At 49.5% G+C, this 107055-nt stretch overlaps 2 protein-coding genes across 2 annotated transcripts; one reads left to right on the top strand and one right to left on the bottom strand.

Annotated features, from left to right (window-relative positions):
* Positions 1-20682: 20682 nt before the first annotated feature.
* Positions 20683-30519, top strand: TACR2 (tachykinin receptor 2; the record flags this gene model as incomplete). The annotated part of the gene is made up of 5 exons (XM_082645216.1): positions 20683-21074; positions 22631-22825; positions 26136-26286; positions 26898-27094; positions 30010-30519. 5 exons carry the CDS (start codon positions 20683-20685, stop codon positions 30224-30226), a joined length of 1152 nt encoding a protein of 383 aa, XP_082501342.1. The 3' UTR covers positions 30227-30519.
* Positions 30520-32240: 1721 nt separating this feature from the next.
* HK1 (hexokinase 1) lies at positions 32241-102605 on the bottom strand. Its single transcript, XM_082645203.1, has 18 exons — positions 102384-102605; positions 82046-82208; positions 70989-71137; positions 65373-65492; positions 63281-63376; positions 62369-62468; positions 62072-62255; positions 54948-55103; positions 52340-52573; positions 49744-50048; positions 48215-48363; positions 47789-47908; positions 46340-46435; positions 44565-44664; positions 40593-40776; positions 38565-38720; positions 34986-35219; positions 32241-33127 (listed from the first exon to the last, which is right to left on the bottom strand). The coding sequence occupies exons 1-18, from the start codon at positions 102444-102446 to the stop codon at positions 32983-32985; spliced, it is 2754 nt and encodes a 917-aa protein (XP_082501329.1). The 5' UTR covers positions 102447-102605; the 3' UTR covers positions 32241-32982.
* Between the last annotated feature and the right edge of the window lie 4450 nt (positions 102606-107055).

Here is a 107055-nt window from a genome sequence, read left to right as displayed (position 1 = left end):
AGGCCACAACAGTGAGAGGCCCGCGTACCACACACAAAAATAATAATAATAAAATAAAATAAAATCATGGGCCTATGTGAGATCATCTAGGGAGAAAATGTAGCAAAAATAGAGAGACAAAGACAGACCCTGGGGCCCCTTCCTTTGAGAGGAAGAGAGGCTGGCAAAGAAAACAGAAAAGATACAGCCAGTGAGGTAGAAGGAAAATGAGTCCAGAAAGGTGACAGGGATGCCTAGAGAAGAAAGGGCTTCAAGAAGTTAAGAGACACACCATTGTAAAGCAATTATACTCCAATAAAGACGTTAAAAAAAAAAAAAGTTAAGAGATGCTCAACAGCACTTAATGTCCTGGGAACCCCCCTTAATACGCTGAGGTTTCAACTATGTTCTGAGAGGACAGCGGGGGGTGGGTGGCACAGAGCAGAGAACTGACCATCAGCTTTGCAAGATGTGGGTCACTGGTGACTTTGATAAGAGCTCTTTCAATGGAACAATAGGAACAAAATCCTGATTGGAGTGGATGGAGGAGAGAAAGGAAGGGAAGAAATGGAGGCGGTAAGTGCAGACAACACGGGGATGTGTACACTAGCAGGCAGGTGTACGAAGCCATTCACATGGGAGTGCAAACGTGGACTTCTTCCCAACCCACCAAACAGCCTCCCAGGCCAAATATGCAAGAGTTAGCACCTATGTGGAAGAGTTTCAATGGTCAGGAATTTCAGCAGCTTCTTCATCAAGAGATAGAATCTGTTTCCTTACCTCTTGAATCTATGCAGGCATTCTGACTTGCTTTCACCAACACAATGTGACAGAAGTGAAGTTGGTTGAGTTCCAAGCCTAGGAATCAAGAGCCTTGCAGCTCCTGCTTTGGTCCCTCTTGGAATGACACTGCCATGGGAACAAGTATGAGCTAGTTGGAGAAACCACATGAGATAGAAGCAAGGTTCCTGGCTGGCAGTCCCCAACCACCAGACATGTGTGTGAAACTATCTTAGACCATCCAGCCCGTCCACGCCACAGCTGACTATATCTATGTGAATGAGTCCAGGCACGAGCAGCTGAACCCAGCCTAAATGTGCCAACTTAGAGAACCAATTTAGAGATTGTTGTTTTAAGGCACTAAATTCTGGCATGGTTTGTTATACAGCAGAAGATAACTGGTACATTCTTAGAGCCAAAAAAATTCTTTAAACTCAAATACCCATCTCCTTTTTTCCTCTTCCTCCAATTCTTCCCTCAAAGTACTGCATTTTTGAGTCTATATATTTCTTCTTGAGGAGAGACTTTTGTTGTCCTTCAGGTTTTCCTTGACTCCTTTCAGTGCCATCTCGTGGCTCAGAGCTTAGGCCACTTCTCCTTCCCATCCCATCTTAACTCTCAAGGATCTCCATTTATTCTTGACCAGTTATTTATTTAGCATCAGGCACTGAGCTGTGGGCCTTCACATAATCACCTCTTTTGTATTTTTGTTTTTTTGGTTTTTTTGGCTGTATTGGGTTTTCGTTGCTGCGTGTGGGCTTTCTCTAGTTGTGGTGAGCGGGGGCTACTCTTTGTTGCAGTGCACTAATTGCAGTGGCTTCTCTTGTTGCGGAGCACGGGCTCTAGGCACGTGGGCTTCAGTAGTTGTGGCGCACGGGCTTAGCTGCTCCACAGCATGTGGGATCTTCCCGGACCAGGGCTCGAACCTGTGTCCGCTGCATTGGCAGGCGGATTCTTTTTTTTTTTTTTTAACATTTTTATTAGAGTATAATTGCTTTACAATGGTGTGTTAGTTTCTGCTTTATAACAAAGTGAATCAGTTATACATATACATATGTCCCCATATCTCTTCCCTCTTGCATCTCCCTCCCTCCCACCCTCTCTATCCCACCCGTCTTGGTGGTCACAAAGCACCAAGCTGATCTCCCTCTGCTATGCGGCTGCTTCCAACTAGCTATCTATTTTACGTCTGGTAGTGTATATATGTCCATGCCACTCTCTCACTTTGTCACAGCTTACCCTTCTCCCCCCTATATCCTCAAGTCCATTCTCTAGTAGGTCTGCATCTTTATTCCCATCTTGCCCCTAGGCTCTTCTGACCATTTTTTTTCTTTTTTTTTTAGATTCCATATATATGTGTTAGCATACGGTATTTGTTTTTCTCTTTCTGACTTACTTCACTCTGTATGACAGTCTCTAGGTCCATCCACCTCATTACAAATAGCTCAGTTTCATTCCTTTTTATGGCTGAGTAACATTCCATTGTATATATGTGCCACATCTTCTTTATCCATTCATCTGTCGATGGACACTTAGGTTGCTTCCATGTCCTGACTATTGTAAATAGAGCTGCAATGAACATTGTGGTACATGATTCTTTTTGAATTATGGTTGTCTCAGGGTATATGCCCAGTAGTGGGATTGCTGGGTCATATGGTAGTTCTATTTGTAGTTTTTTTAAGGAACCTCCATACCGTTCTCCATAGTGGCTGTACCAATTCACATTCCCACCAGCAGTGCAAGAGTGTTCCCTTTTCTCCACACCCTCTCCAGCATTTATTGTTTCTAGATTTTTTGATGATGGCCATTCTGACTGGTGTGAGATGATATCTCATTGTAGTTTTGACTTGCATTTCTCTAATGATTAATGGCGTTGAGAATTCTTTCATGTGTTTGTTGGCAATCTGTATATTTTGTTTGGAGAAATGTCTATTTAGGTCTTCTGCCCATTTTTGGATTGGGTTGTTTGTTTCTTTGATATTGAGCTGCATGAGTTGCTTGTATGCTTTGAAGATTAATCCTTTGTCAGTTGCTTCATTTGCAAATATTTTCTCCCATTCTGAGGGTTGTCTTTTCGTCTTGTTTATGGTTTCCTTTGCTGTCTAAAAGCTTTGAAGTTTCCTTTGGTCCCATTTATTTTTGTTTTTATTTCCATTTCTCTAGGAGGTGGGTCAAAAAGGATCTTGCTGTGATTTATGTCATAGAGTTTTCTGCCTATGTTTTCCTCTAAGAGTTTGATGGTGTCTGGCCTTACATTCAAAATCCATTTAAAGTTTATTTTTGTGTATGTGTTAGGGAGTGTTCTAATTTCATTCTTTTACATGTAGCTGTCCAGTTTTCCCAGCACCACTTATTGAAGAGGCTGTCTTTTCTCCACTGTATATTCTTGACCATATGTGTGTGGGTTTATCTCTGAGCTTTCTATCCTGTCCCATTGATCTGTATTTCTGTTTTTGTGCCAGTAACATACTGCCTTGATTACTGTAGCTTTGTAGTATATAGCCTGAAGTCAGGGAGCCTGATTCCTCAAGCTCTGTTTTTCTTTCTCCAGACTGCTTTGACTATTCGGGGTCTTTTGTGTTTCGATAGAAATTGTGAAATTTCGTGTTCTAGTTCTGTGAAAAATGCCAGTGGTAGTTTGATAGGGATTGCATTGAATCTGTAGATTGCTTTGGGTAGTAGAGTCATTTTCACAATGTTGATTCTTCCAATCCAAGAACATGGTATATGTCTCCATCTATTTGTATCATCTGTAATTTCTTTCATCAGTGTCATAATTTTCTGCATACAGGTCTTTTGTCTCCTTAGGTAGATTTATTCCTAGATATTTTATTCTTTTTGTTGCAGTGGTAAATGGGAGTGTTTTCTTAATTTCACTTTCAGATTTTTCATCATTAGTGTATGCAAGAGATTTCTGTGCATTAATTTTGTATCCTGCTACTTTACCGAATTCATTGATTAGCTCTAGTAGTTTTCTGGTAGCACCTTTAGAATTCTCTATGTATAGTATCATGTCATCTGCAAACAGTGACAGCTTTACTTCTTCTTTTCCGATTTGGATTCCTTTCATTTCTTTTTCTTCTCTGATTGCTGTGGCTAAAACTTCCAAAACTATGTTGAATAATAGTGGTTAGAGTGAGCAACCTTGTCTTGTCCCTGATCTTAGTGGAAATGGTTTCAGTTTCTCACCATTGAGAACGATGTTGGCTGTGGGTTTGTCATATATGGCCTTTATTATGTTGAGGAAAGTTCCCTCTATGCCTACTTTCTGGAGAGTTTTTATCATGAATGGGTGTTGAATTTTGTTGAAAGCTTTCTCTGCATCTATTGAGATGATCATACGGTTTTTCTCCTTCAATTTGTTAATATGGTGTAACACATTGATTGATTTGCGTATATTGAAGAATCCTTGCATTCCTGGGATAAACCCCACTTGATCATAGTGTATGATCCTTTTAATGTGCTGTTGGATTCTGTTTGCTAGTATTTTGTTGAGGATTTTTGCATCTATGTTCATCAGTGATATTGGTCTGTAGTTTTCTTTCTTTGTGACATCTTTGTCTGGTTTTGGTATCAGGGTGATGGTGGCCTCGTAGAATGAGTTAGGGAGTGTTCCTCCCTCTGGCAGGCAGATTCTTAACCACTGCACCACCAGGGAAGTCCCTCACATAATCATCTCTTAATTCCCCACCACCCATGGAATTTGATGTGATGAATCCCACTTTACAGATGAGGAAACTGAGGTTCAGAGAAGTAAACTGACTTTTCTCCAGAGGGAAGTTCAAATACTCTGAGCCAGCAAATGATGTGCTTTCTACTGAATGCAGTTGTGGCCCAGTTACACTAGAATGAAATGTGTTAACTATGTACCTTAAAAAGCAACTAGAAATAATACACAACAGCACAAACATTAAGAGTTCAGGGCTTCCCTGGTGGCGCAGTGGTTGAGAGTCCGCCTGCCGATGCAGAGGACACAGGTTTGTGCCCTGGTCAGGGAAGATCCCACATGCTGCAGAGCGGCTAGGCCCGTGAGCCATGGCTGCTGAGCCTGTGCGTCCGGAGCCTGTGCTCCGCAACGGGAGAGGCCACAACAGTGAGAGGCCCGCGTACCGCAAAAAAAAAAAAAAAAAAAAAGAGTTCAATACTGATCAGAGCTGAAACTTTACGTAGTGTTATTGTGTGTTTCTGCAAGATAGTAGTTCTGTGAGTTTTTACGTGTTTCCTTAAAAAGGATCTATCAAAAAAGCCTGGGAGGGCTTCCCTGGTGGCGCAGTGGTTGAGAGTCCGCCTGCCGATGCAGGGGACACGGATTCGTGCCCCGGTCCGGGAGGATCCCGCATGCCGTGGAGCGGCTGGGCCCGTGAGCCATGGCCGCTGGGCCTGCGCGTCCGGAGCCTGTGCTCCACAATGGGAGAGGCCGCAGCGGTGAGAGGCCCGCGTACCACAAAAAAAAAAAAAAAAAAAAAAAAAAAAAGCCTGGGAAATGCTGCAGGACTTTTTCATATCCTTTAACATGAGAATGGATATTGTTTCTCTCCAGGAGGAAAGATGGGGATGCAGCTTTTCCCAACTATATTTGACTGCACAATTCTATTTCCCCCAGACAACAGCTGTTAACATCTCAATAACTAGTATCTATCAGTGGCTTGGGGTACATGGCACATTCAGTTTTAAAACTGGGACAGTCCCCAGAAACCATAACAGTTCACCTGGGATTGAGGGGTTTCCTGGGATCTAGGAGTTTTGGTGCTAAAACCAGAAGAGTCCTGTGCAAAACCAGGACAAGATGGTCATCCTATTCCTTTCTACTCTTCCCATGATCTCACAGATGTTCAGAAGGGACCAGCCAGTGGTGAGAGGGCTTCAAACTGTGCCCTCAGAGGAAAAGTCAGAGAAAGAGGAAGGGAAGACTCAGGGGATAGGACCAGTGTTTTCAGCTATCTGAAGGTTATCATGGGGGAAAGAGGAAAACTCATTCTAAGGGATCCCTTGGGATAGGAGTGGGACAAAGGGGACCTGCTGAGGGTGAGTCAAGCTCCCTGAAGCAGCACAGCTTCGTGAAAAACATTTGATTCACAGTCAGGGGGCAGGTTACATGCCAGACCTACCACGTGCAAGCCGTCTCTGAATGAGGACACTGGGAACTTTCGTTACCCTCCTGGGACACCAATGCCATCTGTGAAATGGGACGCTTCAAGGTAACCAAATGAAATTATCAAACACTGCACCTAGAACAAAACAGCTCCTAAAGAACTGAGTCAAATCTGCCCACAGCGGGCCTGCCTCTGTCCAGTCCAATGGGGACCAGTAGACATGGAGGGGGCAAGGCCTCGGAGACCACCAGAACCCCTTCCATCTCTTCACAGCCCAGGTGCTGGCCCTGAGCCTGGCATCCACCCTCCTAGGACATTTATCCTCTGGCTGGTTTTCTCCTTCAAAATTTTTGGAGCCACCTGCCAGCGCTGGGAGGTAGGCTGGATAGGTGTTTGTATGCCCAATTACAAATGAGAAAACAGGGAGGTTAGGATATTTCCCCTGGCCACAGAGGGAATTAGCAGTAAACCAAGGCTGACAGTGGTGATTCAAGGAGTACCCGAGCTGGGAGGATCTTCAGATATCATTAGGTCCACCCGCCTCATAAATGGACAGAAGAACCCAAGCTCAAAGAAGGCCAGAATGCTGCTTACAGCTACCTATTTATGTTTTATGCCCTTTTATACATGTGTGCTATATTGCACAATAAATGTTTTGTTTGTTTGTTTGTTTTTTTGCGGTACGCGGGCCTCTCACTGTTGTGGCCTCTCCCGTTGCGGAGCACAGGCTCCGGACGCGCAGGCTCAGCGGCCATGGCTCATGGGCCCAGCCTCTCCGCGGCATGTGGGATCTTCCCGGACCGGGGCACGAATCCGTGTCCCCTGCATCGGCAGGCGGACTCTCAACCACTGTGCTGCCAGGGAAGCCCTAAATGTTTTTTAAAAAGAAAAATGTTCCCTTTTATTTTGCATTTCCCTGATAATTAGTGAGGTCAAGTGTATTTTTACATGTTGATCAGTCATTGGGGGTTCTATAAATTTTGTTTTTATCCTTTGTACATTTTTAAATTAAGTAATAGATTCTTTTAAGTGGGCAATGCCAAGGGCTGACAGACTGAGAAAACACCATTCCCATCTCTTCTCCTCATAAGGGAGGGGCCCTTCTGGAGGAGATTCCAGGCTGGCCTCACAGAGCTTTGACAGAGAAGTCTCGCAGCCGGCCACCTGTAGGGGTTGGTCTCGCTGGGGCCCAGCCAGGCGTTCTGGGAAAGCAGTGCGGGAACACTGGCTGCTGGGCCAGGCCTGCGTGACTCACTGGGAGTGGTGAGTGCCAGGCATCAGGGCGGCAGCAATAGCTCCACCTGTCACTCGGGAGGGCAGGGCACTTGTTTCTGGAAGGCTGGGTGCTGCTGGGGGAGGGGAGCCTCAGAGGAGGTGGCTGGGCCCCCAGGGTGGTCAGAAGGTACCAGGAACAGGCCTTGGGGGACACAGAAGTGGGGTCTGGACTTGATCTTGTCGCTATTGAGGAAGGGGTGTAAGGTTTTACACTCAGAAAACGTACATGGATCTGCTGGCCTATGCCAGGAAGGTTAACAGGCCACAGCATCCTGCCCTGTGCTGGTTGCTAGGGGACCCCCTTAAAGGTAGACTGCCCAGTTTACAGCTAAGTGATTTCACCCACATATTAGAACCCTCACCACCCCCAGATTTACTTAGATATCGCCCCCCTCCCCACTGGGTTGTCGGCAGGGGCCATCTCACCACCTGGTATCTGGGGGTCTGGGGTGGTGCTGGGCACACGTAGCTGCTCATTAAACATGGAAGCCACAGGTCAGCTGTCCCTCGCCGTGCAGGGACAGGCTCTGCCTGCAGCCCCGTTCAGACTGCAGGTTCCGTCATCCCCCGGGCTCCCACCAGAAAGCCAGTCACACAGACATTTGAAGAAAAACTTGTCCCAGGAGGAGCCAGTTCTCTTCTCCCAGAAACGCAGACTCCTTTCTCCTACTTCCGGTATTTTCCCTCAGGCCATTTCAACTTCCTCTTTCTGTTTGCTGAGCAAATTCACTTCAGCTGCAGCATCTACGTTCTGTCTTACATTCCCAAGTCCCCCTCTGCACGGCTCAGAGAAAACAAAAGGCCTTCCACTAGCAAAATGCCATTTTCTGTTACAAACATGTGTTGACTGGAATGTGGTTTTTTTCCTTTTCTGTGGGTCATCAGAATCGTTTTGTGTGGGAAACAAGACAAGGAGGATACTTCTTGCTTTACTCATGAGGAAACACAGTCTCGGAGTGTGCGTCCAAAGTCACACAGCCCTTCAGGGTCCGCGCAGGAACTCGGACCCGGGGCTGATTTCCACCTCCTGCTCAGCCTCCTCAAGCTTCCCTCCAAACCCTGGAGCAATGCTGGCTCCCTCTCTGCCCCAGCAAATGGCCCCGAGATTTCACGAGGACTGCAGAGAAAGCAGGCTAGTCTGACTTCTGGAGGGTCAAGTAGGGGCTGGGGAAAAAACACCATGAGTTTAGGCTGCTAAACAGTAGTTAGTTCTAGTGCATCATAAATGCCATAGGAACCTGGATTTAAAGTCAGCTGGGGGGGATTCCCTGGTGGCGCAGTGGTTAAGAATCCACCTGCCAATGCAGGGGACATGGGTTCGAGCCCTGGTCCGGGAAGATCCCACACGCCGCAGAGCAACTAAGCCCGTGTGCCACAACTACTGAGCCTGCGCTCTAGAGCCTGCGAGCCACAACTACTGAAGCCCGTGTGCCTAGAGCCTGTGCTCTGCAACAAGAGAAGCCACCACAATGAGAAGCCCAAGCACCGCAACTAGAGAAAAGCCTGCGCGCAGCAACGAAGATGACGCAGCCAAAGATAAATTTTTAAAAAAAATTTTTTAATAAATAAATAAAGTCAGCTGGGGGTGGAGGGAGTTATGGAATTCTTCTAGTAAAGGATCTCATCTTCCTCTAATTTTATTCTCTTGTGAAGCCAAAACAACTGTCCCCAGAACATCCTCCAATTCAATACCACTTATACATTTTTTTTGTTTTTGGCTGCGCTGCATGGCTTGTGGGATCTTAATTCCCCGACCAGGGATTGAACCAGGCCACAGCAGTGAAAGCGCAGAGACCTAACCACTGGACCGCCAGAGAATTCCCCTGCTTATACATTTTTTTTAACATGACCCACAACTGTAGTTTACGTTACAGCCCAATGTACATACAAAACACACAACTGAGCAAAAGTTGCATGAAACAAACTCACCCTTGCCACAGAATGCGTTCTTATATTTTCTATACTGTCCCTTTTAACACTAGTCATAACCCACTGTTTGAAATAACTAATTCAAACTCCTGACAAAATGCCTCCAGAGAAGCCCTACCAGGCCTGTTTTAGCAAACAGGTAAGTCACACCTGGATTTATAACATTTGTTTGTACAGAGTGTACCCAGGTATTAAGCAAAAGCCAAACCTTTATAAACTGGGCTCAAGTGAATCCCGAGATGGCCTCGATTGAGCACTGATTGCACATCCCTTACCCCCTCCCCCTGCCTGCCACCCACCCTCTGCGTGACATAAACCGGAAGCCAGGAAGGAGCACCTGAGGCCGCAGGGAGACCCTACATCTCCAAGGGCAAGAGCAGGTTTGGGGCTCCACCGTCCTGAGCTACAGCTGAAGGACCAGAGGTGGGAGAAGGGGCACAGCCTCCTTTTGGCACCAGGTAGAAGGGACTTTCTGGTTCCCAGAGTTGACCTGCCCCCGCCTCCGTGGAACCCTAGCTCTTCTCAGGGAGGGGCTGCTTCTGCCTGCAGGCCGTGTGTGGTCCTGGGGGCCTGCGCCGCCCAGCTGACCACCACGGAGCGGGGGGCAGCACTGGTGGACTGATGGGTCGCAGGTGGCCAGCGAGTCTCCGGGGATGCCTAGAGTGGACAGAGGCGAAGGAGTGACTGTTTGCCAGACCTTTCCTTCGCCAAAGGCCCAGGAGAGCATAAACTGCTGTGTCTTCCACCACTTACTGGCTTGGCCCCTGTTCTAGACATGTCAACAGCCTGGCCTCTATGGGGACAAAATATGAGCAAGGAAAGAAAAATCACACCTATTTAAAAGGACTCAGTAACATAAGGGAGGAAGCCCTAGGTGAGCGCGTTAAGTAGCAAGAAAGAGAGGACTTCAAAGAAAGAAAAAATGGTTATGGGAAGATGCAGTTGGAGGACACACAAAAAAATTCCTGCTAACTAAAAAATATGACTTTCTTTTTTTTTTGTTTCTTTTGGCCGTGCTGCACAGCTTGCGTGATCCTAGTTCCTGACCAGGGATTGAACCCATGCCCTCAGCAGTGAGAGGGCAGAGTCCTAACCAGTGGACTGCCAGGGAATTCCCTAAAAACTATGACTTTCAAATATAACAATTTAATAGAGACAGTCAGTGATGGGAATTGAGTCTGGAAGACAAAGGGAGAGAAGTACCTCACAATTCAGAGCAAAAAACACAAAGAAGTGGAAATCAGAAGAAAAAGATAAGAGATGTGGAGGCCAGATCCAGGATGAAGAAATGTAGCAGATGCCGCTGGCTGACTAGCTGAACCCCATGCCCAACCTCCTCCTCCCTTCTCTGACTCCACTATGGAGGCTGTACACTTACTACCAGCTTCCCTTGCTATGTGACACTGTTCCAGCCCATGAGACATAAGCATCCAGAAACATTTTTGTCTTTTCTGATATAAAATGCATATGCAATTAGTGCCGCACTTTTTTCTCCTTTCTCCCTAACTTGACTGCAGACACAGTGCCTGGAGCTGTGGCAACCGTCCTGTGACCACAAGAGAGAGGCCAAGAGAATTGAGGAGATACCAGCCCAAACCCTGATGTTGTCAAATGACAGAACCCAAGCCAGCAGCTGCCTACCCAGGGCCTTGTGAAGTGAGGAAAATAAGCACCTATTTATTCAAGTCATTCTTTACTCAAATGTTCTGCTACTTATACCTGAAAACACTCTTACCTAATATGAAAAGACATAGAGAAATTATAGAAGAAAAGTTCCCTGTGAAGAAAAACTTGTGCTTTCAAACTGAAAGGACTCACTGAGCACCATATTTAAAACTGATACTCCTTTATACACAGGGTATAAATTGGCAAATTCCTGAATTCCACAGAGAAAAGAGAAAAAGCTACAATCTTCCAGCGGAGAGAACAGGTTCCTTAAAAGAGTATCAAGCAAACATTAGATTCTTCATTTTTAGCTCTTGAATCTAGACCACAGAAAAGCAACATCGATAGATGATTGAGAAGAAATAACCATAATCTATGATCAGCTTTAAATATGGGGTATTTTCCATAGTCTCAAGGTCCCTCAGGAATTATTAGCTACGGCTTGGGCATTTCAAACAGAAAACAGGAAAACACTGGCTTTAAGAGTATTAAGAACAAACATCTTTGTATCTACATCCACATTTAAAGAGAAAATGCTTTCCTTTATGCTTCAAACACTGTAAACAGATAAACTGCAAAAATAAAAACCTGGGGCAATATTCAAAATCATAAGATTAATAATACTTACCTTTCGTGTTGTTGTGAGGATTGGTTCCATTAATGTTTCCACTCAGTGAGGAAGGGGGTGGTGGTGGGGGGGAGGCAGACATTTGAAAAAGCAATAACAACACAGAGTGGTTAAGTGTCGAGGGGAGGAGCAGTTGCTTAGATCTGTCTGTTCCAGAAAGGCTTCCAGGAGGCAGCAATGTTAAAGAGAGGCCTGCCAGGGACTTCCCTGGTGGCACAGTGGATAAGACTGTGCTCCCAATGCAGGGGGCCCGTTTTGATCCCTGGTCAGGGAACTAGATCCCACATGCATGCCGCTACTCAGAGTTCACATGCCACAACTAAGGAGCTGGTGAGCCGCAACTAAGGAGCCCTGGAGCCACAACTAAGGAGCCCACCTGCCACAACTAAGCCTCAGTGCAACCAAATAAATAAATTTTAAAAAAAGAAAGAGAGACCTGCCAGATTAAGTGGAAGCTGCCCAAGTGAAAGTGTGTGGAAGAGAGTCTCAGAACAAGGGAAGAGTAGTTCCCAAACTTGGCTGCAAACTGGAACCACCTGGGGATTTCTAAAAACATTGATGCCTGCCTCCCACCCCCATACCTCCTGCCTTAATTGGTCTGAGGTGTGACGTGGCATCAGGCGTTTTCAAAGCTCCCAGGTGATTCTAATGTGCAGCAAAGCTTGGGAGCCACAAGACTTGAGGCAAGAGCCTGTGGCTCTCAGTAGATTGAATGGGGAATTGGAGGGGGGAGGACAAACAGTGGGAATGGAGAGAAGTGGATGGGTTAAGATTTAGGATGTAGAATGGATGGGAGTAGGTGATAGTGGGGAGAGAGCGAGGGCAGAAGTTGCTGATGGTGATGGCCCAGTTTCAGGCTTGGGGAACTGGGTGGATGTGGTCAGTTTTCTGAGATGCAGTAGAACACAGCGGGAGGAAGGGGTGTGTGCGGGAAGACCTGCTGATTAGAGATTATGCACACTTATTACAAGGAGGTTTGGCTCAATAAATCTTAACCCTGGCCATGGTTCTCGTTATCATCATCATCAATCATCATTTGAGACTGAGAGGCTGCTTGAAGCCCTTGTGTTCACAAGGATTAAAGCAATGATGGTATCCTCAGTGTCGCCATCTGTGTATTACAGGCACTCAGGCAGCAGTTGACACACGTGCAGGGGACGGACCCAGGACCTTGGCCCAGGTAGGAACGGAGCTGGAGGTGAAAGATCAGAGATGATCTCCCTTAGTGCTCAGGCCAGGATCCCCCAGTGATCCCCACGCTCTGTCCAACCTGAATGAGGGTGTCCTTTGGATGAGCTGCTGTTTCTGCAAAGTGCTCACATCATGGAGGGAGCCCTGAGGAAACGGCACTGCATGGGGAATTTGGAGGCTGGAGCTCCAGACACAGCTCTGTTAGTACTGGCTGTCTGACATGGAGTGAGTGCCTTACCTGGGCATCAGTGTCCTTATCAGGACTAGGTGCCCCGGAGGGCTAAGACTGTATCTGTGTTGATGACCACAACAGTGGCCGAGACTGACATTCTCTGCCCTCCAAGGAAGAGACAAGGGGCAGCTCCCATGTCCTCCAGAAAAGCTTCCATGTGCCAGTGAGGAGTAGAGAGAAAGTATCCAGGGAGGCTTCCAGGAGGAGGCAGCATTCCATCCGGGCCCTAAAAGCATTCATACATAGTGTCTGTGGCAAGACACCCCACCCTTGGAACATTCAGGACAAATCTGTCATCTCAGAGAAGCCCTGTGGTAGGAGAAAGAAGTGTGTGGGCTCTGGAGTCAGACAGATCAGGCTTTGACTGTTGGCTCCCCCAACTGCATGACCTTGGGCAAGTTCTTTAACCCTCCTGAGCATATATTCCCGTGTGTGAAATGGGGATATAATGAAATAACAACAGCAAACTCTTACTTAGCCCTATGCGCCAGGTACTGGCACAAAAACAGTCCCATGAGATAGGACAACTAGTCCCACTTGACAAATGAGGAAGATGAGGCATGAAGAGGTTATATAACTTGTTCAATCACCAGGCACAAGGGCACGTGGTTGGTGCACAGCTATTGCTGTGACCGCAGAGATGATAGTTGATGGACTGTACTGGCACAGGTGAGCTCATTGGCAGAGCTCAGTCTCCTGGGCAGGCCAGTGTCCAGAAGAGAATTTCAAGAGATAGAAAGTGACATTCTCCAGCAAGCATTAAGAACAATGCATGATTTGTGACCACATCATGATGCCCCATGGTCCCTTGGGCTTCCTGAATATAGTACCACGTGGGTAAGGAAGAGGCAAGGGCTCTTAGAACTGACTTCTTCCCACCAGCCCCAGTGAGTCCCACAGTACCAAAACCCAGTTGGGTCCTGAAGAAGGAAGACACTTCCTCTCCCAACTTCCCATGTAGCTAAGGGTGGTCATGTGACCTTGTTCTGGCCAATAAGATAAAAGGGACATCTACTGGGAGGGTCCTGGGAAAGATTTCCCTCCCTGACAAAAGAGAAAGACCTGGAAGGGGAGTTCTTTTCCTTCCTGCTCCCTTCCTGGGATGGGAAGGCTGTCACGTAAAGACATGATATTTGGAGCTGTTGCAGCCATCTTGAAGCCATGAGGTAAAGGCCAAGAAGAATCAAAATTCCCAAACAGCTTTGAAACCATTGAGCTGTTTAGCATGGAATCACTGACCTCCAGACTTCTGGTTATGTGAGAAAAATAAGCCCCCATTTGTTTAAGTCACTATTGCTTATAGCAAAAAGTATTCCTAATATTACACCCAAGCTGTTTCACTGTATTCATTCACTTAATCAGCAAATACCCTTGAGCATATACAATGTGCCCATCACAATGGAGGGAAGGGAAGATATGGCCATAATCAAAACAGACATGATTCCTGGCCTCATGAATTTCTTAGCTTAGCAGAGAAAACCCACTCTGAACAGATGTGATGGGTCAGGGTGTTAACAAGAAGGAAAGCACAGAAATACTACTGGAGTATAGAACAAAGACAGTTAACCTGAGTAAGCACCAAGGAAGTTCTTGAAGGATACTGTATTATGAAGGGTTAAGTGCTATAATAGAGCCCAACATGCAGTGCCTTAAATAAGAAAGAAGTTCATTTTGTTTTCTTTTTCTTTTTCATGTAACAGCCCTGGGCTCTGCCAGCCATAAGACAGGGCTGCCCTCTCTGGATTCAAGACGGCAGCTCCTGTTGTTGCCATTTTCCAGCCAGTAGGAAGAGGGGAGTGGAAGTGAAAAGCAACCGGCTCCCTCTTTAAAGATGAGACCTTCATGACCATCATTAAAAAGTCTACAAATAACAAATGCTGGAGAGGGTATGAAGAAAAGGGAACCCTCCTACACTGTGGGAATGTAAGTTGGTGTGGCCACTATGGAAAACAGTATGGGGGTTTCTCAGAAAACTAAAAGTAGAATTACCATATGATGCAGCAATCCCACTCCTGGGCATATATCCAGACAAAAGTATAATTCAAAAAGATACATGCACCCCTATGTTCATAGTAGCACTATTCACAATAGCCAAGACATGGAAACAAGCTAAATGTCCATCAACAGATGAATGTGGCTTCCCTGGTGGCACAGTGGTTAAGAATCCGCCTGCCAAAGCAGGGGACACGGGTTCGAGCCCTGATCTGGGAAGGTCCCACACGCCGCGGAGCAATTAAGCCCCTGCGCCACAACTGCTGAGCCTGTGTTCTAGAGCCCACAAGCCACGACTACTGAATCCCACGCACCTAGAGCCTGTGCTCTGCAGCAAGAGAAGCCACCGCGATGAGAAGCCCGCGCACCACAACAAAGAGTATCCCCCGCTCGCTGCAACTAGAGAAAGCCCGTGCGCAGCAACGAAGACCCAACACAGCCAAAAATAAATAAATAAATAAACATAAATTTTTTTAAAATAGCAAAAAAACCCCAGATGAATGGATAAAGAAGATGCGGTACATATATACAATGGAATACTACTCAGCCATAAAGAAGAATGAAATAATGCCATTTGCAGCAACATGGATGCAACTAGAGATTATCTTACTAAGTGAAGTCAGAAAGAGAAAGAAAAATACCATATGATATCACTTATATGTGAAATCTAAAATATGACACAAATTAACCTATCTATGAAACAGAAACAGAATCAGGGACATACAGAATAGACTGGTGGTTGTCAAGGGGGAGAGGGGTGGGAGAGGGATGGATTGGGAGTTTTGAATTAGCAGATGCAAATTGGTATATATAGAACGGATAAACAACAAGGTTCCTACTGTATAGCACAGGGAACTATATTCAATATCCTGTGATAAACCATAATGTAAAAGAATATGAAAAATAATGTATATATATGTATAACTGAGTCACTTTTCTGTACAGCAGTAATTAACACAACATTGTAATTCAACTATACTTTAATAAAAAATAAATTTAAAAAAACGAGACCTTGAAGTTGTCCGTATACACATCTAAATCACTTCCGCCCACATCCTATGGGCCAGATCTTAATCATGTGACCACACCTGGGTTGGAAGGGAGGCTTGGAAACATAGTCCTTAGCTGGGCAGCCGGGTGACAGGTAACATCTGGGCAGGTTCTATTGCTAAAAGAAACAAGGGGAAAGTGGTCCTGAGGGAGAATTAGCAGTCACACCTGGTAAAGGAATAGGGCTATTTTTCTCTTAACCCAGAGAGCAATGGGAAGTCATTGAAGGGTTTCAAGCAGGAAATGCATGGTCAGATTTGTGTTTTCAAAAGATCATGGTGGCAGAGGATGGAGTGGAGGGGGACAGATAATACAGGGGGTAGTGAGTTCTCTCTGCTATTCCAGGACCCAGCTCCCCAACTTGGCTGGGAGCTTCATGAAGGTAGAGACATGACATTTTCTCCTAACTCTAGGCAGACCATCAGACCACCTGCCCAGTCGAGAGACCCACTGCAGGGACCAAGACTCAGTAGAAGCGCTGACCCTTTGTCACCCCCCTTTCCTCGCCACAGCACTTGCTGCCACATTTGCCAGCACCTGGGGCAGACACCAAGTCCCCTCTGCCTGCAACACCCAGGCTGCCTCTGGGATGACCCCAGTCATGCAACCAGCAAGCGGGTGTTAGGGTGTTCCCTCCTAGGGCAAGCCGTACCCAGTTCCTCCTCTGCCTGCCATAGATGGGCAGATTTTGCAGAAGCCTGATGTTGAGAAATGAACCCGTTTTGTGTTAAGAGCTTCTGAGCTCTGTGTACACCAGGACTATGGCAGATGTAAACACTCGCGGCCTCTCTTCTCCAGCTAGATAAACTTCAGGCTTTCAGGGGGAGGCACTGCCCCAGCACACTCACAGTGTTTAAAAAAGGTGTCAGCTGCAGCCCATGCTCTTGGCAGATGGCAACTCTCCCTCTCCCAGCTGAAGTCCCAGACTCTGGGCCAGGGGGTGGAGGGCCCAGAGCCCATCTGCTAAAGGGGCCAGCCTGGGACCCTCTAGTCTGTGGACAAGGTGGGGACTATCTGTGAGGAATAAATCCTGGAATGCTGCGGAGACCCTAACATCCTCCAAAAGGTCTGCCCGACCTACATGGACATGTTCTTTTAGTTTAAGCTTTAGATTCTGTGAAAATAAGAAGGCTACTCCCATCATCCCTGACAGGGTGATGTTTTAAACTTTATTCATTATTTGTTATTCATTTATTCATCTGGCATTTACTGAGCACTTACCGTGTGCCATGTACCAGGCTTTATACTGCCCTGCCCACTCAAAGTTCCCTAAAATCCCACTATTAGTGCCAGTGCCATTAGTATAAGGCTTTCAGATATATATATTAGATATAGACAGATGATATATGTTATATATACAATGTATCATCTCTCACCTCTGAGCCATATTTTAAATTTTATTCATCATTTGCATTCAATCAACATTTATAGTGCACCTGATATGCTGACTACTCTCCTAGACACCAGACATAAATAAGACACAATCCAGGTCCTGAGGAGCTCCCTGCCTGTGTGACAGGGAAGTTAACTGGGAGGGGGCTTTGATGGGGCTCAAGCGAGCAGAGGTAGACAGGCCAGTGCAGGACGAGGGAAGCCCTCAGGAAGCGGCCCCCCTCAAGGGCCAGAGGACCCAGGGCAAGCCTTCCCCTCTCGGGGGCTCCCCCTCTCTTCTCCAAATGAGGAACTAGATCAGGGCTCCTGAATCTCTGAATTTCATAGACCAGTAAAATATCAGAAACCTAATTGAAGGAACCACACAGCTCACCAGAATGTTATTCCACTGAGTAAGAAATATTAGAGAAAAAGAAAAACCAGGAACACAGCTACCATCTGCCATCACCATTATTTCATGAAAGGACACTTTAACCCGAAAAGCAAGAAGGGCATAGTCTCAGAACGAAGGCTGAGCCTTCAAACGGGATTCATTTACCAGAATAAAAAGCTCAGTGCGTTGTCCGCATCCTCATTTTGCCCACAGCCCTGTGAACTTCGTGGTGACTAGATGACCCACAGCTGCATGTGACCCGCCAAAGCCAGGACCAAGGGCCCAAGCCCAGCCAGAGACACGGTCAGGCGACTTCCAAAGGCATCTCTGGGACACTGCTGAGGGGCACCCAGGCCACAACGCTTCCCGGAGCCCCTTTTCTCTCCCTTCCCTCATCCCTGCAGCAGCTCCCACCTTCTTCTCCTCCAAACTCCCTGAAACACAAATCACTTCCGACTCTTGTCTTCAGGATGCTCTCTTCAAGACCACAATAGCACAAACCATGAGGGTAACTCTAACAGGCCATTCTAGCTCAGAGTGACTCAACCCGGGGCTGTCCAAGGCCGCTGTCTCACCATCACCGCTCAACTTCCTCTTCCGCCCACACCTACCTGCTTCTTTCCCCTCCCTTCCCCAGGGGTGGATCCCATGCACTCCTTAATAAACATCCTGCACTCTAAAGTCTGAACCAGAGTCATCTCCCAAGGGTACCCAGACTGCGCCATCACCTCAGCCCATCCAGCCAGAACCCACGGGCAGCCTTCCCCTCCACTTCCTGGCAGAGGGAACTTCCCACATACATGCTCGAAGAGCAAACTGGAGTCTTGACGCTGTCCATAGGAGCTAAAGGAATTTAGAATGTTTTTCTGTTTTGACAAAGAGCAGCCTTCAAGGACATTGTTTAGCGATGAACTCAGCATGCCAGCTCTGAGCAGCAAGGCTGATTGGTAAACCCTTTGTCCAGGGCGGGGCGGCCCCCACCCTCTCCTTCCACAAGGACACGAGCACATAGTTGGAAAGCCGCAAGAGCACATGATTTAAGGGAGAAATAAAACTCTTAGATTCCACAGCTCCAAAACATAATCCTCACATACACAGTGGAGGTGGCGGGACGCTGTGGGGAGGAAGAAAGGGTGCTATTTGAGGCTTCTAGGGCAGGTGACACAGTCTTGGGTGTCCCAGCCCTGCACTGTGCTTGCACCTGAAACTCAACAAATTCTGGCTGCCTGGAGTAGAAGGCAGATCCGCAAACAGAGAAGACTGCCCTGTGGTTACGTCCTTATTTCTATACCTTCTACCTCCAAAACCCTGGTCAGCTGAGCACGAGACAAACAAGCCCTAAAGTTGAGTGGCTACCGCTGCTACCAAAAAGCATCAAAGGCAGAGGCCCTTCAGCAAAGGGCAGACATCCAAACAGAGGCTGGTGGCCCGATCCAGACAAGGAACAGGCCTCTGCCCCACGGCCTGGCCGGGGCTGGAGCCAGTTGTGTCTGAAGCTGACTCTGGGCGAGAGGAGGCCCGGGGCCCCACGGGACACATACCCGCGGGAGGAGCGGGGGCCCCTGCAAGCAGCCCCTCCTCAAGGAACGGGGCTGGCTTCCCAGGAGACCAAGCACACACTTAGCACAGCAGCCCAGCAGGGCCACCAATGCTGGTGACTGAGAAGCCCTCCTCGGCTTTAATGAGGGACACGCCCTGCCCTTCTGAGCCTGCCCGGCCTTGAGGGTCCACACACCCACAGGTGTGCACAGGTGCACGAGTGTGTGTGTGCTCACACACATCTGTCACACACACAATCACTCAGACACAGCACTGCAGCTTCAGGCAGCACCTGACACACATGCACACAGTCAATGACCAAGAGTAGAGTCTGTGGGCAGCCTCTCGGGGTTTTCTGGAGCTCACAGAAGAGGCAGCGAGCCCTGCCCTTGTCCCAAGACAGTGGTTCTCAAAGTGAGGTCCCTGGACCAGCAACACCAGAATCACCTGAGAACGTGTTAGAAGTGCTTTGCGTTCTGCCTCGGCCAGCAGAGCCCTGAGCTGTCTGGGGGCCTCCCACAGGGCTACAACTCCTTGTCATGTTTTTTAACCTGCCAGCTCCTGTGCTAAATAGACTTTACGTATGTTATCTCATTAAAACTCACTAATATCTTGTGAGATGGGCACCGTACTGTTCCTTTTTTTTTCAGATGGGAAAGTCGAAGCTGGGAAAGGTTAAAAGACTTGCCTGGAGTCCCTGGGGCTCCCAAGCCCATGCCCCTAATCACATTCTAGATGTAGCTCCAGCGCCACTGAATGTAAACACCTTACCAAGGACTGTGCCCCGCACGCCCGGCCCCACCGCTGCCACCTCCCATTTCCCCTGGGTCTCTCCCTGCCTCAGCAGCCAGTCCTAAATCTTCCCTCAAGAGACAAGGCCGGGCCCTCCACACAGGGGTGGGACGAAGAGCAGGAGGCAGCCCCACCTCGTGAGCAGAAAACACCTCCGCCAAGGCCCTCACCACCCAGCACGCCCCGCCCGGAGAGCAGCAGGGAGGCAACCATGGGCTGGCAGCCCTGCCTGCACCCCAATGCCTGGAGAGAGAGCCTGCTGTGCAGTTGACCTATGGAATCCAAAGACGGCTGCTGTGTGCGCGTCTGATCCAGAATGTTCCCTGAATTGCATTAGCAGGGACCTGGGTTTGAGTCCTGGCTTTATCACCAACTTACTGTGTGGCCTGGGCTGGTCCCCTCTTGGAATCTGTTTTTCCATTTCTGCAGCGAAGGGGTTGACTGATGATTTATAAGGATGTTTCTTGCTCTGAAAGCATGTCTTGGATTCTAGATGTCCACATGACATTGGAGAAGTCTGGCCAGGACGTGGGAATGTAAAATGCCAACGGCTCTGGACCCGGCTCTCTGCTCAGCCTAACTCATCTTTGCTTCAGACTTGGGAGTGCCCCCCCAGCTCCCCAGATGTGCCTGGCTTTGCACAGGAGTGCTTCCCTCGCTCCCCCATACTCATGCACCAAAGAGGATTTGTCTTCTACAGCATATCCGGCAGGGCACCAGGGCCTGGAAGGAGCCAAGGAGCTAGACTGTTGTCCCAGACCCAGAGGCAGCCATGGGAGCCTGTGCCATGGTGACTGACACCAACATCTCATCTGGCCTTGAGAGCAACACCACGGGCATCACAGCCTTCTCCATGCCTGGCTGGCATCTGGCATTGTGGGCAGCAGCCGACCTGGCCCTGGTGCTGGTGGCTGTGATGGGCAATGCTGCGGTTATCTGGATCATCCTGGCCCATTGGAGGATATGCACGGTCACCAACTACTTCACTGTCAACATGGCCCTGGCCGACCTCTGCATGGCCGCCTTCAACGCCGCCTTCAACTTCGTCTATGCCAGCCACAACATCTGGTACTTTGGCCGTGCCTTCTGCTACTTCCAGAACCTCTTCCCCATCACAGCCATGTTTGTCAGCATCTACTCCATGACTGCCATCGCCGCCGACAGGCGAGAGGGGGCAGCTGCGGGGAGTCGGCTCGCTTTTCTGGGTTCACACAGGGCTGGTAACTTGCCCACAGCCACACAGCAAGTTAAGGGTAGAACCCAGTGAATTAACTGCCTCCTAACCTGATCATGATCCTAAACTATGCATCTGGAAGACAGGGAACTGTGGAACCGAAGCAAGTAAGGTTCAGGTTAGACACAAGGAAAAACATTGCACTAGATGGCCGTTCAAGGCTACAGGGGAAGACCAACGGCGTTTTAGGGACCTTCTGAAGTGTTCTTCTCTGGAGTTGATCTTTGTTTTACTGAAAGGAAGTTGCTTATATTGTCATCCTATTCCTAGATATATTATATGAGGGGAAATTTTAACACTGCACGCAGTTACTATATAATTAAGATGGGGCCAATTACTTCCCTGATGCTGCTCTCTGGGGCTGCAGACTGTGACGTTCTGATGGGGATGGGGTGGGGGCAGGAGGGGTGGAGGGGTGGAGGAGTGATCAGTCGGCAAATCTGAAAGTCCCCTAAGACTTTCTTTTCATTCACTCAGGTATTTGAGGCACTGTTTCAGGCATTGGGAATAAACACCAGTGGGAAAAGAGTCCCGAAATCATGGTCTCATGGAACTTCCATTTTAAAGGCTGGGTGGAGGGTGGGTAGTACGGACTGTAGAGGGCAGGATGGGAGCCAGGAGACCAGACAGGAGGACACTGAATAATAACCCAGGTGAGGAAGGATGGTGGCTCAGGTCAGGATGGTAATAATGGTGACTCGTCCATTCATTTTTTCATTCATTCTTATGTTCAATGCCTACTATGTACAGATACTGTTCTGGGCATTGGGGGAAGAAACAGAATAAAGATGCCTGCCCTAGTGAGAATTTAAATAATAAACACAAGACTAAATAAATCATATGTTGTATTTTGACGTCATGAGTGCTATGGAAAAATATCAGGAAGGGGATCCGAGGCACCAGGGTACGTGTGCCGGGGTAGGGCAGGTTGTAGTGTTAGATAGGGTGTCAGGATCAGCTTTATTGTGAGAGTGGGATTTGAGCTGCGTCCTATTGTTCTGGCCTGGTCTCAAGGTTCAGATTAATCCCAGGGAGGAAGGCCCGGGGGTCATCTAGGACCAAAGTCGCTTCGGCGTATGTAGAGCAGTTCCTCCACAGCAGAAAGCTGGTGGGCAGCTGCTTCGGGCTTTGTCCAGGAGACCGTTGGGCTCTGTTAAGGTTTCTGAACAGAAGACAGGCTGTGTGACAGGCTGGGGAACTCGGCAGGGCTGAGCTTCAGGACAAGGCCCCAGACGGACTGCCAGTGTGGCCACACTGCTCTCTTGTGGCCATCAGAGAGCACATCCGCGCTCAGAGGGAGGCCATGTGGTAGAACGGGGTGGGGTGGGCTGGCGTTTAGGGCGCTAGTGTCCCACATGGCTGTGGGAGAGCACCAGCCCAGCTGGCTCTCTGCAGGTCGTCAGCCAGGGTGCAGGGAATGGGACTAGCGGATCTGGGCTGGTCTGACGGGAGGGCACCCACCACTCACACCACCCTCTGCTCACAGGTACATGGCTATCGTCCACCCCTTCCAGCCACGGCTCTCGGTCCCCAGCACCAGAGCAGTAATTGCTGGCATCTGGCCGGTGGCCCTGGCCCTCGCCTTCCCCCAGTGCTTCTACTGCACCATCACCATGGACCGGGGTGCCACCAAGTGCGTGGTGGCCTGGCCCAAAGACGGCGGCGGCAAGATGCACCTTTTGTAAGGCCTGGGGGTGGGGGAGCATGGTATGTGTGTGCACGCGTGCATGCACATATGTGCACGTACACATGTGCAGTGTGTATGCATGGGTGTGCACCATGTGTCTGTGAGTGAACTGGGGATTATGTGAGTACAGTATCAACTAAAAGTAACACTTAGCACTTACTAAATGTCAGGTTTGGTCTAAGTACTTTACATATATGAACCCACTGGATTCTCCTAACAATATGGGTATGTATGTATTATTATTCCCATTTTTCAGATGAGGAAACTGAGGCACTAAAAAAAAACTAAGTAATGTGCCTAAGACCACACAGCTAGTAAGTGGTAAATCGAAGACTTAAATCCAGGCAGTCCTGCTTCAGAGCCCAATCTCCTCACCACTCTTACTTAAATAAGGGACATGTCAGGGTACCGAGACAGAAAGAAAGGGCAGGTGCCAGAGCCTGGGATATTTTCAGGAGGAGCCTGGAGTGGACTTGACCTGAGGCAGGCACCGTGGGCTAGGGGATGGGGGGAGAAAACAGAACTCAGGCGTGGTGCAGCTGCTGTGTGACCCTGGCTAAGTCCTTTCCCTTTCTGGGAGTCAGTTTGCCCAGTTCTCACGGAGGGTGTGGCTTTGTCATCCCAAGCACGGCGGGGGTTGGTAGTAGAAGATAAAGAATTGGTTGAGGTTCTGGAGACAGTAGTCGAGTTGGAGTCCTGCGCTGTCCCCTGCTGGCCAGAGGACCCTTTGTAGTCACTTAACCTCGCTGACCCTTTGGCTCCTTCTCTCTTAAAGGGGATTAGTAAGAGAACCTTGCTCAGGGGTTGCTGTGAACACAGAAGAGAAAATGTACCTGACGCAACTTAGCACGGTGCCTGGCACAGAACCGGCGCCCAGCAGGTGGTAGTTTAAATGGGGAACAAACGAAAACAAACCTGGCAGATTTAGTCCAGGAAAAGCCCAGCTGCCCCAAGCATGAGGATGTGCACGCTCTGAGCCCAGAGCCGCCAGACCACAGAGATAACTCAACTCCCTCTCCCGCCTCCTTTAACACTCCTCCCCCAACGCCCGCCCCTACCTGGTCTCCTCCCGTCCCGAGCACCAGACAGAAGAGCGCCACGCAACGGGCTTCGGGGAAGGCGCCATTCCTCTGAGGAGCCTGCTCCTGGCAACTGCTGAATTTCCCGGGAAACTGCTGCCCTGGGTCTCTGCCCTCGTTCCGTAGCCCACGTTCTCAGGACTCACGGCTCCAGGGGCGGAGTCCACGCAGGGACCCGCCCCACTCCTTGGCTTTGGGAAGGGGCGGAGAGCAGAACATTTCCTGACTGGCCACTGCGGGGCGGTGTTTCTCCACCTTAACAGTGAGCTTTTCTCTCTGAGGTGCGGACCAGTAAGAATTTAGGGTACCAACCACCACCTTTCTGGGGATGGTGATTTCCGACTCTGCTTCAGGCAACAGGGGAAAACAGGGGGGCAGAGGTGGGCTAGGAAGGCTATACTTTGGTGCTACTTCGAATTCTGAGAGGATCTGGGGGAAAGCCTGGTTTCTCATGTGTAAGAATATATTATTTGTTCTTGGGTTGGGGAGCTTCTGAGATTTAGACTGGGGGCTCCATCCGTACAGGCTCATATCCTGTGTGTGTAGGAATCTAGGAAAATGCACATACGCTCCCCAAATCACAATACAAAAAAGGCAGTCCAGGCTATGAGATTCTGGCAGGCCCTAGAAGATGGTTACCAAAGCTCCTTGGCACTCCCTTCTGTGTGGGATCCTAGCCCAGAGTGAATTCCTATCCTGAACCGACTCAAGAAAGAATGAGGCAACAGAAAGGCATCACTCATACTTGGGAAGGATGGTAGAGATTAACTCCTTGTTTTACAAATGGGGAAACAGACTGAGGGAGAGATCTGACTTGCCCAAGGTCATGCTTTAAATTAGAGGCTAGGCAAGAACCCAGTTCTTCTGACTCCACAGGGCTGACCCTCAGTGGAAGGGAAATCATTTGTCTGTTAAGTCCGTATAGAGCCGTTTCACAGGACACAGACTTCCTGTGCCTCTCTGAGCCTCATTTTCCCGCTCTGGATGCTGAGACAGGTGGTCCTACTGATCCTCAAGGTCTATCTATCTCAGACACTCTGTGACCTCACAGTGAAGGTAAGGTACAAGGGCCTGGCATCTGGCTGCTCCTCCGCCCTCACCTGCTCCACAGTAGGACAGATGATGATCCGGGAGTCTAGGAGCCCCCAAACCTTTTGTAATTAGCATGCTTGCCAAAAGAGAAAGCAAGCCGAATTCTAAACTCAGGCTTTAGGGAAGACATTTGCTGGAGCCACCTACTCCCCTCCCTCCAGGTGTCAGTACCTCTTGAAAGGGACCCAGCAAGGCTGGCACACGGGGAGGAAAGGAGGGGCTTGGGTACACCTCTGTGCTCCTAGAAAAAGGTCACATGACAGGGCCAGGGGTCTTGGGTCCATTCACCGGATGCTCCTGCTTGGGCCTTGTCAGCGAGAGGCTATAGCATCGCTCAGAAACCAGAATGGGCAGCATGCATCTTTCCAGACGGAAATGAGAAGGCCTCAGCACAGCCCCGGGTGTCCTCCACGGGGACTGGATGAGCGCCATCAGTGGTGCTCCGGGCCACTTGCTCACAGGTGGTGTGAAAGAGTATCTGCAGATGTGAGCCATGTTCCCAACCAAATGCTCGTGGTCAGGAAGGGATGATTCTCTAGCACGTAGAGTGTGGCCTGTCTCCACTGCCCCCTTCCCTGCTAGGGATGTTGGTGCAGGATAGAACCATATCAACTCTAGGATATCTATCTAGACAGAGAGATGCAGATATAGAAGATATACATAATCTATCTAATACATATGTGCATATACATATACACATATATTACATGATTCTGGAAGAAAGATTCCAAACCATTAACAGTGGTGGGGGTGAGATACATAATTTTACTTCCTCCTTTGTGCTTAAGGGCATTTTAAATTTTAAACAAATGTATTACTTGGTTAACTTTTTCGTTCCTATTTATTTCCTTGTTTGGTAACTTGTCTGTCACTTGGAAGGACTCAGAGCTAACACAGGTGTCCCTTTTGCAGCAGGGGAAACTCTCATTGGGCACATGTACCAGTCTGCCCTTCTTTTTTTTTTACTCTTTTTTTTTTTTTTTTTTTTCCAAACCAAGCCCTTGGGAGGTGGCCCAGGGTAGCCCGCCAGGGACAGCTCAGGGGCGTCAGCAAGGTCCTGGGGATTGAGTGCTGGCGGATGCTGGAGTCGCCCCCAGGTCGCCCCGTGCCCAGGCCCTTGACTCTCCTTCCAGGTACCACCTCGCTGTGATCGCCCTCATTTACTTCCTGCCTCTCGTGGTGATGTTCGTCGCCTACAGTGTCATCGGTCTCACGCTCTGGAGACGCACTGTCCCAGGGTACGAGGTGCATGGCGCCAACTTGCGCCACCTGCAGGCCAAGAAGGTGAACTCCGGGAGTGGGGCTGGAAGTTTGACCCCGCCTCGGGATCAGCCATTCCGGGCACGTCCCCTAGAGAGCGCCGCGGAGGATAGACTCCACCTGTAACTTGGCCTTGTCCCAAGTCCCTGGCCAGAGCATTCATTTCTTCTTCCCGGGGTGGGGCAGGCGGACTTGCTTTGGTCTTTGGGCTGTGGCAGACACAGATTGCAGGGAGAGGGAGACCTCGGAACCCGTAGCTGGCATAGTCTCCTCTAAGGATGGGGTTAGGAACGAGAGCTCATCCACTGTCCAGGGAGGGGAGCTGCTCTGCTCAAAGAGGGATCCAAGACACCTTTTAGAGGAGGTGGCCACCGAGCTGGGCTTTGAGGAGTGAGGACTTCAAAGGAAAGACAGCAGTGTGGACAGAGAGACCAGCCTGAGCAAAAGCCCGAGGTGGAAGGCCCAGGAGTGTCTGGGTAGCAGAAGCTCTAGGGGCCTGAGCCTGTGGAGGTAGACAGGGCCTGCTTATTGAGGGCTTCTCAGGCTGGCCTGAGACGTGCCTCGTGCTTCCCCTTGGGAAAACTGGGGCTTGGGGCTTCCAGGCTAAGGAGTGACCTGAGTCTCTCCTGGACCAGTTTGTGAAGACCATGGTGCTGGTGGTGGTGACATTTGCCATCTGCTGGCTGCCCTACCACCTCTACTTCATCCTGGGCAGCTTCCAGGAGGACATCTACTGCCACAAGTTCATCCAGCAGGTCTACCTGGCGCTCTTCTGGCTGGCCATGAGCTCCACCATGTACAATCCCATCACTTATTGCTGCCTCAACCACAGGTGAGCCCTCACCCCAGCCCCTCTCCTCAGCCTGGCTCCATCTGGACTCCCCTGCACAGCTTGAGCCTGTGCCGGTCCATCCCCGCCACCATGGGATTACCATCCTCCCAGGGAGCCCCCAGCACAGTCCTCCCTCGGGTCCAGGTCTAGCTCGAGCCCCACCTCCTCCCCAAAGCTTTGCCCCATTGCCCAGGCCACAGCTCTCACGCCTGCCTGCTCCTGCTCTTTCTTCTGGCGGCTGCATCTGGGACAAGGATAAGAAAGGAGGGAGGGACAGAGAGATGGAGGGAGGGGAGAGAGGGAGAAGGACAGCCAGAGAGGGTGGAAGGAAGGAGCCAGGTAAAGGAGGGAGGGACTGATGGTTCTAAGAGCTTCCTACACTGAGGAAGAACTGAGGACTGTCCCTGGGCGAGGAGAACAGTGCCAACCGCAGCAGAACGAAGCACTCAACCTGAGGCCCGGGGCCAAGACTAGAGGGGGAGCAGGTTGCTCCCTGGAAGATCACAGAAGGGGTTTTCACGGCAGCTAGGAAGTGACCTTGGCAGAGACTGCCAGAAAGGAAGGAGCCAAGTTCTCACTTCCCCCCAACCCTTGTACTTCTAGAGGAGTGTAGTCCCAGAGAGGGGCTGGCGTTTGCTCAGGGGCGCTTGCACAGGTGAGGAGGTGCTGGGCCAGGCAGGAGCCCCAGCCCAGGAGTCCTGCTTGCAGAGCAAGTCGTTCAGCCTCAGAAAGCCTTGACGGTGGAGCCAGGTAAGAGGAGATGAGAGGTGGACACTGAGTCCTGGCCTTAACGAGGCAATGAAGTGGGTGAGGTTGGCCCTGGGCATCTTTTATCACCTCCCTGCCCACATGTCCACGCCACTCATAATGCCAGTAGGATCTTTGTTGCTCAGACATCCCACCCGGGGCAGGCCAGAAGGAAGTAAGAGACTGTACTTTTTTTTTTTTTTTTTTTTTGACTGTTTAATGGCTGCCAGAACCCTCCATTGTCTCCTGAGAGGCAAGTATATAATGGGAGGGAGGTGTTATCCCCATTTTACAGATGAGGAAACTGAGCCTCCAAAAGGAAGACTCTCCTAAACTCATACAGCAGGAATTCCATGTGTCTCCAAGGCCTATAATCTCATCCCCACATCACACATTTCTCCTGCATGCAGTTGTAGGAGTGAGAGCTTGGAGACAGGGACTGTCACATCAGGGAGGGGCTCCCAGCCTTCTGTGTCTGTGCACTGGCCACTCTCCTGCTACCCAAAGACACAGTCCCTGGGAGTCTGAACACCCCAGGGCTTTACAACTTCTGAATCATTCAGTATTTGATGACACTAGCTCTGAAGACTGGTATTCCTGGCGGAATTTTCATTCTTCCGCAAAATGTTCACCAGGGGCTCTGCGTGCCCAGCAGTGTTCCAGGCCCTTGGGATACCCCTGTGAACAAAAACAGTGATCCCTATCCTCGGGGAGCTGACCCTCTAGTGGGGAGGTGGAGATAGACAATAAGCAAATGTAATGAGTAAATATACATTATGTATTAGGTGATAAATCCTACAGAAAAAAGAAAAACTAGAGCTGGGTAAGAGGACAGGAAATGCTGGGGGAAGTAATGGGCATAAGGGTTGCGATTTTACAGGATGGTCAGGGTAGACTTTACTAAGGGGTCTTTTGAGCAAAGACTTGAGGATTGAGTGGGCCCTGTAGGTGTCTGGACAAGAATTCCAGGCAGAGGGAACAGCCAAGGCAAGGGCCCTGTGGTCAAGGTAAGGACTTGCGCTGGTTCTCAGACATGAGGAGCCCTGCAGTGTTCTGAGTGGGGGAAACACATGCTCTGACTCCCTTTTAAAAGAATCAGTCTCGCAGCTGTGTTGGAACTGGACCACAGAGGGACAAGGGAGGCAGGGAGATGGTTAGGCAGGTGCAATAATCCAGGAGAGAGATGGTGGGTTTAGACGTGTGAGAAGTGGTCAGAGTCCGGAGATTGCTAAGGTAGAGCCAACAGAATTTGATGGAGAGGGAGTCAAGGATGACCCCAGGTGTCTGGCCTGAACTAGTGGAAGGACAGAGTGGTCAGTTGTCAGGAACTGAGACGAGGACGACTGGGGGGGTGTGGGGGGAAAAGGGTGGGGAGCTCGGGTTGGGACATGCTGAGTGTGGGCAGAGGCCATGAAGCTCCCATAATAAAGGCATTTATTGGGCTGCCCAACGGAACCTTCAGAGCCACAGGGGGAGGAACCAAAATCAGGCCTGCTCTTCTGAAACTCGGAACCCTGCGTCTCCTGGGAACAGACCATATAGTTCTCTCCCTCCCTCCGCATCACACAGGGTCTCATCTGTTTCTGCCCCTGACAGACCAGTGTCCTCTCTCTGCCAGCTCTTTCTCATTTCTTCCAGTCACTCTCTGCTTCCTTTGATCTCCAATTTACAGGTGGACCCTCTTTGCCGCCTTGGGGAAAGTTGTTTATTTTTTAAGCAAATGTACTAAAACTTAGTAGTTCCATGTGTATATTTTCTTTCAAAGCTGTCCCCTTGGGGGAGCATCCATATGCTACCCAACATTGCCAAAGCCCCAAGTTTTTAAGACTCCTCTTTGCATATTCCTTTAGAAGCCAATTAACAAATCGAACAAGAAAATCTGTTGTGTCTTTATGACTATACTTGGTTTATTTTTGTTTGCTTGTAATAACAAACAGTCTCATTCGGCTCACTTCAGTCCTTGGACTTAGCTGCAGATTACTTCTGGTTGTTTCCAAAACCCGAATCCATTAAAGAACGTGTCTCCCCAGAGACCCTGAGCTCGTAGGAGCGAGGCAGCGACTTTCCTCTGGAGGAGAGATCGGCTCCTGGAGGTGGGAGCAGCCCCAGGACAGTTCCCATAACTGTCGCCCTCACTCCGTTGCTCAAGATGACCCTCCATTCCCCAGGTTCCGCTCTGGATTCCGGCTTGCTTACCATTGCTGCCCATGGGTCACGCCAACTGAGGAGGACACGATTGAGCTGACTCACACCTCATCCCTTTCCACAAGGGTCAACAGGTGTCACACTAAAGAGACTCTGTTCGTGGCTGGGGATGTGGGCCCCTCTGGGGCTGCCAGTGGGCAGGCTGGAAGTCTGCAAGCTGAAGTGTCTACTGACCCCTGAACCCTTGTGCCTGGCTGCAGGGGGAGGCTTAGCACCCTGGAGAAGTAGCCAGTTGAGAGGACCACATCGGAAAGTTTGGCCCATGCCTCACCCTTCAGTACATCAATGGAAAAACAAGATGGGGCCAGGAACTCTGCAGTGGGGGCTGACTCTCCCAGCCACCCCTCTGACAGTGCTTCAGGGCATCCAATAAGTCAAAGAAGACAGTGTGAGCTAACACTTATCTAATCCAGGAGTTGCAAGCTCGAATGCCTCCCTGGGGCATACAACATAACGAGTAAACCGAATCCAGTATAAAAGAAAAACTGTAGATATAATGATAAAAGGTAAGTGACTTCCAGCGTTGGGGCAAAAGGAAGGGTGGGGACTGTGGCAAACTGGAGAGCACAGGAATCTAAAGGGGACAACAGCCGATCAGCTCTGGACAGATGCTGCCACGTGGCTGGGAGCCCATTGTTGCCAGATCCTCCAAACCTTTCAAGAGAAGCCAGAAATCCAAAATTGTGAAACTTCCAGGTTTGTTAAACTGAGCTCACATTTTTACAAATGTTGCATAAACCAAACAAAACACACCTGTCAGCAGCACCCAACCATGACACTGACCTCTTATTAGGCTAAAGACACAAGGAAAGAAGCTTCTTGTTCTGCAAAGCCCCTAACCTGTGAGCCAATCCAGGGCCTCTCTGCCTGAGCATCTAAGAACCCAGATCCACCCTAGTGTAGATGGTGGTTAAAAGGAGCCTCAGCTGGGTGGCCTCAGACTAGTCACAATGACCTTCAGCTCCTTTCTTTCAATGGCAAAACTACCTCACAGGGATGCTGTGAGGATGATGGGAGTGATGCCTATAAACTGGCAGGCCCAACACAGGTTAAGTGCTTCATAAACAGCAGCTGTGACTTTTATTACTACCAGGGCAGCCGTTTGACCTGAATTCCGCAAGTCAGCAACATAGCCCTCACCCTTACTTCTGCTCAAGGAGGTGGCAGACAGAGAACACCCACCGTCCCATCTCCCAGAAAGCTCCAGGCCCAACCCAGTCCACACCTCACCCTGCTTGCTGACTCACCCCTCCCACTTCATGGCCCCTTCAGAAGAATCACGTAACACTGTAAATGCACACCTAGAGTTCAATGTTACCTGTGTTCCCCACAAGATCACTGTCATGGGCACCAGCAGTGACAAATAAAGGGACTCTGGTCTCACCAAACCAAGGGAGCATGCAGTCAGTCCTGGGAAAAGCCACCAGAGGTGTGGTCAAGGCCTGGGAGACTCACATCGCACCTCAATCACAGGGTACCAGAATGTGGACTGATGTGGGGCCCACAGACAGGCTGGGGGAGAACCCAAAACGGCAGCCACAGAGTGGAACAGCACCCTCAAGACTGCGGTGGGGCAGGGATGAAAGGGTCAGATAAAGGCCCACAGAAGGGGTTCGTTTATGAAGGCGGTTGGGGAGAGGACAGCAACCCTGCTGCCCTGGGCTGCTGCAAGGCTTCATCTGCTCAGGGCAGGGGATCTCTTCATCCATCATCCTGGAGCTGGCAACGAGGGTGATGAGGGTAGGACCTGCTCTAGCACAGCAGGATGGAGGGCCAGTGTTGCCTTGTCCTCTCATGGGGCTTCCAACAGCCCCCGCAAGCCAAGCTGACTTTTGCTTTGTTCCAACTACAAGTGAGGAAGCCAGGCTACTGGAAGACGGAGGCCTTCCATCCCTTTACCTTCTGAGAGGTGTCGAGGCGGGGGCTGCAGGAGTCCCTCCCTGCGGTAGGCCCCCGGGGCTGGAGCAGGGAACTGGAAGGGCAGGTGCTAGAAGAAGGGGAGAGGCTACTTCTTGACCCTCTGCAGGGAGAGTACAGAAGTCCTCAAGCCAAAAGAAGGCTGCACACTGAAGAACACAGCCTTCATTTCAAACTCTGCCCTGACCCAGAAGGCCACAAAACCCCCCAGGGTTTGGTTTCTGCCACATCCCCCGACGTCCTCCCCACTCCCCAGCCATTAAGCATCACTCGGGTCTTTGAATTGATACAAAGTTTACTAGGTCATACAACATGGCTCACAAAAGCGATGGGAAATTCCAATGAGCGTACTGTTTCTTGATTGGTTCGTTTTACCCAAACGGAGACAAGACACTTTCCCGCAGGACTGCCCACCTCCCCTCCCCAAGACAGACAGAATGCAAGACTGTCACAATGTGGCTATGACCAGTTCCACGGAAACACAGTTCAGCGGCATTGACACGCCCTGATGGGACACCAGACAGCAATGGGCGCGGGGCCGGGAGGAAGCGGCGGCTGATGCACCCGTGGGAGGAGGAGTCCCGGCAGTGTCTGCTGGTGAAAATACATTGCACACAGGGGACGCATCCCCAAGGACGGGCTGCAGAGGCCCATAAGGCCTGTCAGATGGTGTGACTTTTCATTTTGGGCCAATAAATAACTGTTGGACGAATGCATAAGTTAGAAATGGACGCCACTAAACTTCATATGTGGGGAACGTACGACCAGGTTGAAGTCAAATCATGCAAAGTGGCAGGGCAGGTGAGGAGGGATCTGGAGGTCAGGGAGATTACCAACAGCACACACTCTATTTTGTACCCTACGTTACGCGCCATTAGTTGGCTTCTCTTTTCCTCCCCGCGGTGGTGCTGGCGGGCTTTGGTGCCGGCGTCTCCCAGCACAGCTCGCTGGGCAGAACAGGGGGTCGCTGCTTGAAGAGAGAAGTGCTGGAAGGGCAGCAGGCTGGGGGGCCAGGACTCTTAGCTGCTCGTTTCTTGCCGGAGCCGAACGCCCACTGCCGTGATGAGGGCGGCTCCCTTGCCGCTACCGTCTTCGGATAAGAGGAAGGACACGTTACACTTTGGTGACAGTTCCTTCACGGTTTGGTGCATGATTCTGGAGAAGCTAAAAAGGACAAAAATAGAGAAGGGTAGATAGAGGAACATGAGGAGAGACGCCGGACCCACCTGAAGACGCTGAAGCACCCTAACAATAAGGAGGGAAGCGAGATGGGAGGGGCTGCTTGGAAGCAGCTGCGGCTTATTGAGAATGGCTGGGAGAAAGTGGGTTTACAGCCAGTCCTGTTACAACTTGCAGCAGGGAGGCACAACGGAGAATCCAAAACAAGCTGCTCTCTACACCTTCTGAGGGCTATGGCATGAGTAACACACCCAGACGGCTCCCATCCTCAAAGCCTGAGGCTCTGAGGGGACCGAAAACCAAGAAGGGGTGCTGGGACCTGGGTGTGGACCACTGAGGCGGGCCAAGCTGGTCTGGCACTGGGTCAGCTCAGCAGGCTGCATGGAAACGAACATCACCCACCCCCAACTGCAGTCCTCTGAGACCCCAGCCCAGCACCTGAAGCTAAGAGAGGGAGCCCCCCACCCCCGTGAACTATAACCTCTAAATGAGAGGTGACTCTGGGTTCTTGCATTTTGTGCTGGAAATGAGATAGCGCCAGGCTGCGGATGCTCAGGGCAGTGGGGCTCCTAGAGGAAATACTGACTGCCCCTTGCTGAGTACCTACTAGGTGTCCCACACTTTATATATGTAATGTCCCGCCTGCTGGTGGTCATTTTCCCATGAAGGAAGAGGAGACTTGGCAGAGATGAAGCCACTGAGCGCAGCTCCTAAATGGTGGTACCAAGATTAAAACCAAGCGTGTCCATGTGCAGCTCCAAAGCCTAGCTCTAAACTACAGTGACAACGAGGACAGCTATGAAGGTGGAGAGACAGAGGTCGGGGTGGAACCCAACAGATGCTTTCATCCCAAGCCATGGCCATGACGTAGGCAGGCAATGCCTACACTGAGTTGGGTGAGGTTGCTTTTAAGGGGAGTGAATGGCCCAGTTTACTGGGGACAGTCCCAGTGTGATTATTAGTAGCACCCTCTTGACTGGCAAAAGTACCTCCATTTCGACAATAATATGGTCACTCTATTCATAAGAGCCAAGCTTTGGGATGTGTGGTAGATCAAAGAGCAGACGGGGGCTTCCCTGGTGGCGCAGTGGTTGAGGGTCTGCCTGCCGATGCAGGGGATGTGGGTTTGTGCCCCGGTCCAGGAAGATCCCACATGCCGCGGAGCGGCTGGGCCCATGAGCCATGGCCGCTGGGCCTGCGCGTCCGGAGCCTGTGCTCCGCAACAGGAGAGGCCACAACAGTGAGAGGCCCGCGTACCGCAAAAAAAAAAAAAAAAAAGAGCAGATGGGCTCATTTCTCCTCCTCCAGCATCGGGTGCTGGACACCCGACCAAAATGTCAGGGAGGTCACATCCCACCCGCCTCCCTGCTACAAAGCCCAGGGCCAAAACCGCTCCTGCCTTCCAAGGCTCTTGACAAACTGATTTAGCAGGTGGACAAGACAGTGGGCCCTCTTCCCCTTTCCTTCACTCCCTCGTCCCACTTACCAAACACAGCCTCCGGGCCAGGCTGATGGGTAAGTGCACGCCCACCCTTACCTCCTTTCCTGCTCCCCACCTGGATAAGAGAGGCCCAGGAGGAGGGGAAAGCAGGAAATGCCAGGCCACAGGTGTGAGCTGCCCAAGTGAAGCCACTTCTCCACCTCCTCAGGCATCCCAGGTAAACTTCAGAGCAGCTCATTTCCTCGTCCCAGACAAGCCCCACCCTGACCACACAGCCTGCAGGTTGGCTGTGTCCTGGCGAGGAATTTTCCTGGTGGGAATCACATCCTGATGTCCCATAACCATAAAGGGGCCTTGCCTGCCCAGGAAGCTCTGCCCATCCCCACCGGAAGCCCCACTCACTGCGGATGAAGCTTGTAGAGCGTCCCGTCCACACCCACAGTCACGTTGAGGTGGTCCAGCCCCCTGTTCTCGCGGATCTTCTCCACCACGGCAGCCATGCCTGCGCCACACAGCTGTGCGGCCCTCTTGGACACTACCCCGCACACGGTCTTCACGAGGATGCTGTCGTCGCACGTGCTGTTCAGGCCAAGCTGCTGGAGGATGGCCCGGACCTGCAGCAGCGCTAATCGGTCACTGTAGGGGGACAAAAGCCAGGAGGCTGGATGAAGCAGGACCCACGAGAGCAGCACAGAAGCCGCCGACTCCAAACGAGCCGGCCCCAAATCACTGCACTTATCCACGAAAAGGGTCATGGCGTTTTCTCTCCCCTTCAAAACATTTATTTGTCTATTTTTTTTAATGATCCCCATAGTATTACATGTTAAGTTATAGAATAACTAGCAAATCTAGAAAAATAAAAATTGGAAAATTAGAACTATCTACAATCCCAACACTGGGGAAAATACTATTAACGTTTAAATATATTTCCTTCCAATCTATTTTTCTTGGATATCATTAAACAATGTCTTTGTCCTGATATGTGAATAGGCTTGTTCTTTATTTATTTATTTTTAAATTTTTGTTTTATATTGCAGTGTAGTTGATTAACAATGTTGCAGGCTTGTCCTTTATATATGGTTTTCTTTCTTGCTATTTTTCATGCTTCATACATCTAAGCAAGTTCCCACCTCCTTATCTGAGACCAAGATTGGTAAAAGCTGCCACAGTAGTCTATTCTGGGGATGACCATAATTTATTTAGCCAGTTTAGAGAAATTTAAGTTGTTTGCAATTTTCTGCTAATATAAAGTAACACTCTGATGATGTTCCTGTTGGTGCAAGTCAGAGTTTTCCCTTAGGGTTTTTGATACATATTGCCAAGTGCCTTTCTGAAAGTTATATCAATTTACTGTCTCTGACAGAGTATTTGGCCTTACTTGTCCCCAGTGGAAAGGGGCTTCCCTGGTGGCACAGTGGTTAAGAATCTGCCTGCCAATGCAGGCGACACGGGTTCGAGCCCTTGTCAGGGAAGATCCCACATGCCACAGAGCAACTAAGCCCATGCGCCACAACCACTGAGCCTGTGCTCTAGAGCCCGCGAGCCACTACTGAGCCCACGTGCCACAACTACTGAAGCCCACACACCTAGAGCCCGTCCTCTGCAACAAGAGAAGCCACTGCAACAAGAAGCCCGTGCACCACAACGAAGAGCAGCCCCCGCTCGCCTCAACTAGAGAAAGCCTGCGCACAGCAACAAAGACCCAACACAGCCAAAAATAAAAATAAATAAATAATTTTTTTAAAAAAATTGAAAACACTGGACAATTTGGTAAGAATGGCATCACACTGGTTTAATCTGTGCTCCTCTCTGTTAGGATTACTGTTTTTGTTTTTGTTTACTGGCCATATGAACTACCTTATACCAAAACTCTTGTTCTCCTGAGATATTTGTCTCCTCATTAAACTGAAAGAGTTGACAATGACGGATGATGAACACAACAGCAGTGGTAAGAGCAGTCAGCCTTTTTTGAGGACTTACTATGTGACACGAGCTTTACATACATCACCTCATTTCTCCTCCTAATAGCCAACTGATCCATGTATGATTATTCCCATTTTAAAGATGCAGAAATTGAGGCTCGGAGAGATCGAGTAACTCACCCAAAGCTCACAGCCAATGGGGTAGAGCAGGTCTCAAGACCAGACCTGCCAAAGCTCTTGCCCACCATGCCACGCTCTGCATCTTGCATATGTAATGCAAATGTTTTCCTTAGTTTTCTGTTTGTCTTTTAAGCTTGATGACTGATTTTGTTTTTATCTTATAGAACTATGCAGCTAAATTTGGCAATTTTTTCTTTATGATCTCTCCCTTTGCTATTACACCTGAAAGGACCTTCCCCAGCACTTCACACCCATCAGTATAGCTATTATTAAAAGAAAAACAAAAACAGAAAAGAATACGTGTTGGCGAAGATGTGGAGAAGTTGGAGCCCTTGTATATACTGCTGGTGGGATGTTAAAATGGTACAGCCACTGTGGAAAACAGTATGGCAGCTCCTCCAAATAAATAAATACGTAAAATAATTATGTGATTCAGCAATTCCATTTTTGGGTATACATCCCAAAGAATTGAAAGCAGGGACTCGATCGTGTACTTGTACACTCATGTTCATAACAGCATTATTCACAACAGACAACAGGTGGAAGCGACCCAAGTGTCCATGGATGGATGAATGGATAAACAAAATGTAGTGTACACATACAAAGAATTATTCAGCCTTAAAAAGCAAGGAAATTCTGACACATACTACAACATGGATGCACCCTGAAGACATTATACTAAGTGCAATAAGCCAGATGTGAAAGGACAAATGCTATATGATTCCACTTACATGAAGTCACTAGAGGAGTCAAATTCATAGACACAGAAGGTAGAAGGGTGGTTGGTTGCCAGGGGCTGGGGGGAGGGGGGAAATGGGGAGTTAGTGTTTAATGGGTACAAAATTTCAGTTTGGGATGATGAAAGAGTTCTGGAGATGGATGGTGGCGATGGCTGAACAACAATGTGAATGTACTTAATGCCACTGAACTGTCCACTTCCAAAATGGTAACAATGGTAAATTTAATGTTACATATAATCTACCACAATAAAAAAATGTTAACAAGAAATATTCACTGATATTTTCTTCTCATTCTTCTCAGGCTCCTATTTTCCACACTTGGCCCTTGGGTGAACTTAGCATGAGGAGAGAAAGCAGTGGGGAGCTTGGTTCCCTAGCATGGTGCCCCCCCTCCCCCGCAGCTGTGAAATGCCACCACTCCACGTGCCCAAGTCCTCCAGGGTCAGTGCCGCAGGGCCGCTGTCTGCAGCTAGCACTTCACTGCGTGGGTTCTGGTGGGAAGTGAGTTCTACCTGAAGGTTACAGACCCAGGCCTGGGCGAAAGCGAGGGGCAGACCCGATCCAAGCCAATGTCAGTGCTGTTATCGTGACCATTCTAAAATGAAGGTGGCTTTTGCACAAGCTCTTTTGCTGAGCACTTTTCCACCTCTTCTCACAGCTCACTGCGGAAGATGGCAAAGGCACAGATGAAATGTTCACTCTACATGAGAAAAACAGGAGGAAGACAGAAGCAGCTCGCTGTGGGGCACGGTGGGCGGTGAGCTATGCATCCTAGGCTGCCTTTCAGAGGAAAAGAGGGTGAGGCCAGACTAGGGGTGCTTGGTGCTTGGCTCTTCTGGACTCAATGGTCCTTCAATACAAGTATCTGTGATGCACCTTTCCTATCCTGAAATGTAACCTACTTACACACAGGATGATTTCAAACAAATCAATATAATGCCCTAACATACAGGATGAATAAAAGGAAATGATTTATAGTAAAATTATGGAACTTCAAAATGCAATTGCTCAGGGCCTACGACTCCAGTGGAAGAAGAAAACCCTCCCAAATGGCCAAAATGTCCCCTATGTTGCCTACTTCCCCCATTACAGCCCCCTGGCCAGGTCCACCTCTAATAGGGAAGGCCCTGCCCACTCACCTCTCGATCTGAGAGAGATACTTGGTCTGAAAGATGCCCCGAGTCTTCAGCGGCTCAGAGATCTGCCCTCGGAAGAGGAATCCCCTCTTGGTGAAGTCAATCAAGATGTTGCGGACGATTTCACCCAGGTACATACCGCTGATCATCTTCTCATACCTGAAATGAGAGGAGGGGACTGGGTGTCTATATGAAGCCTGTGGTCTCACAGTAACCCCGGGCGCCTTACTGTGCCTCACCGGCATCACCAACCCGTGCACCCAGCCCTGTGCTCCCTGGCAGAGGCAGAGTGTGAGACCGGGAAGGACTGAGGAATCCCCAACCCTCCCAGGGTCAGACGCGAAAGTACCAGCACTCTGTCTCACTGCTGGACCATCCACTTCCTCACCTGACTCCCTGCCTTTGCCTGGCAAAACCCCACTCCAGCTCTCAGCTCCCAACTTGCCCAGCACTGCTCCAAGAGGTCTGTCCTCCCCCTGCCTTTCTCAGCTCCCACACACCCTCCCTTCTTCACAGCACACACAGGTCCTCCGCCCCTTGGCACCCCTGCAGTGAAAGCCTTGAGGGGACAGAGAATGTGTGTCTTGCTCAGCTTTGAGTCCCAGGGCCCAGCACAGCTCAGCGTTGCTCTCAGTCAGGTGCTCAATCAATACCTGTAGAATCAGCAAACGGCTTAAAGGAACAAGACAACACAGGGAAAGTTCCCACTAGATTTTTGGAAGGTTTTGCCAAAACCCAGAGTGCTGGTCAAGTATCCACAGAGTGATAAAGCCACACAGGCTGGAGGACACAGGTGGCCACCACACCCCTGAGGGTCACCTGTTCTTGGGGGCTTTTAATTCCTGTCCTCTCCATGTTCAGGAGCCTCAAGAAATGACATGGGCTTTAAATGCTTCCATGCACACACCCCATCCCAGTGTCCCCAAGCTGGCATGACTCCACTGGAATCTGGATACTCCAGAAGACTTCGGGTGGTCCACAGGAAAAACACGAAATAGCACTATCATCAATTTCCATCTAGTCCTTTTCATTCCATCAAGGAGACATCTCCTTGGTGTTGATAAGTTTGATGCTGATATGGCTCTAACCCCTTCCAACCCCTACTGATCTCCCTTATAACAAAGGGGGTCTTCCTGTAGAGCTGTTGGTAGACACAGTAGCTAGGATTGAAATAAAGCTGTTCTTCACTATATCCATTTTACGGTAATATTGGTTTTCCTCCCTCATTAAACGTAAGAATACAAGATGATTTAAAGAAAAACATTAAGCATAGGTGGTATTTAGAAAAGACAAAAATCTTGAGGTTAGCTGGAGAACCACTTATGTTTAGGAGATATTACCCCCAGCTCTTCATTCTGTTCCTGGGGGCACGGCCTAGACCACCTCGTCTTGGCTATGGCAGAGGATGGCCTGATCTCTGGGAGCTTGAGACAAGGGGTCATTTGTCTCTATGCTGGGAAGGGTGGACACTGCCATCTTGGGGAGGGTCCCTGACACCCGAGCTGCAAAGATCCAAATAGCCACTAGGCGGTGCAGGAGGTCTGCCGTGGGAAAAGGAGGAATTGGCGGTGGTGGGCCTCTGCCTCATCCGTGACGGGGAGCCCCCGACTCCCACTGGCGACATCCTAATTTCCCTTGCCCTTTAACAACTGCAGGTCAAATGTGTCCTACTAAACAAGGCAAAAACCTGCTGACCAACAGATCTCTATGAGCCTGATGGGGAAGAAACATAGAGCAATGAGAAGGCCAGAATGTTGCAGGATAAACACGCTCACTGAGAGGAGTGGTGTGGCCACTGCTACCCTGTCCCCAGAGGCACCTGCACAGAACATCAACCCTGGGCCATCTTGTACCATGTGCTGCCACCACCCTCCACCCCTAAGTTCTCTGCTCTCCTTGGGCCAAAAGCCAAGGTCAGGAGTGAACCTGAGGGACCACAGTCTCCAGGCTTTGTGCAAACCCCACTCCTAGAAACTTCTTCCGTTGTAATAGGCAGGATGCCCTCTCGTCTCCTCCACCAGGTGGGATTACCTTTGCTTCCCGGCGTTTAGAGAATATTCATCCACCAGTTTGTCATAGATCGTTCTGATATCGTCCAGACAGCCGTTGTCCCCAAAGGCACCCCACTCCATGTTGATACACATTCGGCCCTCGTTTCCTTCTAGCGTCTCGACGTTTTTCATTTCTTCCATGTAGCAGGCATTGCTGCCCGTCCCTGAAATACACGAGGAGAGAATGAATGGCCACACCACCGTGCTTAGTGGGGAGAGGGATTGCAGCTAGACTTGGGTGGGGCCTGGGGCTCCACAGAGAGGGGCACACTTTTGAGATGAACAAAGTAATAGCTTCACTTTCCCAATGTCTTCCAGGAAAGTCTCAAAATATAAAGGCAAAATCAGAGTTAAAACTGCCCAGAGCATTTGATTAACTTACTTTATACTAAGACATCAACACCGAGAGCCTCATATGTTTACCTGTCCACACAGGGCTATGTCTATTTTAATACAAGATGGTCTTACAACAAAGGGATGTATTTTCAATTGTGGAAGTTCAGGCAGCATTCAGACTGGAAGGATATTTCTCTATTTCTCTTTCCTTCTCTCTCCACATATACATACACACACATATACTGTATTTATATGTATATACACACATACATATAAAATATTACATGGAGGGGTTGTCTACTATCCCACCATGCATGTCCACTTATCTTTTCTTATCAAACTTGGCCGTGGACTCTGCCTGAACAAACTCTCCTGTGGGTTCCAGAATGAGGCCCACAGTTCGTTCAGGGAAGGACAGTGCCCTGAGCATCTCCAGGGTGCCCTTCTAAACAATGGTTCCTCACCATTTGGTATCACAGATCTCTTTGAAATTCTGATGATTCTCCTGAGAAAAGAGATGTTTCCCTGAGTGCACCCCTACACTGTATACGCACAAACAGACAAACGGCTGCCAGGGGATCAAGCGCCTCTGATCTCCATCCCTGACCTCCCCAGGGCAGGGCTAGTCAGACTGTGGCCCCCCCAAGGACTAGGGCTGGACCACAAACTGTTTGCTGTTCTCGACTAGGAGTAGTTAGGTACAGATGCTGAGAGGAAGCGTTCTAAAACTTTCACAGCAGATTTAATCACCAGACATCCAAACTTGTGGTCACTGGCCTTGTCTCAGTGAATGGACGGGAAATTTTAAAACCAATCAACTAACCAAGGAGTCCCTCACACAGATATTTTAACATACACCTGAATCCCCCGAGGAGCTATTAAGATGGATTTTCTGATTCAGGAGGTCTGGGGTGAGGCCTAAGACCCTGCATTTCTAACATGCTCGCGGGTGATTCTGATGCTGCTGGCCAGGGATCACACTTGCAGCCGCAAGGCCCTCGAGCACTGTGGACCCACCCTGGGTGGGAGACAGAGGTCGATGGATTTTCAACATCCTTAAGGGACACAAGGACACCTCTACCAGCTAGACAAGTGGGCTCTGGCTGATTTATGCCCTTTAAAGAAACTTAAGTAGAATTCACAGATGCTTCTGACTGTGTAACTGTAAGCAGATAGGGTAGGGAGTCCCCAGAGAAAGACAAACAGGCATGACTCTCTTGATATAAGAGGAGCCATTTTGGCCTAAGCCATTTTGTGATCTAAGCCTGGCCACAATGCTTGCTCTAGAACAGGTCTCAGTAATAATGATTTTAAGGGAACAAAAGGACAAACTGTTATCAGGCATGAGAAGTAACAATAGCAAAGATAACAAATCAGTTGTAAAGACTCCTAGCTCTGTTTCAGTGGTAAAGATTAGCCTGAAGCACTTTCCTGAGCTGTTTTGCAGAATTTAAACCCTCGCTGGGCACTCAACCACCAGATCAAGTGTAACCTAAGGGATGGTGATGTTGACCTTTTCTGACCCTCGTGACTTAAATCAACTGAAGCCTGGACTCTGTCAACCTTTGCCCCAATTCTATACTGAATTCTCCTCTGCCCAAGCCCCTTCATGAATATGCACGTACCCTTAGCTTAAAACTTCCCCAATTTTTCTGTTCGAGGAGACACTGCTTTGGGAAAGACCCCCAGTGTTCTCTTTACTTGCTGCAAGTAATAAATCCTTCCTTCTGATCTTTGGTTTGGTTGTGTCTTTTGGCTCAACACCCACCAAGAAGCCAACCCAGTTTTCGGGTAACGTAATTTTTGTTTTCTCGGCTCCCTTTCACCCAAACTGTAAAACTGAGAGGAGAGGAGCCCCAGAAATGGAAGGGGTGCAAAGAAAGCCAAAACATGTAAATTATACTTCTTGTTCATGGGCGTCCTGAGCAGAGATCAACTGATGACAGAGGGAAAGAGTGACTTTGAAGGCAACGGGAGAACCCCCTACCCCCCCCAACCTCCGTTCCCCGCCCCCCCGCCCCGGGCATTTGCGGGCTTGACCTCTGGGCAGAAAGGTGAGGTCAGGCCGGAAGCAGAGAAAGTGCTGTGTCACTCTAGCTTTGCATTTCACACCTAAGCCCATTCATAAGCAGAAGGAAGGGAGGGGCCGGGTGGAGAAAGAAAGCTTTGCAAAAGAAAGGAAGAAGCAAAGCCAGGCCCCAAACAACATTTACCTGGAGCTGCTCCCTAGCTTTTAAAAATTTCCACAGGAGCCAAAAGTGGTTTAACAAATGAAAAGGGCTTCCTGGCACCAGGAAGGCAGCCTGCTGGGGCCTTCTCCCAATCTCCCAGGTGCACGCAGCAGGCTGCTTGCTGACTCTCTCCACCCAGGGATGTTCTGCAGGTGTTAGCTAAGAAACCGGGCCTTTTCCCAGCATCCCTGACATTAGGAACAGGGCCAGTTAGGCGAATGTTTTTCTTGTAGCCTAAATCAAGATGCTTCTGGGATTTTGTGCTCTCAAGGCCCAGACCCCTACTGTGCTTGGATTATAAAGGAACAACCTGCAAAGTCAGATAATCCCTCTGTCTGTAACCGAGCAGGACCCTGTGGGGCCTTCCCGGGACAGCCCCCTCTCCCATATCCTCTGCTTTAGCTCCCCTCTGAAGTACCTAGATAATAGTGTCTGATGCACATTCCCTAAGTTGTTTTACTGATGCTAAAACCCCCACCAAATGGAAGATATTAGCTACTTGATGACCTTGAGAACATAGCCGCAGGCCTGCTGGAGCCTAAGGACTGATAATGTTGACCCCAGTGACACCGTCCAGTTACCTCACCATCAACCAATCAGAGAATTGTGCATGAGCTGATCACAGACCCTGAGACGCCCCTCCCTCACCTGGCCTTTGAAAAGGCTGTGCTGAACTGCACGGAGGAGTTCAGGCGTTCTGAGCATTGGCTGTCCTGGACTCCTTGTATGGCGCCTCACAGTAAACGCTGCCCTTTCTGTCCTATGCTAATCTAACTCTTTGTCTATCCCCGCTCCCCGCCACAAAAAACCAAAAACATAACAAAACATAAAAAATGCTGCACTTTTCCTTCACCACAACCCAGTGTCAGTGGATTGGCTTTACTGTGCACAGGTGAGCAGACCCAGATTTTGGCTCAGTCATATGCCTCCCACTTCAGCAGCTGGGACCATTGGTGCTAAAGGCCAAATGGCGCCCAGGCTGCCCTCTGGCCCTTCTCCACAGTCAGGAGAGGAGGAGCCTTGCTTTCTTCCCAGCCACAGGCCCCGGCCCTGCAACACCTGCCCGGGTCCCTCCCTACAAGCCCTGCTGACCAGGCCAGCTCCAAGCACTCCCACCCTGTCTGCCGGGGGCGTGTGAGCCACCTGGGGGCCGCACTCCTGGAGAGCTCCGTTCCTGACAACCTGCTTACAGTCACCTGGAAGCCTCGTGGGCTAGGTGTTGGGAGGGGAAACCCCTGGAGAGCCTTGCAGCCTCAGGCCATGATGAAACTCTGGAGGTGGTTAAGGGGACAGTGCTGACAGATATACTGTCTTGGCTCAGGGCCCCACCAAACAGGAAAACCCAGCCTACCCTGCCCCAGAAAAAGACCTTCCAGGACACCCACCTACGATGAGTCCAACCTCGCAGGTGGGCTCCTCATAAGCACAGGTCATCATGGTGCCCACCGTGTCATTGACCACAGCCACCACATCCAGGTCAAATTCCTTTGGAAAGAAAGACACAGGTTTAGCTTTAGGGGAGGGACAGCGCTGCCCGGCTTGAGTTCTGCAGGGTCACTCTGCTGCACTGCGGTCAGAAAGCTGCTGGTGCATCATCTGAAATAGTCTCCTTACCAGCCTGTGAAAGGTAATGAAATGCTTCTTCACTAAACATCTACTATTAATGATGTATCTGAAGCTTGAGCTCTGAAGAAAGGAAGTATTCTACCCATTTCACAGATGGCAATGAGTCCTAGAGAGGCAGCCCAGTGAGCACTGCGGAATGGAGAAGAGACAAGGGACAATGGCCAAGTAGCTCTTTCTCTTGGCAGGTTAAAGTATTATAGCCTTTCAGAGGGCAAAATGGAAGTACCAAATCTATGTCTCAGAATCTGTTCTTCGGAGACAAGCATACAGGTACACAAAGGCACATACAAGAGTATTTGCGTGACTTATGTGAGCCAGAAGGAGAAACAACCCAAATCTAGATCAAAAGGGACGTGTAAGGCCCGGTTCGGGCAAACTCTGGAATCCTGCACAGCCAAGAAAGTGAATGAAGTTGGCCTCTATGTAGCGAAACAGAAGACTCCTATTTCATAGTAAGTGAAAAAAGCCAGCTGTAATATAGTATACGTGGTATGACTCCAATTTTTTTAATGCATGTTGGTATATGCATGGAAAGTACATTGGAAGAACACTGAGATTAAGAGTTGTGAAATGGGCAAAAAGAGGGCATCACGTTTCTTTTCAGTGAAATATTAGCTGTCGTCTAGCACCCTCTTCCAGGAACAATCGACCCCACTTCCAACTCATACATATCAGCCTCCCTGACTGCCTGTGTATACTAATTAATCTGCTCTTCTGAACTGGAGACACTTGAACAGACCTTTTTTCTTTTTTAACTTCTAACTGATTCCCTCATTAATTAATGAGTTAAATAAAAACTTCAGAATTTTTCATTTTATATTTTGTCAATGTCCTCCAGCCAAAGACCACCGGAAACATACCCACAGTGGACAAAGCTGCACTTCCTGATTGGTTGGTTGCAACACAGGCGAACACATCCCATGGCGCGTGCCAGAAAGTGCTAGAAAGCACAGTTATAGGATCTGAGCCTGTGCTGGTGGTTTTAGGGAGGGTTCTAAGAAGTGGGGTTTTGCTCAGGACTGGATGCTGTCAGAAAGCAGGGCCATCTCTGAGCACGTGCCAAGTTCTGCCATGATGACGCAGCGCTTCCTGCTCATTTGATTCCATTGCGGTCACAAGGGGGCTGTGACGACGGCTGTGCTCCGCGGCAGTGCCAGGCTGTGCCCCACGATCAGGGGCTGCTTTTCCCTTTTTCAAGCTGGAGGAGAGCCATGATTTTACATTCCTTAAACTATCTTTTAATAACACAAAACTGTTCTGCTCTCTTTTATTGCCATCAGTTGGGGCAACCTTAATAACCTTGTCACAGGGTTCTGTATCGTTTGAATTCTTTACAACAAGCAAGTACTTTTTTCTTTGGCTGCCGAGTGGCATGTGGGATCTTAGTTCCCCAACCAGGGATCGAACCCATGCCCCCTGCAGTGGAAGTGCGGAGTCCTAACCGCTGGACTGCCAGGGAATTCCCGAGCAAGTACAATTTTTATAACCTGAAAAAAACAGGAAAGATTTTTTAAAACATCCTTTTAATAGTTACCTCTCTCCTTTTTACCGCATCCCTCAGTAAGGTCGCTACATCCTGCCCCACGCAATCAGTTGCCTTAAAACCTTTCGTCCAGGTGATCAAGATTCCCTGCAATAGGAAGGGCAGTGGGAGAGTCCTGTGTCATTAATCCTTCTAGGCAGAATACAAAATCCCAGCCCCTCCTTCCAGAGTAAACACCTGCTAAGAATTTACAGTGAGACAATGCTGGAACATCTGAGGCACAAACCAATAAAATACAGAGTCCTCCGCAGGCCTGCCCCCTCTCACTGTCCTCATAGTGGTCTGGTTTGTGATCCCCACTTCACAGATGGAGAAACTGAGGCATAGAAAGTTAATGGTGCTGCCTGTGGTATAACCAACTAGTTCCTCTGAAGAACAGTTTACCAAAAACGTAAGTGGAGAAATGCAAATTTTTAGTAACACTGTTACTACCTAAAGTAAACTTCAGGTTTGATTGGACTGTAGTGTATACACTTGCTGGGTGTGTACTCACTATGATGACGGTATAAGTGAACTGCTTTTAAAAATCACCAGACCTTTTAAAAACTGCAATACCAAGTTTACATGGATCCACCTGTTGAGATCTAAAAGAGTTATTAAGACGGAAAAAGACCCGAGTCAGCACTGTGCCTGGATTAACTGGCTTCTAGAGGCAGATGGTCCTGCCCAGCTTGCCAAGTGCTGCCGATCATGTGCCTCAAACCCTGGCCTAAGGCCCCGTGTGATGTGATGCCAACACCAGGGTCTGCTCCCTGGCCACACCTCTACCTGTGCAACACAGAGGATGGGTCTCGCCTGCAGGATTCTGCACAACCACTCCCTTCCACACAGAACATCCCCCTGGGCCTGCCAACACCCCTAAGCGTGGTGCCGGTGTTGCTGGAGCAGGCTGGGATGCTCCACTAGGCTGGCGGCTTCCTGAGGACAGGAACTGTGTGGCCAGCTCATGGTCCTCAGCAGCGCTCAAGCCCTGACCTTGAGCCCTGGTTCATTCCACTTATTGAATAAACATTTATCAAGCATCTTCTCTGATAGCACACTGTGCTGGGGCCTGTGGGGGACACAGGTCCTCGGCTCAAGGAGCATACGACGTTGCAGAAAAGAGAGACACCAAAGGTCACTAAAAACTGTGTAAGAAGTGCTATAACCAGGCAACATTAGAGGAAACAGGGACCACTCATGAGGGTGAGATTCTGTTTGCCTGGAGGACCAGAAGGCTTCCCAGGAGAGGTGAATGCTTTAAATGATAAAAGAAGAGTAGAGTCTTAAGATGTACTGGAGGGTGTGGCGTAAGGCCTGAGTCAACCCACTGTGATGGCTAAACTGTCCCAGAATCGAGGGATGACACAGAGGCTGAAGGAGGCTTCAAGAGCTGACCCACACTGGCCAAGGGACAGTCAGCACCGCCCGGTGTCTGATGCCTGGAAAAAGGAGACTCACCGCATCCAAGCTCGTCTGCTTGCAGGGAAACGAAAACGTGAAGCCCAGAGGCATTCTGGGGCCCTTGATACCCATGTAATCCAGGAAGTCAGAGATGCAGGAAACGATGTGGTCAAACAGCTTTAGGAGAAAAGAAGGGCTTACTCATGTACCCTCTAGTTTCACACCTTCAGTGCATACATACAAGTACACACACACACACACACCCGCCCCCGACACATGCAGAGCAAGCCCCCTTCCCTAGTATCTTCCCAGCCCCTGAGCATCCTAAGCCCAGCATGGCTGAATGTACCTGATGCTTTCGGGCCACACAGACACAACTGCACAGCGGCATGTATCACATGCAGGTTCTGGGGCCCAACGGTGCCACTGGCCAGGTCTGTGATGCACATATGTCACGGTGGTGTAAAAGCAAAACTGTCTCACCTCTTCCCCGGTGCCCTGCATGATTTCCGTTGGAATGGCGTAGATCTTGTTGTGCATTTCCACTGTTCTCTTTTTCCCACTACGAATTTTCACCAGCAAGACGCGGAAATTCGTTCCTCCAAGATCCAGGGCCAAGAAGTCACCGTGCTCTGTTGTGGTCAAGAACATAAAGAAGGTCAAGAAGAGTTAGTATTGCCTCCTGACAGCCAGTAACCCCAAGACTTCAGACTTTCAAGGGAGGAAGCCGCATATTAAATATAGGGGAGAAGCTATTAAGTCTTCCCTCAGCACACAGCCCAGGCTCAGAGAGGGTGGGCACCAACTCATGACCACCACAGCCTCTGAGCCACACTAGAAGGACAAAAGGCCCCATGGATGAACCATCTGTCACAGTAAACAAATAAATTTTACCAGGCTATTAAAAAGCTTGGCAACAATGCCCTGATCTTAGGGAACCTCATATAAAAATTAATAATATATGTCAATGTGTAGAGTGTTTGCAAAAATGGCCACAATCATTCCTCCCTGTATGCAGGCTTCTTTGTAAAGTGACTTTGCAGTTCTTCCCGTCAAAAGATGGAATCTATTTCCGCCTCCCCTTGGATCTGGCCTGGCCTTATAACTTGCTTTGGCCAACAGAGTGTGGCAGAAGCGGAGCTGAGCCAGCCCCAGCCTAGGCCTCCAAGAGGCTTTGAGGTCTCCCTCTCCCTCGTGGACCCTGCTGTTACCATGTGAACAAGCCCAGCGGCCCACTGGAGGATGAGACACGTGGCCAAGCACTCCTACACCCCAGCGGACAGACAAATGCTGGACATGTAAGGGAGAGCCCCCCAGGGACTGCAGACGCATGAATGAAAGATCAGCCAAGCCTGGCCCAGATGAGCAATGATAAGTTGCCGACCCAGGGACCCCTGAGCAACAATAAGTGGTTTCTGTTTAAAGCCACTAAGTTTCAGGGTGGTATATTATGCTAGAGTAAGTAGCTGACACATAGGACATACTCATATCACAAACAGTCATCAGCATCCGCCCAGTGCTCAGCTCCAACAGGACCAGCAAGGTCAGCAGTATGGGGTTGGACGCTGAGCTCCAACCTGCCTGGGTATAACAATCCCCAGGCCTCTGTGTGCCTCTCCACCAGGACCTAGGAAGGGGGCAGTGAGTGTTTATCCTTCTTCTGCTCTCCTGTGTTTATCAGAGGCCCTATAGCAATCTCAGTGCTTCGGGATCTGCCCAGCTCTGTTCTCTTAAGAACACTTTCTAATTCTGAACAGGGCTGTGGTTTTGGAGACAGCGCCTGCCTGGGAGTCTGGACCAGGGGAAATAGACTGCCTTGAGTCACACACGCGGCAAGTCGGTGGTAAAAATGGAAGAGAGAGGTTTGAGTGAGTTTCTAGCTCTTGCCAAAATCATGCCACCCCAGTGTAAAGCATCCACTGGAGAAGCCAACCACCCTGCAGCCCCACCGTGACTCGGCCACTGGTGTGAGAAGCAGGAGGGGCGTGTCAGCCCCCAACAGAGGTCCTCACCTGTCCCATCGGGAGTGCTCCGGACGAAGGAGGGCAGCATCTTGACGACGGCCTTGTCATGCGTCTGCTTGCCCAGCCCCAATTCCATCTCGGCCCGCATCCTCCTTTTCACCTCCAGCAGCATATCCTTGGTGAGACTGAAGTGGGCCAGGGTCTCCTCTATCTGCCGGTGCTGCTCAGCCAGGCGGTAGGCCACCGCGGTCACCATGGCAGCCCCCTTGCCGCTGCCACTCTCCGAGAGGAGGAAACGCACATCGCAGTCGGGCACCAAGCGCCTCAGGGTCTTGTGGAAACGCCGGGAATACCTGGGGCGGGGAGGCCACAATAGCCGACTGAGCCGGACTGTAGGGAGCTCTAGGACCCCTTTCTTTGGACACCTTAATTCCATTTTCTACACTTGCTTTCCGCATTACTCCAGTCACACAACACATCCACTGTAGAAAAGTTACCAAATGCAGACAGGTAAAAAGGGGAACTGAAATCACCCACAGTGACACATAAAAAGAGAGGGCTCTCATTATTACATGAATATCGAGGGACTTCCCTGGTGGTCCAGTGGTTAGGACTCTGCACTTCCACTGCAGGGGACCACAGGTTTGATCCATGGTGAGAGAACTAAGATCCCACATGCCACGAGGCCAAAACAAACAAAAAAAGAATATCAAATACAGAAAATTCAGGGTCCAAAAAAATGTTGTTGTCTACTATGACAAGGAGATAATACAGTACAGTGGTCAAGAAAGAGCCCCGAAGAGCCCAGTGTTTAAAAGTCAGACCAGGAGACAGGGTGAGTGCCCCCACTTCTATACCAGGGGACCTTGTTCCGTGACTTAACCTTGGAGTCAATGTGGATGACAGCATCTGGCTGACAGTGATGTGGGAACTCAGTGAGTTCATCAAATCTTCGATGAATACCTGGCGCTGAGCAAGGGCTCAATCAAGCAAGAATCTCTCGTTTTCCATTTTCACTTGGCCCTTTCCCTCAGCCCCCAAGACTAGGGATATTTTTTAGTGGTTAGAAGAGGACTTTAGGACAGGACTCAGTGAGACTTTCTCCAGGTCTGTGGTCTGTTTTAAGTATGGAAGGCTGCCTGCCATGGGAAACTGGGAAACTGGAACCTCAAAATGTTAACAGCGGTCAACTCCAGGGGATGGGATTAATGATGACTTCTATTCTCTTTGTAATTTTTTGAACTATCTGAAGTTTCTATACCAAAAATATTTTATTCCTGAAATAATCCGTATTGAATCAGTTATTTTTAAAAATGTGATGTTGCAAATGACAGAGTTCTAGAGATGACTGGTGGCGATGCCTGCACAACAGTGTGAAGGTACTTAAATTTACTGAACTGTACACTCAAAAAATGGCTAAGATGATAAATTTTATATTATGTGTATTTTACCACAAGTAGAAAATTATTTTAATGTGATGTAAATCCCTAAGCTGTCTTGTCCAAAAATTAGCCAAGAAAAAAAAAAAAAAAAAAAGATGGCTAATTGCATTATCAAGAATTTTACAAAAACTCTAAGAATATAAAGAAATAAAATTATGGGGCTTCCCTGGTGGCGCAGTGGTTGAGAGTCCGCCTGCCGATGCAGGGGACACGGGTTCGTGCCCCAGTCGGGGAGGATCCCACATGCTGTGGAGCGGCTGGGCCCGTGAGCCATGGACGCTGAGCCTGCGCGTCCGGAGCCTGTGCTCCGCAACGGGAGAGGCCACAACAGTGAGAGGCCCGCGTACTACAAAAAAAAAAAAAAAAAAAATTATGAACCTGGCAGATAATAGCAGCTAACTAGCTCAAACCCTATCCCCTCAGCAACACTGAACTATTTCAGTTTAAGTCAATCCTTATTTAACTGTTACTAGAACTGGGTATGAAGGCACAGTATCTGCAAGGCCACTTCACAGGCACATTATATATACAGTGGGAGAAATACCTGAGATCCCGTACAAAAAAATCATGTCACAGGCAGTTATTGTTAAAATTTGGAACATAAAGACTTAGAATTCATCTTTAGCCTTTTTAAAAGATTCAGGCCATGTCCTTAGTGGCCACAGAAGGCTTTTGACGCTAAGGCGTCCAGTAGACAAGAAGGCAGCATCCATGGGGACCACTTAACAACTTAATCTCTCTCTGGCTCTCAGATGCAAAGCATCAACAAGTTACCCATTTTTAAAAAGTACTATCTGAGGGTTTGAGGGGCTTTAGAAACTCATCGGAGCTTCTAAAATAGGAATGTGGGCACTACACCTATGACCTGAGCTACAGTGAGGATGAAGGTCCCTGATGAAATGCAGAGAAGCAAGAGAATTCAAGATACAGACATATTCCACCCAGTGCTCCTGGCAGCTATAGAAATCTCTAACAAGACTTACGAAATGAGGAGAGATGACAGTGCAGTGCAGAAGCAACACCAGCAGGAATCAGCTGAGGGCTGGATACTTCCCCAGGTGGGCAACTCTGACCTTTCTGCCCAGAACTACATATTGTCTTGTCTGCCAGAAACCTTCACTGGGTGCAAAAGTCTGCCCTCTGGAGAAAGTCCTTAGCCCAGGCGGGTATTGAGTGCCAATTATAGCAAAGGGCAGACTCACTGTGGATGCGTCTTGTAAAGAGACCCGTCGACACCAACCGTGGTCCGCAGCCTGGGCGTGCTCTTGTTATCTCGAAGACGATTCAGGATGGCGCCTAGCGTTGCAGCCACTAGGTTGGCAGAGCGGAATGAGACAATGGTGCACACGTGCTGGACCGAAATACAGTCGTCATCAGATGGCTCCACTCCCAGGCGGGTCAGGATTTCTCTGGCATTGTGGAGGCCTTCCTTATTCCTGTGAGGTCAGAGGCCAGTACTTGTGAGTTAAGGACCACAGCAGGCAGGGCAAAGCACTGAGGTTTGAAGGTCCTGGAGAGGTGAACTCACCGTTCACCATGTGTGTACGACATGGGATGAAGGCAGTCAAATGCCTGAGAAGAGCCCGAGAAAGGGTCTCCTCCATAAGAAGTCAGGAGGCAGCAAGAGGAAAAACTGTACTAGGCTGGGTTATGACATGTCAGACAAACGGAGAGAAGTGAACAAGCCAGACCACATGGGCCCTGAACACGTGGAGAAATAGATGCTTCCACCCCAGGGCTCAGTGCCCAGGAGGCCTGGGGGAAATCTCCTGCTCTTTGGGTCTGTGAGTTGCCCCTGCATTCTTACACATTCTTCCTTGATGTCTTCCAGTCAAATTTTAATTTGCTGCATACATACATGCTTTGTATATCTTTTGCTGGATTCACTCCAGGGTATAGTTTTATTACTATTGTAGATGTGGTCTTTAAAAAAGAAAAGAAGATATATATATTCTTTATACACACACACACACACACATATTTTAAATAGACCATATTAAGGTAAAATGTTAACAGTGGGGAAAACTGGGTGAGGGATATGTACTATGTTTGCAATTTTTCTGTAAGTCTAAAAATATTCTAAAATAAAAGATTTAAAAATATATACATATTTTAATTACTGTCAATATATAGAAATATAATTAATTTTTGTATCTTATCTCCAGATATCTTCCTAACCTCTCCTGTTATTCTAATCACTTGTCTAGATATTTTTGGTGTTCCAAAAATACGATCTGCAAATAATGACAGTTTTACTTCCTCTTTTTTTGATTCTTATGCCTTTAATTTCTTTTTCTTTCCTAAAAAAAATTTGGCTAAGGCTCCAGGACAATGCTGAATAGAAACAGGTGATACTGTCTTGCTCCTGATTTTAAAGAGAATGCTTCCAACATCTGCACTGGTAAGATGTTTTTAATAGGTTTTTTTGAGATAGACTTTACTACAATATAGATGCCTTCTTGAGCTAGTTCAAGCGGGTTTTGTTTCTTGGTAACCTAAGAGCCAACACCAGAAACAGGCCCAGAGGAAGGCAGGCATTTCCTGACTTTGTCAATGATTCTGAAGACAAACCATGAGCCTCTTTCTCCCTCCCCTCCCAACAGTTGACCAGGTGACTTGAGAAGAGAGATGACTGGAAACTCAGTAGTGTGCCTCCCTATTGACTGTAGTTCTGTACCAATTGCTCCTAAAGGAGAGATCCTAGGACAAATGCCAGGACTCGGATGGGAAATAAGAGTAAGTTCAGATAAACCCCTCTCCGCTTACATTAGCATCTTCTCCCAGGAGCCAGAGCTATGATGCCACTGGCTCTGAATTTCTAGGACCACAGCAGGGGCAGTGGGATGACCACCTCGTGTGGAAATGAAAGGACATTTCTGGCAACAAGCTAGCCCTATCCTTAAACAGGTGGCCTCTCACAGCTACGTGGAGTCTCCTGAACCAGGAATAGAACCTGGTGGCGCACAGAACTGGCCACAGGACAGGAGCCCTTAAGATGTGGAGCCGCCTAACTACACCAAACTGCCTGGCATCAAGTTCACCCAAGGTCTACAAATAACAGTCAAGGCAGAGACGTCTGGGTTTCTTACGTTGAGGCCAAAAGGTAGCAGCCTGGTGGCTGGCTGGACTGTCCTTCTATGTCTATGTGTCCTATCTAATCTGTTAGCCAATGTTTCTCAAACTTGTGCCAGGGAACATCTGTGGCGATGAACAAGTGAGAGAATGTAGGGGCCGAGACAGAGTGGGGAGGGAGGAGGCGGAGGGTGTTTCAGCCACAAGGCAATTTTGGGAAATGACCAGTTAACCAAGGTGAACTGGGTTTTCTTTAATATGCTAATGAATACTGTACTTCTCTAAGTATTTTCCAATCCTATTGGTCACAGAACCCTTTTTTCAGGGAACACCTAATGATCTTGAGGTCACTAGGTTTCCCTGGAACATTGTCTGGAGAAGGTCCTGATATCCCAAGGGGGAATTAACCGGACCCGGGCTCGGTCAGCTCCTGTTCACCACCAGGATTCTACTCAGGTAGGTGTGGTGGGGGGGGCGGTGCGGAGTGAAGGAGAAGAGGCTACTTTCATAACTAAACCATCCACAAAGCATGTGCTGCTAACTAGATGGCTCTTTAATGCCACCAGGTGCCCGCAGGGAGAGCAGCCCAGCATGGGTGAGCTAAGAGAGAGGGGAGACTGGCCCAGAAAGCCCTGACACTCTTGAGAAGCCCAGCAAACCAGGACTTAAGTGGTAACAAGGGACCTGTCGTTCTTCTCTGCCCCACACCCCCAGAAAGCCTTGAGGGGAGGCACCTACTTTTCAATGGCTGACACGTCACTGGTGTTAAACTTCCCTCTGGTGAGCAGCTCCGGGGTGATCCGCCCTTCAAATAAGAGGCCCTCCTTGGCCATCTTGACCAGGATCAATCGGACCAGCTCGCCCATGTACATGCCACTGACCATCTTCTCAAACCTGCAGGAGAAAAGCGCCCAGGCACTTGTCAGTCATTCTTACGTACCCACCAGTGGGGCAGCTCTTAAAGGGTGAGAGAAACACAAAAGGAGAGGAGGGCACGGCCCAACCCCTCACAAGCTCACGTTCTCACTGGCAGGCAAGACCACGCACTTGTGTGATCATACAGCGAGCACACAGTGGGGGAACAGGAGTCATCCAGACCCCACCCCCAGGGTAGGAAACAGGGGTCATCCAGACCCCACCCCCACCCCCAGGAGGAGAGCACCAAGGGGCAGGGGCAGGCAGGGAAGGCTGCCTGGAGGCGGGGGAAACATAAGGATTTAGATTGGGGTTGAAGAGAAGGCCCCCAGACAGAAATGAGCAGAATATGATCATCTCTTACAAAACTTTATGCCTTACTTTTTATTTATTTTTATTTATTTATTTATTTATTTATATTTTTTTGGCCATTCCACACAGCTTTCAGGATCTTAGTTCTCCGGCCAGGAATCAAACCTGGGCCTCAGCAGTGTAAGCACAGAGTCCTAACCACTGGACCACCAGGGAATTCCCAATGCTGTACTTTCTAAAGGGCTTTCATCTTCATTACCCTATCAGGGAGCTCTCCAATTCCTGTGGGAAGGTGGCCAGGAAGTATTCTCTCCATTTCCCAGCTCAGAAAGGGAAAATGTCTTCCGCGACGGAAGATGACAGGGCTGAAGTTCAGCCTTTCCCCATGGGACCCTCTGTCGCTGGTCACCTCCCTGGCATCCATGATCGTCTCCAGCCAAAAGGACCAGGAATGTGCTTTGGGGAACTCACTCCTTCCCCAGTGACCGGCCCCTACACTCCAGGAGAGGGCTCCAAGTAGCTTAAAACCAGTCAGCTCATCCTACTGCTCCGGCCACATTCAGCCACAGGCCAGTCACAGTGGATCCGCTCTCCTGCCTCCCCTGAGAGGTGTGGTGGGAGGTGTGGGCTCTGTGGCTGCAACAGCATTTTGAGCCCAACACTGCAGGGGAGAGGCCGCCAGGGACTGGGGCTCGATGACATATCTGAGCCAGATCCAGGTCCCGAATCCTGGCTGACCAAGGGCCAGGAGGAAGCCCTGAGCAGGACAGATAAGAGGCAGGTCCACATCCGGGCAGCCAGCCTCTCCTCTGAGGGAGCCCAGCTGGCACACCCAGAGCTGGCTGTGACACAGCAAAACGATCGGTGCCATTCAGAGCCAGGCCCAGGAGCCAGGGATGCTGCTGGGACCTGAGCACGCGGCCCTCCCTAGCCCCAAAACAAGGTGCAGAGAAACACTAGTTCTCATTGTTCTGCTCTGGACAGGACCAGACAGGACCTCCCCAGCCACAGGTGTGTTGAGGATCCCTGGCAGGAGAGCACCCTTCTGAGTCCTAGCTGCCCTGCCCAGTTGCTGCCCCAAACACCTGTGGGAACAGCCTGTGTGCAGCCTAATCCGGAGGCTCAGAGCAGAAAGGAGCCAGACTGCCTGGGCTTAACCCCAGCCCTGACACTTACTGTGTTACTTACCTCTCTGGGCCTCAGTTTCTTTACCTGTTTAATGGGCCTCGTGGCAGGGCCTACCCTTAAGGTTGTTGTATGGAGGATAGGGATTGATGTAGGTAAAGTGCTACGGTGCCTGATTAATGAGTGCTGTGGCCCTGGCTATGTGTCTCATACTTAACTAAGCACCTTGTATGTATTAACTTATTTCATCCTCATTACAACCCGATGAGATAGACATTATCATTATCCCCATTCCACAGATAAGAAAACTGAGGCATAGCAGGATGAATTGGGAGATTGGGATTGACAGATATACATTAATATGTATAAAATAGATAACTAATAAGAACCTGCTGTATAAAAAAATAAATTAAATTAAATTCAAAAAAAAAGTATTCATAACATGTTTACAGAAAATTTTTTAAAAAAGAAAACTGAGGCATAGAGAGGTTACATAACTTGCCCATCGTCACAGGGCAGATAAGTGGCAAATCCACATTTTTAATCCAGTTAAATCCAGCCCCAGATTCTATGCTCTAATCACTGTGCTCTTCTGCCTCTCTCATAGACAGTATCATTAAATGTTACCTGTATTACTGTCGCGCTCGTGGCCAGTAGCCCCACCCCTAACCCAGCCTGTGCTTGTCCACCTCCAGCTCACTTCCTCTAGGTAGTCTGCCCCCCTGTTGGGCAAGTATGACAATAGGAAGGTTCTTCCCCCTTCAGATGAACAAAAATCAGCCTCCTGCCTGAAACCCCTCTACCCACTGCTTTTTGCTCCGCCATCTGTAGACACTCAGAATGATCTGCTCCCCTTTCTACAAGATGGTCTCTTAGACGCATAGATACTGCCATCCCCCTTTCCAGATAAAGGAAGCCCGAGACCAGGAGCCTGTCCTTTCTCAGTCCCCAGAGTCCCTGTCAAAGCAGTAGAACGAGGAAACAGCACTTCTCATGAGCCTCCAGTGAAACCAAGCAAGTCGTGATCTGCTTCTCAGCAGTCAGATGCCTACAACCACAGGCCGGTGGGCAGCACCACGGTGTTGCAACCTCACTGCCTGCTGGTGGGCACAGGCCTGGGGGAGACTGGGAAGCGGGGCAGGGGACCATATTCAGAAAGGAGAGCAAGGACTTGCACACCGACCAGGAGTTCCCTTGGCAGCCAGGGTCTGCTCCGACAGGCAGCAGCGCAGGGACAGAGAAGGAGGGTGTGGTCTGTGGCCACCTAATGAGGATTAGAGCTGCTGAGAGATTCCATGCAGCAGGCAGAGCCACAGCAAGTAAGCAGGTGTTTGGGGGATGACTTGAAAAGAAGTGGAGTTACTCCACCACCATTCAGGCCAAAGAATTTTCCAGACCAAACCTTCCTGCTGTTACGATCACTGCTACTGCTGTTTTGTGGGGTGGTGTCTCCTTTGTTTGGAAAGATGTGAGAAGGAATCACAGGGAAATGGGATTCAAAATTCCAGACAAAACAGAGAAAAAGAGCCAGAGGCCCAAGAAGACAGGGAGTTTAAAATGAAAGAAGGTAGGGCTCACATCTACAGTAGGAGACAGGTATGGGACCAAAACAACAAAGGCCCAGGATGGAGGGCGACAGGGAGGAAGGCCACTGCCTGATCCTTTTTAGAGAGAGATCACCTTGGGGGCTAGGGTAGCGGTCCTGAATACTCGGGGCCATTCGTTCCCCTGCGGTCCTGAAGCAGCAATCACGAATGAAGGCAGGAGCCACTGTGCCACTACCCCTCCTGTCAGCCATGTATGGTCAGTACTCAGTAAATGCAAACTTCAGTCAAAACAGATGAGGGGGTGCGTAGTGGGCTAGAGCCCACCTGGGCACAGAGCCTTTACAAAGAGCTAACACACCTATGTTTTTAACCCTGGTTAAAAACTGGAATCACTTTTAGGCTCCTGAAGACAGGCCTCAGCCCAGGCCAAATGAATCAGAATTGGAAGGGAAGGTCGGTAGGGTGGGAGGATGCCTGGGCAACAATATGCTTTTTAAAGGGCTCTATGTAATTCTTCTTTATTATTTTATTTTATTTTTATTTTTTTGGCCGCACCACGTGGCTTGTGGGATCTTAGTTCTGCGACCAGGGATTGAACCTGGGCCCTCAGCAGTGAAAGCACAGAATCCTAACCACGGGACCACCAGGGAATTCCCCTTTTTAAAAAAAAATTATTTTTTTAAATGTAATTCTAATGAAAAACATTCCTCTAGGGGACTTCCCTAGCGGTCCAGTGGTTAGGACTCCATGCTTCCACTGCAGGGGGGCATAGGTTCAATCCCTGGTCGGGGAACTAAGATCCTGCACGCCATGTGGCATGGCCAAAAAAAAAAAAGAAAGAAAAGAAAAACATTTCTCTAAAAGGTTAATAGAATGAAAGCTCCATGAAAACGCGTTGTATGTGTGTTTTGGTTTTTGTTCCTTTCAGTCTATTTCGTCACTTCCATATCCACAGTGCCTAGAGCAGAACCTTGAGGATAGTATGCCCTTGGTAAATATTTTTTTAATTAACGTCAAAGGCAGAGAAACAGATGTTGATATAGATTATTTGTTTGGGGGTTACCTTCCTATGTGAGCAGTGGTACCACTGATCAAGATGGCTTAGGATAAACTATTTATGTAGCAATAACTTGGTAATAGTTTGTCAATGCTTACCAGATACCAGGTATTGCTAAATGCTTTACATTCCTTATATTATTTGATCCCCAAACATCCATATGATAAAATTGTATTATTTCTATTCATTTTAAAGATAAATTTTAAAGATAAATGAATATTTCTATTCATTTTAAAGAGAATTCATTTTAAAGATAATATAATTATATCCATATGATATAATTGTATTATTTCTATTCATTTTAAAGATAAATGAACTGAGGCTTAAAGGGGCTAATTAATACATCAGATGCCAAAACTAAATGTATGATAGAAACAGAATCTGAACTTACAGAGACTTACATAGACTTAATTACATAGACCAGGACCTAAGATATACTTGGGTTACAAAATAAAGAAAGAAAATTATCATAAGAAGTAGAAATCCTAAATACATAAGGAAGCATGTACCATAAGTTTTTAAAATGTTATAAAATTAAAATAAAAAAATCTATTCCTGAAAAAAAAAAAAAGAAAGAAAAACATTCCTCTAGACCATCCTTGATGATTTTTGTTCATAAATGATGAGATGCCTCTTAGACATTCTGGAAGTTCACTATGAAAAACATGTACTTTCCAACAGGGCACAAAACCCCAAACTTAACCCAGATTAAACCTCAACAGAGAGCCCTGGGCCAGCTTTGCCCTATCCCCGTAGCCTAGTGCCTTAATTTCCCCATCAGTCAAATGAAGCAAACACCTTTCCCTTGTACAAGGAAAACAAAAGGGTTTTGAAGAACTTGGCATTGCACAGAAGACATAGGGAAGACCCCCAAAATCAGGCAGAAATCTAAGGGACCAGGTAAATTTACTTTGGCAAAACACTCTCTGGCCAATAGCCTAGTTCTAGGAATATATGATACAACTCAAGCATCTGTCATCTCTTTAGAACTGTTCCTACCAAGACCTGATCTATGGTAAGCAGGGAAGCATATTGCAGATGGACTTTACCCCACCCTTCTTACTCTTTTATCCATTTACCTGTTTAGCCAGCCACCCATTTCCCAGTCACTCAGCCACACCTCTCATCCACCATCCATCTTCCACGCCCCCATCCATCCATCCATCCATCCCCTATTCATCCACCATTCCAAGAATGTTTATTGCAAGACAACTGTGAGCCCAGTTCACAGTTCAGCCCTAGGATATGGTTCAGCCCTTTAGAGAAATTCAGAACTACGTCAAAACGGAGGGCAGAGAATCCAGGTTTCCACCCAAGCCAGGTAGGATCCCTACACTGCGCCTAAGGAAACAGACAAGGGCCTGGGCCATATCTGCTCAGTTATCACAGGTAACTGCTCTACCTGCTCTGCTAAGAAGGGTGACTTCTGATTAAGTGATTGATAGTAACTACAGGTACGTAATTTCTTATCTGAAACCCCTGGGGTCATATGTGCTTGGGAACGTGGACATTTGAGGATTTTAGAGATGTAATATGTTACATATGCCCCACAGTACAGAATAACCCCAGAGGGGCCTGAGGCAGTAGGTATAATCAAGCACAGATCTCCACTGACATGTATAAACAGGCACAGTAAATCGTTTCATGTCAGCTGGGGGCAGGTTTTAGAATTGGGGGTTAGGTCAATAGACCGAGGGGAAAAAACCTTTGGCTATCAGAGCTGGGGGCTCTTTATTACCAAGCTAGTTGGTGCTTCGGCATGCAAAGCAGATATTCAACGCTGGGCCTAAGAACTCAGGATTCTCTCAGTGAGAGACCTCATTTATTCACTACCACAACTCCCAGTGGAGGGGGGCTGGCCATTTATGCAATTCCATTAACTCTGGTGGAAAGTCCAATCGCCAGCCTGGGTAACAGGTAAAATAGGCTTCCAAATGACGAATCAACTCCCTGACAGTGTCTCTCTAACATAGGATAAGGGCTGTTAAGCCAACAGGGTCAATGAACATCTCCCAGAGGGCTGACGGCATCCAACTCCAGGATAAGGCTGCTGGGAGGTCGATCAAAGAGAGCTGGCCGCACGCTAGCATCACAGAGAAATATGAGCGTGCACTTCAGGAAACAAGCAGCTCAAAGGAAGCAATGCCCACACCAGCCTGAATAATATCTCTCATACTTCTGTAGCCAGAGTTCCCCAAGGCCAAAACCCACTTGCCCAAGAAGTCTGATGTGATGCTCTTTATCAGCTCTGACCCATCTGCCTATACACGACATGGAAGAAGAAGGTCTCACCAAGGTCTGCACGACTCACATGGCTCTCACCCACTCCTCTGCATGACAGGTATTTGCATGTGTGACTTCCCTCCCCAACTAGACCTTCAGTCCTAGAAGGGAAGGTGCTACTTTGTATCCCTGGAGCCTAGCACAGAGCTGGCACATCCTAAGTGTTCAAGAAATGTGTGCTGAATGAACGGATGGCCTCTCCCACCCTGAACAGCAACCCTAGTGAGGACAGCATATGGAAACGCTTTTAAACCTTAGCTTTGTGCTAATGACTCTGTGCTTTTAATTTTCAAAATGTTTTACAAGGACACAATCACAGTGTAATTAAACAAAGAGAAAATCATTTAAAATATGCTTTTTGATCCCTGGTCGGGGAACTAAGACCCCACAACCCGCCCCATGTGGCCAAAAAAAATTTAAAAAGTAAAAATAAAATAAAATACGCTCTTAAATCTGCAGACTTCACAGCTGTGTATCTCTCCAAAGTGAGAGATAACACACACTTGACGGGCTTTTCCTTTTCTGATCACCTGGCTTCCTGCCCCTCTCACCTCCCACCCCAAATCTTCCGTTAAGTGTCCCCTAAGTCCTCTATATGACTAGTTAGAAAGGGTGGGACTCACAGCTGCTTCCCGGGGTTGAGTGAGCCCCGGTCAATCTCCCGGTCGAACTCGGTGCGGATGTCCTCCAGGGCCCCGTCGTCCCCGAAGGCCCCCCACTCGGTGTTGATGCACATTCTCCCTTCGTCGCCTTCCACCAGGTCGATGTGCCTCAATTCCTCCATGTAGCACGCGTTGGTGCCCGTGCCTTGGAGAGAGAGACGAGATCAGAAGCTGTGACCTCACGAAGTCATGAGAGAGGAGGCGGTGCCTTCTGGAAACACCGGCTTCAGGAAGGGATGAGGACACGGTGGGCGTTACCAATGATGAGGCCGACTTCACAGTGCTGGTCATCGTAGCCACAGGTCATCATGGTTCCCACAGTGTCATTCACCACAGCCACAACGTTGGCGTCATAGTCCTTGGGGGAGAAAAGGGGGTGTCACCGTCCACACACACGTGGAGCAGAGATCACAAGCTTCAAGACAGCCTGGTGGGAGGGCTCCTATTCACAGCCGCCACTGCCCCCGTGGGCGGTGCTGCTTTCATTACTGCTGGCACTCAAATTCACTGGATTGGAGCGTGCCCTTCATTATCTGGCTTAAGATTCTTTTCAGAATGGATTTTACTCACAGAGCCACAGCCCTGTGCAAACCACCCCACTGCATCCATATGCCTTCTGCACTTGATGCAACGCCCGCAGGCTGCACTCGACCATGACAGCTCCCTGCACAGCTGCCCTCCTGTTGGAAGGAGGCCATCCCCTGCCCAAGGGCTTGGCTCTTTGGGGCAGCACCTCGGACAGCTCTGCTTTGAACCAGCCCCGACCTTCCAGACCGTGAACTCTCACCACTCACCTGCCTGGGTCTTCAAGGACTGCCCTCCCCCCAACCATGTAATGGGTCAGGCCATGTACTACTGTCCCCTGAAAAAGCCTTGGTCACACAGCCTTCTCCCCACACTCCCCCACCTCCAGGTAGTCAAGGCAAGTGGCCAGTGAGAGGTTACCCCGCGCTTTTTTTTTTTTTTTTTTTTTTTGCGGTACGCGGGCCTCTCACTGTTGTGGCCTCTCCCGTTGCGGAGCACAGGCTCCGGACGCGCAGGCTCAGCGGCCATGGCTCACAGGCCCAGCCGCTCCGCGGCATGTGGGATCCTCCCGGACCAGGGCATGAACCCGTGTCCTCTGCATCGGCAGGCGGACTCCCAACCACTGCGCCACCAGGGAAGCCCTACCCCGCGCTTTTTGATGGCTTTCTCAAGCAGCTTCACCACATCCGTTCCCTCCACTCCACTCGCTTTAAATCTCTTTGTCCAGGTGATCAGGATGGCCTGCAAAGGAGAGCAGATGGGGTTGGAAGAGGGCTGGGAGGCCTCCAGAACCCCCAGGTCCCTGGGGGGTCTGCTGAAGGACAGTGACAGAAGCGGAGGCCCAGAGGGGAAAAGAGGTGCACTTCAGATCACACTGGGTAACAGAGCCAGACTCTGTCCTATCTCCTGTTTATCCATCCACACAATGGATTTCTCTGGGGGCTGCCATGGGGAAAAAACCTGCAGCTCATGCTCAAATATAGCCAGTGGTTGGCCAGTGCCGTGGTGTCACATGGCACACAAATCTAACTGATGTCAACGGCACAGCCAGACTTCGTTTAAAAAGAGAACAAGAGAAATGCCATTATTACCTGATCACCTTTCTGCACTTTCAAACCCGACCTTGGTTTCCACAGCCCCAAGGAAATTTTGTCAGAGCCAAATTGGGAAGAGAAACAATATGCTAAGATAATTTTTGGCTACTGAACTTCTAAGAGCCACGTCCTGAGACTAAAGGATAACACTGACCATGTATGATTCATGCCTCTTCCCCAAGTTTGGAACTTAACTGTCATTTGTAAGCGGTGACACTGCAATTTATACAATATGATCCATCTCTGTGTGTATGTTACTGGAGAAACATTAAGGACAGACATCCAATGGTTATTCACTTGGGAATGTAGAAGGGTAGCAATTTTTACTTTTTGCTTTACACCTTTATATTATTTCAAAAGTTTTACATATTGCATCTGTATTTTTTTTTTAATCAAGGATACTAGAAAAGAAAAATAATTGCTCTACTTGACTTTTTCTCCGAATGGAGGAAGTCACTATAAATGTGGCAGGGTTGGGAGGGGCTGCTGTTCAGGCCCTGTAGCCTCTGGGGTGACACAGCGATGGGGAGCTTGTCCACACTGGGCTGCCCTGCGCTCTGAAAGCCACAGAGCCTGCAGGATGCACCGGGGAGGGCGAGCAGCAGCCTGCAGCCAAGCCAGGCATTCCAAAAGCCGCTGGATACTCTGTTTTCTTCCCTTCAACTCTCAGGCCCCCAAAAGCCTCAGAGAACATGGTATTGTGGAAAGAACGTGGGTTGGAAATCAGGAGATTGATCCTATTCCCACCACTTCTGCCCATTTCCTTGTGGGCAGTTTCCCCAACTCTTCTGAGGCCCACTTTGCTCTTCTGTGGAAAAAGGCAGCTGGTCTAGATTTGGACAACTTTGAAGGTCCCGGGTAGCCTTGAGGAGTGGGCACAGGCCTCCAGATGGGTAATTAGAGCCTGTGATCCACTGGCCTCCTGGCAGTCAGCATGCCCAGTTTAGGAAGCTCTCTCAGGATGGAAATCAAGGCTGGCAGGTGGGGGGCACACTTTTGGCTCCTTCTCTGCCAGGCACATCTGCCCTGCCCTGTGGGGCTCTTGTGCCCCTGAGGACGTTCCCTCTCCACTTCTGGAATGCCTCCTTCCCTGAAAGACTGCATCTCTGGGGGGCAGGCCACGTCTGCGTGCAGCTCTTTCCCAGGGCCTAGCCCAGCCCACACAGGGATGGCACTCAGGCCACAGCCACTGATGAACACGCATACAGCCAGCACTGTCACTTCCCAGGCCATCTCCCACCTCTCCTTGTGGGAGGAGGGGTGCCTCACCCTGTCTGCCCAGGGAGTGTGGCTATCAAGCCTCAGTTCTCAAAAGCAAGGGAAACTCGTACCAACAACAGGCCTTGTGAAAGGTCACTAAACCTACTTTGTTTTCCTTCACTTGCTTGAGTTTAAGAAATGTTCCTCTCTACCTAATGGCCACAAATACCATGATTCGTCTCCAAAAATACATATATAATTAAAGCAATTAAAAAATAAACATGATTATCATAACCTTACATTAATTTCTACAAATATTTCTAAAAAATACAAGATACACAAGCCATCCTGTAAGCAAAAGGGAAAAGTAGTCAAGGGAAAGGGTTCATTAGCATTTCCCCTATGGGGCTTCTGTGGAGCATTATAATCCCAGAATGTCTTACCTCATCTATTTTGGATTGCCGACAAGGGAAAGAAAATGTGAATCCGACAGGTAATTTCTTGTCCTTGATTTTTTTTTTCTCCATGAAGTCTCCCAGGCACTCAGCGACATGATCAAAAAGCTGGAGGAAGCACAAGAGAGCAGTCAGGAGGGAGGAAGGGGACTTAGCATTTCAGGAAAAATGTGAACAATTCTCTGCCCCACACAGAAAGGAGCACAGCTACCCCAGCTGCCCATACCCAAGGCACCCAGTGGCCCTGCATGAAAAGCCACACTGGGGACTTCCACTGCAGGGGGCGCAGGTTCAATCCCTACTGGGGGAACTAAGATCCTGCATGCCTCACAACACGGCCAAACTAAAAAGAAAAGCCATGCTGTGTGTGACTGGCAAAGAAAAGTCCCTTGAAAAGAGCCTGCTTCATGGGCCACCACGGCTTAGGAAGCCTTTTAAAGGCTTCACACAGAACTGGCCTCTCGGTGGTCACTAAGGTGTATTATCTGGGTACTGAGGAAATGTAAAATTAAGAGAAAATCAGCTCATCCTCCATAACACACAGGCCATGCATCACCAGCAGCCACCCAGGTGGAGTGGCCATTTGGCCCCTTCTCTGTATCTCTATCTTCATCTCTCTCTCCCTCACTCTTGTCAATTCCAGAAGCTCCGCGGAATACATATATATTCCTAGCCTCTAGCCCACTCGCGTGATTTCAGAATCTTCTGGTTAACAAATTTTTACTTTTTCCTCAAGTATAATATGCATGCAAAAAGGTGCAGACATCCTAAGTATAGGGTACACTGGATTCTCACAAGCTGCACCCACCTGTGTCACCAGCGCCCAGATGGAGAGACACAATGTTATCAGCACCCAGACACCCACCTCGTGTAGCCACTGCTGCTGGCACCCAACCCAAGGGCAATCGGCAGGCACTCTGACTTCCACCACCCTCGATTAGTTTTGCCTGGTTGTCTACTACGTATAAATGGAACAACAGTGTGCACTCGTTGGTATCTGCCTTCTTTTCCTCTACACTATGTGTGTGTCATCCATGTTGTGTGTCTCTGTAGATTCTTGATTCTCACTGCTGCACAGTATTCTATGGCGTGACTATACCACAGTTTATTTAGTGGATTGCAATTTAAGTTTGCCAGCTCCACAACATGTGGCCGGGATATGTATACATATCTTAGACTCCACTAGAAAGAACCCAGAACACTGTTTCCCTAGCCTCTGCGAGAATACTGTCAATGACGGGATGCTCACCATCTTTAAGGCAACCTATTGGATCTCTCCAATACCTCCCCTCTTCTCTAAAATGTATCCAGAACTGAATATAATACTTTATATGTGTTCTGACCAAGAGGAAAGCTTAGTTGAACTAAGAACCTCCCTTTCCCTTCACTCTATACCTCTATTAATGTAACCAAAGCATATATATGCTCCTTCAGCAACCATGCCACAGTCCAGGTAACCTCTCTGGTTTTTTTCACATGGCTGTCGTCTAACACAGACCACTAGACCTCCCTTGTATATGGGATTGACACAGCTAATGGAGCTTCTTGAAGCCGAGAGAAGGCAGTGTAGGCAGAGCCAAACCACGTGGTCACAGGAAGCAACCCCAGCCCATGTTCCCAGACAAGGTCATCTGCCTGAAGGCTTTATTTGCAGAGTATCCTTTTTTTCCCCCCATATTAAACTTATAGTTTTATTCAGGCTCGATTTTAACAAAAGTGTCAGGGAGAGAGCCCACAGTAAAGAGTGAAGCCCACGGGGGTAGGTCCTTCCCAGATGCCTGAGGAGGGGGCAGGTCCCCTCCCCTCTCCTTCTCTTCCCTCCGCATCTAAAGGGATTTGGGGAGAAACACAGGGGAGGGGGCTGGTCCCCAGTCTGTGCGGGTATGTTTTGGATCAAGGTCTATGGAGGAATAAGGGACCAGCCCAGGGAGGAGCGGGGGAAGGGCACAAGGACCACCTGCCAGAATCCACAGCTTTCTGATTCCTGCCTGAATTCAAAAACAAAACAAAACTAGACCACAAGCAGCACCCACTCCCTCTCCCCGACCAGGGCTGTAGTTCGAGGAGAGAAGAGGAGGCCTCTTCACCGAGGCCACGGTTCACTCACTCCTGGCCAATCTGCCGGGGCTCCCTGACAGATTGAGGGGGCTGAGGAAACTAAAATAAAACGTCACATAAATTGTCTAGGAGGAGTCCAGCCAAGGGCCAGGTCAGAGCGCAGCCAGGCTGGGGGACGGGGGCCTCTGCAGGCTGGGGGATCACTGCCGCCCTCACAGCCACTGTGCAGGGTCTCCTTGAGAGACCTATCCCCATCTTTCCCCAGGTGTCCTTGACTCAGCTCTACAGTCTGACTTTCCTGCCAAGGTAAATGAAAAATTGTCAGTTTTGACTTGGGAGTCTCTATCCCTGAGTCACTATTACTCAGGTCATGGCTACAGCGGCGACTGACTAAGGAGACACATGACCACCTTCCCCGGAGAAGCCCAGCTAAACTTCCTGCGACCTACATTTCTGAGCGATATAAACCCATTACTAAGCCCGTCAGCTCGCCCCACGTCATCTGCATTCAGAAGCTCCAGGCTCCCAGGCCCTCAAGAGAGCCGGCTGGGCGGAAGGAAGGAAGGCAGGCTGCGGGCAGGAAGAGGCAGGGAGAGCTCAGCCTCAGTAGTGGATTCACAGGGCTGGGACGCTGGATGCAGCCCCCCGCCCCCATTCAAGCCAAACACACCCACCCCGTAGTGCTCTGCTAAGAAGGAAATGTCCCCAACCCAGGGGCGTTCCCCCAGGCTAACCCACGTCTGTGACCAGCCAGAAAGGGAAGTTACCCAGCCTCTCGGCACGCAAAATTTTAGTGTCTAAAAAACATTTTTTTTTCTTTCCTGACAACGTGTACATTTATTTAATTTAAATAAATTTAAATTATTTATTTAGTATTCAAAATTCCCAAAACTAAATAAGTGATGTTTTAAGAAGGCTGCATTTATGCTTCTGAAATTATTACAGTTTAAAACTGCACTGAAACTTTCGAGATACCTTGTGTGTCTGTGTGTGTGTGCTTGTGTAGAGAAAGAGAGAAAGAAGGATAAAGCAAATAGTTAATTGGGAAATCTGGATAAAGGGTATAAAAAGCTCTTTGTGCGTATCTTAAAGCTTTTCTATAAGTTTAAAATTATTTTGAATAAAAGGTTTAAAAATCTAGCAAAAATTCCTGTACATTACAGAAGACGAGATCACAACCCCAAGAATTCAGCACAATTCAGTCTGTAAGTATGAGTTGCTTCATGGGCAAAATGGGGCCCTTGGTTTATTAGAATATTCGATAGGTCGATAAGAGATCTCAGAAAAATGGACCACCAATACTTATTGCTAATCTCACACCAAACTTCTGGACAAGAGGTTACGGTTTCACCCCTATTTTTAAACTGCTAACCTCCCTCAATCACTTGGATCTCCCTCGTTACCCATAGCCCTCACATTTCCACACCATCAAACATTTTTAATAAAAATATAAATTAATTTATTAATTAATTAAAGACAAAACCCAGCCTATGAGTGTCCCATGTTGCTAACATCTGGAGCCAGACTGCCTGGGTTCAAATCCCAGCTCTATCACTTATGTGCTGTGTGACCCAAGGGGCTGGTTACTTAACATCTAAGCCTCAATTTTCTCATCTGTGAAATGGGAATAGTAATAATAATACCCACCCCATAGGGTTGTTGTGATGATTAAATGAGTTAATCCAAATAAAGTGCTTAGATCAGTGACATACATAACAAGCTCTATGTAAGTTTTTGCTATGACAATATAACATTATCGTTATCATCATCACCATCTTTTCTCTGCAGGAAGAAACAGCAGGAAACAAAGTGATCCCGGGGCTGGGAAGATGGGGACAGAGGCTGGGAGAGTCAAGGTCCCAGGGGCAGCAATAAGAAGAAAGTCACGGGACTTCCCTGGCGGCCAAGTCGTTAGGACTCCGTGCTTCCACTGCAGGGGCATGGGTTCGATCCCTGGTTGGGGAACTATGATCCCACGTACCCCAACGCAGCCAAAAAAAAAAAAAAAAAAAAAAAGAAGGAAGTCACTGTGGAAGTGACAGGAGGTGGGAGGCATCCCCTTAATTTATAAACCCTGCTCCTAAAAGGTTAGGCCAAAGCACACAGGAATGTCTGCAGCACAGGGTGTGAGTCTCAATGGTGAAGCAAGAGGCAGAGGTGGCTCGACCCAAAGACCATGGGGAACAGAGTGACAGGTCAGTACTTTTGGCAAATGGAGAGAGCAGGATGCCAACCAGAGGCTGCTGGCCACCTGCAAAAAGGAGCAACGCAGCAACCACTGGGCAGGACGAGGAGACCTACTTGCTGGCAGCCTTCATGCACACACTGGATGAATGAGCCAGTCTCTGAAGCCCAGTAATGGAGGGATAGGCAGGGGGACCTCCCGGCAGGTCCATCACATGAGTGATGCACTCTTTCAGCGGCTGACTGAAAAGTGGCCCAGCTGTCCTAGGGACAGTGTCCCCTTCAGTGCTCACTGTGACATGGTCTGAAAAGCTCTGAACCCAACCCACCAGCAGTAGGTTAAAGGCCGGGATTAGCCCTTTTCTCTCATAGAAGGAAAAGGCAGAGAGCTTGCATCAGGTCCCACCCACGTTAATTTAGGAACAAAGAGGAGCCAGGAGAAGGCTCTGGGTCTCATCTCAAAGTCCAGCCCAGAACCGATAAGTTTTCTGGAGAACTCAGTCATGAACCTTGCCGTGAACACACTCTCCCTAAAGCAAATATTTGGCAAGCTCTGAATAATACGTATCCTGACAACAGCCATGACTTGGGAGGCGAGCTTCAAATGGGAGCGGCCAGAACACCTGCAGGAGAGGGTGAGGAGTAGAACAGGACCCGGAAATGACTGAAAACCTGACCGGGGGCTGCCCACATCCTGATCACAGGGTCCTCAGTGAGCCTTCGGCCCATCACCCACCACGACCACATGGGGAAGCAGGGAGGGTGGACAGGCCCTTCTGAGCATGCCCACAGCCTCGACCAGCAAAGGAAGGCAGCGCTTCCGTTGGCAGGGGTTACGAGTGTGAGAGGAAGGGATGGTGACTTTCCAGGCAAGGCCCTGCCCTCGGTGCTTTCTGGGCCAAGGACTCATAGAAGACTATTAAATCAGGTAGCCAGGAGCCCTTTATAATAGCCCTGGGGGTATAAGCTCAGATGCCTGCTGCCCCACTAGGTGACAGTCATAACCTATGAGGCCTGGGCCTTTGGTGAACTGGGTGAGAACAATGGCTTGGAAGAAGGGTTTTCACCCAGGGGCTCTGCTACCCCTCGCTGGGGAACCAACCCCAGGATCCTTAGGGAATGGATGCATTTACCTGCTGGGCTTCCTCTTCGCACCCCTTACCTGAAAGTCCCAGCAGCCCCCTCCCATCCACCAGTTTACGCACATGGTGGGGTCTCTTCGGGCAGTCACACTCTTCCACCCAAGAGTCCTCCACTTGTGCCTATCATGGACTCCCAGTGCTTTGGGGTCTGGTTCCTGGAGGTACCCTGGGGCCTGATGCTTGGGCCACAGGGGCTGATCGGAAGGGAGCAGGGACCCACCTGGCTTCCACTGCCGTGCATGATGTTCTCCGGGGTGTCGTAAACCTCGGACTCCATATGAACAGTCTGTTTTTGCTCATGATTCACTTGCACCCGCAGAATTCGAAAGGAAGACCCGCCAAGATCCAGGGCAATGAAATCTCCCTTTTCTGTTTAGGGAGACAACAGTATCATATCAGATTCAAGGGCTCCGGGAAAGTCTCATGCTCTGCCCGCTTCTCAACAGGGTCCGGTCCCACCGCGCTGTGCTTTCGGCCAGAAGCAGGAGTCATTCAGACCCCATAGGACCACTGCCCCGCCTGGAAGAGTGGGCAAGAGAAACCCTCTCCCAGCCGGGCGTCCCTGGACAGACAGCTTCACAGTCCTGATCACTCCCGACTACAGGAGAATGGAAGTATGGACTTAAGTACCAAGCCCTACTCATCTTTCTCTAATATCTTACCCTTTTTCACAAATGGCTATGTTATCCATAAAGACAAAAACAGCATTTCAAGTCAGAGAAAACCCTACATCTGAGGTCCATTCCATGCCTTGGGTTCCTTCCCCATCAGCTCAGACACCAATTCCAGCTAGTCCAGAGCTCCATTGATTCCCCAGGGGATTTTTTTTTTAAATTGTGGTAAAATATACATCACATAAAATTTTCCACTGCAACCATTTCTAAGTGTACAGTTCACTGACACTAAATACATTCGCAATGTTGTACAACCATCACCGCCATTCCCAAAATTTCTCATCATCCTAAACAGAACCTCTATAACCATTAAGCATTAACTCCCCATTTCCCCTGTCCCTAGTCCCAGGCAACCATGATTCTACTTTCTATCTCTATGAATCTGCCTATTCTAGATATTTCATGTAAGCAGAATCACACAGTATTTGTCCTTTTGTGTCTGGCTTATTGCACCTTGCATAGTCTCAAAGATTCATCCATGTTATAGCCTGTGTCAGTAGTTCACTCCTTTTTGAGGCTGGATGATACTCCATTGTATGTGTATCCATTCATCTGTTGCTGGACAACTGTGTTGTTCCCACCTGGGGGATGTTTTTAACAGAAGTCCCTCTTGGTCAGATAGGAGTCAACTGGCTTGCTATGGTTATATTCCTCAAGACCAATGTGTGCAGTGATTGAGGTGGACCTCAGTGGGACAGAGAAAGATGACGGGACCATATGCCAAAACCACGATACGGCACCAATGGAGGAGGCCGTGATGGGCAAGATTCCAAACCATTAAGCCACTATCTAATATGCTTTGCCCTAGTTACGCTCACACATTCTCCCCCAAAATCAATTAAACTCTATTAATTTTACTTCTGAGGTTACATTCCCAGTGTCTCACTACCTTTTCATTGTCTTGATGGTGACTTCTGAAGCATAACAGGTTTTACGTCTGACGAAGTGCCACTTATCTACGTCTTTCTTCTGGTGTTAGTGCTTTTGGCGTTATATCTAAAAATCCATCGCCAAATCCAAGGTCACAAAGATTTGCACCTATGTTTCCTTCTAAGAGTTTTATAGTTTTAGGTCATACATTTAGGCATTTGATCCATTGTGAGTTAAGTTTTGTATACGATATGAGGTAGAGGTCCAACTTCATTCTTTTGCATGTGGATATCCACTGTCAAATTCCAGCACCATTTGTTGAAAAGTTTACTCTTTCCCTCATGGGCACCCTTGTCAAAAATCAAGTGGCTATAAATGTATGGGTATTTCTGGACTCCCCATTCTTTTTTCCCCAGTTTTATTGAGATGTAATTGACATAGTGAACTCTCAGTTTTGATCCACTGATCTGTATGTCTATCCTGATGGCAGTACCACACTGTCTTGACTACTACTGCTTAGAAAGTTTGAAACTGGGAAGTGAAAGTCCTCCAACTTTGTTCTTCTTTTTCAAGATTGTTTTGGCTATTCTGGGTCCCTTGAGCTCTTTCATTTTTTTCTTAAGTAGTGGTTGGCTTTTTTAAAAAAACAGCTTTTCTTTTATAAAGCTGACGCCATCTTTGTATTTGATTCTACCAAGCTTTAAGCTCCGACACACTGCTCTATCTCTGGAACTTAGAATGGTTGTTTGGCATACAGTAAGAACACAACAAATACTTGAACTAATGAGGGTGGTAAAGGAATCAATGAATGAACCAAAGTCTTCTCACACTGAATTTCTGTTCTTACCCTCTCAAGCCCCTTGAGGGAAGAACCACAACTCAGGATTCTTTACATCTGCCCTTGGCACCCAGGACAGCTCAATAAATGCTTGGTAGCTGCTTGATCACAAGGGTTGGTGGCCCATTCATTCATTCAAGGCAGCCTTGCTTGTTGTTCATAAAACAGGAAGCAGTTATACCGCTGGTTGGTTGGTTTTTTTTTTTAATAATAGCTTTATTGAGAAATAATTCACCTATCACATTTTAAAGTGTACATTTTGGTTTTAGTATATTTACAGAGTTGCGCAACCATCACCACTATCTAATTATAGAAATTTTCCGTCATCTCCGAAAGAAACTCCATACCCATTTGCAGTCACTCCCCATTTCTTTCCAAACCCCCTCATTCACCAACAACCACTAATCCATTGTCTGTCTCTAGAGATTTCCCTATTTTGGACATTTTATATCAATGGACTACAATATGTGGTCCCCTGTGGCTGGCTTCTTTCATCTACCATGATGTTTTCAAGGCTCACCTATGTTGTAGCATGTATCAGTACCTCATTCCTTTTAATGACTGAGTTTTATTCCACTGTATAGATATACCACATGATGCCAATGTTTTGGGGGGGTTTTTTTTGGCCACACCATGTGGCATGCAGAACCTTAGTTCCCCGACCAGGGATCAAACCCATGCCCCCTGCAGTGGAAATGTGGAGTCCTAACCACTGGACCGCCAGGGAATTCCCCACGATGACGTTGTTTTTAACTTGCTCCTATCGTGACTTCCCTGATGGCGCAGTGGTTAAGAATCCGCCTGCCAATGCAGGGGACGCGGGTTCAAGCCCTGGTCCAGGAAGATCCCACGTGCTGTGGAGCAACTAAGCCCGTGCGCCACAACTACTGAGCCTGCGCTCTAGAGCCCGCAAGCCACAACTACCGAGCCTGCGCTCTAGAGCCCGCGAGCCACAACAACTGAAGCCCGCGCACCTACAGCCTGTGCTCTGCAACAGGAGAAGCCACTGCAATGAGAAGCCCGCGCACCGCAACAAAGAGAGCCCCCGCTCGCTGCAGCTAGAGAAAGCCTGCGAAGACCCAATGCAGCCAAAAATAAATAAATACGTTAATTAAAACAAACAAACAAACAAAAAAAACTGCTTCTATGGTCCAAAGGAAGGAGACCAAGGGAGAATGCTGGGAAGCAGGTGTCACAGCTTTGTGGGAAATTCTGACCCTGATGTTACAGGTTGTTCAAATCAGTTTAGGGTCTTCTTTGGGCTCCCATCAGAATCCTAACCTCTATGGTGCTTACACTACTACTCAGTTAAAAAAATGAATTTGGTATGAGGTGCTTCCTCTCAGGAGGAAGAATTACTAGAATACCAAAAGCACTTTATTTAACCATCATTCATTGAGCCTCTCTGTACTCCAGTTGCTAAGTACTTCATATGCCTCATTTTACTTTTAACCCTCTCCACCCTATGAAACAGGTACTACTATGATCCCCATTCTACAGATGAGCAAGTAAAGGCTGGGAGGGATTAGGTAACTTGCCAAAGCACATGGCCAATAAGTGGCAGAGCCAGAATTTGAATCCAAAGCCCCAATTCATAACCGTTGGATAAAACTGCCTCCTGGACAGACCTCGGGGACAAGGATCCCCAAGGACAGCATCAAAGTGATACTTCAGCACGTCAGGAACAGCTACATCTCTCTTTGGGGGTCTCGTCAACATCCATGATTCCTTGCAGCTTCTGACTCTGTTCTTTTGCTTTGATCTTTAATGAAGATAATGAAAACTCCTTCCGGTAAGCAACTATAAACCACTTGTGCGTAAGGAAATAATAGGCACAAAAGCAAACACCGTGCTAGGATGAAAATATGGGTACTTTTTATTTTGTTAACATTTTAATTTAATTAATTTATTTACTGTTTTAATGGTTTTCAAAAAATAAAACCATTTATTTATTTCATATTTTACACTGGCTTTCATCATAACTTAAAAACAATAGTTTGGGAAATTTTTCAGTTGCCAGCCTGGTCAAAGGTCTCATTTTCAGTTGAACGAAAGGCCTAAGTAAAAGCAGGTTCTTGTGCTCAAGTTCCAGGTGATGGTCGAGCATCTCCTGCTTATTGGTGTCAGTGTCAACACACAACGGGTAAGAGCTTTCAGCCCTTCATGCAGAAAGGGATCAGGTTTCAAGCAGCACCTTTGCAGGACCCAGGCCTGAAGTTTTCAAGCAAGATAAGTGAAAATGGTCTCAGCTGCCTCTAGGTCGGGAAGGAACCTGGACTTAGGGTGCATGGGGCTGGCCCACACTTCTGCAGCTCTGCAAGGCCCCTGCCCCACCCCAGCTCTCCACTGCTCCCTTTCTTTTTTTTTTTTTAAACACAAACACAGGTCAGTAGTGTTCCAAGGAGTTAGGGTCAGAGAAGGAGACCAGAAAGGCGGCCTTAAGATGTCAGGACAATGCTAAATACTGCATACTCCAAACACCTGCTAGTGGGAGTTGATGGGTTTGAGGGGGGCCTTTTCCTGAAGGCATTTTACAAGAGGTCACTGTTAAGCCCAGTGCAGCTCCTGATCTGTCCCTGAGCAGTGACCTTGATTCCAGGGTGTGTTTGTGATTGCTAAAAGAAATGGTAGTTGGCCTCTCTTCTGTAAATCACATTTGCACCTCAGGAAATGCGAGACAAATATTAACTTACTTTCTCGGTTTATGGATAAGGAAGTTCCAACCAAATCAGGTGATTGACTTGCTCACAGTCACGCCTGTGGGAAGGCCAGGGCCCTTCCCTTTTCTTAGTCACTCATGTACTTGCAAATACTGGGATGCTCCTAATTTTTTATGTATATATGTCTTATCTTCCTCAGTTGGATGATAAGCAATTTGAAGGCCAGGGCAATTTAACATGCTTACTTCCCTCCCCCAGTGCCGAGTCCTGCAAATCAGTACCTGTTTGCTGCTAGTTTGATAAGAACTACCTGGGTTAAATGCATGGTCTGTTCAGTCCTATCCTCTGTCAGGCAAAGGACACCAAGGAACAACTTCTGGAAAGGGCAGCAAGATTTCCGGTAAGCTTTGTTTGCTGTCTAGCATCTCTTTAGATAACTACCCTTCCTGGTTTTCACCTGAGTTGGGGGTGGGGCTGACCACCCACTCCAGCTCCAGGGGAACCAATGTCTGACCCAAGAGCACCCAGAGTCCCCCACTTTGGCCATAATGATTGGTTCAGGATGGGCACGTGATCCACGTCAGCCAATCATTACCCTCTCCAAGACCACCTCTGGGACCTCTAGTTCTTAGGCGAGGTGTCACCTAGGGCTTCCAGGGCTGTCTCTGCCACCATAAGGGAGAGGTGGCCTATGAAAGAAGCCTACACAAAGACTGAAAGAATAAGAGACAGATGAGTCCCTGTCAACTAAAGCCAACTTACAACTCCATTTCCCAGTTATGTGAACCTAGAATTCCCTTTCTTGCTTATACAACTTTGAGTTAGATTTCTTTCAGCTACAACCAGAGGCTTCTGGGTTCAATATTCTTTATTAGGCAATGAGTCCCCCAAATACCAACTTGCCCTCCATAAAGGATCTATCCTCCCCTTTATGTCAGTTGGTTCCCCCATTCAGAGCTGTGGTGTCCAGTCACCCTGCTGCAGAGGCACCAGAGCTGCAGCCTATGGACTCGTCCACATTATGTGGGGATACTGGGGTGGGGATGAGACAGCTTGCCTCTGCTTCCCCCTTTTTCCTGCCCCCTCACCCTGTAACATCACAGGGATGCCAGTGAATTCTGAAAAGCTCTGACTCTTTCCTCCAGGGCTAGACCTACACATTTAGGTCTGATGGGTGGGGGACCTTGACTGGCTGCATCAGCTGGGAAGGGGCCGCCCAAAGAATTCTTACAAAGTCGGTTATTAAGTTACAATGATGATCAGGAGAACAATGACCCCTGTAACTCTCAAGGTGGTTTGCAGTTTCCAAAGCACTTTCATCTGATCCTCTTGACAGCCTTGTAAGGCAGGCAGGGCAGGACCATCACACCTATTTTACAGATGAGGAAACGGAGGCTTAGAAAATTAAGTGACTTCTCCAAGGTCTCAGAGATAATAAGCAGCAGAGCCAGAGATGAATCCGGTGTCCTGGGTTTCTATTTTATTTTATTTTTTCCTTTAAATTCAAGTTCAGCTTCTTTTTGCAGCAGTTGGCTTCCCTCTAACTTCCTCTTCAAATCTTTGGCCTCAACCTTCCTGCCGGCCGCTGCTGAGACTTTGTCCCACATTTCCCATTTCCACTGAAGCCAGAAGAAGTGCTCTTCTAGAGAAGGCTCATTAAACAAAACATCTGAAGGGCCCCGGCAACTCTCCACTTTCTAACGACAACCATTATTACCAGCAAATAATGGAAAACAAACACGGGGACAGATGTCTCTCTTGAGTCCAGACCTGCGCTGGAATACAGGGCAAACAAAAACTCTGCTTTCATGAAATGCCTACCTTTGCTCTGCTCGATGAATTAATTCTGTGCATGAGATACAAAGCCTTCCCTTCTGTCTGCAATCCAGCTAGTTGATGAGAGTTTACACCTTCGTCAGAAACCCACCCAGAACGCTAGACATTTAGGAGATTTTATGGATGGAGAGAAATCTGAGACAATCCAACCACCTTCCCAGATAAGGAAACAGGCAGAGAAAGGTGACCAGCCCAAATGCCGTGGAAAAAGGAAATATTTTCCTTCCTTTGGCTGGAAAGTAGTATATTTTAAGCCCCCAGAATTTAACTGTGACCACACTGCAAATCAAACTTTTTTTTTTTTTTTTTTGCGGTACACGGGCCTCTCACTGTTGTGGCCTCTTCCGTTGCGGAGCACAGGCTCCGGATGCGCAGGCCCAGTATCCATGGCTCACGGGCCCAGCCGCTCTGCGGCATGTGGGATCTTCCCAGACCGCGGCACGAACCCGTGTCCCCTGCATCGGCAGGCGGACTCTCAACCACTGCGCCCCCAGGGAAGCCCAAAGTCAAACATTTTTAACTTAACCTTTGAGCAAAAAGCCAGCTAGGAACCATGAAACAGAAACAAGGAAATGTTCAACTCAATTTACCCTCGAGAAGCTTACGATCTAATTGGTATTTATGGATACAATATCCTGAGTGATAAATGACAAGAGGAGAAAAAAGGGGAGGCTTCACAAGTGAGACAAAGTGTTGGCCAGGCCTTCTGAGGGAGGCTGGACGCAGCTAGGCACCTATCCCCGACTGGGCAGCTCTGAAGAGGGGTTTCTGTTTAGCCAAGTCATCGGAGTAAAAAGGCTTCAATATCTTCCTTCTTTATATATTATTCATACCTTTCCCACTCCAGAAAGGATATGCAGCAGCTAAAAGCCACTTTAGGGTTTGTTTGTTGTTTTTTTTAAACCTAGTGTGTAGATTACTGGAGAGCGATTAAAGAAAAACCACTGCCCATAAAAATCGTCAAAAGGGGAAAAAATTAACAAAAATGGGCTGATAACATTTCCGAAAAATCAGTAGAGTTTCAAAACTCTGAGTCCAGTCATGAGGGTCAAAGTCAGCAGGAAAGGAAAGGTTTGTTTCTCCCTCTGACTTGGAAGTCACATCACCACTTGACGGGCAGGGGCATCTGTCAACCTCGGTGAGTCCAAGTTATCCCTTGGTGGTTTGGGATTAGCACTAATTCTGTCGCTGACTAATTATACAGTTGAAGCAGTAATTAACATTGTGAAAAGGGACTAGCACCACGGTTTACTATGAAGGAGGCCTACATTCCAGCTACTCCAGGGGACCTCCTGGTTGGAGGCACTTCCATCACAAAGGGGCAGGGGCTGGACTGGGGTCCAAGGCCTTGGTATTAATGTCAATGTCTGTGTGGGGCTGTAGTGACCATTCCAAGGGGAGTGTGGGCACCTGGGCACATGACCTGGGCCCACCCATGAATATTAGGAATAGTCATAGGGAGAAGAAGTATAGGGTGTATTACGGGTTGCACAGTGGCCCCCCCAAAAGATATGCGGAAGTCCTAACTCTGGGTACCTGTAAATGTGGCCTTATTAGGAAATTGGGTCTTTGCAGATGTAATCAAGTTAAGAGGAGGTCATGAGTGTGGGTCCTAATCTGACTGGTATCCTTATAAGAGGAAAATGCTATGTGACAACAGAGGCAGAGACTGGAGAGATGCTACTACAAGCCAAGGAATGCCAAGGATTGACAGCCACCACCAGAAGCTAGCAAAAGGCAAGGAAAGATTTAACCCAGTGTCTCAGAAGGAGCATGGCCCTGCTGACACCTTGATTTTGGACTTCTAACTTCCAGAACTGTGAGATAATTCACTCTGATTTAAAGCTACCCAGTTCGTGGTACTTTGTTACAGCAGCGTTGGAAACTAACGCAGGGTAGAAGAAACAGCCACCAGGGAGCACAGAGGTGGACAGGGTAGGGGAAGGCTGGGGGACCCAGGGCCTCATGCATAGGAGGGCAGGTCCTTGTGGTTCAGGGCTTTGGTTCCTCCTCCTCCCCTCCTCCTTCTGTTCTCAGCACTGTTCTGGGCTCCCAAGAGGCCCTAAACATTTGGCCCCAACCACGCTGGAGATGAGAGGCTCAGAAGGAAGCATAGGGCCCAGGCTGCGGGCTCCAGTTCCACAAACCCTAGGACAGTGTTTCCCAACATGGGCATATTACCACATATGTCATCACATTTAAGACACCACTGACTGCAGACACATCATTATTTTATGTAATAGGAAAAGAGAAAAAAATACTGCCGATAATAATTTAAAGGTGCAACCATTGTACAATGCATTGCTGATTTCAGAGGACTCAAACAAAAAGGTGTCTCAAAATAGATGAAATATAGTAATAGATGTTGGGGGGAAAGATCAAACAGGTTTGGGGAAAAGGCAGGTAGCCGAGTTAAACCGGTTTCTCCCCTGCAGGACTGCTCAGGGCCTTTAATACGTTGGTGTCTGCTTTGAATCTCTAAGAGGGGGCTGCAGAATGTTGTCTTTCCCAAATGAGGATGAGTTTTGGGCCCTGTTTTAAAGAGTAACTAATGGGAACAAATGGCTAGATTAGTAGCCATTTGTGTATGTGGATCACACTTTGAGCCCCTCAACCCTGGAAATGGTGTGTGAAAGAGTGAGGGAGGGCACCCCCTGCTGACACACAGTCCTGGGAAGGGGAGCTGGCTTGCAAGGCGCGTGCAGGAGGAAAGAGAAGCCATCTCTCATGGGATGTGCCGGCCCTGGGCCAGTCACACAGCATCAGGTGCCCCGCAGGCATAAGGCATCCTTCTGAGCTCTCCAAGCAAAGCCAGAGCAGGGGCCCTGGGGGGCTGCCCACCCCACCTCGCCTCCCCTTCCTCTTTTCTCAGCTGACAGCAGGCACAGCCACGCCTCTCCTACAGAACTCAGCTAACCCTGGAAAGGCACAAATGCTCCTGGATGTGGATGCCATTCGGGGCTGGGAAAAAGCAGGAGCGAATTAGAAAGCCGGAGGCATCAGAACAAAACCCAGGGGACACCACGGTCTGGCCACTCTGATGGCTAAAATCTCTTTGGCAGTCATAAAAAAAACCTAAACTGCTGGTCACCAAGACCTCAAGGAAAACAAAAGGATAAAAGTGGAGTAGATTTTAAACAGTCAAGAAACATCAGAGATATAAGTACCAGTGTGTGTGCATGAAGTAAACCCCACCTGTGGCCACAGGGCAAACAGAGCACATGCCCTTCCTAGGTGTCCCAATCTTGTTCAGGACTTTAAAGGCCGGCTGCAGGCACAGCAGGACCTTTCCACTGCAGCCAGTCCTCCAACAAGCCATGCATTCGCCCACCGTTCATAAACGTCAGCTGCAACAGCTGCAGTTTTCCTGATGTCCATTTTGTTGGCTCCGTATCAGATGCCCCAAATCGCAGCTTTAAACTAGTCCCCAGAGTAGGGAAGAAACACAACAGCAGGAGTGTTGTCAGGGCCGTACTTTCAGGCTATGTACTCACAACCCCAAGAGAAACCTGACTTTCATGATCTCTCTCCCTCCCTCTCACAAAGCAGGCGAGCCCCAGCCTAGAGCACAGAACACAGCTCAGAGCAGGATTCCTGTGCGTGCGTTAAGCTGGGGCAGGCACAGCACCCACCCCTGGGTCAGCCAGACAGAACGACCTCCACTGAGCAGGCCGAGACCAGGCTGTGCCCTCCCAGCCTCCACCCTGCCAAGAGCAGGGGCTGAGGCCACTCCCTGGGGAGGGGGTACTGACAATCCTCAGGGAGCCCCCAGATCCCTACTGTGGGGCATAAGCCACACGTGCAGACCAAAAGGATAATTTTTTTTTCCAGTCCTACTCCTCTCACCATTTCTCTGCTTGAGGGGCTACCTTGACTTAGCATCTATGAAATTTGTACAAATGGGGACTTGAGTCTCCCCCCTGAGTCTGAGATGCACCTGGCCGCTAGGATCGCTACTTATCTGGGGTACTAAAAGGAGGCCTTGGTGCCCTGTTGGAGAGATTCTCCTAACGTGAAGGAGAATCATCTGTTCTGGAGCCATTCGTGTTCTGAAGACATAAGAGTAACTCACACAGCATCTGTAAGATCCATAAACACTACACTTTCTTACCGTAAGTCACTAGACAGTCAGGCCGATGAAGGCAGGTCAGCATGGTCCAACCATGGTATCCCCCTAGCACATGGTAGGATCTCAATGGACATACACTGGATTGATGGATGGATAGATGAATGGACGGATGGGAGAACAGATGGATGGAATGGTGAATGAATGAATAACTGGATGAATGAGTAAACGAATGGAAGGTGAATGAATGAACAAACAAACGAATGTAAGTTGGAAGGGTGGCTTCACAGAGCTTTCAGCCCTCAGAGCCCAATCTCTGGGTGAGAGACTCACCTGAACCATCAGGAATGGACCTTACAAACGTTGGCAACATCTTGACTATGGCTGTCGGATTAAAATCCCGGGAGAGGCCATTCTTCATCTCCTTTTTGAAACGAGCCATGATATCTAACAGAGTTTCATCAGAGAGCCGCATGGCATAGAGATATTTGTCGATCTGGAAGAAGGATGAGAAGGAAAGAAAGTGAGGCCAAGGCTGAGGAAGGTCGTTTCAGCTCAAGTCTGGCTGGGGTAGGACGGGGCAGGCAGCGTGAGGTTCCCGCCTGCCTAAGACAATCCAGCTCCCGTGGGCACTGGAACACCCATGCTGGCCCATCATTCAACTGCGATCAACCATGTCACTCAGAGCAGGCTTGCAAATGCTCTGAGCCCCGGTTCCCCCCCTGTAAAATGAACCAGACACCTCCAAGGTCCCTTCCAATCCTTGAATGTTACATGGAAGCTGCCCTTCAATCCCCAGGTACGTGCCAAAGGCACCTTAAGCCTCCACGTGACTCCTTCCCTCTGTCAGAGGTGGCTGGCTCATCCTCCATGGATGACTGTGCCACAGAACAAGGGCTCCAGAGCCATCTACCTGGGGTTCAAATCCAAGCTCCATCATTTACCAGCTGTGTGCACTTCAGTTTCCTCAACTGCAAAACTGAGATGATAAATAGCACGTAACTCACAGAATGTTGTAAGATCAAAGGAGAAAGAGAAGCACTTAGAACACAGAAAGTGCTGGGTCAACATTAGCTATTATTAGCATTGTGAGGCAGTGGTGCTTGTGGGTTTCTTTGGGCACGACTTCCAGGTAGGTGGAAATGGTGGACGAAGGGCTGGAGCCCTTCGGGACACGGGGCTGCCGGCCCAGAGCACAGAGACCGTAACCTCACTACACCCAGCAGGTATGGGACAGCCCCAGTGCCCACGCCCGTGTGCCAGGGCCCATGTGCCCACACTTCCTGATCAGACCGCTCCCGACCCAACAGGACTGAACCAACTCGCTCCTCTTCCTGGGCTCCCCACTCTCCTCAAGGATCCTGGGCTCCTAACCTCAGGCCCCACTGCTGTCATTTGTTGTTCTTCCTTCATAGTATCTTCCCACTGACTCTCTCTACTTACTGGGCACCTACTACATGTCTGGCTCTTGGTTAGACAGCTGTCCTCATGGTGCCTGACCCTGTGGAGTTCACTGAAGTCTCTCTGTCTCGCCATTCATTCTTTCTGCCACTCCCTGCCTTAGGAAGCCCTGATAACCATGTGCCTGGATTCCCGACGCCTGATGCATAATCAGTGTAATGGTTTTCAATCTTCAATTTCTCTCCCTTCCAACCCATCCTCTACACCACGGCCACATTGCACCTTCTTTTTTTTTTCTTTCTTTATAAATTTATTTATTTATTTATTTATGGCTGCATTGGGTCTTTGTTGCTGCGCGCGGGCTTTCTCTAGTTGCGGCGAGCGGGGGCTACTCTTCGTTGCGGTGCGCAGGCTTCTCACTGCGGTGGCTTCTCTTGTCACAGAGCACGGACTCTAGGCGCGCAGGTTTTAGTAGTTGTGGCTCGCGGGCTCAGTAGTTGTGGCTCACGGGCTCTAGAGAGCAGGCTCAATAGTTGTGGCGCACGGGCTTAGTTGCTCCGTGGCACGTGGGATCTTCCCAGACCAGGGCTCGAACCCGTGTCCCCTGCACTGGCAGGCGGACTCTTAACCACTGCGCCACCAGGGAAGTCCCCTACATTTCACCTTCTTAAACTGGGACCCTGGTCACTTCACTCCCCTGCTCAAAACCTTGCAAAGCCCCCCACACTGGAGGCGTCTACACTCTACGGGTGTGTCTCCAGGCTCTCTGCACACCAGCCAAACCACCTCTACCATTCCTGGGAGGTGCCTGGCTCTCCTGTTGAAACGCCCTTCCTTCTCTTCCCAGCTACTCAAAGCTCCCCTCCCCTTCAAGGTTCAAATCAAATGTCACCCCTCTTGCAGAGGTCGAGATCCTCGGGGTGCAGATAACGCCTCCCTCAGCACTGAGCTCTCTGCATGGTCCAGCCTGGACCATCACTTTCTACGCCTGTCACCTGGACAGTGTCTGCTCCATTCACCTTGACCTCCCGGTGTCTCACAAGCAGCCTCACACACGGCAAGTTTCTGGCAGATGGACAGACAGATTTATGACCCAATGAGGATGAAAAGACCTTTGACGTGCTTTGCTTCTGAGAATGGCATCTCATGTTTACTTTTCAGGGTGGCTGGAAACGTCCGACTCAAGGACACAGAGTCATTTCTGCATATTTTGGTCCTGGGCAGCCTTCTCGCTCTGGACTCCATGCCTCGTGCTCCCCCAGGCCTTGCCTGTCTCGTCTCAGGGACAATCAGGGCACTAGCAGGAGTACCCCAGTGTCCTCTGTGGCCAGAGACAACCCTGCCCCCACCCGCATCTCTTCTACCGCAACTACCTTTTCCTTTCCCCTTCGTGAGAAAGCACTGCAGAGAAGGGCAATCAGAAACCGCCGAGAGCTGAAAGAGAAATGGCCAGAACACAGCCCTAGAAGACATGCTCTGTTCTACCCCCAAGGCTGGCAGCGCTGATCCCTCGCTGTCACCACGCCCACGTGCTGGTCGGGAGAGGCAGTCACACGTGCACGAACGGCCACGGAAGCACATAGGGGCTACTAAGCACAAACTGGAGAAGCCTACTGGGAAGGGTGATGTCAGAGAGTGCGTCCAGGCACAAACAAGAGCGTGTGTGAAGGCCAAAGGTGAGGGAGGGAGGGTGGTCTGTGGGACGACGGAGCACACAGTGCAAGAAGTGAAGCAGCTGGAAAGGCTGCCAGGAGCTAAGCCTGCAGGGTCTCGTACACTGGGCGAGCAGGTTTAGACTCTAAACGTGACTCTACTGAGTATTCAACAGTGACACGTGTTTCAAAAAGCTCAGCTGTGCACTGGGGAGGGGACGGGTGAGCAGGAGCAGTGCAGTAACAGTCACGGCGCTGCTCTGGCATTTGGACATGTTTCCACTACCACACTCCTCACCCTACATCACGACTGTCTGTCTACTGACGTGCCTATCTCCTCCGATAACATGTGAGTTCCTCAGGAAAGGAAAGACGGAGGAGACCTTTGGAACTACCCAGTTGCCTGGCACAAAAGAGGAATTCAATGAATGCCGGATGCTAGAATAATACTTTATAATTATATCAAGGTTTACCGTACATCAAGTGCTTTCACATCCAATATGTCATTTAACCTTCAAAACAACCCTGTCAGGGGGACATTCTTTTTTTTCTTTTTAAAATGTATTTATTTATTTTTGGCTGCGTTGGGTCTTCGTTGCCGCACGCAGGCTTTCTCTAGTTGTGGCGCACGGGCTTCTCATTGCAGTGGCTTCTCTTGTTGCGGAGCATGGGCTCTAGGCACACGGGCTTCAGTAGTTGTGGCACATGGGCTTAGTTATTCTGCGGCATGTGGGATCTTCCCAGACCAGGGCTCGAACCCATGTCCCCTGCATTGGCAGGTGGATTCTTAACCACTGCGCCACCAGGGAAGTCCCAGGGGGACATTCTTAATCCCCATTCTACAGTTGTAAAAACTGAGGCTCCAAGAAGCTAAGTGGTTAGTTCAAAGCACACAGCCAGGGAGTCAGTCCCATACCTGAGAGTCTAACACTCTCCCTACAACCGTCCCCATCCCTTGGAGAAGGCCAGTCCCCCTACCGTGTGGAGATCAGGCCCAAGCAAAGCTGCTGAGATTTTCCAGCTGGACAGAGAGAAACTTCTAGAAGAGGCAGGGCTCCACAGCCAGCCTGCCTCCTAACTCAAGGCACAGCTCAGCACAGGGACAGTGATCCCAGAAGCCAGATGTTTTTAGGACAGCCAATCAAACCTGAATAGAGGCAAGAAGCTCAAACAAGAAAACAGGCTGGGGATACAGAAGACGACCTGGCCCCCCAGCACAGAAGGAAGGAGGGCTTTCCCCCTCTGGTTCAGGTTCATGAATCATCACGTGGTACAACTCCTCTCAGAAGAGATGTGGAAATTGGGGCCAGAAAGAGGGTACAGCTTAGGGCAGAGCTGGAACTGACTTTGAAGCCTCCTGGATCTCAGGTGCATAAGAATAAGCCAAGGGGCACCCCTCTTGATCCTCACTCAGGAGCTCAGGAGGGGCCTTTGAACGGCACAGATCCTGGGGCTGGGCTGCAGGTACCCCCCAACGCTGCCCAGCCAGGCAGACACCTAGTGCAGGGCTCAGCAGATCCACACCATATGGACTGTGGCCCTTTAAGCAGCCCAGGAAGCGCTGAAACAAGAGACATTGCAGAATACTCCCAGGGGCCCAGAGTGCCCAGAACCTCACTGAACAAGGGGCCTCTTTCCTCTTATTCAGACTAGCCCTGCCTCGCAGCTGGCCAGCTGCCCCTGTCCACCTGGGAAAGAAGCTGGGAAAGGGTGGTGTGTGGAAGGGGGTAGAAAGGAAGGGTGTCCTCCTGCCCATTTGCTCCAGACCTCTGCAAGAACCCCAGTATAAGAGCTGCTTTTCTTATAGGAGGTTGGCCCAGAAGCCCAGGAGGGGAGAGATGGAGGAGGGATGCAGGGCTGGAGAAGGACAACTTCTGGCTTTGGGAGGTTTGGCCAAAGTCTGTGGTCCTTTCAGCATTTCTCTTTCCATCCCCTCTCCATAGCAACTCCAGATCTTTTCCTCTCCCCTTCTCTCCCTCCCTCTCACATTTCCACAATCCTTGCTCTTCTCTTAGGACGCTGCCTCAGACTTTGCTGGTCTGGCCAAACGCTGGTGCCCAAACAATCCCACCTGTTCCTCCAACCCCCAGCCCTACATTTTGGTGACAGGAGGGCACAGCACCTCTTCTGGTGGGCTTCAAGCTGCAAGCCTTTGGAACATCTCTCATAGGATGTCTGTCATCCTATGAGACAGAGACAGAGGCTTCCAGAGTCTGTGATAGGAACCCCCTGGGCTCCCTTGCACACATGGTGTCTGACACAAGCATTCAGGACTCGGTCAGACTGGGAAGGAACTGGGGGAGGTGCCAGGGTCCCAGACACCACATGGCGAGCTGGGTCCTGCAGACTCTCGGCTCAGACTGACGATGCCCCTGTCCAGCCCCCGGGGCATCTTTCAACGCCAACCCCCCCACCCCCACCACCGCCAGGGGAAGAGCCCTTCTCCTGAGGGTGGGAGCCAAGGCGGCTGCACAGGGCAGGCACTGGTGCCCTACTACTGTGCAAATACTGGTCCTGGGCTGTCCTTCCTGCGGACCAAGAGGGCCTGGAAGCTCTCATCGGCTCCAGAAGCAGGAACACAGCAGAGGCAGGAGAAGATGTCAGAAGAGAACACAACCTCACCAAGCCCCGCTGGCCCAGAGCTGTCCGGCCAGTGGAAGAGCCCAGCGACCCCGCACTGCTCTAAACTCAAACATTTCTGTGCCCGACCCCAGCCCCACCTCCTGGTCCCAACAGACACGTATGAAAAAAAACAATTCAAGACTGTACATGCCCAAGTGGACAGGCTGGTCGTGGCAGGAGGCTCCGTAACCACTGGTGACCCAGGCACTCTGACCCGCTGTGGGAGGGGGAACAGCCGTGGAAAATTTTCACTCCCTTTCTCGTCCATTCTTCCGTGAGGATCAAGAACAAGGCAGAGCAACAGGTGTGACTGAAGTTGATCGGCACAGGCTTATGAAGTGAACGTCCCAAGTGAGACACTTTACTTGCAAAGGAAATTGGGGAGGTGGCAGTGAAGCGTTAAGGACTCTTGCTTAAGGGCAGGGCAGAGATTTCAACATCAGATTCACTTCTCTTTCTTAAGGAGACTGACTCAGGAACGAACGGGTCCGGGGGGCTAATATTATTTTATTAAGAGCTCACGTGGGCTTCCCTGGTGGCGCAGTGGTTGAGAGTCCGCCTGCCGATGCAGGGGACACGGGTTCGTGCCCCGGTTCGGGAAGATCCCACATGCCGCGGAGCGGCTGGGCCCGTGAGCCATGGCCGCTGAGCCTGCGCGTCCGGAGCCTGTGCTCCGCAATGGGAGAGGCCACAACAGTGAGAGGCCCGCGTACAGCAAAAAAAAAAAAAAGAGCTCACGTGTGCAGAGGGCTCTGCTATTTATACACACAACTTTCACACACATCATCCCACCTGGACGGCATACAAAGAGAAGCAATGAGCTCATGGAGATGCCAGGGGCCTGGCATGAAGTGGTGCCTAATGTGTTAGCTCCCCTTCTCCCGGCACAGAAACCCAGCAAAGTAGGCGGGACAGATATCGTTATCTCCATCCTGTAGTCGAGGAAACTGAGACCCATGACTCACACAAAGTCACATGGTTTATCAGTGGCAGCTGGATCTACATTCCAGGTCTTCTAACCCCTCATTTTGGGCTTCTTCTTACAGATTTCTATCTTTTCTTACATGGCGGGAAGAACACAGGGCTATGGATGAAGAGAACTGGGTTCAAATCTAGGACCTGCCATTTATTAGTTGTGTGACTTTGGACAAGTTACTTAACCTCTCTGAGTCCTGATTTCCTCACTTTTAAATGAGGATAATTATACTTTCACCTCAGAGAGCTATTCGGAGAATTTTAATTATGTGCCAAGAACTCTTCCCACCCTTCCAACGAAAGGGGATCCATCTCCCTCACTCCCTTGTCTAACTCATAATCACATATCCCTAAATCCTTTTACCTAAATACCTAGAGAAATGCATTGATTACCAAATATTACTGATCCATTTTGTAGAAAAGAAAACTAAAGGTAGGTGGTCATTTGCCTGAAACCATAGCAAATAAAAGATTCTCACAAAAGTCCTCTGAAACATTTTGTTTTATTACTTTTTTAAAAAAAACTAACAGTACATTATAGTAACAATAAGTAATATACACTCATTATTAAAAAAATTCGAACAATACCTAAATGCACAAAAGTAAAAAGTCTGAGTTCTTCCCTCAATCTCCCCAGAGAAATCCCTGCTAAGAGAGCTTTATGTTCTAGGACAGTTTTCCTACCTAAACAAACATTCATACATACAGGGCTTGGGTTTTTTTGTATTTCATTTTACAAAAAACGGAATCATATTATAAACAGTTCCTCCCTTGAAACCTTAACTCCTCCTCTATTTCCTTGGGGAACTGCCTCTAAGACTCACACTAACAGCCATACTTAGATTTTCTCAGGACCCTACCTGGCTCAGTGATGGGGCATGGATTGGGCAGTACAAACACCTGCGTCAGACTCCAGCTTTGCCATCCTGCAGGCACCTCAGTCTTTCCATCTGTAATGTGGGTGTGTTCACCTGACTTTGACCTATGAAGGCCTCTCTACCTTGCATAGCACTTTCACATGCTGGTCCTTAAACTATCCTGTCCAGAGAAGCAGGGCAGGTGCCATCACATTCAAAGCCCTAAGGAAAAATTAGTGGCTAGAGAGGTTATTCAACTGGCCAAGGTGACTGCTGGTCAGCAAGAAAACCGGAGTAGACACCAAGTTCCTGGTTCTGTGGTCCTTCCTCAGTACCTTTCTTGCTCAGGCCAGGGCGAACCCAGGCCCAGGGCTTCCGAGAGCAGCAAGACATGGGAACACGGTGGCATTAATGCCACAGCTCCATCCACTGCAGGAGCAGCATGGCTCCCTTGCCTTGCAGAAAGCACGCTGCTCCAGCCTGATTATTTTGGAAGCCTCGTTCATCCTCTAGCAGCTACCAGGGATCTGAACTGCTCATTTCCCCTTTAACACAATCCTGGGAAGGAAGTTCAAAGGCCATAGCAAGCCCAAAGGTCCTGGCCCAATGGGATCCTCCGCCGTGGTGGGTGCCATCCCAAGCCCTCCTCCTGCAGGTCCAACCCTGTTCCTGCCTGCCCAGCCCCACCTCACTGCCAAGGGTGTTGGCCCCAAGGAACCTACCTTTCTATCCTGCTTTTGGCAGCTGGTACCTGAGCAGAAAGGGCACTGGCCACAAGGAGAGACATTTTGGTTCCCTAGCAGAATCATCTGCTCCTGGCACCCTCCTGCCTTCTGCACCCCCGACAGTCCTTCCTCACAGATCCGCCTCTATTACTCGGCTGGCTTGGCCTGTAACTGCCTCTCTGCACTCCACTCCACACCCACCTCCTCCGAAGGGGGTACCATGATCCGCCCGCACAGCACCAGCTGGCGCTCTCCTCGGCATCCCCTCGGCCCTTGTGCTACGTAGGAGCAACCTGCCCGCGCCGCAGCAACACGTGCATGGTGCACACCTCCAGATAGACCCTGAGTGCCAGGGGTGCAGGGGCCATGCTTCCAAGTTCCTTGTGTCCCCACCCCCTCAGGTGGCTGCTCTCCTGGAGGGGCAGGAAGGCCTCTGGAGTCGCCTGGCCCGGGAGGTCTTCTCGGAAGGGTCTGCTGGCTCAGATAAGGCCGGAGACTCCAGTTCTCTGAATGACCCAGCCCTTCTCCAGCACCAGCCCCTCACTTCAGCCTCAGGGCGACCTGCGTGGAGCCAACAGCCCCTCCCTGAGTGATGGAGAGTTCCAGGCGCTCTCAGACGCCCGCTTCGCCTCACAACATCTGCACCTCAAGGCCCAAGGGGACATATAAATGCTCTACAGATCACCAGGAGTCTCCACTCTTCAAGGCTCCCAGAGACTGTGGAATATCTGAAAGAGGAAATGTGTTTGGGAAAATAAATTCCACTTTAGAGGCTTCTCAGTGAAAGCTGTGTGTGTGAATATCCCCAAAGCATCAGGGGTCCCTTTGGCATGTTGAAACACTATAAGGGGAGGTTTCCTTTCCCCAGTCCCTTTTTCAAAATTCAGACACAGCTTTCGGTGCCTTATCTATCATTTAATTGATGCTTCTGAACTGTTAGTTCCATTTCAGTGAGCATGGACGGAGCACCTATTAAGCACCATGGACTGTTCACACAACACTTCTGTTTAATCGCAGCAAATCAGGAGGAAAACGGGATCCCCATTCTTGATGAGGAAACTGAGGTTTTGGGAACTGAGATGTAACAGTCACCAAGGATGGGTCCCCTGCTGGGCACTTCCACCTGCCCTGATCCAAGCTGCACACTTGCAGGGTAGGCATTATCAGCCCTGTTTTACACGGGAGGAACCCGGGGCTGTGAAGCCAAGCGAAAGGCCCGAGCATCCAGCACCCAGGGTGGCTCTGGCTTCAGACCCCAACCCCGGTGCTCCTTCCCTACTTCCCCAGACTCCTCTTGCTAGGAGGACCGCAGAAGGCCGTGAGGTCATGCCCAAGGTCCTCCTGGTGACCTTGGCTCCTGCTAAGAGGCACTTTCTGCTGGTGAGAGACCAGGCCTTTGCCCAGATGAGAACAAAGCTGTCACACTGAACTAGCTAAAAATAAAGGAGGTACCCAGTCCCTCAAGGGGAACAGAACAGCCCTGGAATGTGGCGGGGCAAGAACAACAGGCTTCATTCTGGGCCTCATGGTCAATGGCTTGGGCAGGGCCAGGCACCAGACTCACAGTTCCCAATGTGCCAGGTGCCTCCAGACGAGAGGGAAGAGAGGGTCCGAAGTACGGACAACTCTGCTTTCACTATGAGACAACCAGACCCCAGAGCCATGGCTCGCAAATACTGCAGTGATGGGAGCAGACTGGGCTGGAAAGCGAAGGACTTCAGGCCTCCTCCAGCTATACAGATTCCTTCTATAACCTTGGGCAAGTCACCTTCATCTCTGTGTTTTTCCATCAGTAAAAAAGCAACAGTGAAAACTGCCCTCTCGTCTTCATATATGGTGGGCACAGGAGCTCCATGACACCATGGATTCCTCAGAACACAGGCTTTTCAAAATCCCATGGTGGCAAAGTAGAATGGTACCCAGGATCCCTGCCCCGGCTCAGGGCTCTGACCGCTTACCCTCTGTTATCCAGGAAGCTACACTCCCCCACCATGCCTCTGCAGGTGCCTACAGGTGTGTTCTGGGTGAACAGCGATGATAACATCTGACATTTGTACAGTTCAGTACGCTTTCCAAGTGTTTCCATATCCATTCTCTGATTTGATAAATGGGCAGATAGTGAGGTAGGAATCATTTACCCCATCTGACAGATAAGGAAACTGAGCCCCAGAAAGCTTGATGTCCACCTAACAACACTGCTCAAGCTAGAGGGATCCTTGAGAGATAAAGGATTCCAGGCTCCTGGCTTTATAGATGAGGAAACTGAGGCCCAAGGACCGCAGGAACCCACTGCCTTAAATGCAGAGTGCCTCTGCCTGAACTTCTGAGCCATAAAATTCCCTGTCTAGCAGAGGGTTTCCAGCAGGAATACAATGCAAGCCACATATGTAATTTAAAATTTTCTAGTAGCCAGATTTTGTTAAAAAACAGGTGAAATTAATTTTAATAACATTTAACCCAATATATCCAAAATATTATTCCCACATGTAATATTTTTTAAATGATCAATGAGCGATTTTATATATCTTTGTCATATAGAGTCTTCAAAATCCTGTATTTTATGTTCAACAGCACATCTCAAACCAGACTTGCCACATTTCGAGTGCTCAAGAGCCACATGTGGCTGGTGTCTACTGCTGTGGACAGCAGGGCTCTAGCACTCCAATCACATCCCCATCATGGGAGCCTTGGGTGATGATTTCTGCTGGGAGCCCACTGCAATGCACTGCTTTAGAAGCCTGAAGCCCTGGACCGACGTCCTGGATCTGCATGCACAGTGAGAGCTGCCGACTAGTGTCAGACAGACCTGTGTCTTCATCCCAGCCCTCTGTTCTCTGGCCACCAAAGATCACATCACTTCCACTTCCTGAAGCTTGCCTGCCCCACATGTAAGATGCAGAAAGAAACACCTACACCCAAGCTTGCCAGAAGGACTTCACTAAATCAAGCATGTAAAAGTATTTTGAAAGTGGAACAGAACTTTGCAACTGTGAGTTGGTGTCTTTGTTACAAGGATGGCCTGCAGTCTCCAACTCAACTCACTCTACCCACCCAGAGAGGGTCCCGGAAGGCACCAGGGGACATTTAGATCAGACTGAATGACAAGGCTGAAGGCAAACCCCACGTGTCAATCAATCAAGGAAATCAGCTGCTTACAGTAGGGCCAGGCTGAGGCTGGGAGAGAAAGCTAGAATAATAATGCCTAATAGGGAGCATGGGGAGGTCTTTCAGGATAAGCACTGGCCTCCCCAAGTGTCCTCTTTTAATTGCAAACAGGATGCAGGGAAGGGGACAAATGAAAAGGGTACAGAGAAAAATTTGAAAACCAGAGAAAATCCCTAACATTCACTTAAAAGACTTTATTGGGTCAATTTCCTGCCCAAGTGGAGGGAGCTGGTCAACACTGAGCAGCTTGGGGGTGGAGGGGTGGGGATGGGGAGGATGGGGAGGATGGGAGGAAGAGGAGGAAGGGGAATGGGAATCGGGGGAGTTTGGAGGGTCTCGTGCCCAGCTCTGCCCTGGCCCCGGCTCTTTCCTTCCTTGAATCTGTTTCCCTCAACAGCAAAATCAGAGTTGGACGTGTTATGGTGGAAAGAACATGGGTTTCTGAGTCAGGGGACCTGGTAGTGTTTCTGTCCCTATCACTCATGAGCTGTGTGGTCAGCAAGTCACTTCACTACGTGGGGGCCTCAGCATCCTCATTTCTAAATGAAGATGATGCCTTCCTCAGGTGGACAGAAGCAGGGGCTCTCCCAGCAATTCCACTCCTACACACATACCCAAGAGAAATGAAAGCGTATGTCCACACAGGGAAAACTGTTCACATCAGCATTATCATAACAGCCGCAAAGTGGAAACAACCCAAATGTCCCTCAACTAACAAATGCATAAACAAAATGTGGTATACAGAAACAACTCAATATTATTCAGTAATAAAAAGAACTGAAGTACTCATACATGCTATAGTATGAATGAACCTTGAAAACATGCTAAGTGAAAGAAACCAGACATAAAGGTCACACATTATATAATTCCATTCATATGAAACGTCCAGAAGAAGCAAATCCATTTAAAAAAAGAAAGTAGATTAGTAGATACCAGGGTGGAGGGAGCAATGGGGAGTGATTGCTTAATGGGTATGGGGTTTCTTTTGGGGGTAATGAAAATGTTCTGGAAATAGATGGTGGTGATGGTTGTACAACCTTGTGAACATACTAGACACCACAGACTTGCACTCTTTAAAATGGTAAGTTGGGCTTCCCTGGTGGCACAGTGGTTAAGAATCTGCCTACCAATGCAGGGGACATGGGTTCGAGCCCTGGTCCGGGAAGATCCCACATGCCACAGAGCAACTAAACCTGTGTGCCACAGCTACTGAGCCTGCGCTCTAGAGCCCGTGAGCCACAACTATTGAGCCCGCATGCCACAGTTACTGAAGCCCACGCACCTAGAGCCCATGCTCCACAACAATAGAAGCCACCACAATGAGAAGCCCACGCACAAGAACGAAGAGTAGCCTCCACTCACCACAACTAGAGAAAGCCCGTGTGCAGCAACGAAGACCCAATGCAGCCAAAGATAAAATAAATGAATTTATTAAAAAAAATTTTTTAATGCTAAGTTTTATGGTATGTGACTTATATCTCAATTAAAAAAAAAAAAAAAAGCAGGGGCTCTGCCAGAAGACTTAATGCATCTGAATGCTGGCTCTTCTGTTTATATCTGAGCCTCAGAGTCCTCATCCAAAAGTGGTGATCATAAGGGTACCCACCTCACGGGGGACCTGTGAGGATGTAATGCCTTTGGTGCAGCAAATGTGACAGGCATTATATATGTTGGCTTCAATTAGTATTGTTACTTTTTTTTTTTTTTTTTTGCGGTACGCGGGCCTCTCACTGTTGTGGCCTCTCCCGTTGCGGAGCACAGGCTCCGGATGCACAGGCTCAGCGGCCATGGCCCACAGGCCCACCGCTCCGCGGCATGTGGGATCTTCCCGGACCAGAGCATGAACCCCTGTCCCCTGCATCGGCAGGCGGACTCTCAACCACTGCGCCACCAGGGAAGCCTTACTGTTACTATTGATGATTAAATAAGACCCATTTTAGGAAAGAGAGGCCCCTAGTAGGCACTCAGTGCACCCTTCCCTCCAAGGCCCCTTCAAGGCCTCGGCGTCTGCGAGCCTGTAACCAAGCATGCAATCAGATGAACATGATCTGACATTTTCTGCCTCCCCAGGGACCGCATTTGCAAAGGGCTGGGCTGCAGACCTCACACTGCAGTGTGCCTTGGAGGGGGGCAGGTGGCGCACAGCCACCCTCTCCTTTTACGGAAGATAGTCTGAGAGAGGCTGCCGGCTTGAGCTTTCTGTAATAGAGAAACGTTTAGGGGACAGATAAGCCAGCCCTGCCCCAGTCAGATCCACCCAGGAAGAGAGTGTGTGCAGGCAAAAGCACACTTGTTTGTTTTAATTCCCAGAAAAGTTTAACGGATTCATGCTAGAGCACAAGGGGACACAGCGAGCCTTCACGAGCCTGTCTCTGGACACCCTACCCCGCCACCACCTGGGCACTGTGCTAACAGCCAATGGGGTGGGCACTGCTCACAGTGAGCTGTCAACCTCACTCAGTAACACTCGGCAGCAAGGGCTCCCCTTCATAAGGTAAACTAGGAAATGGCTAATTTTAAGCCAAGCTCAAATGTTGTATGTGAATGGAAATGGCTGGGAAGAAACAGTTTCTTTCAAAATTACCTATTAAAAAATTTAGAGGGGGCTTCCCTGGTGGCGCAGTGGTTGAGAGTCTGCCTGCCGATGCAGGAGACACGGGTTCGTGCCCCGGTCCGGGAAGATCCCACATGCCGCGGAGCGGCTGGGCCCGTGAGCCATGGTCGCTGAGCCTGCACGTCCAGAGCCTGTGCTCCGCAACGGGAGAGACCACAATAGCGAGAGGCCCGCGTACCAGAAAAAAAAAAAAAAAAAAAAAATTTAGGGCTTCCCTGGTGGCGCAGTGGTTGAGAGTCTGCCTGCCAATGCAGGGGACACGGGTTCGTGCCCCGGTCCGGGAAGATGGGAAGATCTCACATGCCACGGAGCGGCTGGGCCCGTGAGCCATGGCCGCTGAGCCTGCGCGTCCGGAGCCTGTGCTCCGCAATGGGAGAGGCCACAACAGTGAGAAGCCCACGTACAGCAAAAAAAAAAAAAAAAAAAAATTAAAGGTTTTACTGTAACCAAGGGTTGGCTGTGGAACCATATGAACCTGTACAAACTTCTGACTGGACTGGGAGCTGACATGACCACGGAGGCAATTTGGCAAAATCTTAAAAGTGGGAAGATGCACTCACTCCTCCACTGAGCAATTTCAGCCCTAGAAACACAGCCTAGAGCAACTTACATGTGTACAGAAGGATCATGGGGACACTGTCTGTAATTTGAAAAATCAGAAACTCAAAGGCCTACCAAAAGAATAGATAAATTAGTTTGGTGTATTCACACAATGTAAGGGCATACGGCAGTTTAAATTGATGAAACAGGTATACAGATCAACATGGAAGAATGTCAAATATACAATGTTGAGCTTAAAAAAAGCAAGTTGCAGAAGGATACAAACAGGATAACACCGTTTACAAAAGGTTAAAGCCATATAAAGTAACACTACATACTGTTCATAGATACATGATATGTAATAAAAATATTAAAACATGCAGGAAATGATAAACACCAAATTCAGGACAGAGGTCACCTCTGGGAGGAGAAATGAATGTGATGTGACTTGAAGGGGTTTCAGTCGTGTCTGTAATATAATTGTAATTGTGTCTGTTACCTCGCAAGCTGAGGAGTGGATACACAAGTGTTTGTTGTGTTAACTTCAATAATTTTTACGCACCTCGAATATTTCATAATAAAAAATTAACTCATATGTATTTTTTTATTAGTTTCTGCTTTATAACAAAGTGAATCAGTCATACATATACATCCGTTCCCATATCCCTTCCCTCTTGCGTCTCCCTCCCTCCCACCCTCCCTATCCCACCCCTCCAGGCGGTCACAAAGCACCAAGCTGATCTCCCTGTGCTATGCAGCTGCTTCCCACTAGCTATCTACCTCACGTTTGGTAGTGTATATATGTCCATGCCTCTCTTTCACTTTGTCACAGCTTACCCTTCCCCCTCCCCATATCCTCAAGTCCATTCTCAAGTAGGTCTGTGTCTTTATTCCTGTTTTACCCCTAGGTTCTTCATGACAACTCATATGTATTGATTTGTGGGGGAGAGAATTAAAATACAGATTCCAAGTTAAATTATTCAAATCAACAAAGATGGGTTTTTCTCCTAAAGGAAAGAAGCGGGGGGGAGCAAGAAAGGCCCTCTGGATCCCATTCTAGATTTTCTAAGACCTTGAGTCACTCATCTCCTCTGGGCCTCCAGTCAGTCCCTGTTTCTAAATGGGGAATAAAATCTCTGCCTTCTGTCCACTGTACACAAGGCAGCAGGATGTCCAGGGGAGGAGCTGCGAGGGGGAGGGAGCTGCCCTGGGAGCTCAGGAGTAATACTTCCTGTCGTGACATCATCACTCAGGTTTCTGAAAGATCAGATGAAAGCATACACATACACACATGCATGTTAAGTGTGTCTATGTGTATTGTTAGGTATAGACAGACATATATACATATACGCACACACATAGCTACACACACAACTGATATCTGACATGGCACCCAGAAGGTGTTTTGGGATGCTCAGAGATAACCCATTAAAAAAAAAAGAGAAAGCAAAGCTACATTTTGGTAACTATCTATTCGCTCTCCCTTACGAAGTTTCTAAGTATAATATTTCCATTTGTACATTTAGAGCCTGATTTTTTTTTCTTTTTTTTTTTTTTGGTCGTGCTGCACAGCTTGTGGGATCTTAGTTCCCCAACCAGGGATTGAACCCGGGCCCTTGGCAGTGAAAGTGCCAAGTCCTAACCACTGGACCACCAGGGAATTCCTTACAGCCTGGCTTTAAGCAACTCTTAGGCTAGTGATTTCCCACCCAAGATCTGACCACTGGCCCCTATAGCTCTCATAGCATTCTCTGGTTTGCAATTATCATAAGACAGCAAATAATTATTTATACTCCATGAGAATAGGGACTATTTCTACCAGGTTTATAGTTGTCACCCCATCCTAGCACAATACTCTGCACATAATAAAGGACTCAAACATTTTCTGAAGAAATGACTGAGTTCCCATGATCGGATTTGATTCTAAAGGGCCTCAAATCAATAAGCAGGTGCCTGCAGTCTAGCCACGACTGCTTCCTGGACACGGAGCTGTATGGATGCATCTCTATCCAGCATTTCCTCCAGGGCCTCCTCAGGCACGTTCAGAGCTGACTCCAGTGGCTAATTCTATCAGGCAGGAACCCCTGACTGCAGACACACATGGAGACAAATCAGCCCTTTTAGGAGAAAGCTGCCCATGCCTTCTCCAGAAAACAGGAGGAGTGTGGGAGGACAGCACAGCACGGCCAGATGTGAAAGTCCTGCATACCCACCCACTTTCCCAGTTTATTCCCTCACGACAATCCCAAATTATCAAACCAAATGAAGGGCTGGGCATTTTCTTAGGGGGAGAACTCCAAGGAACATCCAAGGTAGAGGGGACAGGGATTATGAAATAAAGATTCCCCAGGGAGTGAGGCTCTTACCGGATGCTTGTATAACACCAGATCAAAAGGTGCATGAGATAGTTTTCATAATTTTCTAACTCTCATCTCTCTCACCCCCGAGCAATAAGGAAATGGCCATTGTTTTAAATGCTTGCTCTTGCCGCTGGAATACATGGGCTCCAAGGAAAAAGAACTTGGTAGCCTTTTAACTGCTAAGCATACTCTCCTCTGCCTTCCTGAGCCAAGCACTCGAGGACTCTGGGTTCAGCCACTGGACAAATCACACCTGTTGCTCACCTGCTTATGGGGATTCCTTAGGGTCATGGGGATCCCTCCCAGAGAAAATCCACTGGCATTTGCTCACCATCTGTCAAGCCTGAAGGAAAGGACGTCTAGTTTTTCTTTAGAGGTCAAGTTCTGACCTTGGTGGACCCATCTTTCTTTCCTAAAGGAACAGAGCACTAGGTAATCCTTTACCCTCCTTGGAGCTCTTAACGGCTATAGCCCAAGTGGAGGGAGCAGGCAAGGTGAGAGGAATGTTAAAAGTTACTTGGGGGTTTCCCTGGTGGCGCAGTGGTTGAGAGTCCACCTGCCGATGAAGGGCACGCGGGTTCGGGCCCCGGTCCGGGAGGATCCCACATGCCGCGGAGCGGCTGGGCCCGTGAGCCATGGCCGCTGAGCCTGCGCGTCCGGAGCCTGTGCTCCGCAACGGGAGAGGCCACAACAGTGAGAGGCCCGCATACCGCAAAAAAAAAAAAAAAAAAAAAAAAAGTTACTTGGAGGTCAAAAGACCCAGGGCTCTAGCTGCAGAATTAACAGATGTCTGGTATTCTGATGAACGGAATCTTTCACAAGCACACATGTGCATTCTTTTCCTCCTAAAAGCACTAGAAGAGTAAAAGGGAAATCTGTTTTATACTTAACTTCAGTCTAATGCCACGACACCCTTTTCACCACACCACATCATCCAACACTATGCAGATGCAGTCTGGAAAATGGGACTCCAGGCTGGGAAGCCAGATGCTTGGCCTGTTTCAACCTAGGATATATTTATGAGGCTGAATTACCGATGTGTCTCATAGGCAATGGGGAGAGAAATGATACCCTTTCGTGATCACTTTTGTATCCTGAGCAATCCCACAAACCTTCCCTGGCACCATCCCCATCTTCCCTCTATACCCAGGCCAGAGGGCAAGAAGATGGATGAGGATTAGTGTGGAGACAGCCAGAGCTGTCTCCAGAGCTCCAGAGGCCACCTAGGGCTGGAGGGCTGAATCACCATGGCTGCCCACGCTGGCAGGTGCGGCGGGGTGGGGACTGCCTTCACTGGGTCCTCATCAGGTTGCAGGTAGGGCCCAGTTCCCGCAGGAAGAACAGGGCTTGGAGTCCTGCAAGTGGAGGACTTACCTTGGAGTCCCGGGGCAAGTGGTAGGTAGGAAAAGCTGGTCTCTAAAAAGTCCTGAGTCCCAGGAGAGCACATGGAGTCTCCCAGGATCTGCTCGACTAGGGGCCGGGAAAACTGACTAGGCCATCAGAACAAGTGCCCACTATATGCTCAGGAGGCCCAGGAAGTTTCCTGAGGATCACAATCACGGATGGCAGAGTCACACAGCCCATCACGAAGGCCAAGGTGACCCCCTGGCAGGAATCCACATACTCCCCACATAGAAAGCAGCCTGAGAACTCCTCCATGAGGTGCAAGACAGCCAACCTGTTTTTCAGACTCTCCTTGACCAATAATATTATCTGGTGGAAGCTTTGGCCTCAAGACCCACCTCCAGCAAGGTTCTGACACCAGAGGAGGGCGGGGAGGGAATTTCAGAATGCCAATCTCAGAGGAGGGACTTGAGGATCAATTGATTCAGAAGTCACACAGTCAGACGCCTACAGGAGCCTGGTGGATAGAGTGTCAATCAGGCCACCACGAGAGTGGAAGGCTCTGGGGCCACATTAGATACTGCGTGCCTGATAAAATAGGTCCCACTGAGGGCAGTCCAAACCTCAACCCAGCTTGGCCCCTGGCGGCCACACAGATGTTGGTGGGTGTGGATGCTGGAGGCTTACAAGGTCATCCGGGTCCCCACCTCAGCTATCTGCTGTCTTGAGCTACAGAGGGCACCCTGTGCTAGGAGAGGGCAGTGAACTCATCTATGCCTTAAATCCCCCACTGTGAAATGGGAAGAACATCAAGGATGCACAACACCACTGAAGAAAACTGGTGAAATGCACATGTTGACATGCAGAGCTCCCCAAGCTCAGTGGTCAGAAGGAGGCTCCAGGGTGCTCCACGGGAGTGAGCATGAGTCCCACGGTTTGACAACTCTATAGTCACTGCCACTTGTAGCCATGAGGGACAGTGGCAGATTCCCAGGCCTGTCTCCTAACTACCCAACTCTGGTCCCCACTCAGCGCAGGACCCAGGATCCAAGCAGCATCCCCAATGCCTTTGTCTCAGCACCTCCCCCTCAGCTGACTTCCAGGAGGAGCCTCAGTCAAGTTCCCAGTGGAGGGGGGCGGAGACCTGGGTGCCGCCCTGGCTCTCCCTCTAACTCCTCGGGTGACCTTGATGAGGTCACTGCCCTTAGCAGGCCCGTTTCCTATTGTGCCAGAGGAGGGGGCTGTCTTGGGTGGTTAGGAAGAGCACTGAACATCCTGTGGCTGCAGGCCTGTGGCTCCTGCCTCTCACCTGTAGGTACAGCTCCTTTGTTTGAACTCCAAAGTCAGGTTGACTTTGCTGTCCACCCCAGCTTATCCCAGCAATAATGTCACCCATTCTGGGTGTGGGTGGGTCAGGAGATCTGTCAGGCGTGGCAATGATAAAATGGGCGTCTTTCCCTACAGCTTAGGCTGTTTCTCAAAAACTTGAAGCCAAAGATGGTATAAGAGAGAGATACACCTTTAACACCTGCCAGCAGACAGGATTTTATGTTAGACAGAAGTTAAAAGCAGCAATACCTCAGGGTAGGGAGATGTGTCCTTGTGCAAGTACACACATGCCACAAGCATACATGTCAAGGCCTCCATCCGACTCAAAAGACCAGTCTCTTATTTGAGCTCCCTGGGCTGGCTGGAAATTACAGCTTAAGAGAGCAGAGCGGTCACGAAGAGGAATAAAAAAATTCCATTCAGACATGCCGCTCCAGACCTGAGGCCTATGAGCAAAGTTTCCGGTGGCCTCCACGCTTCTCCTTGTTCCAGGAAGCTGTGCCGGTCGCCCCGTCTTCAGATTAAGGAGCAGCCGCGAGAACTGGGAGAGCCGGGGTGACAGCTTTTCCGGGCACCCGACGCCCTCCACCGGGAACCCCAAATATGGGATGCATGGCCTCCAGCCAGCACCCCCGCCTGCTGCGCGCTCACCTCCCCAGCATCTCTGTGATCACTCCTCCGCCCATGGCGCTCGGACCGTACCAAACAGGCCCTGTGGACCAACCCACCAGTTGCCACACGGTCACCCTCCCCGCATGGCCCGGGGGCCCATTTGACATCCACATCTCGTTTCAAGGACACTGCAGCAGGCAGCCCAGACTCGGGGGTCTCCCCCACCACCCCCCAACACACACACACACACACACACACACACACACACACACAAACACGCGCGCGCGCGCGCGCATACGATCCCGGGAAGAATCAAAGGGCGAAGCCTTCCCCACCGCCCTGCGGTCCAACCAATGCTGGCCTGGGGGAGGCTGGGCGCGGGAGGATGGAGGCGGCTGCGGCGGCGAGCGGATACCGGAATGCAACGTTGCGGGCAGAGCGCCGGGCGGCGGCGCCGGCGCCGGCGGGGGCTCACCTTTTTGACTTGGTCATCCTTCAGTTCGGTGAAGTAATAAGCCAGGAGCTGCGCGGCGATCATGCTGGCGGTCGGGGACGCGGGGCGACAGGCTTGGGGCCAGCGTCTGTCCTCCGCAGCCTGGGTGAGCAGTGGTCCCCGGGCTGCAGTTCCGCGGCTCCTCCTCCTCCTCCTCCGGCCGCTCCTCCCCCACGACCTGGGGCGCGGCGGCGGCTCGCGCGCTCCCAGTCTCCGCGCTCCCGTCCCCGCGAGGGTGACAGCCTCCAGCCGGCCCACCTCCTCGGCGCCCATTGGCTGCCGCGCGCCTCTGCAGCGCCGGGCGGTCGCGGCCGGGCCAGGGCCGGGGGGGCTCGGTGGCTGCTCCTCCCCGCGCCGGAAAGGGGGCGGGCGACGCCGCGAAATCCCCCACAGCCAGGCATCTCCCTGCACGTCCCCCACGTAGGGACCCGGCGCAGGGACTGGAGGTTCTGTCGCGCGCGCACCGTCACGCGTGGCGGCGCCCTGCTCGGGCGGGGCGCAGGCGGGGAAGCTCGGGACTCAAGAGGAGGCATCGCCCGGCCCGGTTTGCTGCCGAACGGGGCAGCCTAGAGGGGCGGTCCCCTTCCTTGGAAATTAGGGCTCGCCCCTGGGAGTTCCGTAGAAGGGGAGACGCCCGGAGGGGGGCTCGAAGAAGTGGGCGTGGAAAGCGAGCGGGGCCTGTGGCGGCGGAAGCGAGATCCGGGAGGCTTCGCGGTCCTCGCACCGGGTCACCACGCCAACCGGCTCTCGCGGGCCCAAGGGGCCGAGCGCCGAGCCCCACCTGGGCCCTCACCGACGGAGCAGCATCCCACTCCACCCCGCCCCACCCTGGCCCGCCCGTGCTGCGGCGCCTCCAGGCCTAATCCCCGGCTGGCAGATTTGTGTTGCTAAACCAAGAGCGACGCCCCACAGCGTCCGCCCCTGAGTCACCGGTTCTTTCGGCCGGCCCTCCCGAAGGGCGCACGCCTGCTGGGCGGGACTTGAGCTGCAGGCCCCGGCCTGTCCCCATCCCCCCCTGGCCCCCTGAGCACCCAGGCTCGCTGGAGTCTGGGGGACAGTTTGGGCGCCCCTCCTAGGTGCCCCCTTTCTCACTTCCCGGAGGAAGTTAGCCGGGCTGGGAGGAATCCCTAGAAAACCATTCGGCTTTAAACGGGGGAAGGGAGGTGAGGAATCAGAGGTGTTTATGCTGCTACTAGGACTGATGGCAACCACAGGATTCTTGGATTAATTGCTTCTGTGTGCCAACCACCACCAGGAGCTTTACTGCCTTACAAAAGGACGTGTAATGAGCTCAAAATACAAAGTGGTTACTATTCCGATTCAACGGGTAAGCAAGTGGAGGCTCACTGAGGCCATGTGTCTTGCTGTACAACCAGAAAGCTGTAGATCCAGGATTAGGTTTTGGGTCTGTGTGCTTTCAAAACGAGTGCTCACCCCTGGGTTTTGCTGTCCTCCCAGTCGTATGTAGCCTCTGCCTAAATAGGCCGTGATACTTGAACCAAGGCTGCACCACATGGTGCCCTGAGATGGCCAGTGTCCAACCCCATAACCTCTACCCCAGCCCTGGATCCTGGGGGCCCCTGGCCAGGCCTAAGAAAGGTACAGTGGAGTCAGGAGGGGGTGGTTTAGGTCCAGAACAGCCCTCAGGGGCATGGCTTTGACATCACCAATTGAAGAGGGTCTCAACTGTGGCCCTTGAGGCCAGAGCCCTCAGTCCAGAGCACAGACCCTGCCCCCTAGCTTTATGGCCCTGGCATCCAGGGTCACCTCTCTGAGCCTGCTTCCTCATCTATAACATGGAGATACTAATGCCCACCTACCTCCCTTGGTTGCTGTGAAATACTACAAATAAAATACCTGCTTATAATATACAATTAATAAATGGTAGGTAATATCATAAGATTGACTGGGAAGCTGATGAGGTTTACACTTCAGGGCTTCTTGCTTGCATTCCCCCAATTCTAGGCCCTCAGAGGGCCTATCAATTTTATATTTGTAATTGTGAATTATTTTCCAAAGAGGCTCCCCAACATTATTTTAAGCTTTAAAGCTTCACAAAACCTGGATCTGCCCCCTGGATAGTATCATTATAAACCAGGAACAGAGAGGTTTCCTGGCATCCATCAGACACTTATACCACCTGCATGGCCATAAAGCAAAATCGGGTGAATGGGAACAATTTGGTTGTTCTCAAGTGCCATTTTTGAGTCTTGCGAATGTGACTCTGCCAGACTCAGCAGGATCAAGAGCTGTGCTTTGTTAATTGCTCTGTCTCACGCTCAGCCCACGGCCTGGCACTCGAAGGTGGAATGAGCCCAGAGCAGCGATCAGGAACACACATACCCCTTAACACAGGCCCAGCCAGCATCATCACCAAGCCCCCATTACAACTGAGATGTCTTATCTGAACTGGAGCTAGGGAGAAGCTAACCCTTCCAACGGCCAGGCTACACGGAGATGTTCTGTTTGCAGACAGGGAGGCTGCCAGTGCTTTCTCTTCCCTGCCTTCCAGGGAGAAACTGCTTCTTAAGGTGACTCACTCTTCCCCGCCCCCTGAATGCAGCCAAGTCCCAAGGCCTATCAGTATTTCCTGGGAAATATCTCTAGGCCTGCCCCACCGCCTCCTCCCAACCCTCAGTCCTCATCAGCCCAGGCCAGAAATATTGCAAGAGTCTTCTAGCTGCCCTTCCTGGTTCCTGGCTTCCTGCCATCCAAGTCATTCTGAGGTCCCAGCCACATTACTCCTGCTAAAAAGCAGCCTAATCACAGCATAACCCTGCCCGAAACCCCTGGGTGGCTCCCTCCTTCCTGATGGAGTGGTTCAAACGTCTCTGCCTGGTGTCTGAGGCCCTCTGTAATCTGACTCCACTCTTCCCCACTTATCTCTTCCTCCACTGTTGGCCACAGCGAAGCCACTTCCCACTCTTCTTGGCCCACTCCACATCCATCCTGTTGGAGCCCCTGCTCATATTTCCTTGCTTGCTCGGCCTTCTCCACTCACCTCCACCTGACCAGTGTCCCTCTCGCCGAAGGCCCAGCTCTCCCACCCTCCCCATAAAGTCTTCCCTGACCACGGCTACTCACTTCAGTCTCCCAGGCCTCAGCACCTCCACAGGGCAAACTCGGACTGTGCTCAGAGTCCAACTAGATCTAGACCAAGACTCTTCTTTACAGACTAAGAATGTGAGAAGCAGCAGGTGGGCCATATTGCCCGGCCAGTCTCTGTCCATCCTTCCCCACTACCTCACTGCAGCCTGATTCTCAGAGAGGTAACACTGAGTCCTAACAGTCTGCCTGATATTTTTGACTGTCTTCTGGGGGGTGGCCTTATCTGCCCCAATCAGACAGCTTCCTGAGGCCAGAGTCCATTCTGCACTGCTATGTCCCACACTGGGCTCACAGCTGGGCCTGTCTCCCCTTTCTGTCATGCCAGGTACCATCCCTTGCACTTCTTTATTATTCTGCCTCTTTTTTGCTGTCACGTATCTCTTGGACCCCAGCCAAGTCCTTTTGCTGATTACTCCACAGACCCTGAGGAAAAGCAGCAAAGACCTGGACCATGGGAAACCTAGTTCCACAGGTCTCTCCTCACCCTCGAGATGGCCCTCCCCTCTCCCAGAAGTCCCCTGGGTTTCTCTGTTCATTTACTGGGCTTCCTCCTGTATGAGTTGGGATGGCGCATGGAGGGTCAGACAGTGCTGGGCTGCCAAGCCACAAAACACCCCTGCTGGTAAGAGAACGAGGGCTGCAGCTAAGTCAGAATGAAACAATTTGCATCAGACCCATGGCACTAGGAACTTTACACCAGAAATTCTCTGCAGCGGATCAAAGCTGTACCCCAGCATCTGGCAGCACGCTTGTAACAGCAATGCTTGCATAATGTTGACAGTTTACAGAGTAGTTTCTCATTTATTGCCTCATTTCTCCTGATAACAGACTGGTGAGGTTAGAAGGGCAAATATCATTAGCCCCACTTAATCAGTCGATGAGGGTTATGGAATTTAAAGAGCTTGTTTAAGGTCTCAAAGAGAAAGAGAAAGCAAAAAAATAAAAGAGTAAGGCCAGTGCCCACACCAGGGCAGCGTCTTGGACTCCTGACACAGTGGGGGGCCTGTCGTGCACAGCACGTTCTGAAAAGAAGCACCAGGAAGGGACCCTGACCCAGTGTTTATATTAGTTAGATCCGCGGTGTCGGGAATTCCCTGGCGGTCCAGTGGTTAGGACTTAGTGCTTTCACTGCCGTGGGCCCGGGTTCGATCATTTAGGTCGGGGAACTAAGACCTCTCAAGCCGTGTGGTGCGGCCAAAAAAAAAAAAAGAATGACCTGGAGAGCTTTTACAAATGCTGATACCCAGGCCCCAGCCCCAGAGATGATGGCTGAATTGACCTGGGGTGCAGTCCAAACATCCTTTTGAAAGTTCCCCAGGTGAGTCCCAGGGACTGCCAGGAATGAGAATGACTAATTTAGACCCTTACTTTCTACGGGGACCTCTGGAGGAAATGTCTGAAATGGATTTCAGCATGGAGACTTTCAGCAGTCTCTCTTGGATGCCGCCGACCAGTGGTTCCTCCAGGGTCCTAGTGGTCCTACAGATCTGGAGCACACTGGAGGCAAGTTCATCATGACTTTCTCATCAGCTTTGCACAGTTCTGC

Source organism: Mesoplodon mirus (assembly GCF_964341445.2).
Source record: "Mesoplodon mirus genome assembly, chromosome: 2".
Lineage (NCBI taxonomy): Eukaryota > Metazoa > Chordata > Mammalia > Artiodactyla > Ziphiidae > Mesoplodon > Mesoplodon mirus.
Note: the sequence above shows the minus strand (reverse complement) of the source record. Positions and strands in the feature narration are given on the sequence as shown.

Coding starts and splice junctions, on each gene's coding strand:
- HK1 (XM_082645203.1), bottom strand. CDS start 102,446: ATGATCGCCGCGCAGCTCCTGGCTTATTACTTCACCGAACTGAAGGAT. Junction 71,138..82,045: donor GTCCATTCCTGATGGTTCAG/GTGAGTCTCTCA, acceptor CTCCCTAAACAG/AAAAGGGAGATTTCATTGCC. Junction 35,220..38,564: donor TATCTCTCTCAGATCGAGAG/GTGAGTGGGCAG, acceptor GTCCCCCTACAG/TGACCGATTAGCGCTGCTGC.